General features: G+C 42.3%; 8 protein-coding genes across 10 annotated transcripts; 6 read left to right on the plus strand and 2 right to left on the minus strand.

The window, feature by feature from the left end:
• The first annotated feature begins 274 nt into the window (after positions 1-274).
• rab11fip3 (RAB11 family interacting protein 3 (class II)) lies at positions 275-28,560 on the plus strand. Of its 2 annotated transcripts, XM_084567186.1 has the most exons (14): positions 275-3,185; positions 9,816-9,909; positions 12,818-12,894; positions 15,348-15,520; positions 18,784-18,984; positions 21,241-21,378; positions 22,435-22,470; positions 22,593-22,686; positions 22,871-23,115; positions 23,398-23,479; positions 23,591-23,728; positions 24,628-24,783; positions 24,882-25,022; positions 25,122-28,560. In XM_084567186.1, the coding sequence occupies exons 1-14, from the start codon at positions 1,533-1,535 to the stop codon at positions 25,233-25,235; spliced, it is 3,342 nt and encodes a 1,113-aa protein (XP_084423312.1). In that variant the 5' UTR covers positions 275-1,532; the 3' UTR covers positions 25,236-28,560. The 2 variants fall into 2 exon arrangements, with proteins under 2 accessions (XP_084423312.1, XP_084423313.1); XM_084567187.1 differs by lacking the exon at positions 21,241-21,378.
• Positions 28,561-29,481: 921 nt separating this feature from the next.
• telo2 (TEL2, telomere maintenance 2, homolog) lies at positions 29,482-36,552 on the plus strand. 2 transcript variants are annotated; one of them, XM_084568313.1, is made up of 20 exons: positions 29,482-30,271; positions 30,351-30,628; positions 30,737-30,805; positions 31,254-31,401; positions 31,487-31,589; positions 31,679-31,747; positions 31,833-31,974; positions 32,409-32,545; positions 32,712-32,815; positions 33,280-33,360; positions 33,477-33,565; positions 33,659-33,750; positions 33,843-33,959; positions 34,070-34,141; positions 34,254-34,427; positions 34,527-34,618; positions 34,699-34,798; positions 34,915-34,979; positions 35,145-35,260; positions 35,620-36,552. In XM_084568313.1, exons 1-20 carry the CDS (start codon positions 29,931-29,933, stop codon positions 35,733-35,735), a joined length of 2,505 nt encoding a protein of 834 aa, XP_084424439.1. In that variant the 5' UTR covers positions 29,482-29,930; the 3' UTR covers positions 35,736-36,552. The 2 variants fall into 2 exon arrangements, with proteins under 2 accessions (XP_084424439.1, XP_084424438.1); XM_084568312.1 differs by having other exon boundaries at positions 33,477-33,750.
• Positions 36,553-37,310: 758 nt separating this feature from the next.
• Positions 37,311-59,804, plus strand: ift140 (intraflagellar transport 140 homolog (Chlamydomonas)). The gene is made up of 30 exons (XM_084567584.1): positions 37,311-37,372; positions 37,878-38,041; positions 38,137-38,358; positions 38,598-38,719; positions 38,846-38,976; positions 39,112-39,287; positions 39,470-39,561; positions 39,641-39,747; positions 39,954-40,096; positions 40,206-40,409; positions 40,499-40,571; positions 40,701-40,792; positions 40,933-41,060; positions 41,180-41,297; positions 41,428-41,549; positions 41,642-41,777; positions 41,950-42,081; positions 42,679-42,905; positions 54,601-54,778; positions 55,136-55,326; positions 55,409-55,504; positions 55,604-55,736; positions 56,040-56,183; positions 56,274-56,402; positions 56,580-56,762; positions 56,854-57,057; positions 57,161-57,373; positions 57,843-58,009; positions 58,805-58,946; positions 59,081-59,804. The coding sequence occupies exons 2-30, from the start codon at positions 37,895-37,897 to the stop codon at positions 59,258-59,260; spliced, it is 4,332 nt and encodes a 1,443-aa protein (XP_084423710.1). The 5' UTR covers positions 37,311-37,372; positions 37,878-37,894; the 3' UTR covers positions 59,261-59,804.
• tmem204 (transmembrane protein 204) lies at positions 44,462-53,032 on the minus strand. Its single transcript, XM_084567583.1, has 3 exons — positions 52,525-53,032; positions 51,667-51,822; positions 44,462-47,050 (listed from the first exon to the last, which is right to left on the minus strand). Exons 1-3 carry the CDS (start codon positions 52,802-52,804, stop codon positions 46,806-46,808), a joined length of 681 nt encoding a protein of 226 aa, XP_084423709.1. The 5' UTR covers positions 52,805-53,032; the 3' UTR covers positions 44,462-46,805.
• Positions 59,805-60,128: 324 nt separating the features above from the next.
• ccdc78 (coiled-coil domain containing 78) lies at positions 60,129-67,465 on the plus strand. Its single transcript, XM_084567318.1, has 13 exons — positions 60,129-60,371; positions 61,716-61,847; positions 62,418-62,504; positions 62,624-62,980; positions 63,696-63,746; positions 63,891-63,979; positions 64,260-64,338; positions 64,484-64,609; positions 64,691-64,887; positions 65,030-65,204; positions 66,621-66,640; positions 66,730-66,811; positions 66,892-67,465. Exons 1-13 carry the CDS (start codon positions 60,306-60,308, stop codon positions 67,159-67,161), a joined length of 1,731 nt encoding a protein of 576 aa, XP_084423444.1. The 5' UTR covers positions 60,129-60,305; the 3' UTR covers positions 67,162-67,465.
• Positions 67,466-77,607: 10,142 nt separating this feature from the next.
• Positions 77,608-82,954, minus strand: metrn (meteorin, glial cell differentiation regulator). Its single transcript, XM_084568336.1, has 4 exons — positions 82,571-82,954; positions 81,442-81,875; positions 79,991-80,050; positions 77,608-79,422 (listed from the first exon to the last, which is right to left on the minus strand). Exons 1-4 carry the CDS (start codon positions 82,675-82,677, stop codon positions 79,109-79,111), a joined length of 915 nt encoding a protein of 304 aa, XP_084424462.1. The 5' UTR covers positions 82,678-82,954; the 3' UTR covers positions 77,608-79,108.
• Positions 82,955-100,049: 17,095 nt separating this feature from the next.
• stub1 (STIP1 homology and U-Box containing protein 1) lies at positions 100,050-106,415 on the plus strand. Its single transcript, XM_084568067.1, has 8 exons — positions 100,050-100,196; positions 100,995-101,224; positions 101,396-101,594; positions 101,929-102,094; positions 102,221-102,296; positions 102,428-102,484; positions 103,406-103,522; positions 104,659-106,415. The coding sequence occupies exons 2-8, from the start codon at positions 101,111-101,113 to the stop codon at positions 104,782-104,784; spliced, it is 855 nt and encodes a 284-aa protein (XP_084424193.1). The 5' UTR covers positions 100,050-100,196; positions 100,995-101,110; the 3' UTR covers positions 104,785-106,415.
• Positions 104,909-111,649, plus strand: LOC311504300 (C-reactive protein-like; the record flags this gene model as incomplete). The annotated part of the gene is made up of 2 exons (XM_084567319.1): positions 104,909-104,966; positions 111,039-111,649. 2 exons carry the CDS (start codon positions 104,909-104,911, stop codon positions 111,647-111,649), a joined length of 669 nt encoding a protein of 222 aa, XP_084423445.1.
• Positions 111,650-131,477: the final 19,828 nt, after the last annotated feature.

Below are 131,477 nucleotides of genomic sequence, written 5' to 3' on the forward strand. Positions count from 1 at the left end.
GGGAGATACAAACCTAATACCTGTTTTAGTTGAGGGCTCCTCGAGCTGATCCTGAACTTTGACCCACGTGAGAGAAGGGGTGGACATAGTTACAAACACTCAAAACAGTGGGCAGTGTTTGAGAACCATTCGTGTATTTAGCGAAGGCAAATAATAAAGTCCCAGATGCTGTGAAGCCAGTGGTACTGCGGGGTATTTTGTACGCTTGCGTGAAACGTCAGTGGTGTGTGTATGCGGCTGGAGGAGGAGGAGAGGAGGAGGAGGAGGAGGAGGATGGGACACTGCTGATGCTGATGCGAGAGCTTTCGGCGTCTGTGATCAACATCGATGGACTGATTGCCAGATGGCGGAGCTTCTTTAACCTGAGATTTCACACCGTTTCGCTATAGTTCTCGACGGAGGAAACGGTGACGGACGTGTTTTTGAGACGAGAACAGAAGAGGAATTTGAGGTGGAAAGAAGGGTTTCGTCACTCGTCTGTCTGGCCTGTCTTCTGACTGACACAGGTGGATTGGCCGCTGGCATCGAAATGAAGACATAATTCTGGACACCACCGTCAAGGCGACTTTTTCCGCAATTACCCCTAATACCGTGACATAACGAAAATAAGATTCGGATTTCTTTAATTGAGAGGAGGGGGAGAAGCTTAGCTGTTTGGTGTGTTAGCTAATAGGCTAATTTCGCTAGCTAGTCAGTTAGCAGCTTCCCCGGCCAATGGAACGAGAGAAGTGGGATGCTCGAAGGAGGAGTTAGCTGTTAGCTTAAATTCACTTGAGGACAGACGGCGACAGGCGACACATGTGGTAACCCGCTTCATAATGAGACGATTAACATTAACGTTATAGTCCGGGGTTGATTCAGCAACTGTGGTCACGTCGTTGCCTCGCTTGACTCTCGGCACCTCGGCAAATTAGCTCGCCGTGGATAAGATGAGATAATCGGCTAAGGGAGCTAATGTTGACAAACACTCGTGACTTATCGCGTTAATTCGTAACGTCATTGTGTGAAAGGGGGCTCGTGGCTGAGTTTGTGTCAGTTGAGGTCTGAGACGTTTGTGTCGGCGATTTAGCAGCGTCCTGGTCGAAGTGAAGCATCTTGACGGTGGATGTACAGGAGCTGGGACGTTTGACAACAACCAGGAGTGGACCTGCCATGAGAGGAAGGGGCGAAGTGAGTCAGAGCACCCTCACATCGGTTCGATATTCAGCCAGGCTTAGTCATTGGCATTGTTTCTGAATTTAGGTACCGTTGTTGTCGAGATTTGGATGGCAGCCACTAGAGTACAAACTGTTAAACCGTTCCTCATCACTGTTTTACTGTTAAATGTATAAAAAAGGTCTAAATATATGTCAGCAGCTTTGAAATGTTAAACATAAACGATGCTTCTAGGGACAGACTTATTTCAAGATTCAAATAAGGATGAATATAAGAAAGCATGGCATTAAAATTGAAGAGCTGGATCCTGACGACAGCAGTGAGATAAAACATCACCAGCTTTCTAAAGTTTGTGGAGGTGAATATAGCCAGCGTTAATGGAATCGACCGTCCTGTCTGCCCCTTTGGGGCACACACAGTGGGAGCCAGAACAGCCATTTCCTCTGGGATTTGAAACGCAGGATTCGGACAATGGAGGTGTGCCCTGTCAAAACAAGACTGGTCACACAGGTTTGGATTCCAGAAATGGTGATCAGGATCAAACATCCCAAATAAGAGATGGAGAAACTCTTTTTGTAGAGAAGACGGCACAGTTGGACAACCTTATAAACATCTCTGATTTTTCTTGTGGAGATTTACAATTTGAAGGAGATAACTTTACTAATTCCCACTTTTCTAGCAATGGTACTCATATAGAGGAATTGTGTGACAAAGAAAAAACTGAGGTACTTGATGAAATCAGTGACTGCACTTTGTCGTGGCTGTTTTCTCCCGACTTTACTGATGTGACTGGGAAAAACTCTGCTTACAAGGAGCTGACTCTTACACAGGATTTCCCTCTTGAGGGATCAAATGGCCTCAATAGTGAGGCTGAGCTAATAAACCTCAGTGTGTCGTCCTCTCAAGGGAAAGTTTCTGAGAGGAATTCTGAGACTGACGCAGGGGACCCATTTTTGTTAGTAGATCTCTTCTCAAGTGAACAATGTCTCACCCAAGAGTCTTCAGGTGAGTTGAACCCACAGGGTGTCAGTGAGGAGCTGGTAGACCTGTCACGAGACGAGCAGGCGGGTCATCCGCCTTTACAGGGCAGGGAGACTTTGTCACCTGAAACTGGAGACAAAGGTTTATTCCCTGATCAAGTGACTGACCTGCCTGTAACTGGTAGCTCAACCCTGCAAGGTTTACCTGAGAACTGCCTCCCGCATAACCACATCAGCACGTCACTGGAGTGTTTTGAAGGATCTGTGCCTTTGTTGGATTTAGAGGTTCCCGATTTTGACAGCAGTCTTAGCCTGTGTCCTGTCAGTCCTGCCTCTGTTATTTGTACAGATACGCCGTTAGATGTATCAACAGAGGAGTCAGAGGCAGTACACGCAGAAGTGGCTGTAATTAGAAATTTTCCTTCAGAGGAACAAGGTGAGAATGACTCACTCGCTCTGGGATTGTCAGATGAACCTCCATCGCTGACGCTGCCCCTGGCTGAAGATGCCTTCATCCATGGTGATTTCACCACTGAGAGTAACTCCGTGGAGATTGCATCTAAGGATCTGATGGAAAACGATTTTTTGTCAGAAGCCAAAAATCAGGAGAATACGGCAATGGCTTTGGATTTGTGTTTGACTGTTGAGGAGGTCCACGAGGACGAATCTTGGGACTTGAAACCACAGGAGGGCGTACAGAATGCCACTGTCCCCTGTCAACCAGCTGAGCGGCAGGAAGATGAGAGGCTGACAGATGCTAACCAGCTTGAGGTTTCAGACTGTCACGAAGTACCTCCTTTTGATTTTTCAGTCCAGGACTTAAACACTTCATCTCCTCAGTCTGGATGGACTAGTGATCAAGCTGTGGAGACAATTTCGCTCTCTAAGATGGTGGTAGATGACTCACTGCCAGTGGTCTCAGCTGTGAACACCAGGGAGGAAGATGTCTCCCCACTGAAAGCTGTGTTCGATGCCTTAGACCAAGATGGAGATGGCTTCGTTCGTATTGAGGAGTTTATGGAGTTTGCTGCCGCCTACGGGGCTGATCAGGTGAGATGTCTGGCCTTTCTTTGCTTTTCCCTGTTTTGAGCCGGCACCTGCTGTTTAATGTATGTTGGACGAAATTCCATGTAAAACAAGATACGGCTCCATACACATAAATGATTTATCATTGATTTTCTGCAGGACTTTAGAGGGCTTGCAGCAAAAAGCCAGTGTTATTCAATCAAGATCCATCTGCTGAAGCCTAAAATATTCCAACATATATTAGTACAGTTGGTATATGTGTGTGTCATTTCTAAAATCAGGTTGCCCTAACACATATCGAAGTAGTAACTTAGTAACCCTGCTTGGGTGTCTGTGTTTTTCCTAGCAGTTCCCAACATTCAGTGTAATACATGACGCTAATAGTACAGCATATGATTAATACCATGCCTGGATTAGTTTGTCATTTATGTTTGGTCGGGGTTCAAAAGCTAGGATTTGGGTAACCATCCAGTCTGTCAAGCATATTGTCTGTAATGAGTTCTGTCAGGCTTGAAACTCCTCCATATGTCAAATGACAAAGTCTCATCTCTCCATGTGCGCATCCCGTGGTTTGGGGATTATCTCTTGTGGTTTGGCTGGTGCAGGTCACTCCTCCCATGACCCTCACCCATTTTCTGTATTTTCCCCTTTGCACCAGGCCTTTAACTTTATTCCCTAACATTTAGGAATAAAGGGAGGACACAAGAAACAGCTGGTAAAATTCAAAATCCGTTGAACTTTAAAGTTTTGAGTAATATACAGCATATTTACATGTTTGTGTTTTCTTAAACTGAAAGTAAAATTTTGAGCATAGAAATCTGACGGAGTTGGAAGTTACTTCAGTTTCTGTTCCTGTCTTAAATGCTGGTTGGTTTACAAGAATCGGACTGAGTTCCTGTCAGGTTTGCATATAACAGTGAAAGGACAGATGTAAATGGTCTGAGAACAGACACGAGCCCGACAGCATGCTTCAAAGGCGCATGAGTTAAAATGAAATATGACGTCAATATATTTTTTTTAACGATTCAGACTACAGGATATAGAAAGATTTATCACACCGGGGCTGAAGATGGGCGTCAGGCACGACACTTTTTTTTTTTTTTTTCGTGTATAATGCATCATAGTTAACATCTCGTGCCATAACTTCGACGCCTCTTCATGTCCTGGCGTCAGGACTAGCCCGAGAGAATATTTTTTTCTTTCATTGTGTGACACCTCCCACAACATGTCTGTGTTGTGGGAGAGGCGCAGGCAAATATTTAATATTCTAAACACTTTCAGACTAATTTTACACTCGCGTATATACTTTTTATATTCATACTAACAGGGCCTTTGGGTGAGCATGGGTACTGGTCCACGCACAGAGTGTGATGCTCACTGACTAATACTTTTTAATCCCTTCTCTCCCAGTTCAAAGCTCTTCTGTTGCCCCTGATCTGTCCCGTGTCTAGCCATAGGTATCTGCAGTTTCCCAGGCAGGCAATGAAGGATTAAGAGTAAAATGTATTTTCCTGAGTCAGAGGGACTTCATGGTTTGGGTGTTGACCACAAAATGCCCGTGGCCTTGTTCTGATGGACGTAGGACCAGAGCTTTTGTCATCTTAGTTTAATGTAAATCAGTTCCACCTGTTGATATGCTAGCGAGTTCTAAAGGTTACACATTTACATGACACCGGGAGTGAATTTTTATTTCATAGGTGTGGTTTGTTTTACTGTTATTCTATACTCATTGGTTTCTGGGAGAATTTTCCAACTGCACATTATTTCCAGCAATTTCTTTTGGGTTTTGGGAAGGTTTTCCTTGGAGTGCTTACCAGATTGTGCAGATTGATTACGTGTGCTTCTTTCTTTGTGTAAGCTGATGGATATCTGGTTTCCAAGTGCTGCATGAGCTAATACGTGCCCTCACAGAAGCCTCTGCTCAGATTTCTGTCCTTTCATGATCCGAAGGCGTGTTTGCCTTCAGTAACTATTTTTTTCATTTACAGTAAGTAAGGCGGCGGCACACAGGCTTATCCTCAGAATTTGTGGAATGTCTTGTAATGCAAGTAGCCTCTCAGTGGATTTGGCATTCATTAGCTGTACACAAGGATCACTGGGAAAGTCAGGTCTCATCTACAGTAACAAGGCTAAAATACACACACACTCTGCTGGAAGTACCAAGTGGTTCATTGCTCTCATATCAGTTAGGAATACAGATGAATGTACTTTTCATATTTGAATAAGCATTGCCCTGATATGCCCCTGTAATTCAGTCATCTGGAGATAAAAGCAGTTTGAATAACCTCCACGCCTGAGCGACTCGATTGCCGAAATTATACTGTGGGTCATGGTGGCGACATTATACCATGCGGTTGAGAAAACAACAGGACAAGAAGTTATGCTTATGCTTAAAGACATCCATAAATAACACTGGTTAAAAATGTACAGTTAAAATTGCCCATAGGGATGTAAGCCAAATGGAAGTGGGGTTAAGGGAAAGCTCACCCTGTCACACTGTTTTTATTTATATATGAGTGTGATAAACAGCATTTGGTTCAGTTTGTTTCCTTTTAGTTGATTTTCTTGGCCTTTTTCAGCAAGCATGCAGTAGGAATTTGTATTTGTGTTTACGTTGTTATAGTTTGGGGCAACAAGCAAGATTTGCATGTGTCACAGGTATCACCCTGTACCTCCCCGCAACCTGTCAGAGACAGCAGGAAGGTATTCATGTTCAGCTGACGCTTGTATGCTAAGCATGCAAATGCTTTCTCCAGAACTATTCCAGGATATGATAGTGACCATGTCACACGCGCACACAAATGCTGTATTGTGTTTGTAGTTTGAATATTATCATATAATGTGTAATCTTGAAATAGAGGACAAAACACTGCTTACATGTTGCTCTGCTGGGGAAACAAGGCGCACACTTGCCAATATGAATTAAGTTAATGTTCCAGTGAAGTCCAATGTCTTTCTATTAAATTATATCGATTTCAAGTGCTGGATTACGGTTCCTCTTTTTCCACTCAAGCATATTTCTCAGGGGAACACTTGAGATAAGTTTGATTTGTAGTCTCTGCTGTAGATGTTAAGTTATTGTCATAAAACCATCTCATTTATGGCAGTAAATTGTATCTCTGAACATTGTTGGGAACATCGTGACCAATAAATGCTGACCTCCCGTGTCTTCACTAGATTAGTCTTCAGTGGTGAAATGGCCTCCAGATACGCATCCGATCTGTGAATTCAGCTATTGCAGAGATCGTTCTAACCACCGCTCAGTCTGATTTTGACCCCGATTCTGCACAAAAGCCGCACTGAACTGCATTGTGGTGGCGTCTCCCTTGTGATTTGACACTACCAACCCTACTTTAGCCAGCCTCCCTCCCCGCACCCGCTTCTTTTATGCACTGCCCCTCTAATCCACAATGGAATGTCCCATGCCCCGAAACGTCCCCTCTCTTGAGTTCACTTTTGTGTGCATGTGTGTTAACGTTTTATTTGCAAAGATTTTTCATCCTTTTATTTATTTTTTTTTTTAGATCATCTTTTGCCAACCCCTCTAGGCTTATGATTATGGTTATCTGACCTTTGTTTAGAAACTGTTGTGAAATCCCCTTTCGGAAAGACTCTCACCAAAGGGTATTCTTCTCCACGGGGTTATGCACAACAGTGGTCTGCGTGGAGGCGCTCAGGCGTGCCCCGGGACTGATTAGACACAAATAGAGGAAACAGAAAAACCACAGTGCCTTTACTGCTCCGCCAGGCAGTGAAACTGACAGTTGCGTTTGAGTTTAGTCTCTTTTTGTCTCTCATTGCTCCGTTTGTAAAGTGGAAGCCTGATATTGGTAGTACAAAATGCAGTATGAATGGTAATACTGTGAATAACATGTTTAAATATAAAGGAAAATGTCAATAAATTAAGTTAAAAGACACAGTGAAGTGTTTAAACCTTTAAATGGGTTTAAGGAGTCATTTTAAGGACTGCAAACAAACTCTGTACTTGTAGAGCAATAAACATGCGGGAACACAATAGATGCAGTCAGCTGGTCAAATAAAGAGTACACAGTAACAGTCAAAACAAGAACAAGTACATAAATTACTGCTCCGCAACAAGACACAGTGATCCCAACGATGTGTGTAAAGTAAATCTTAAGCAGGATAGACTGGTCTTGAGTAATTTGTTTGGATCGGGACCGTTTAAAAGCGTCGGCGAGTCTTTTCCGTGATGTTGCTGGACTGAAATCAAACTCACCTTTTAGTTTTTAGGTTAGACCTAGGAATAGCCACAGCTTCTGCTCACAAGACCTGAGGGGCCTGGCACTGCTTGACAAACCCAGATGTAGGCCATGGACAGTTTCCACAATATAGTAGCTTAAAATTGCTCTGCTACCCAGCCTGTTCAGTGGTGAATTATTATAGTATAATCACCTAGTGTTTTACAGCAGAAACATTAACTAATACTAATGCTGTGCTTATTATAACAGACATGAAAAACGTCATTTGAACCAGGACAGATGCTGAAAATTTCCCAGTCACACCTCAGGTTTCTCACCTCACCCAGTGTGAGGTGGTTCTGAATAGCGACATGGAACTAAATTATTTCCTGTGAACCGCGATGCTGCATTGAGAGATGGAAAACTAACGGCTGCATTCAAACACCTTCCACTGAACTCACAGACATCTCCTCACGAGTTCAACACTTGGGAGGGGGAAAAAAAACAGTTTTCTCTAATGCCCTTTCAGCCTATAAATACAGCAAATCTACCATAGCACTCACTAAAATTAACATTATACTGTTAACCACCATTCAGTAAGGCCAGTCGCTCCCCTTCTCTCACTAAGTACAGCTGGATTTAATTCACCAAACCAGCCTTCTCAGCCTCTTGAGTCAGAGCTCAGCGTTGCTAAGCAGATCAACTTGTTTTTATGTGTAACTGATATTAAAAAAAAGAGAGAGAGAGAAGCCACACACAGAATCAGTCTCAGTAAAATGGCCTTGTTCACATTTTGTGTTTACTTTCTCAAGGAATAAGTGAGCACAAACCACAGAAACCTCACACGCCATACTCTCATGCTCCCTCCCACCTAGAGTCATTCTGTCCGTTATGTATAAGCCTGAAAGTATACAGCAATCATGGGTTAGTGCAATTTTGCGATGGATGACATTTGACTTTTTTAGAACCACTTTTTTTTAGCTTATTATTAGTTTGAGTAGATTTTGATTGCTCGTTGCCACAGATAATTTTGCGGTTAGACGCTCACGTCTAGGTCCCATCTTTTGGAAGTTTCAGTCCAAAGGAACTCAAAAAACAAAATGTTTCCTTCACACCACTGGGTGTCTGCTTTTCCAACACAGTCCAAAGACCGGTGAACTTTAGGCAAATTAGACCACTGACATAAAAGAGACGATGTATTAGGCAGTAGAGTAGGTCGCAGTTTTGCAGAAGTCTGAAAGAACGACAGGCATCAGTGGAACTGACTGGAGACAGTCATTGATTCATTGGTGGAATAGAGACTTCCAGTATTGGAAAGTACATTCAAAATGATGGAAATTCTGGACTTAATGTAATCATGCTGATTTGATTAGCTACTGTTGGACACAATTCTGCGTGTGTACTCAACCAATCAAAAATGTTTAGCACGGCGCCTTGTCCCCCAGAGTAGTCCTGTACTTTTGAAATGTTCTACCTGTGCTACCACCTGAACAGGGACTTTTTGAACGAACTTAATTTATTCCGTGGTCCCTGCAGTGGAAACGCACCGAGTAGCTTAGCCCCTGGGGAAAGTTCTGTGTTGGAAACGTGGCTGCTGTGGCGATGTGCCAATAAATCCTCTCAGTACAGATCAGGTTTCACATACATTTAGAAAGTATAACTAAACAAAATGGTCATCCAAAGTCCACTGTTGTTTTTTTCCACTCTGTGGTTCTGTCATTACTGAAGCACACATCCTGAAGTTGCCAGGCTACCGTCTGTGGGGACATAGAGTATGTAGGTGCACTTACATAACCCAGAAGCAGAGTTTATGTCGGCAAATCCGTGAATTGGTTCATATCATGAAACTAAAACGCAATCACAGCTGTGTTTTGTAAGAATATCACTCTTATTTGTTCAAAACATTTGTTTTACTTAAAAAAAAAAAAAAAAAAAAACCTGATGTGCATAGCAGAACCCTTTGTCTTTAACTGTTAGGCTTTCAGCAGCATTTTTCTTTTTTCCATTTGATAAGTTTAAGACACTGTAAAGTCCTTATAAACTGACTATTGCCCATATTCCAGTACAGTCAAACACTTGACATCAGCAAGTTGATCTTTTTTTGTGGCGGTCAGAAGTGTTTTATTGGTGACTTTCTGCCACTGTAATCACATAATTCTGCCGTCAAACTGTCATGCGAGTGAGCAGGTTCCTGCTAGTTTTATGTAGCCCATGTGCAGATAAAATACTGCTCTGTTGATCTGCTTGCATTGCGCTTTTCCATTAAAGTCAGTATGTGAACATTGCAGCTAAGTCATCTGCCCCCGTTGTGGAAAACTTCCCTTTACATAATTTATTACATCATCTCAAAGCATCTAGGCAGAACAAATGTTCGCTCTATGGGAGATGTGTTTTTTTTTTTCCCTTGTTGCTATGGTGATGTTGGTTTAAAAGGTTGTTTGGTTATTTCTTTCAGGTGAAGGATCTGACCAAGTTTTTGGATCCTAGCGGCCTCGGAGTCATAAGCTTTGAAGACTTCCACCGTGGAATCTCTGCAATTAGCAATGGAGGTGAGTCAACACACACACACACACACACTTCTACTTTTATTGTTTTCCCTGCAAGATCTTTTCCCGTGGACTCGGTTAGCTGTGAGACTAGAGGTTCTACATGCAGTGATTTATGAAACCCGCCTACTGAAATTATTCTGACATCAAATGGCTCACTTTTGATTTATGTAAATACACTAAGCTCTTATTAGCTTGTAGTTGTGTGTACTAGTGGTTTTATTGTCACTTTATCTGCCTGACCCATATTTATGTGAGCATGCACATGGACAGCTTTAGTTTCCAGTACCTATCTCTATCGCTTCACATTACCCATGGTGCCAGAAATCGCTGTCATGTTCACATCTGTCTCTAAGCTGATCTGAGGGCTTCTTAAAGGAAGGGATAAAAGACTGGCCCAAATGCTTTGTAACTGGACTGAAAATAATATTCTTTAACCATTTTGATGCCCTCCTGGTCCACTTTTAAGAACTATTGCACACCCTCATTTATTGATTTCAAAGGTTGCTGATTGCGTGGGCTGATATACATTTAACCCCATTTAAATGTTCAGTTAACTTTTAGTTTGAGCTATTTTCTGTTGTCATGTGGAGTGGACATGATAGATGTAGGTACACCAAAGGGACATTATTTCCTATACACTACTGTACGTGGGTTGGTGATGTCACTGTGAAACAGTGTAAATTTTGCCTCAATCCGCCCAGGCTATTGATTTGTAAAACTCTTTCCCAAGGCTTTCTGGGTTGCTCAGCTCTGGTTACTCAGACCATTAATAAGTCATTAACTGGAAAGCATGAGATGCACAGACACATGGTCTGATTGGCGAGGTTTCAGAGCGGGAGTAGCCGAGAGATGAGGTTTGGGCAGAGAGTCCTATTCACCTTAATTATTTACTGTCCTCTCTGTCCTCTCCTCTCTGTTTCTCTCTTAGTTTTCTCCCTCTAGTCATTGCTGTAGTTGCCATGTTACGTGTGTTGTATGTCAGATTGAAAGCACAGACGTGCATGATGCATTGCCACATATTGACACATTTGTCAAACAAGCTGTCTGAAATTTCCAAAAAGACTAGCTCACAACCACTCTGTTGTGGTTTGTTTTGTTTTGGCTTGGCCATATATCGTATAACAAAGATGTCATTGGTGCCACTGATCATTGTCCCGTGTTCCTGTTACTCACCGTCCTATCTTCATGCGTCTCTCTAGTATTTTTTTTCTGTGACAACCCATCTAATAGATGAATCAGATTTTTCCTTCTGGAACACAGATTCTCATTAGTGTGCGAAGATGAGACACTTGCGCTAGTTTCCCAAGTGGCTCGCACACTGCTGACAGATTTCCAGTATACCTGTCAATTTCCAGCCAAACAACTGATTCTTGGACCCTTTAGATCCATGTCGTGTTCTCTACCCCCACTGCTCCCATCCCTGTTGTGAACGGAGGCCGAAACCTGCTCATCCAGCTCCCAGCCCGTGGTTTAGTTTCAGTATAAACCTCACTGCACTCCGCCTTCTTATTTTAAATTGCATATCTGTAACACTGAAAAGGGTGCCTTTTAATAAATACATCCCTCCAGGCTGCGGAAATACCTTTTGCCCCATATTGGATATGGCGTGTCTGGAACAACAAAACTATGTGTCCTCTGACATTATGCCAAGAGACTGCAGGTGTGCTGCTCAGCTAAAGCCAGCTTCTCTGGTACGGTCCCATTCGTTGTAGACTTCACTTTAATAGGCCTAGAGTGTGTATGGGACTCAAAGAGCAAAGGGTTACATAAGACCCAGGGGCACAAAAACCCTTGGGTCTGCTGGCAGGACACTGTTTGTGTTCTGTTCTCTCGGTAGGGTGCTATTCACTGCTCTGTTGACTAGATACAGGAGCCGCAGTGGCTGATGGGGGCTGTTGTTGACTCGTCTCAGATTACACTTTTGGTCTGCAGGTTCTTTCAGCTGAGCCCTTTAATGACAGCTGTAAGTGGGATATGGGCTGCTTATTGTCTCTTTTTATTGTTTTATTTTTCCCAATACTTGTATTGCTCGACAGCGTATAGCTCATGAAATATGAGTGTCAGAGTTACATAATGTTTGCTGTCACATCACATTCAGATTGCTGACTGTAAATATGCCAAAGTAGGGCAGCTAGGGCACAAACTCTTAAATGTGCTGATTGCAGTTAAGTACACTAGTAGAGGGCAAAATGTTGGTTAAATGGATAACCACAGCTGCTGCTTTTATTAATTTGCCAAATACAATTTAATACCTATTCTAAACTTAAATAATATAATTCTAAACAAAAAAAAAATCAATTCCCAGAATGTCCTGGTACTTAGTTTTTTAAACTGCAGTTGAAAAAAATGCATTTTTTAGATGGATAAGCACTTCTGTAATTAAGTCTGAGATTATTTCTACTGACTTTAGAGGCCCAGCAGTTTTCAGTAGGTACCCAGAGTCAGCTTAGTCATATCACTGATCTCTGTGGAAGACATTCAAGTAGACATTTTAATAAAAGGAAACTAGGGCAGGGATAAAGTAATATCCACGACTGCTGTCTATTAGCAGAAAAATAATAACAAGCTCCTGGAATTTAATTGCATGATGTGTACTTGTATGTGTAGTGCATTTAAAGTATTGACTAATGATTATATTCTGATGTGGATGTGTAAGAATATGCACACTTTTATGGCGTACAGTAATTCTGCTACTGTACATTTTGGTTAAATATTTCCCCACTGTCTTTTGTAGTGTCATGTAGCTGCTGAAGAATTCTCTCTCTGTTCTTTCTGTACAATAGCTGTCTGTTTGCACATGGACGTTGGTACTATACACACCGGTCTTGTGTTTGTTGAGCCTCCGACGCTGTTTGACTTTGTTTACTGTGCACACATTAAACCTGTCTTCTTCCTCTCATATCTGCAGGCCCAGAGCCACAGCTCTACAATGTAAACTACAGTCCAGGGGATGGAGCTGTGGGCTGTCCAGAGGAGTACGATGAGGTGAGGCCCCAGACAAGAGGCTTAAGCTCTCTCTAGTGTGTGTATGTGGTCCAGTTGTTGTGCCTTTCGGCTCCCATTGGTGCACACAGCAGCCCGGTGTGAAGGCCACAGCCTGAACTCCCCGTGCACTCTCCCTCTTCCCACTGAGTTTCAGCGAGTGGCTTGCAGAGCTATCATTACCACTCTGTGAATTCTCCTCAGACTGAACACCCTGGTTTGGCTGACACCAAATAGCATCTGGCAGGCGAGGCTTTTGAGTATTCTTTGACAAATATTGAATTAGCTGGAATGTGCAACAGTTTTTACTTGTGTCTCTGTGTTAGTGTGTGTGTGTAGACTTGTGTTTTTACAGTTGTGGTTTGGCATATCTGGAATTCCTGTCTCTTCTTCTGCACGAAACTTGTATATTTAACCATCATTTTTGCTGGCCTCTGCGAAATTGAAAGGTTCATGCTATTGTGTGCCCTTCAAGCTTTGCTGCACCGTGACTGTTGTTTTAGTGGCTTCACATTGCGTACTGTCGGCACCCCCTCTTGGTGGGGTTTAGAAGTGCAGGTCCATGTACTAGACAAATGTAATCCCTCCACTGCAGTCCCATTAGTCCCTGCCTGCATGAGTTCGTAATTGAATGATTAAATCCGACATCTTTCTGAAATACTTTTATAGAAAAATATTGCATCCCTGTGTACCTGGTGACAACCTCATTAGAGGTTATTTGACACAAAATAGATGCAGTTTACAGTAGTGAAAAATTCACTTAAAGAATGAGGAAAGACTAAAATATAACGAAATATGTATGAAATATTAGAAGTGAATCTGATCTACTCTGTGTGTGCGATATACCCAGTTATTTATAAGGTATTTTCTTCATGAAATATTCCAGCCGCTGTGGTTGCTGTTTACTGGAATGTAGAAGAAGAATTTTTTTTTCAAGGGAAGTTTGTGCATGTTTGAAGTGGACGCCACACCTGTGTTCATGGCCTTGTTTTTTCCTCGAGTTTCTGGCAGAAAGAGGTTCCTCTCTCAATGGCTGTGTTGTTCTCTCCCTGTTTGCTTTCAAAACAAGCAAGGTGAGACTGTACAGCTGAGGCCTGGCATAAGGGAAATGGAACGCCCCATCCTCCACATTTTTTCATTTGTTGAATATTTTCTGCCGTTGCCAACTTTAACATTTCAGTCTCAAGTTATGACTCTTGGGAGTAATAGCGGCATTTCCACATGTGCCGAAGCGTTGGCACTGTGTTAAAGCTTTAACACCATGTTCATTTTCTGTTAGCACACAGTCGGGCAGCTGAGGCAGGTTGTTGTGATGTATAGTCCTCATTGTCCACTGTGCAGCTCTAGGCATGGAGAACATGACTTAATGATTTATCCTGTCACACTGGGTCAGGAAGTGAAGCTCCCAGGAGCCAGAAAACATTTAACAGTCATTCATCCGAACGTGTGCTGCTTTCACTCTGCGCGAAAAGGTGGTAGTCGTTGATTTAGCGTCACAGCTGACTTCTGTTGCTCTTTGGACTTTGTCTCCACCCCTCTGACCACCCAGTGGAGCTGAACGAGGTGTAACAGTATTTTTTTCCAACACACTCTCCCTTTCACTCCCTATGAGAGTGAAGGTGAGCGAGCATTACTAGGAGCTATTCGTGGGCTCTCGTGGCAGGTCGGCTTTCCTGTCACTGAGTTCTACAGAACAAATGGTTTTGGGCATGGTTGTTACTCCTCTGGGCCTCAGTTCTCCTGACACTTCGTGTAGACTGGTACGTTTCTGCTTTACTTCTCAGTCAGCTGTATGACCTACATTGTTGCTTTACTGCTCTGATACCTGATATCGTGTTTATAGTTTCTGATGTTTTCAACTGTCCCCTTTTTGGCATGCAGCCGTATTCAGCATTTGGTATTTGTTGTTTGGAAATCCGCACGCTTGCTCATTTTGTTTGTACTTGTTGCTTAGAGGTGTCGGTGCAGCAGGTTCTGCTTGGTACTGCCATCTGAAACACAGCAGACTGTCTCTGAAATCTGTTTATGCTCTAGGATTTGTTGTTGTCTGAAATGGTGTCGCTGCCTACTGGCTAGACTTGAAGATTCAAAATAGATAGATCTCTGAAATGGTACTCTTTGATCAACCTGTAGGTTTGTTGTGTGCTGCTTGCCAAAAATAAATAATTCTTAACACACCTGATGAGATTAAAATGATGTACACATTGTTTAAAATGAAGCAAATAATTCTCCTGTCTCATTTGTATTTATAATGATGGTAAGAGTGAAATGGAGCAGTGTGCCCTTTTAGAACTTTGATTTGGATTACACCAATTAAAGATACACGCTATATATTCGCACATATAATATCTATCCATGTATAGGCCCGGTTGAAACATTTGTAAATATATAAAAATATCCTGTTTGATCAGCATGCTGGCAATGTTGTTGATGTTGTTCTGTTTCCGTCACTGCAGCAAAATGAGGTGACGGACAGCGCGTACCTGGGCTCTGAGAGCACTTACAGTGAGTGTGAGACCTTCACTGATGAGGACACGGGAGCCCTGGTACCACCTGAGATGCACGAGGACGTGGAGACGGATAGCGGCATCGAGGCCGCGCTGCACGACCCTGAAGATGGCAGAAATAGGTTGGTGTAAATTTCCCTTAACCTCTGTATATCGTGTTTGGTCAACACACTTATATGTCCTGGACATAAATACAGCCTCTGCTTTGTGTCTGACGCTGAGGAGGTTGGTTGTGACCCCGAATGACTCATACGTAGAGCATTGACTCTAATCCACCGCTGTTGATAATCGCTGCTGGCTACAGAATTTACTAGTAATGTGTGTTGAACCTCCATCTGAGAGTTTTGCCCTGGAGCTGCCTTGCGCTGACCTTTCAGGCAGATCAGGTGGTTTTACGAGGCTTGCCCGGCCAACACTGGGTCGCTTTGGTTGTATATGGGTCAGCAGACAGGCAGATTAAACCGAGGCAATAGACCGCCACCACTATCTTCATTTAATGCCTTCAATTCCCTTGGACACACCCACGTGGAGGACGTCAGTCATGTTACCCTCCCTCTGTGTTTGCTTTCTTTAACGTTTCCTTAATTTGTTTGTCGAGCTCGTCTCTTTCACAAAACTTCACTTACTGAGTAGGGAAATGTACTGCTGGTGTTTCCTGTACAGCGGAAGAGTGATTCAGAGATAAGCTGGAATCTTTGCAGTGCATAAGCAAAAGAAACCTTGAACACAGAAAGCTTCCCACTTTTCCTTACTCATGGTGGTTTGTGTCCAAGTGCGTTATCATTTTTCCTGACTGGAAAGAGGCTACTCATCTTCTGTAAATTCTCAGCTTATTATAAAAAAGTTAACCCTTCTGGTTTTGCAGGAGTTGGACGACCTGTTGTGTTATTTGGGAAGCTACTGCAATCCATTCGTGATTTTCTCTCTGTGATTTTTATTAATGCTCTTTGGACTTAAGCTCCTCTTGTGTCTTTTGTTAAAGTTTAGTAGAGGTTAGTAAATCTGCCTTCAGTTAATGATCCCCCTCAACATCAGCACTGAAGCAGACAGAACAGTGACTTACTGCCTTTCAGATCTATTGCAAGTGATCTGGAGTGTCTCATGCTTACACACATCCCTCAATCCACGCAAGGTTTCAATCAGTAATATCCTAAATGCATGGCTTGTTTTCAAGGAGTTATTTTTTTCCATGACCCAGTTTGAATTACCATACACAAACATGACTGCACCAGAGCCTTGCTGTTGTTAAAGTTTAAAGGGCAAACACACGAGAGGAAGTGCCGAGCTCTGTGGCTTAATCTGCTGACTGTGTGACCTGTCCGTCCGGCTTGATGACGGATTGGAGTGGTCTGCCTGGCACGCATGTGTTTGGACTTCCCATTCCATGTGTGAGCCTTGAATTCCAGGAAGTGTTGAGTTAGCTCTTTTTTTTTTTTGTTGTTTCCCTCCTTTTCTTTCACAAGGACTAATCTGATTCCCCCCTTCCAGTCACTCATACCGTCTAAGTCTACTGCTGACTGTATGACACTGTGACCTTTATATTCCCTCGTTTTAGATGTGTTTTCCAAAGATTTGAAACTCTTAAAAGGCCGTGTAGTGTCCAGATGTGCAAGTCTGAATGAGAACTATACACACAGGCTCAGTGCTATGAATGTGGCCCAAGGTGCGACTACTGAATACTGTCTTGAAGTCTCTTATTTTACATTTTTGTAATTTTCTAAAATAAAAAAATATATATATAATTTAAAAAAACAATAAAACCGGAAATTATTTTATAGGCAGTCTGTAAAAGGCATTTCTTAACATTTTAGCTGAGCTTCCAAGTTAAAAACTTGTTCATGTTTGCGGATATCCAAGGCTAATTATTGGAATGAACCTAAATGCACTGTATGTAGGCTGCAGCCAAAGACGTATTAAGGATGGGAGTATACGGACTGAACCAGAGATTAACAATCTAACAGGATTAGCCTCCCCCTCCCTTCCCTGTCCTAACCCTGCGTCCCACACACATTTGGCTCTTGGACAGTCAGCAGGACTGTCTGTTGGCCGTTGCTTAGCCTCAAATCTGATTAAGCCACTCACAGTCAACCCTTACCGGTACAGCCTAAAGTCTTTGGGCTGGTGCAGACAATGCAACATACGTTACGTGGCACTGCAGACTGGCGGCTCGATAGCGCCACAGATTGTGCCGTTTTTAGAAGCCCGGGCATTTTTGTTTTCTCCAAGCTGGAGTTGTGGTTTTGTTTTAAATTGGGGTAACCTGTGAAACTTCAGGATTCCACTCTGGTTGTCAGGGGTTTTAACTCCAGTTGCTCCGAGGCTTTCACGCCAGGGCAGTGGAGGGCGGCGTTTAAAGATGCGTTCTCTCTCTTCACCGTCCCTCGACGTGAGGGACCTCAATATGGGGCCAACTAGTAAGAACCAGAATAAAGGGTAAGTGCCTATAAAATTGGCCGTGTTACTATTTAACCAGTTAAGCCTAATGTTTTTCTCTGGACACTATTTCAGCTGAAACTAAATTGTTGCCTCATCAAATGACTCACAAGAGCTTTCAAAATGTCATTTTATGTTTTTATTTGTTTAACCCTTATAGTTTAAATTAAGGTGACATTTTAGCTTTGAATCTAACAACTGTTTGACAGTACTCTTGTAAACAAGCTAAATGAGCTTTGTCATCGTATGCTGAGATTTCCAGCTTTTCTGCTGATGTAGACATCCTCGTCCTGTGTGCTGAAGATGTCTAACATCCCGTAGAACAACAGGAAAAGCCACCTTCCAGCTTTCCTGTTAATGCAGATCAAGGATTTTTGGTCCTGAAACTCTTGCAACTAAAATGTGCAACCAGGACTTCTTGACCCACCAAATAGATTTTTGTTCAGTTGTGTAAGAAAACCAGACAATTGCTGAATGAGAGCCAAAATCACAGAACCTTTCTATAGTCTTAACCCGCATAAAACTCCACGGAGGCTCCGCTCACATGGCTCAGGTGTTGCCATTGTGGTTTTGCATTACCAAGGAGGCACAAGACATGTTGTTTCAGCCAAAGCAGCCTATGGGATTAATGTGAATTAGCAGATTACCTTTGAAGACGAGCAATCGAATTTGTCCTGATCGTCGCTCTTCTAGGGGAAAGATTAATTGTACTTGTTGTGGATTTATAGTGAGATCTAGTTAGTTCTGGGCTTCTGGGCCTTGTTTGTTTTGGCTGAGATTATAGTTCTGTGCCCAATTATACCCTCTTGGATAATTATAGTTGTTAACCTCTCTAAACCTGGCCCGTTTCCTCTCTTTTTTCCTATTTTCGTCTTAGATATGAAGTAAATTTTGCTGCTGCTGTTGTGTACTTGGTCAGTAACACTGTCATCTGTTCGTATGTGCCCCTCAGGTTTTCCCTTAACTCCGATCTCCATAACCACTCCCTGGTGTCGGTCATCGGTGGAGAGGAGGAACACTTTGAGGACTTTGGGGAAAGTAACACTTCAGAGCTGCTGCTGGAGAGCAGAGTTGAAGGGCCGGAGGGAGAGGGTGACTCCTCTCTCACACAGTCCCCTGAGCAGGTCAATGGCTCGTCAATGCTCTCTCCCAGGTACGACATTATCTTCTCCACGCAACCACATCCAGCCTACAACAATAAGGACAAAACAGGGTCAGCCTTTAGCTAATTTAACAAAAACATATTTTGCTTTTTTTGCCCTGAAAGTTGTCTTTTTAATGTAAAGCACACAAGTTTAGTTAACTCACATTAGTATTAATATTTCCACCAGGCTGTGAAATCCCAACTTTCTTTTTATCTTCCTGATAAGAGGTGTGACACTGTCACATTCTCCAGGCCTCCATCTCTTTACATTCCTCAGAAAAAATGTTTGTCTTTCGACAAAGACGCTGAGGTCAAGCCTTGATAAGAGCTGTTGGGAGATGTCCTTCCCACCTCTGTCTGCCTACTTTTCTTTCCAAGGGCAAGATAAGATGGAGTGAAGTTCATTCCATCGGGCTTACTCTCGCTGCTGCGAAGACGATGAAAATGCGGATGTGATGCTAAATACTGTGCTCCGTTTCACTGGCTGGTGTTGATCGGCCCTTACTGGTCTCACTAAATGTTTTTCAGGCTGACTTAAGAGGTGACATCTGTTACAAAGTGTTCTGTGACAGACAGTAAATAAGAAAGCTTTGCCTCTCAGCTGCCGGGACACAGATACACATTATTGCGTTCCATTGTGAGAACAAAAACACACACACATATGTCCACACTAGCTGATTCATCACACCAGTCAGTTTTAAATCTTGTCCCAGCCTTTTCCCATTCATTTTTTTCCCCCTGCCCCTCCTCTTTTTTTTTTTTTTCATCAGAGGCTCTAAGCTGGATAATGCGTAAATCCCACTTGGGCGATATTTCTGTGATTTGGCTTGCCAGGAAGCTCTTAACATTTAACTGTTGCCCATTGACAATGTGGAAATGAGCTGGTGTAACGGATCGGCACTAATAGCACTCTTTCAGTCATCACTGTTGAAGACTTGAAGCTAATTTCTAGTGTTTTGTAGGAGTTGTTATCATTAGAGAAAGGCTGCCTATCATAACTGGAACTACATTTTATATAATTTTATATATATGTATATTATGTCTAATTATGTTTTAGAATTAAAAAGATAGAAGAGCTTAGAAACAGCCACTTGCCATTTAACTGTATAATTAAATACAATTTAGAAGCACCACAAACTACACTCTTCAAAAGGATCAAACTTAGTTTGTGGCTGTTACTTAGCCTAAACCTCTGAACAAAGTGGAGATGTCAAAATAACACAATAAAATTCAATAAAACTACAAACCACTGCCTCCAAAATGAAAACCCACTCAAACCAACAGCTCTCGGTCGTTTTAAAGAAATGCTAATGCTCGCCTGTTAGATTAAAATGAATTTGTTTTCTCTAGTGCACCTAATGAACTGGCAAGTGAGTCTGTATATATTTTTAAAGTGGGAACCTGTATGTGAAACATTATTTTCCGTCCAAGCTGAGGAGAAAGCAGCTTGGTGGCTGAAAAACCATACACACACACACACACACACACTCACACAGAATAAAAAATAAATAAATAACTGCATCCCACAAACTTCACCCACTCGGTGCGAATGCGTCACCGTGTTTTGATTCAATCGCGCTCGTTTTTTTTCCTGCACGTTGCCGAGCTGCCCACACGCCCCCACATGTATCTATCTACATATTACAGCACTTCTAGTACATGTGCGCACACACTGCTGCGTTACTTCTGCTGTCACTGCAGTCGTCGTTTAACAAAGTGTTCCTTCACAATGTCGGAAGAAAACGGCTCAGTGTGACGGTGCATATGGCCGTCAGTCTGTCCTGTAACGCAGCCTTTCTGCCTACGTAAAGGGGAACATGTGCCAGTTTGTTGCGTAACTCCAACCTGACTCTCCCTGAATGGCCGGTAGAGGTGATTAGAGAGGGCAGACAAAGAAATAAACTGTTTGTTACATTTAGATGTAAGTAACGTGATACTAACCATTCTGTAGGTGTTCATAGGAAAGGTTAAATACACAACAGTGCTTGGCCTCAGTGAGTGAAGAGAGAACAGATCGTTCTTTATCTTAGAAATGTTTTGTTTCTTCACTCTATCCAGAATCACAGCCGCACAGTCTGTTTCACGTCTCTGTCTCACGGTAGCCCTCACACTTAACTCTTTCAAACTCTCCTGTTGATGTCACTGAAAACCTCCCCCCCCCCCCCAGAGGTGTCTTATCCCACCTGAATGCACCCCCCTTTCGTCTCCGTCACTCACCACTTCCTCCTCGTCCTCCTCTTTTTCCTCCCTGTTTCCTCTTTCCAGTGCACCCGCTTCTCTCCCTGACTGCTTTCAGAGCTTCCTCAGGGAGGAGGCGCTGGACTTTTTCTGTAGCCAGTGTCACAAACAAATAAGTCGTCTCGAGGACCTCTCCACCCGCCTCAATTTCCTAGAGATGACTAGGTAACACATCATTCACCACCTCCTCTGGTTGCCAGCTGTGTGAATGTGCTTGCAGTGCCGACTAGATGCAGTATCTCGCATGTCCTCATAATGTGTGCACGCTGTGTTGGAGAAGCGACGGCGTTGGTGTGCGTTGCTGGAATGTACGTGCACGTACATCATGTTGTATTGTGTGGATCGGTTTTTAGCCCATTTTACCTCCCGCTGTTCCCAGTCTTTCTTCACCTGCATGCTTTTTAGCTGAATTTAATGATGGAAAAACTCAGCAGCTACAGTTTAGATGATGGTAGCTAGTTCCTCTTTGATGTTGCCAGCTACACAAATGAGTATTTGTCCTTCATAAATAATGAACGGCATTGAAAGTAAGCTTCATAGTTGCATTTTAAATACTGGGTTCTACTAAGAGTCAAAACCCGTGGGTATCACAGGTGAGTGATGTCTACTTCAGTGTTGTTGATGTTTTTGTTTACTTGTGTTCTTCACGTCATTGCCTTCATGCTTCTTTTGAGTTGCAGCAGACTGCCTCCTGGTAGTCGAGTAAAACTTTTCAAAGAAGCTGCTTTTATCAGAACAGACGTGCTGATCCGGGATTAGAGACCCGTAGCCGTATTACGGAAACTTAGTAATTCTGAAAGCCTATTTGGTCTGTTTTACCAATAGTGTGAAGCTAAGACGTGGCACTGTTTCGAACTGTAATTGTTTTCAGGAAACATTTAAACCTATATTATAGGTTTAATTTAAGTATCTGTCATACGGTTACATGTTAATATGTTACACCAAACTGATCCTGCATCAGCACTTGTTAGATCAATACATGCTGGTGTGTTTGTTTTAGATTGCTGTGGTTTGAATACCTTGTAGCTTTAGTTCCAATAAAAATCCAGCACTTACTAAAGCACGTACTAAAGAGCCTCCTCAACATGCCCTTTCTCTTCTCCTCTCATACTAGAGAGAGGGATGAGGGAGGGGGTGGATAGGAGGAATACCAGGAGACGGTGTCTCTTTCCTCTATCCCTTTCTCTTCCTGACCATTTTTCCTGTTGTTTCCCTATCCAGCGCTGGCAAGAGGCTTTCCAGCAAGAAAGTAGCAAGGTAAGCTAAATAGTATCTCTATTTTCAATAAGCAATGACTCATATTTCTATTATGACTGTAAAAGATTGTGTTTGGAAACAGCAGCGTGTTAAATGTGAACGGGCTCCCTTTTCTCTCACAGACACCTCCTCCAGAACAGCTCAATGACTCTGGACACCATGAGCGACTTGACGCGGGACATCCTGGAGCTGGCTGACAACGACATCACAGACAAGGTGACAAAATAAGCATTAGACATCAAGCTTCTCTCCCTATTTACACCTGTTCACACTTAAAGGAAGGAGGAACTATTCTTATTGGCAGTTAGTCACATAAATACTATTGTCAGTTTATTACAACTGATTACCGAGAACATTTTAGTGTTTTTGCTGACTGCTTTGCTATGAAATGTCCTTCCAGGTGCTTCTCCTCGAGCGCCGAGTGGCGGAGCTGGAGAAGGAGTCTGAGGCATCGGGGGAGCAGCACGCTCGGCTGCGCCAGGAGAACCTGCAGCTGGTGCACCGGGCCAACGCCTTGGAGGAGCAGCTGAAGGAGCAGGAGCTCTACGCCGATGAGCAGCTCCAGGTAGAGAGTCGTCGTCACAAGGAGGCCCTCAACAAGCTGGAGAGAGAGAGGGGGCTGGAGCTGGAAAACATGCAGGCCAGGTGAGGAGACCAGGACAATTTATAGAAACAGTATGTATGTATGTATGTATATGTAAAGATCTGCAACATGATTTATTAAGTCATTGTCTGGGTAGATGTTCTTGTTGCATTTATTTTTTCATTATCATGTAACTGCCATGTTGTTTATTGGAGGAACTGTGGCTCTACACTGCCACCATCTGGCACCGAACTTCCACTGAAAGAGCACCATCTTTCTGTGATATAGCAACTGTCAGTAAAAGTTCTGGTCAAGGTTTTAATGTCCAAGTGTTTGTTTCTCAGGCTGCAGCAGCTGGATGAGGAGAACAGTGAGCTGAGGTCCTGTGTTCCTTGTCTTCGAGCAAATATTGAGAGACTAGAGGAGGTGAGAAAATGTTATCACATCTCCTCTCTCTTTACATGTATCTCACTCATTAGTGTTAGTCTTTTTTTCATCTGTTCTTAACACTTTTTTTTTTTTGGTTGTTGTTTCCAGGAGAAGAGGAAGCTGGAGGATGAGACGGAAGCCATGTCCGACAGACTTGCGGAGGAGACGGAGTCACGCAGGAAGATGGCCGACAAGCTGAGCCACGAGCGTCACCAGAACCAGAAGGAGAAGGAGTGCACTCAGGAGGTGGGGGTGGTTTATCTACGCATGAAACGCTTTTCCTAAAGGAAAAACACACAGTACAGTTTACAGTTAACATACGGACACACCAAACCGACTGTAGCCAGCAGCCAGCAGCCACCATGTTGATGGAAATAACTTTTCAAGGATGAGCTACTATGAGCTTGTACAGAAGTGGCTTCTTGCTAATCAGTTGCTCTACATTTAATCCATTCTTGATGATCATGTCGTTGTGGCAATTTTCATGTATGCTCAGATTAGATAATGATATAAAATGGAAAAAAAGCAGTCTGTGCTCCCTTTAAACCTAGCCCTTTTATTTGTTTTCACCCCTTCCGATTCTCTAAACTAAACAGCCAATCAGAGCGATTTCTCTGACCGGCTCGTTTCGCTGCAAATTCAACATGATGAATTTCGCAATGTGCCGGTGGTCTGGAGGAATTACAACAATACACTGGAAAAAATGAGTGTCACAACAACATGACTGGCTTTATGTTTACATGGATAATAATTCATTATGTGATTACGTGACGGACCCACATTATGAAGGGTGCTGCGCACATCGATTCAGGGTTTGTCTATATTTACAGACATTTGTTTTAGAGGAACGAGAGAAGAGAGAAACAGTTGGATCAAGTGTTCATGTGGTCACTAGGTATTCATATTTTCCTCTTGCAGCGATTATCCCTGGGTTACACCACACCTCTCAGTACAGTTCCTTCTGATTGGTCCAGTCTGAGATGGTCACATGAGGCATTTTTGTTCTGACTGGGCTATTACTCTGATTATTTGACACCATTATATTAGTGTCCATGTAAACTTAGCTGACACTTTCATGTGTCATTACTTTAAGTCTTTTTATTTCACACCTCTGATTATCTGATGCTGCTCTGTTTGTATCACAGCTGATTGAAGACCTGCGCAAGCAGCTCGAACATCTACAGCTGTACAAGTTGGAGGCCGAAGCAAAGAGAGGGCGCACGGCTGCCGCAGGACTGCAGGAGTATCAGACCCGCACCCGTGAAGCCGAGCTGGAGCAGGAGATCAAACGGCTCAAACAGGTAACGATTCTGCTCTCTGCTGCGTTTTTGAGATGAAAGAGTGATTCCAGGCTGCACTGGTTCGTGATGCGGTACATCTAACGTTACTTTTTTTCCAGGACAACCGCACCCTCAAGGAGCAGAATGACGAGCTGAACGGCCAGATCATCAACCTGAGCATCCAGGGAGCCAAGAATTTAATGTCGGCCTCCTTCTCTGACTCCCTGGCAGCCGAGATCAACAACGTGTCTCGTGTAGAGGTGAGTTAAGAAAACAGGGAAGAGAGATATGTTTATCTATTAGTTCTCCTTTGGTTAGATTCTCACTCCTGGCCCTGACGCCTTTTCCTCTGTTTCTAGTTGATGGAGGCCGTCCACAAACAGGAGGAGATCAACTACAGACTCCAGGACTACATTGACAAAATCATTGTGGCCATCATGGAGTGCAACCCCTCCATTCTTGAGGTCAAATAGACGGCATACAGCCAGAGGGCCACTCGCTGTGACTCCACGGGCTGCGAATCATATTGGAGATGTGGCTAAAAGAAGAGTGGATGGTGTAAAAATATTCAGAAATAATTTTGATAGAAAAAAAACAATAACAACGCACTCAAATCACTCACCCCGGAGAAGAAGAATTGATTTCTAAGAAGTCCATGGCTGTCGGTGAAAAATAAGCTGTTTTTTGTTTTTTTAAAGTTCGTTGAGTGTGTGCTCGTCTGCGTGTGGTAAATGTTAGCCCTCCTGGAAACACTTGGGTTCTGGTGACGTCCATGTTTTTGGCTAGAGGGACCTGAGTCTCCCCTGTTGACTGGATGAAGGTGTAAATGTGTGCGAAGGGGCTGATAATCATAAAGTGTAGAAAAGAAAGTGTCAACATTCGACTGAGCTAAAAACAAACAAACAATCAAACGATTAAACCTGTAGGCCTTAAATGAAAGGTGATCAAAGTACCCATTGGTTACAGCCTCAGTCGGTGGTGTCTCACTGGGATGTTAAGTGGTCTGAACCAGGCTGAATTGCGCTTTAATCACAAGCCGTATGAAGCGCTGGTCAGGAGGCGACTAGAATTCGACTTTTAAAGCTTGCTGTGCTGCCTACCAGTGTGTGTTCTGTCCTTCAAACCGAGCTCAGCTTTCTTTCCAGTGAACCCAAGTGAGGGACATTTCTTCTGTGTTGCAGATAAGAAATGCCTGGAGGGTTTTGTGTGTGTGTGTGTGTGTGTGTGTGAGGTGTTTGACATTCCTTATTTTTGCTCTGCGTTCCTTTCAAAGGTTTTGGTGACACTAGAGGGACAGAATGACGCAGTCGTTCTTGTGACGTGTCCCCGGTTTCTAATTTGCTTCATCATTTATTTTTACAATGAAACAGGGTCCTGGAGTTCAGGTGGGCCTCAAGTGGGAAAAAAAAAAACACTACATTTCCTATCACTCCTTTGGCACAAATGTACGATAACTCCAACTGACCTGCTCATACTGACGATCTAAACTCGCGGAACACTTGAATTAAGCTTGAAGGGAAACTCACGAGTGATCCTGGGAATTGTAGTTATTTTGTCGGTTTATTTTACGGCCCACCTGACTCCAGAGTTCTTGCTGAGTGAAAGTGACCGGGAAGCTCTTCAGCACAAGTGATATACTGTCGTAAAAATGTTAATATTAAGACTGAAATAACTGACAACTGACACGGATGTATGTGAAGAATCAAATGTTCGTACCTTGCACTACGTTTTGATTTCATTGTTATTTTTGTTGCTCGAGAAAAAAAGAGCTTATCGTGAAGGGATCACAGGAGAAGTGAAGACTCTGGAAGCCTGTATGAGGACGTCACTACAGCTTAGTTGGGACTGTTGTGGACTGCAGGCATCCCACTCATCCCGCTCAAGAGGACAAACCATTGCACTAATATAATGCCATATATAATTGGACATATGAAAAAAAAAACAGACTGCAGTCATGTCTTAGGATTAGTTTCATCTACACACTGTAGTTTGTCTGCCATCAAAGCTTCCTGATCTGAATTGAGGAGACAGACCTTGGTAGCAATAATTCTTGGTGAGGAAGTGGACAGTAAACAAGCCTGCTCTTTGTTTCTGCTTTTTGCTGCAAATCTAAAGTACAGCAAGAAGACGTATGGACTGATCCTGTGCTTATCGGTACTGTGCAGCCGTTATCTCCATGCTTTCTTTCCCCGACCTGGAATATGAACACGTGTTGGATTTACATACCAGGCGTCTTGGCTGGGGGAGGTTATTTTTGTCCGAACAGCACGGCGTTCTGCACCGACACGCTGAGAAGAATTCCTATTTTCCACCTCAGTCTCACTGCTCTGCTTCACCTGCCACTCCACGGGGGGGGGGGGAGAAAAAAAAAAATGGCCTTGGATGTAAATGACTTGTAAAGTTTTTTCTACACTCATTCTAGATTCTAGGTATTTTTATAGTCGGGAGAGAAAGGAGCGTTTCTTTTTCTCGTCTCATGCCGAGAGACAGCTGCCCGTTTTCTCCTCTAGCATGTAGCGTGTACAGTACCTGTTGGGTTTTTTTCTTTTCTCATTTTGAACCACACATATATTTATTCGACGACGACTCGCGCTCTGTGATCTGCTCTGCTGGAAAATATGTTTGTACATTTGTTTTTTGTTTCTTTTTGAAATCACAAGGGGGGAGGTTCATTCACAGCGAGCGAGTCCGTGGGAGAGTTTAGCGAGAACATTGAAAGACCTGTTGTCTTTGGTTGAATGAGACCTGCTCAGGACGGTCATTCGTCGAGGTCCGTGCGCTCTTTCCATAACGTTGCTTTGACCTCTTCAAGGTTTAGATTTGTCTGCAGTTTCTGCTGTTGTCTTCCCAGGTGGAGTCCGGTGCTGCATGGAAACACAGATTTTTCTTCTTGTATATTTCAGAGTCACCTGTTTGGCTTATGGTTGGACTGACAAATCATTTATTATAGCATCCGCCGGTGGAGTTGTGAGACCTCTGACACTTAAAACCTCATATCAGGCTTGCTCGGTACAGCTTTCAGCCTTTTAGTGTGACTTTTAACACAGCGGGCCATGCTACACTTAATTCTCTCCCTCATTCACGTTTTGTTTCTGACAGATTTAATTAGATTTGATTAGACGGTGTGACCACAGAACTGACGGCAATTGCACTTTAACCAGATCTAATTCCAACTACTTTCAAAATGACCAAAGATAGTTGTTTCAGTTGATCACTTTATCTACCAGTGTTGGTGATCATGCTTCTGGTAACACTTTCTTCTGAATCACAAATCCACAGCTCGCCCCGAAAGAAGCAAACTGGCCTGTTAGTCTAAACACTGTGCCTCTGCGTCTCAAACTTCGCCCGAACCTGATAATGAGCCCTGGCAAAAGCACTGACCACGCGACTGTCAGTTTGTTAAATTATATAATGACGGAATCTAAACTGTAAATATGAATTGTCATTTTTGTGGACTTTCGTTTTTCTTTTTTTTTTTTCTTTCCTCTCACGCTCACTTCCACTGTCCAAAGAACGTTTGCTCAAGGCACAAACATCACTACCGTAGTAGTGCATGGCTTGCCATTATGTGACATGGGAAGATTAAAAAAAATAAAAAAGAGAATATTGTAGAAAAGAGAAACTGTAAAGCTTAAATTTATTCCTATTTTCAAAGATAAATGTATAAATTATAACAGTATTGGTTACAGCTGTATATTATTTTCGAAGATCCCCTAAATGATCTAATCCTGTTTGTTGCTGGGGAAAAAAATATAATTTCAGTCATTGTAAAAAGAGAAAATTTAAAGGTAAGCAGTGAAAGTAAGATTAGAAAAATAAATGGAATAAAAAGACCTGTGTGTGTGGTTGTCTCGTTTTTTTTCCCAAGCATTCATGTTGCGTATTTGCATATTTTTCCACTGAATCTGGCGGCTTCGTATGCAGACACCATGTTTATTATTGTGCTCATCACATATAGATGTAACACTACATACAGGAAATGGAAATGCTCCTCATGTTCCTCTGATTTGTTGTTTTGGTTCTAGTCCCTAGAAACTGGTCCATCAGTCACTGATACATCAGCCCCACCTGCTGGTTGTTAACGTGTACTGCTGGAGCCTTATCCACATTGAATAGCCTGCCTGTTGTCCTCATTATTATAGTATAATCCTGGTAATAACTCATACTCTATATTATCTCTGACATCTTCCAGAACTTAAAGGAAGAGATAAAGCCCACCTGACAAAAACTAGTTACCATATAATCTGCTGGTGTGCAATAATTAAGACACATTAATGAAGCTTTCAACAGATCTACAATGGAGAATTTCGCTGATAGATGAATGAAAACGGCTATAAAGAATTAATGACCGGCATACTATTATGATTAACTGGTGACATGTTTAACTTAAACTCAAAAAAGTAACAGATCATTCTACATTTTAATGTGTACCAAACTGCTATTTCCCACGTTACTGAACGTGTCACTGGTAAAATGTTGTTTCTCATTGCTCACACTGTTGCTCACTAGTAGAACAGCAGAAAAATTATATATAATGTGTCTTATTCGACTGATTGTAACGAAAACCATTTGGCTACAACGTCAAACAGACAATTATTTTTTATATTATTTGGAAAAACGTATCTATTTGATCTTTTCTTCTTGTATCAAGTCTTTTTTTTATTTTTTATTAATTTCTTATGAATTACGAAGTCGTTTTTTTTCTCGTACCCTGAAGTGTTACAAAAATCGTTGGTTTCTTGAATGCTACACCGGAAACGCTCTCTCCGGAACCAATGTTCACCTTCCTGCTCAACACGAACGTATTTTGATGGAGCACACAGTGAGCCAAACGGTACGGCGGCGCGACGCTTTCGTCAAAACACGAGTTGACAGTAGGAGCTGCGGATTCCACCTCGAAAAGAAACATTTGAATATTATTTGGTGGCTGTAGCTATATGATATCAATGCGAATTTGTTTCATTTTATTTAACAAAAAAATAATTTGTAGGAGCGAATAAGTTTAGGCTAATTGACTAATTGACTGTCGTCTGTGACACCAACATGATGTGGTTCCTCACCGACTTTGTTATGAACAGTTTAAATATTCTACGTGGAGGTAGAAACACCGGTGTTTGTACCAAGTAGTCTCTATTTTTAGGAGGTGATATTAGCTTTTGTTTACAAAAATGGAGTCTCTTTCAACAAATGCTGAGGTTCGACTAACGGTGTCTCAGTGTTTCCGGTCACTCACCTCATCCACGGACAGTAAGGACATTATCACCGCTCTTCAGACGCTCCACTCATTCTTGAACGGTGGCCCACAAAGTAAAACGACTTCAGCCGAGCAGGCAGAGTTCAGGAGAGCCCACTACACTCGCACTCTTCAGCTCCTGGTCAGCAACATCGAGGCTGACTGGTTGCACAGCTTTACCGCAGCACAGCGCGCAGAGTTATGGGACGGCCTGTTCCTCAAGGGTCCTCCAGAGCAGGCCCTGCTGGTGTTGATGGAGGCGATAGGGGAGTTGAGGTGGGATAGGATCTGTTAGGGTAAGAGACATGTTTAATATTTTGTCAATTTATTAATCACACTGTTCTTTCCATCGCAGACCCACTACAGGTCTGGACCACTTGGTCAGCGTCACTGAGAGGTTTCTTCAGAGCAGGTGTCTTGCAGACCTGCTGTGGTCCTACTGTCTGCAGACGGCTCCCTCTGACTCCCCCCAGCTCAGAGAGACCCTGCTGGGGCGCATCGCCTCGCTGCCTGACCTCACCGCCAACAAGTTACAACTCAAAAACAAACCTTGTTTTCATCCTCAGCAGTACTACCCACTGCTGGCCACAGAGATGCTCACTGTCCTGGAGCGAACGTGCCAGGCCCTCAGAGGTCAGTGAAGACCTACTGATCAGTTAACAGTCATGTTCAGTTGTTTGACTGTATGTGTTATTTCTCATTCTGTCTGTTTATGGTGCGACTTGTTTTTGTCATTTGCAGACGGCACAGACTGTTCTTTGGTGTTCGTGGCTCAAGTTCTTGGAAAAGTGTGTATACAGGGGCACAGTGGTGAGTTTCATGCTGTTTTTTTCCAAAAGCTGTACAAAAAAAGTATATTTTGATAGATAAACCATGAGTTACTTTCCAAAACCTCGTCAACGAGGTCTGCCTTCACAGGACTTATGCACGCTACCACAACAATGGGCACCCTTACACTGGCACGGCACCACTGTGTGTGGATGACCTGAGAGAGGGAGGGAAGGGAGAGATAATTTCGGGAGCAATAGGAAAAACACGTTGTTTGAAACATGCAAAAATATGTCGTTATGAGACAACGGCAAAGTAAATTAGACCCTGGCGGTCCGCCATGACCCTGAAAACGTGGAGAGTAAATGGCAGTTCTTGGATTGTTAAGGTGTTTCTGTTGAGTAGGTATAGGAATAAACTGACTTCTGGTTGTTACAGGTTTCATACAATAGTAACACAGAATCCCCTTCTTTTTTCCCTTTTTCTGCAGGTTTGGTCCTGACAGCTATGGCTCCTCGGCTTTCTTTCCGCACGCGCTCAGACATGGTGTGGCAGAGGGTTTGCTGGAAGCTGCTGGAGAACGTTCCTCAGCGTTGGATGGAGAGCGTGCTCACTGGGCTGGTGCAGGCTGTCAGTGGGTAAGGTGGTTCCATAGCTGTTATAATCAGCTATCAGTTAACTGTCTGCCTTTAATGACGCCGCTCTTCTTGTCTGTCTTTTCAGACCTGATGCCTTCGGCAGGATCATTGGGAATCTAGTGTTAACAAATAAAAAGGCTCAGTTCTTCATCACTCATAAGCTGCTCTTACTACAATACAAGTATGAGGTAATGCAGTTACTCCAGGCAATGAATTGTATGTATGGTTTGTAAATCGTATAGAAAGCACATTTTCTAATTCATGTTTTTTTTCTCAGACTCAAGTCTTGAGAGTTGTTCTGGGTTACCTTGCAGCAGACAGGGATAGACGTCCACTTCTTATTCAGGTGAGTTCATGCAAGTTATTAGCCTTATTTTATGTTCCATTACAATTTTCACATGTGCTTTTTTTTAATTTATTTATTTCTCTAGGTTTTACGGTCTGTGTCCCAGGCATGGGCTAATCCCAGCGCAGTGAAACACACACCTTTGGAGCAGCAGCTATATGTCAGCAAAGCATTACTGCTGAGTGTGAGTCTGCTGAAAGACTCTGAGCTACAGGAGCTGCGTTCAGGTACGATAAAGCTGACTGTCTCAAAACACCCGATAAATCGATAGCTCGAGTCTAGATTAGTGACTTTTGACAAACTCCAAAATCTATGGATATGCAGACATGTTAAGGAACATGCTTTTGCTTTTAAAATGAAAAATACATTTTTATGTGGCATTATGTGGTTATTTAATGACATGGAAATCACAGAAAAGTCAGTAAAGCTCACCATGATCCTGTATCCATATTGTCCTTCATACTTTAGCTGTTCTGCAACTTTGCACACATCAATTATTTGCATTATTTTCATCAAATAAAGTAACTGCTAATACAACAAAGAGTGTAAACCTGTTTTGTGTAGTATCAGCAATGGAATGAAATGTTAATTTAATTTATATGAAATATAGCATGCTGAAGATTATTGCTTTAATTGTTATTGTTGTGTGCATCTTTCTTAGAGTTACTTCAGTGTATGCTGGGCGGTATGCAGAGCCACCTGGACAGCAGTGTGGTGCGCATCAGGCATATGGGTATGGTGGTGGGAGAGTGCCTGAGTGCCCGCATGGATATCAATGGAACCAAACTCAAATTTGAGGTACAGTCAGTTTATTATAGAGCAAGTGTAACGGGCACAACAATGTTGTAGCTCATGATGGACATCTAGTCAGATATCTATTTGGCTTCAAAACATCAGATTATGAACTTGGCTGTAATGTAATGTCTTGCAGTTTTGAAACATTTCGTATTGTGCTTTGTTTTAGTATGATCACAATGAAGATACACGTGAGCTGCTTTCTCTTATGACGCCCATCACATGTAATGAGCCTGAACTTGAGCCTGAGGCTGAGCCTGAGCCTGTAAATGGGTAGGTGTGAAGCATATCTTTCACACATCGATCAGTTTATGACACTTACTTTTAAGATTCTTGAAACTAAAAATGTTTACAATTTCTAAATTCTGGTGAATGTTTAATGATGTGCAACAAATGTAGAAACTCAGATGGTGTGTCAAAGTGACATGTTGTGCACTATACTTCACTTTTACGCCTGTATTTGTTGCAACTATGACAAAAACAGTTTGTAGACATAATAATAGTATTTTGGGTTCTTAAATTCCTGGAAAATTATTTAAATATGTGGATGAGCCATCTTGCACTTGTGGGAGTACACTAAGCTTGCACCCAATGAAAAGCTTTCTTTCATTTTTTACATTGCGTTATCGATAGGTCACATTTTAAAGTTTAAAATTGGTACCATTTACAAAGACCTACCAACCATTGAGAATAGTATACTGTTGTATTATTTGTGTAATGAAATGTTTCATCTACAGAGTCCACACTCCCGGAGAGATCAATGAAACCGTTCCATTGCAAAATAAATCAAAACCTGATCCAGACTCTGACCTCGATAGGTAAATATGATCTCTGTCAATAATCTGAATGTCCACTAACATTTTGCTCAGTTTGTTGTATGTCGTCAAGAGATTATACAAGTGTAGAATTAACCTCTCATCTGTTATCTGCCCAGTGATGACGAGCTCACCCCATACGACATGTCTGGAGATCAGGAGATCAGTGAGGCATCTCCACCTCGCTACCTACGAGACTGTTTGGAAAGTATGGCTTCACAAATCTACGATGGTCATCTATGTAATGCAAAGTTTTGTCTTGTTTTAACTCTAATAATTTGTTACGTGTCAACCAATCCAGTATTCACATCATCTGAGGACCCAGTTCGTGTGGAGCTCAGTTTGAGAGTTGCTGAGAGTTTGGTGCGGAAGAACGTCTTTGCAGCCAAAGAGGTATATGATGGAAGTGGCAGAAGTGACCAAAAGAGGAACTAATTTAAAGATCAATGCTGACATAAAGGTTTGTGTGTGTTTGTTGTTTTCAGATCAGTGTCCAGATGTCCAAAGTGCTTCTTCACATGGAGGATAAATACAGTATTAATGGATTCCTGAAGCTCAGACAGGCGACTATGGTGGCTCTCACTGTCACTGACTGCATTCCTGTATGATCATGTTCACTTTTAACACAGTTTCTGCCTTCTCTCACCAACATTTTTTTTTTAACACCATATCAAATCACCAAATCAAGCTGTATCTTTTTGTTCATTGATAGGTGACGCAGTATTTGACCACAGAGTTTTACTCCTTGAACTACAGTCTTCGCCAGCGACTTGACATCTTGGAGGTAAAAAAGATGTAACGTTTACATAAATGCTTGTATAAATGGTTGTGTTGATTAATGTTATCATGTTAGATCATTTCCGCTCACCGTGGTTGGCTTTCTTTTGGTATTCTAGGTCCTTGCCCTAGCAGCTCAGGAGCTCTCTAAACCAATCAGTGACAAGATAACTCCATCCACTAGCACTGCTACCACCACCACTGATCTGACTCCATATCCAGGTGACAACCCTGTTCACTGGCGACAAGTTGTAGAAAAGCGAATCCAGAGCAAGACAAAACGCCTCAGTAAGGTACTTAAAGTAAACATTTATCATTTATGACCTTTCAGTATTTAAGTGAAACCTTGTTTCTGGGCACTTCATTTATGATTTGCTGTGTTGTTGCTGTAGGGTGCCACACAACCTGTCGCCAAGGCAACCCCAAACCGTTACGCCCCTGTGGCTGGACACTTCTTTTTTCCTCTGCTCAGGAATTATGATAAGTAAGTGTGTTCCTTTCTGCCAGATTAAAATCTAAGCAGTCATAGTTTGTATGATGGCACATGCAACACCTCTCTTCCAGGCCTCAGGTGACCTTTGACCTGTTGGGTAGCGACCACTTGGTGCTGGGCAGGTTGATTCACACTTTGGGCCTCTTCATGCACCTAGCAGTCAATGCACCGGTAATTTCACCCATCTGTAGAGATCTTTATCGTTATATATTAAAATAAACCGTCACTGTTAATCTGTTAATTTGACGCTACAGTACCCTAACCCCACATGTTTTTTTTGTCCCCAGATAGCTGCACAGATGGGTTGTGCTTTACTGGATTTTGTGTGGACAGTGCGATATCACGTTGACCAGTATGTACAGAGTGCTGCATCTATGTTTGTGTCTGTGTAAACTGATGAAATGATGTGCATGGTTAACAATGCTGTGGTGTATTCCTGCTGCTAGACAGGCTTTTTATGTCAACATTAATTAAGCCGCTGTTTGACTGAAGCTCTAATCTCAATTCTGCCTTAAAGGATGGTGAGACGAGCCGTCCTCTTCGCTGTCTGCTCTGTGTTTCTGAGCATGCCCAGTCAAAACCTGCTGGTGGACCTCAGCGATCAGCTGTTTGAGACTAGAACTTGGCTGGCAGGTAAAATAAACAGAAAGAGTTGATTGTTGGATGCCTTTAAACACTCTTTAATTAAAAGATTTTAAAAAAACTGATCAATTCTAAAATACTTTTTTTTAGCTGCACCAAAGTCTGTCAGTGATATTCCTTTAGTAGTGCAAATTTCTGCATAAGCCATCATGTGCACAGCTGGACTGAGCATTTGTGGGAAGTGAATGAGAAATCAGGATGTCCTGTATTATGTGGTTGTCTGTGATGTGATTAGCTGATGAATATAACAGAAATTTCTTCAATAGTAATAGTGAAAGATTTATACCTTCTTGTAGCCTGTTGTCCCTAAAGCAGAAAGCTGCTTAAAAGCCTTCTGTTACCATCTACAGATGTGGCTGAGGGAGACCCTGATGCGGACTGCCGGAGTCTAGCAGTGCAGAGTCTAGTGCTGCTGGATAAGAGCCTGAAGAAGCAGCTACAAGATCCTAAAGCACTGGAGTCGTGATCACAGCTTCTACAATGGACAGTGAAATTCTGTGTGTGAGAATAACCACATATGACGAGAGATGATTGTACCTATCCACTGGTCCTTATAGAGACTGTGGTACTGAGGTTGATGGACATTATGTTCCGGATGGTGCAAAGGGGTTGACCTGGTGGAAATGAATCATCCTGATGATCCGCTGAGGATGTCCTTTTAGCTCAAGAGCTACTTATTGCAGGTGCTGCACTTTTTCACATCCTGGAACATGAGCAGAGGAAGAGAAGGACACATATCTTCTCACACATTTTTGAATGGCTTTGTGCAGACACACAATAAAATTGACTTTACACTTTAGATGAATGCCAAGCGTGTAATGTATGGACCAAGTAAGATATTAATAGAACAAAGAACCGGCTGCCACTGTGCCCTAAATACTAAATTCTTAATATTGAAATGTCTTTTAGGAGGAAATCCTTTTTCCTTTACGGGATCTTCTCTCTGCATTGTGGATGTTTGTTTGCAAAGGACATCCTGTGAATATTCACGTCCATGTACACATTGACAAATAATGGAAGTACTACTACTACTACTTCCTGTTGTTAGGGTCAGTGAAACATGTGTTCTGAGACAATTAAACACTGAAATAGATGGTTGTTGATACTTTCATGTCTAGTGGCCTCGACTGGATTCGTTTGGTTTCTTTTTATAAAGATTAACATTATAGAATTTTTGTACCACTTTCTTTTTCAGGCAAAACGTGAACATCCGTCCTCTCAGAATATTTGAGAGAATAAGGCAGAAAGTAGGCACAGATACAAATACAGAAGAAAATGTAAGAAAAAAGAATGAAAACTCAACAGGAATATTTTTTAACTTTGAAAGAATAATAGGAAAATATAATGGGATAAGAGATAATGAAGGTTTTCTAATAAATGTCATTGGGTTTACCAAAATGTAAATACATCTCTGGACTACTTCTTACTATTTTTATTTGGGACAATAGAAGTTCGACAAAAAATATTCAAACTTAATGATCTTAAATGTTTTGTTTGTTCAGCAACAAAGAGAGTTATGAGAGTACTTCATATAGATTTGTGGATTGTAAAAAGTGAACAGAAACTAAAGTACATAGAATATGAAATATTTTCTCACACCTCAGTAACAAATACAACAGTATGCAATCCATTTTTTACCTAAAAACTGGGTTCATGACAGCATATTTAGAGAACATCTAAATACGCTTCATGATATATTTCATTATATATATTCAGTCACCCTAAATAAATATGCAGCAGTTCAGCAGGAAAAACAAAAGTTCAGAGCCTTTCTGATATGTCAAATGACTGTTATTATTACGATGTGATCTAAATAATCCCAAGGAATTTAAGAAATGTGCTGGAAACTCCATCAAATATAATATAAGGCTTGTTCTGGTTCAGACGTCAGTCAATCTCGTACATACTTCGACAGCAACTCGGGTTTGTTCGCTTTTTTCCGTAACTCCGCCTCCTGTCCGACCTGGGAGGTTGTCAGGGGCAACTGGTAGAGACGCTATATGCTCACACAGGCGGCTAAGCGACAACAGCATTGGGAGTAGGGTGTTCGGTTTCGAGTTTTAACGAACGAGTTGGCGATAATTTGAAGAAAGTGACGCTGAGGTGGGTCTCCAATAAACTAAGAGAACGGTTATCTTCGTTTTACCTCAACGAGATCCAGCTGTAAATGCTAACTTTGGCTAGCGTATTTAGCTTAGCTAATGTTAGCTGCTAGTTAAAGCTAACTTAGGTCAACCTTCCTCACATAACGTTAATTAGCGAATTCTGTTAAGGTAGTATTGAGGAGTATGCACAGCTTTGTCTAAATCTACGAAGCTGTTGTTCATTTATATCAATTCGTGCACTAGCAAACAGAGTCAACTGCATGCAAAGTGAAATTATACAGTAACCTAAATAGTGTATCACAGGTTGTTATACAAGTCTACATTTCCAATTAAGTTTAACTGAATTTTACAGTTGCTTTGTAGTTAGTTAACTTTTATAGCATGAATTTGCTAATTATCTGCCTGATACAAATTCATGAAACTGTACAACAACAGACAGAAAAACGCAATAACCACGTATAATACTGCGGCTCCCGTCTCCTGTTTGTTTATTTGACATCCAGAGAGATACACTGGGGACATGGCGGTGTATTTTGACCACCGTATTGAGGCCCCTGAAAGCAATGATGTGCCCCTTCAGTTGACCTGGCACTCAGCTCTTCCTGTGCTGGCTGTGACCTCAGGCAGCCCTGCCACTGGATACAGTGTAGACCTCTACCTGCAGCAGGTAAACACCGGGCTTTGACGATGCACTCTCTAATATTTACTGTAATTACTTATGAAATCTTACATACTTCAAAACACATTCCTGTGCATATACAGGGAGAGTATGTGGAGAGTTGTCATGTACAACGACCTCACCATCCCACGGTGCTGCGCTGGCACCCCACAAAGCCTGTGTTGGCACTGGGCTGGGATAATGGAGAGGTGATGCTGCTGACACACCCCTCTGGAGAGCAGACTGTCCTGCCAGCCTTACATACAGCCTGCATCACACTGCTGGAATGGAGTAGCTCTGGTAGCCGCTTGGTGACTGGTGATCATGTGAGTTTGTTGTAATAACTTAATACGCAGACACCCTGGCACATATGTACAGTTGTTTACACACTGATGTATTCATTCCTGGTGGGTCAGTTTCTCATACGTGATAAAAAGGAATATATATTTGGGTATACTTGGATGGTGGCTAGAATGCTAACAATGCATGTGACACAAACATCAGCTTAATTTGCCCATTTCTTCTTCTTTTACTGCATAAATATAATGTAACTATTTATTGACAGACTGGAGCTCTGGCAGTGTGGAAGGTAGATGCTAGAGGGCGACTTCAAGGAAACCATCTCGTAAAGCATGATTACAACAACCCTCTAACTTGCTGCATCTTCAGACCCGCCTCCCCTGGAGAGTAAGCTTTGTTTTCTTCTTTTTAAGTCCTACCAGTAAGATGGAATGAAAACCTTGTGATCTGAATGCTGCATAGCTGATAGTTGGAGTTTTTTTATTTGTATTAAATGAGTATCTTTTTTTTAAGTGATGTGAAAATGCTTGCTCGGGCATCAGTGAGTGGAGACCAGAGTGCTCTGGACATGTTCAGCTGGAAGGGAGCGCCTCTGAAGATGGGCCCACAGGAGGGACTTGCATTCTATGTCAGCACTGCAGATGGTAAGGAATGTCTTTTTTGATTGGGTTTAGAAATGTTTTTATTTTGTTGTTTTTTAATGTATTTGAACCTAATTCTCCTTCTGACACATTGTATAACAACAAAGCTCACATATATATTTTTGTTCTTTTGTATAGGTAAAGTCCATTGTGTGGATGAGCATTGTAAAACAAGCCCACTTCTCAGTGTGGAGGGCTCCATTAAGAAACTCTTCTATATTGAGAAGAGGGAGGTGCTCGCAGTGATCACAGAGACCCTAATGCTGTCACAATACACTCTGGGACCTGAGGGTGGAGCACAGGTGTTCATGGAGGTACACCAAAACGACAAAGAAAAAGAAAATGTCTTTCTAATTCGTTAAAGGCAACTGCACTTTCAGAAAAGGGTTATATTTGTTATCTAATCGCTGTAATGCTATATTAAAAAGACAAAGTCATATCAGGTCTAGAGACTTGGTTTGGTCAACTTGGTTTGTGAACATGTTTTTCGTTACAGGTTAAGTTGAGCAGCAGGTCAGGAGATAATGTAGACATTGTCTGGACAGAGAACAGCCTCCTCATTACAGCCACAGGGGAGCCTGTAATCAGGTCAGTACTATACACTGTATGTATACGCATACATGTCAGTTTTAAATTTGAGTAATACATTTCCCTTAAAATGTTTTAGGCTGTGGGACCTGGAGAGAGACGACAACTATGTTTTGTCTCTTGACGAGACTTTGGGCTTTGAGAGGAGAGAGGTGATCAACTGTGTTTCATACTGTGCAGGAAAAGGTAACTGTTTTTACTGCACATTTAGTACACAAAGAATTACAAAATTTTATTCTCTAAATTGAAATTGCTTCATTGCAGCACTCACCATGCTCCTAAAACCTGAACAGAAAAAGCCCCCTTGATTAAAATTGTGTTACTGGTGTTTCAGCAGATCTCAAAAAATCTCATAATTGCAATCATGCAGTATAATGTTGTGGAATCCCCAGAAATCCTTGCAGCTGGTACCTCCTGTGGACGAATAGCAATGTGGAGGATGGTGGTGCAGTCTGCCGGCAGCAGAGGTGACACCAAGACCCAGTGGAAGCTACAGACACCCACTGAAATAGAAGGAAATGTCACTCAGCTACAGGTACCATCATTTATTCACCGCTGTTATTATGCACATTATGTATATTTGTGTAATATTCTTAACAGTAGAGTGTTTGGCTTAGAAATTTCACTGACGCCTTTAATTTCAGTGGGGCTCCAGCCTGAATCTTCTGGCAGCAAACAATTCACACACAGTACTGATCCTATGGGAGCATGTCATGTCAGCCCACTTCAGCCAGCAGGTGGCAGCAGTACAGCTTACCCCGACACAACTCAGCATCGCTCAGTTCAACTCAGGAGTGCACCTTGCTCTGCAGTCTGATATGCACATTAAAGGAGTGTGTGTTACCAAGGTAAGAGTGGAGATAATGGCCTCTGTTATTTCCCTGTGGCAAATTTAAATCAATGTTAATATGACATGTTTTGTTCAATACACCAACAGGACTCGGTGACAATCTGGAATTGTAAGCAGGTCACTGTGTATGAGCTTTCAGGGACAGTTCTACGCAATACAGGTACAACACTCACCAAACTCACTGATCAGTCGAGGCCTTGATGTGGCACTGCACTGCCTTCCTATGTAAACTTTTTCACAATATCTGTACACCTGGAATCTCTACGTTTTCTCTTTCTGATTTTCCCAGGATCGTTTTCTTGTGATTCCTATGTGGTAGCTGTACACGACGAGAACCTCTACACTGTGGAACCGAACAGAGTGCAAATCCGTACACCACAGGTCTGTTTGCCCAACTAAGAACACACTATCCATATCAAACACTTTCAAAAGGGACCTGTGGAACTGTTCTTTAAGAAAGCATAAACACATAAAAGTTGTGTTTGGGTCTTGGTTGAACGTTTTCCTTCTCCTCCCTCCAGGGCACAGTCAAGCAACTTCTAACCTTCTCCAAGGCAGAGGGAAACCCTGTGCTACTGAGCGTGTGTCAGTCTTACCTGGTGGTTGGCACAGACACAGCACACATCAGAGTTTTCGACCTCTCCAGAAGGTACTAGATTTGTGTGAATGGTTTCACTTCCTCTAGTTATAAACAAAATGTAAAATGAAGGCTGGCTATATTTCACATATGTTAAAATTCTCTATGTTGACATTTTCTGTGTCTTGTAGAGATGCCAAAGCTCACTGCAGTGCTAAGAACCTGGCTGACCAGATTGCCAATCTGGGAGCCTTGAGGTCAGTCAAGTGTAACGCCAATGGCAGCCAAGTCAGCATCCTAATCTCTCAGGTGATTGGTCAACGCACAATCTCACATTCCTTTGTAAAATCTTGATTGATGCTTTTACTTTAAATCCAATACCTCTATTAGATTTGATGACATTAGCTCATCTGACCTGAATGTAACTCTTTCCTCTCAGGTTAATGGCCGACCTGATCACAAAGTGTACTTTTATGACGTTGAGATGGACACTGTGACACACTTTGACTTCTTCACTGGCAGACCATCCAGTGGTATCTCACAGCCAGAAGAAAGTGAAAAGTAACTAGCGTTTCTTTTGTCTGTTTTCCATGTGTTCATGCAGGTTTTTAATGTTTGTGTTGTATACCATACATTTCTGTTCTGTCTTTCAGGCAACCGTTTCAGGGGACAGAGCTCAGCGGTCGCTGTCCCGTATCACACTTCTGGGATGAGAGTGAACCTCGGCTTTTTGTTTGTGAAACAGTACCAGTTGGCTCTGAATCCTCTTCAAACAGTTACTTGGATATGGTAAAGTGTACTCCTCAACGCTGATAGCCATGAGCGAAGCTTGCCACTAACGACTACTGGTTCTACCTTTGCTAGAATAATATACACACATGCTAAATGAGCAAAAGCGGGACAAAAAATGTGAAATGAATTCAAAAGTAGTTTGAAAGTATAATGCCTTCTTTCCACTTAGGTGGATGTGTCAGTGGTGACACTCTTCTGTACACAGGAGCATGGGCTCCTCCTTCAGGACTGCTACCCCAAACCTTCAGGCCTGCAAGCCCTCCTCGCTCTGGATGTGCCCTACTATTATTTTAGCTGCAAGGTGAGGACAGAAAGCACACAGAGTTCTGCTTGAGTGTCGTTTATCATTTGGGAGCGCCACATAAAGATGTGGTGTATCGCTCTGGAAAGTTGTAGGTTGGTTGTTTAAGATGTCTCATATTTATATTTATTATCTTTTGACATCATTATTCTTATTCTTACGTGTGTTTGACCTGACACACCCCAGCTAGTGTTTCGGAGGGGTGGTGTCTTTCGACCGGAAGTAAGTGTCTGTCCCCAACTGTCCTTAATACCTAACTTCCAGCTGCTGTGATCGTCCGTGCATTTGTGCTGCATTTAAATAAAATTTCTTACAGAGACTGTCTAACTTCAGCTGCACAAATGCATCCATGAAATATCTAGACCCCAGTAATCTGTGTCCAGTTCCTAATGCACTTCTCTTGATAAATAGAATTGTTCTGTGATGCTTTGTTGTCTGGTGTGCTCTGCCTCATACCCAATCCCTTGTTGCTCATGTTTTTACCCGGATTTCACATTTGTTTTATTATTATGATCCCGCTTCACAGCATGCTTCACTTGTTACTAATGTCATTGGCTACTGATCTTACATTTTCCTTCCTGGTCTAACACTACTCAGCCAGGAGAGAAGGATCCAGGGTCAACAGAGATTTCATCGCCTTCCCACCAGACCAAGCTATCAAAAGGGCCCCAATTCCCCCAAATGGTTTCCAGACGAGCTCTCAGAGACTTTGTGGGACTGGAGAACTGTGAGAAGGCCACCCGTGACGCCATGCTCAACTTCAGCTTCTACCTGACTATCGGTGACATGGATGAAGCCTTCAAGTCAATCAAGCTCATTAAGAGGTAGGATGTTAATGTATTCACATCATCAGTACACGTGTCAGCTCAGTGGTATTTAGACATGGGACGTGCAAGATGGCATACGTGCTTTGAAACACATCCCTCTGTCTGATCAACTGTCATCACAAGCCCGCCGGCCTTTTCCACAGGGGCTTTAGTTCAAAGGCAAAGCACACAGTGGTAGCATTGTTAACTCAGCCTTGACTCTACTCAGAATTCTCCGCAATAGTTTGCAATGGGAGACCTGTGGCAAACTTAAAGAAAATGAGGCATTGTTGCCTTTCTTTACTCCTCAATTCACTCAACACCTTTAAATGTTAAGGTCAAACAGCCAAAATAGTCCTGTAGCCTTAACTCTGATATATGCTCTCTTGGAAAGCTTTATCTTCTCTGTAAACAATAAGAATATCTTAACACTTGACAGGTAATAATTCCAATAATCTTTGGAAACACAAGTACATTTTAAATCATGTATATACATCATTTAATTATATATAGTTTTAGAATTTACTCCTAATTGTGTCATACCACTGATTATCAAAATAAATTAGCCGAAATCAAACTTTCATTTTTTTATTTGAGTATATTAAATTGATTATACAGCACAGGGCATGATTAAGGAGTTTCTGTGTGTCTGTGCTGAGGGAAGGAACTCTTCAGTGTGTGTATATACAGTATGTGACTGTTTCTGTTAGTGTACGGGTGTGTGCTGAAGGGATGTACTTTTCTAAACATGTTCTGAGTCACACACATGAGGTCCCGCTGCCAGCTAGGTCCAAAAGGAGTGCCCTTTCCATTCTCGCGAACGTTAAATGAGGTCACGAAAAGGATGTGTGTGTGTAAAGCAGTGATGTGATATTATCTTTTGGAGGATACGTGATACAGGGCACTCAGTCCGAATTTTGCCGTAGGGTTGTTTTCGCACGTACAAATGCTACGCAAATGGGAAAATAGCATAAAAACAAACAAATGGGAACGCAGCATTTCATTCCACTGGCCGGATATTCCTAAGAATTTAATAGGCTTGATGACAGCTTTACTAAGTTCCTCATTGATGGTTATTTTTACTGCTGCTTCTTTTTTTTTAAAGATTGGTATTGTATTCAATTCCCGCGTATCTCCACCCACAGGAATATGCATTTCCTGCAGCAGTAACCTGTATCTTCTGGGACTTTTCTCTGTGATGTAGATCTTTAAATCAACAAAGGTTCTCATATTCAAGGCTTTGAACCAGAACTTATTTTATCTACGGAGTATCATGAAATAACTTTTGGAGACATAAGAGACCTGTTTCACACATGTGCATCAAAGGCTCAGTTCAACCAAGTCGTGGATGTCTTGGCACGTACTACCGCCCTCTGTTTAACCTGGCAGCACTGAGAATTCTATATTTCTGTGTCCGTGCCCTGAACATTCAAGTAGAGACAAATATTAAATATACTTTTTCCAGAACAGATATCCAGGTCAGAATTTCCCTATGCCGCCCAAAGCAGCATGTCACATACAGGTTGGAATTTCTTCCAGTCATTCAGTCCAGTCAGTGCTACTTCCCCTCATTCATGTTGTCCTTGACTTTAAGGTGACATGCTGCAGGGTTATCTACCCATATCAGTGCAAGACGTGTCTTGCTGGCTTTTCATTGCATTTTTTGCTCCTAAAAAATGCAAAACTACCCATTTCCATCTGGAAATAAAAATACCAGAGGAAGTGTTCACCCTGAGCCTGATGTGATGTTTTAGTTGTAATGCTCTGCGATACATTTGACCCTTATGCCCTCATACTTTTATGGCATGAAAGCATTCTCCCTTACCAGTCCATCATTCCTCTCCTCAAATAAACTAATGCCATCATTACCTGGAGCAAGCATTAGAGTTTGAATTGTACATCATGAAAATATCTTCCCAGAGGATATTGGGACTGTATGTGTGTCACCTTGCAGGTTTGGATTTGCATATGTACAACATTATGACCACCTTCCTAATATTGTGTAGGTCTCCCTTGTGCCTCCAAAGCAGTTGTGACTCATCAGAGAATGGACATGGGCCTTTGAGGGTGTCCTGTGGTGTCTGGCAACAGGATGTTGTTAGAGGGGTCTTTGGGTCCTATGGGTTGAGGGGAGGGGCCTCTGTGGATCATCCCACAGATACTTGATCAGTTTGTGATCTAGTGAATTTGGAGGCCAGGTCAACACCTTGTGCTGTTTTTCATGTTTTTTGAGTTGTTCCTAAAGCGTTTGTGTACGTGTGTCTGTGTCACGCTGCATCCTGCTTACAACATGAGTGAGACCTGTCATCATGTCAAAGGAGTTATTTTTAACCTTAAGAAAGCAAAACAGTCAACAGCAATTTACCCAAGTGTTTCAAAACAATACCAGACACTTGATACAACACTTGAAGAAGCACCATGGAAAGAAGTTCATGCAGATAAAAGTATATCAAATTGGTATGGGTATTAGCAAGTACCCAAGGATCAATGTTAGTGGGTCATCCGTAGATTGTACACTTTCCTTACCTTCACAGGCAGGTGATGTGTTAGATGCTGCTCTTATGCATACAAGAGAGGGTACTAGACTGTGTAACAGCAAAAAAGGTAGAAAAAAAGATTCTGCTTGTATGCAAATGTGGATACACAGAAAACCCGTCTTTGTAATTTTTCTATTTAAATTACTAAAAGTGAGCAAATATGTTATCTGGCATGGTGGTACATTGACAAACACCATTTCATTAATAATGCTACCACACAATGTGTGATAATATGGCCACAAGCTCAGTCGTGCTTCTGTACTATATCCCAAAATTAGTCTTTAAAGTCATAGAGTAACAACAACAACCACTGTATTTGAATATTTAGCAATGAATTTATTGAATTTGATATATTATTATTTTACTGTGCCCCTATGGAAGACCTACACATAGCCTGGAGTTCTTTGCAAAAGTATGATATGGTCACAGTAATGCAACTACTTATGATAGCACTATTCTATTATTTTATATTATATTAATTTAAGTATACAGTATGTACCACAAGCGAGCAGTTTCTTATGGAAAGCATCAAAAAATGAACTTAAGCTGTGAAATGTGCATGTTATCTAAAAATTGCAGTACATCGGCAAAATAGTTGTTCCCATTAATTTAACAATAACTGATTAAAAACGTCAGTTCCCATCCAATGTATTTTACTTGTTTCAAGAGTAAAAATATTTATGTAGCAATGACTCACAGAGTGACAATATACCCTCCTGTCTTTTGGAAGGTGATTGTCATTGGTTCTTTTGAAATTAAATATTTTGGTCAAGCGCAAAGAAAAAGTATACTGAAATGACTGACAATTCTGCTTTCACCTTGTTAGTTTATCTGCTTTACTGTAACATATATCATTAATATTAATATGTATTAAAATTGCTATGCTTTGAAAAGATGGAGAAAAATATGAGGTATTCTGGTATTGTAATTTCAACATCTTTCATACTTTCCAATTTAGAATTATGCAGGAGACAATTTAATAAGTGCGCATTTATAATATAGGTCAAGTTCCAGCTTGATCTTTTTCACAAGAAGGCTTTGTACAAGACAGTCCAAATTCCATACCAGCCAACAATTAACTCACCCAAGCATGAATACACGAAACATCATACTGTATATGAGTTTGTCTGGAACTTTGGGGCTGCTTTATACTTTAATTTCACTTAAATATGTGACTTCTGTGCACTTCTAAGCAGCAAAACATTCTGATAACTTTTGGGAAACAAATGGGAGAAATTGAATGCAGTTGAAGTTACATGTTAGTCCAGCTGTTTCAGAGGTATGTCTCCTTCTCTTAAGAGTCACATTTCAGGAACCTAACTGGAACAAAAACACGAATGGTCAAAATCTCTGTCTTGTCGGGGATGTGAGGTTCCATGTCTCAACAAGGTGACTCCACGTAATCATTGTCTAGCCGTGGGTGAAAAGGTGACGCCAGTGAGCGGCTGATGATTATAACTCTAGGTGTGAGGCAGTCATCGCGGCGGTGTAAAATGTTCCAGATGAGCATGGCTGCAGCCATGGTGGCCAAAAGGCAAGCAGCTATGTCCAAGTAGCAGGAGTAGGACAGGTGCGTGTAGGGCCCGATCCTGTAGAAGGTCACAAGTCCAATCACCAGCACAAAACCTGTGTGGGAGCACAGAGAGAAAATATCTCAATAAGTGACTATACATTGACATTTAGCAACATGTCAGCATGAAGAGAGGGTCCAGTGAAATATAATTCTAAATGTTTAGAAAATGTAATGTTTTCAGAGTGCTGCATTGCTTAAGCAGCATCACATTTCACAAGAGACGAACCGACAGTGTTATGTTTTAAATTACTGAGATCTGTAGAATATATATTTGGTGTTGTTTGAGAAATATTCATGAGTAAAGGTCAGTTCTTGAAGATAGAACTGAACTCTTAGCTCTTTGCTGCTACCATGACCTAAATTATTACATTCACCTTGTTAGCTTATATTTCCTAATTAAAAGTAAACACGAAACTAACTTGATATTTGGTAATAAACTATAGGACTCAATTTTTTAATAATTTATTAATGCGCTAAATGCCTATGACTTATTTTAAGACAAAAAAAAAAAAATAACTAGGGATAGAGTTGGGAGTTGGCTGACATATGTATGGGGAGATACTGGTCCAAACTATTGGGATCAGACAATTTACTGATAGCCCCACATTGCTATTTATGGAGCAACACCACTAAAAAACGGTTCCATTTTTTTTTTGAGAAGAGCAATCTGAAGAATGTTTCTTTTCTGTGACTGTGTATGTTTTATCTTGTTCATTATGTATTAAGAAAACCCCAGTTCAAAGATAAAGTAAAGACTGTCTGAAAGTGCACCTAAAGGGGCTTAGCGGCTTTTTGAACTCTCACATGCTGAGAATTAGACATCCATCCCTGCAGCCTTGTATTTCAACAGGAGCTCTGTGTGGGGCCTTTGAATCAGGAAATCTGTTTCCTCCTAGGAAGAACTTCTGAGATCTCCAGATTAAAGTCCTCAATGGCGTAAAAATATCAGAGCATGAATATGCGCTCAGAAAAGCCTTTGAGAGTATATATTTGTGAGGCTTTTATCTCCTGATTTCTTTGATTCACAGTAGTTTGACTCACGCCATGAGGAACTCCTGTTTGCATGCAAAGGTAGAAAGCCTCAGCCTTCGGTTTCATGCTGTATCTTTGATCTTTACATTGTTTTATTGACATTATCAACATTATTCAGTGTCTCCATAGCCCACACCTTTCCTCATTCTTCACCATTGGAGACATCTAAGAAATCAATGCTGTTTAAGCATTCCTCTGTCGATTTCTCCTTCGCTGCATTCAAGTGTGGTCTGGAGCCATTCAATAGTCCAACAATAATACATGTCTGAAAACATGCCCAATCCACAACGGTATAAATACAGTGACCAAAAATAATCCCTGGAAATAGGGATGTTAGTGCTTTAGGATATGAATCATGTCAGTTTCCTGAAGCAGTATATGGCACCAACAGGGGCGAGTTCATTTTTATTCCTCACTCTACTTCTACAGAAAAATGGCTGTCATTGTTTTAAGTGAGGATGTGGATAATTATGTCTGCATATCATTGCGTGTCTACCGCTGTGTGTACGCATAAGAATGCAACTGTTTGCTCAGTTTGTTCATGTTTAACCTGTCTGGCTCCTTATCCAAGAAATGAATAATCTCCTGTCCAGGTTTCAGCCAGGGTGGGCTGTGTGAACCTCTTTTTTTGGCATGGACGTATCTCTCAAGCTTCCTTCCCCTTCTTCCTCTTTCCATCCTTCCTTCCTTCCCTGCTCACCACACCCTGAGCTTCGAGGTTAATAAATTTGCTGGACATTTGACACGATCTGTCACAGAGTCTAAATCTTGGCTAGGTCTTGGAAATGTTATCTATCCTCTGCTTTCCATTCAGTTAATAAACACCTTGGTTTATTCTTAAAAGAAACAGAACTGATAAGAACAACCAGCCTGAATGGACGTGTTCTTCAAACCTTTACCACTATCTTATCACCAGGAATATTTGAAGTTGAGTCCCAAAATTCCAAATAAAAGTCAAAATAAATGAAACTGAATCTCAAAGTGAAATGATCTGGGGTGCTGACATTTAACATGTTATAGCTGTGTCCATTCAGAAAGCACATTCCACTGTTGTCTCCAAGGGTTAAATGGCCAGTGTTGTGCTTTTAGCCCTGACCGACCAACCAACACTGCTGAGATATCACTCTATGGAGCTTAATATTGTTATTCCACACACTCACAACTTGCAATTGAAGAGAGTTTTGGCACGTCTGAAAAGGAAAACATTCCAGAGAAAGAGAGCGATGGGTAAAAATATCTCCATTCATTCAAAACTGAAGCCCATTCACTGACTCATGGGGGAGGGCTGGAGGAGAAATAGGGAATGGATCGCTGAGTTGTAGAGGTTTTAAACTCACCTGATTTGCTTTTACTCAACCTTAAAATTCAATAAAGAAAAGTCACTGTTGATGTATTTACAGGAACTGTGGCTGTGTCTCTTTTCAGCATTAAGGAATCTGATGATTTTTTCTTATTTGGTTAATTGTTGAGAGCCTATGATATTTTTTATTGAATGGATTCCCATAAAATTTACTACAGCTATCCATATTGCCCAAAAGAAGGCCTCGTAATGGCTTACAGAGTGTTGCATTTATGAAAATTAAATATCTCAAGGGAAGAATCTCAGTGACGCAAAATAGTCCACTGCTGTACGTGATGTATTGTGTGTAGTCAGAATTACAAATGTTAGCATACGCTCATGACAAAACTAAGATGATTAATATAGATAAACTTCAAGTGTATAATGTTTGCATTTTGACATTACAATTCTGTTCAAACTATTACAGTCTGAAAAAATTTGGAATTAGTGTTTTCTGTGGTGTTCAACTGTATAGCATTGTCTTAACTGACCAGATGCTCAAGCATGAGTCCATTCTTGACCTTTTGAGAAACGCCTTATTGTTAAGCTAAGCTATTACTGCTAGTCAAGAATAAACTTTTATGGAAAACTTTCTCCGTTACACTTTATCAGAGTGACATAAAGATGTGATGTGTGACAGACTTGAAAGAAGCTAAAATCCTTGAGTTTGGATTATTATTTTTACAAACTGTTCTTCTTTAGTTTATTCAAATTCACAAGAGATGAGACATTAGAAGAAACAGTGAAAAGCAAATGCTGAATAACAGACTTATCTTTCACTGCGTAACTCTGGTATGCATAAGACTTAATACAAATCACACCCATTTTACTGTTTATGGTTGTGAGCATTCCATTTTGTTACTCAGCATCATTGTTGACTATATATGGTATTTTTAGTGTCAGGTACTAGGAAGTCCGTCTGTTTTGCCTCTGTCTTTATCAGTCAAGCTTCGGTGAGACGAGTTTTTGGTCAGTGGTGTTTGGCTGGTGTTGTGATACATTAACCGTGGGTGGGTCTCAGTCCTCTCACCAAGGCCTTTAGATAAAAGCTATCATTCCTGCTGCAATGCCTGCTGAATGCACTAATGATAAAATGAGATACTGTGTTTGCCGCTGCTCTTGGACATTTTGTAAACACAGACATAAAAGCTTGGGCAGCTTATCTAGACAGAGCCAATTCCCACCCTGCTGTCATGTGTACCACAGGACATTTCTCTACCAAAGCACACTATAAACACACAATCACAACACACAAACTAACATACACAAACATGTATGCACATAGTCCCTCCCGCCAGCACACACACAAACACACAGTCCCTGTCGAAAACTGTCTTTCCCGTCCATTCTCCCTCCCCTCTTTTTCCTTCTTCAGCTCAGGGGTTTGCATAACAGGTAGTCACAGACATTTCCTCGTCCTGAGCAGGGATATCCTGGCGCCCGACAGTCGCTCCCTGGCCCGCTGCAGCTCTGGCCCATGGATTCTGGACTAGGACTAATTTTAGACCCAGCGTAGACCCCCTTCATGCTGCTCTGATACCAAGCAGCTGAGCGACCACTGCGCACAACACATCTCAACACACTTCCTCAGCAGGGGCACTGGGACGGGCCATGCCAGCCTTCTCTTAATGTTGCTTAGTTTGATGGATAGATTGATGGGTGCTAGTAGTGGAGGAAGGGTTTTGTTTCAAGAACTGGACTAATTTATGTCCAAGTCTAATTATTCAAATAATCTTGAGCCTGGCACTCTTTGTGTTTTCAGGTTTTATAATTTGTCAAATCTTCTGTCTTAGTATGGCTTGTCTGTTTTATTCGATTGTAGTACTTTTTTTCTCGCTTTATGCTAAAACAGAAAAAGAAACATGGTGGCTTCATATGTTTACGAAATGTAAAATGGCAGCAGCTAGTACTACACTTAAATAAGTAGATTCAGTATGCACTGTTTTTTCTACATAATCTACACTTACTATGCACTTTCATTCTTTCATTTCATTTTAAACAAATCAAAGTTTAATTTTTACATCCTAAATACATGTTTGCTTTGTCACTTGCTAGCTAACTGGCATTCTGTGGTATTTGAGACTCAGAGCTAATCTTTAGTGTTGGAAAATAGGCCAGTCTAGCTCCCCCTTTGATTTAAGCCCCATTTAATTGCGCTCTGTCAGAGAGCGTGCAAACGTTGCAGTATCTGGGTTTCCATCTTTCTGTGTCTGATTTTTGTGAGGATAGATTGTCTAATAGACTTTCTCAGATGTAAGGCTTTTTAAACAAACAAGCTATATGAAGGCTGGTACTCACTGGCTAGCTGGAAGAGTGCAGCAATGGCCTCCTCCCACCACTGAGATTCCTGTGTGATGAAGGGCAGCTCCATCAGGCCTAGAAGGAAGATCAGCTGACCGGCAGTCAGGGCCACTGTCGCCATCAGGTTACATGCTCGCATCATGTTGAACTGCACTTGAAGGACCAGAAGAAAAGTTGTGTCATATTCCTGGCCCTGTGATGCACACGTGTTAATTGGACATGATAAAGATAAACCCCAAATAAGAAGTTTATCTCTAAAGGAAACCGAATCTTGAAGTGCAACATTAAACTTAAGGGAGAATACAGTGTACACTTGTAGCAAGGTGGTATGTGCATGATTGTGGTTTATTATGAATGGTGAGGCACTTCTTTGTTTAACATCAGTAGGCACCATCGCCCATTGTGCCAAGTAAAGCTGGCCAATGAAAGTTCAGCATTTCCCAGACTTGTTCTTCAATGGCAATTTCTCAATGGAGCTTAATTTAGTAAAGCACATAAATCCATCACAGCGCTGACTTAGCTTAGCTGTTTATTCAGATATTCTAGTTGGCAATAAAAAAAACTTTAAATTTAAATAAGGCTTTTAAATGACATACATCATACTGTAGATTCTTGGCATGGGCTAATATTTACCCTAATGCATTAGATAAACTTAAATGTAAGAACTTTAAGAACTGATTTCATGGATGTGCATGTCAATTAACCTCCTAGCGCCCCTGACAGTGAAATTCTTCTATAGTGTGTTTTTATATGGGGAAAAACAACTGCCACTCACTACCACATGACACTGGCACTTACACTGTACACCCAGAGTACTGCTTAAAACTAAATCTCTCTGCAACAGTAAAAACTTACATTTGACTGTGCTGCGGGATTCTTGGTAGCCTGCATGCTCAGAGCCCCATCCAAGGCTTTCACACTGCCTCTGTGTCCCTTGGGCCTTTCTTCCATACTGTAGGTCATCACGGGGCTTTTCCACACTAGTGGGGCACATCTTCCATAGTCCCACACTCCGCTTACGTCCGTCCTCCAGAGCCTGCAGGACCCAGCTGGGTGTGAAGGCTGCAACATTGTTTAGGACCAGGGACAGCAGGGCTACCGCCACCGCTGCCGCTACCAGTCTTTGCACGGCCATGCGACGCCCGGCACCCGCCACCTCTCCCCCTCCGCCGTGTCCCTCCTCCGGCTGCTGTTCCTCCTCAGTGCGCTGCCGGCTCCCTCGCCTCTCCTCTGGGCCAGTCGTAGTGCCCTGGGCCCCCTGGCTCCTCTCCACCTCCTCCACCACGCTGCCCTCTTCTTCCAGCTGTTCACTAGTGTTGTTCCAGCTCGCACAGAGGTGGAATTGGCAAGAGTGTTGTTTTAAGGCTTAGCTAAAGAACATCTCCATTCATCCTCATTTAGGAGTTGGTTGTCATTGCAGCAGATCCTCAGCCCTCCTCCTCAGCAAGCAGTGTGGGTACGTGGGGATTAATCCAGCTGACACCTACGTCCATTCCACTGGCTCCGGCTGACTGCAGCTTGACTCTTGGATCTCAGTCCTTGCTTGATATTGGCTTTATTTTCGTACTTTATCTTCTCCTTTTCCTTTCGTCAGTGCTTTGCTTTTTGCTCTTGCCTGACTTCTGTGCGTGCAGCTAGTTTCTCCGTGTAAGCAGGAGATTGTTTTTCTTGTTTTTTTTTTTCTTCAGCAATGCCACATTGCTTTCAGAGGAGTACAGATGAGCAAAGCATAGATTCTCCGGACTGTGTTGCTAGGAGCTGAGACGTTGGTGCCTTTGCTTAGGGTCCTCAAGGCTCTCTCTACTTGTAGAGCCCCTGCTGCCTAACTGGAACAAGAAGTCCTCAAACCCACCCCTCTCTGCTTCTTTCTATCTTCTCCACGCTCTTTCTCTCTCTCTCTCTCTGCAAATCTTTGAGGTCAGAGTTGAAATGTGGGGGAGTTTCTGTTCATCGTAGTCCGAGACATCAGTTCGCAACAAGCTTTAAGCACGCGGCTCCCTCCTTCTTGATCACTTTAAATATGTGTGTGTGTTTGTGTGAGAGAATGTCCAAAATACCCCCCTCTCAGACGTCACTGTTTGGTGTATTCTTTTGTCTGGAGACCAGGAGGCGTTCACTAAAGTTCTCTCTCTCTCTCTCTCATGTGCAACAAACATATTAGCCGCCACAGTCGGCCAGCAACAGGATGCGTTTCCTGAGAGGAAAAGAGGATGGGAAGAGGGGCCAAATGTAGACCTGTTCCTTCTCTTGTCTTTCCTTTTCTGGCTCTCTAGATCTTGCCGCCCTGGGTACAGCAAGCTCGACTTTTCCCATCATTTTTAAATACCTCACTTTTTTGTTTTCAGTCTTGCTTTTCTGTAACCATATAGAGTTAGATTTTGGCTGACTTTCGCTACCCTTTTTTAGTTTCACTTGGCCTCCCTCTTATAGCAAGGCCCCTAAAGATTTGGGGTATTTCCTGTTGCTTGACTTTAATAAACAGCCCACATCTGTATCAGCTAAAGCAAGGAGGAGGGAGGGCATCCAAATAGAGACCAGATGGCTGTGGAATCTTAAATTTGGAACTGAAGCTGAAGTAAAGGGAGTTGATTTACGTCAGCAAGACAAAAGGGAAAAAAAGGAAGGACTGGGAATGAAAAACACGCCTCTTGCTTTAAGTTTAAAGTCATACACTCAATCTTATCATTTGCTCATTTTTTATGCTTATCAGTGTGTTTGAGGTATTTATTTTTGTCTGATTGGTCACCATTTGTTGTCTAACCCTGTGTCTTAATATAAACTTAAACTTGAACCAGAAATATGTGGACAATTATTCAAAAATGTAACAACAAACAGGAAATCTCTTATGGGATGCACGGCTGTTGAATAGTAAAATACCAGTGTAAGTCTGATGTCACCGTTGCAAACAAGACATTTCTCCTTTCTCTGTAGTAAAGCGGTATGGGAAAACATGGCACGGATGTGTGTGAAAACCCGCCGGATGGATGTGGCACGCGTGTGCCTTGGGAATATGGGAAATGCCAGGGCAGCAAAAGCACTGAAGGAGGCTGAGACAGAGCCCGAACCAGAAGCCCAAGTGGCAATGTTGGCCATTCAGCTCGGCATGCTGGTAAGATATTAAAGTATTTTTAAGTAAATGAGTGATGAGACATGCCTCACACACAGTCAGGATTGTGCACATTTTTTAAACCCATTGGAAACATATTTTTAAAAGCAGACAAAAAAAATCGATAAAGACTTAAAAAAAAGATAAAGTTAAAAAAAGATACTAAGTTTATAAAAATCAATTTTATAAACAAAGGATCTTTTTTATGCTTTTCATTAATAACGTGTCGCCCATCCACATCCTTTGGCCATAAATAACACATCCTCTTTTTAGGTCTGAGCATTTCACCACACACGGACCAAGGGACTTTCCGAACCTAAAGCATTTATCTTCCCATCATCTTTTCCTGTCTTCTAACAGGAAGATGCAGAAAAGTTATACAAGTGCTGTCAACGCTATGACCTGCTGAACAATTTTTACCAGGCGTCTGGCCAATGGCAGCTGGCTTTGGAAACAGCAGAAAGTCACGATCGCATCCATCTGCGCACCACCTACTACAATTATGCCAAATATCTGGAGTCCATGGGCAACAAGACACTGGCCCTTGCTTAGTAGGAGAGAATGTTGGATTTTATGTCAATTATAATATTTGTATTTGAAAACAAATGTTGAGTATTAGCCTTTTTGTTGCAGTTATGAGAAGTCAGACACACACAGGGTTGAGGTTCCCAGAATGCTCCAGGATGATACGTCATCTCTAGCGATTTACGTTAACAAAATGAAAGACAAGTAAGTCCAAACTTGATGGTAAAAAAAATTAAAAATCACATCAATATTGTATGCACAAACAGTTACAGTTTAACATTGGACATCATCCTCTCAATCCAGGAACATCTATAAGTGGTGGGCCCAATACCTGGAGAGTCAGTCAGACATGGATTCAGCACTGCACTTCTATGAGTGTGCTCAGGATTACCTCTCCCTGGTTCGAGTCCACTGCTACATGGGGAACATTCAGAAGGTGACTCACTTTGTATTAGATTAGACACGTGAAAGTATTTTATTTAAAAGAAATGCATTTTATTTTACTTTAAAAGCACCTTACTTTCAGATATACTCAGTAAATGTATGGGTTATCTGATTTAATTTAACTCTCATATGTGCACTTGACCTACAGGAATGTACTGCCATAATTACCAGTGACTGATGACTAATGTAGTCTATTTTTGTTTTAACTCTATGTTATTCATGCAGTGACTAAAATACACAGATCAGAAGAGCTTTTGATTTCATCGTTGTGATAATGCTATGATTTATGTATCAGGCATCTGAGATAGCCAATGATACAGGTGACAGAGCAGCATCATATCACCTGGCCAGACATTATGAGGGCCATGACGATATCAAACAAGCAGTCCACTTCTACACCCGAGCCCAGGCCTACAACAATGCTATACGACTTTGTAAGGTAAAGTACAACCTTTCTGCCCACCAACAAACATATTCATGAAACAAGTTACTGTGAATCTAAGTAATTTATTCGTGTGTATCTGACCAGGAGAATGGTCTGGACGACCAGCTGATGAACCTGGCTCTGCTCAGTAACCCAGAGGACATGATGGAGGCCGCCTGTTACTACGAGGAGAAAGGCACCCATATGGACCGAGCTGTCTCACTCTACCACAAGGTCACTTACAAATGTCTAGTTTTTCTGAATGATTTGTTTGGGTTGATGCATTCTAAGTCCTTCCACAGGGGGGCGAGATTGTACCAGATATTCAAACCAAGCAACGTTGAAGGAAAGAAAGTAGACTCTGACTATAGCAATGTCAAGAGATAATAAAGCAGCATTTCTCTCTTGTAGGCTGGTTATGTCTCCAAGGCGCTAGAGCTGGCCTTCGCTACCCAACAGTTCTCTGCACTTCAGTTGATTGCAGAGGATCTGGATGAGAACTCTGACCCGGCCCTCCTCGCTCGCTGCTCCGACTTCTTCATCACGCATTCCCAGTATGAGAAGTCTGTGGAGTTACTGGTAGCAGCCAAGAAGGTACCTGTCACAATATGATCTACCTACATATGGATTTACCATTTATGCTTACTTACTGTATGTGTGTCTTCACATTTGTGTACGATCTCAGTACAATCAGGCCTTGGAGCTGTGTGTGACCCAGAATCTGACTATCACAGAGGATCTGGCTGAGAGAATGACCGTAACTGATTCAAAAGACTTGTCTGAAGAGGCCCGCAAGGAGCTGCTGGAGAAGATAGCAGACTGCTGCATGCGTCAGGGCAATTATCACTTGGCCACAAAGAAATACACACAGGCAGGCAACAAACTCAAGGTATTAATGTGGTGTTAGCCTGTTGTCATATGTTTTAATGCACACGTATTAATACACACTCATCTGAGGTAAGAATATGACCCTGGATGCTTTTTTTCAACAGGCAATGAGGGCTTTACTGAAGTCAGGTGACACAGAGAAAATAGTATTCTTTGCCAACGTTTGTCGTCAGAAAGAGCTTTTCATCATGGCTGCCAACTATCTCCAGTCTCTGGACTGGCGTAAAAATCCTGAGATCTTAAAGACGATCATTGGTTTCTACACTAAAGGCAGGGCACCAGATCTTCTTGCTGGCTTCTATGAAGCCTGTGCTCAGGTGAGGCAATACTTCTTACAAGATATCAGTTAATTTCATGATGGTTTTCATGAATACCTAGATAATGACTTGACTTTAGACATTTTGGAGGAAATTCATTTATAAATTAATTTATAAATGTTTTGATAAAATTACAATAATTGCTGCATCTTTGGATTAATGTAAATCACAGTGTCTAGATATACTGTATGTTAGTGGCTATATTATTATAGAAGAATGCTTGTAAGGGCTTACTGTGTTTGTTAATGAGCTTTTAAAGTAACTATTAAAAAGTCATGATAATTTGTGGAGACCTGTCCAGGGTGTACCACGCCTCTCGCCCGATGACAGCTGGGATAGGCTCCAGCAGACCCCGCGACCCTTAATAGGAACAAGCGGTTACAGAAGATGAATGAATGAATGAATGATAATTTGTGGAAAGTTATTGTGCTGAAATCTGAAATATATATATTTTGTTACTGCTGTTAAGGTGGAGATCGATGATTATCAGAACTATGAAAAGGCTCTGGATGCTTTGACTGAAGCTGCCAAGTGTCTTTCAAAATCAAAGGACGCTTCAACCGGACAACAAGAAGTAAGACTGGCTGACCTGCAACATAAGATCACTCTAATCAAGAAGTTTGTCCACATACGCAGGTAAGAATGTGCATATAGTCATGTCCCATATCCGTATTTTGGAGCTTACAGATACAAGTAACATGGCTGAAAGCTGCACAGACACTGAGGCCACGAAGAAACCCCAAACCATTAACATTTCCACCACCGAGAAATCTGAAAAATATGTCTAATGTCTATGTTACTGTACCCAAACAACTTTGTTCTTTTGAACAGCAAAGGCTTTTTCTTGGCCTGCCTCACATGCAGGTCAATTTTACGCAACCAGACTCATGTACTTTGACACTGTGTGAGAGATAACTGCAGATCCTGTGATTGATTAAATTATTTTTCTGCTCTTAACTGAAATTTCTGACCAGCCGTTTGAAATCTACACTGCGTGTAGATGATTTTCTTGGTATTAATTTCAAATAATCAGGACATCCTTTTGAAATCCTTGACAGACTTATCTGCATTCACAACTATTTTCTAAAACATTAAAGAGACCTGGATTTTGGTATAATGGTACCACACAAACAGCAAAGAAAACAGCAGGTTCTGCTTCAGAGGTTTAAATAAGACATCATTCAACTGTTACACATTCCCAAACAGGTTCTAAACATTGACATCTAATTTGGAAAGTATTGACTGATTTTATGCATTATTTGTTTGAGTGTATCACCTCTGTCTTCAGGCACTATTTCAAAGAGGGAAATGTTTGCTTGTCTAAATATGTAAAAGAAATGATACAAGCTCACCTTTTTTTCTTGTTTTTTTGAGGGGACATTCTTATTTAAGGCTCTGATGTTCATATGAGGTTTTCACGGTTGTCTGCAGGCTGTATCCTGAGGATGCCGGAGAGGCAGTGCAGTTATGTGAATCCCTGCTGGAAGAGCCACAACTGGACCCTGCTGTCAGGATTGGAGATGCATTTGGTTTCCTGGTCGAGCACCACTGTCAGCAAGGCAACTTCAAACTGGTGACTGTCATTTTTCTCCCTAACATTTTTAATTGGATAAAATTCCCTTTATCTAAATTACCAGATTTCTCAGAATAAACTCTAATATGACTTTGGATATTCACCTCTCTGCCTTGTTCATAATTCTTTTCCAGGCCTACCATAAGCTGGAGGAGCTCCAGAGGCTGTTGCCGTCTCAGAACGTTAGGTACTACATTAGTCAGGCCAGTCTAGACGCCCTTCAGAAAGAAATGGGTATACCAATGGAATGTGGTGAGCGCAGACACAGCGTGAAGGAGGAGGATGAAGTGGAGGAGGATTTAAATGTGTCTTAAGTGATTCTCTCAGAAATTAAACTATACACATCGATATAGTCAGCACTTAATCACCGGTAAAGACTGTGTAGTTGGTCAGAGTCAGAGTTGTCATTGGCAAAACGAGCACAGCAAACGGGTGCAAACTCATTAGGCCATTTAACTGAAAACTGGTCTGACCCACAAAACACTACATGAAAAACATTAGGGTTGAAATGAACACATCTTAATGGAGACTATAGACATACAATAGGTCACAACGCTCTACAGAAGAATAATATAAATATCCCTGAACATGTGTCATCTGCAGAACAGGGTAAATATTTTACAGCAGCTTCTGTGCAGAATGGTTCAGCTGGTTATGGCCTTAGAGCTAAATTTAGCTCTGAGCTTCATTCAAGATTTATCCGCAGGTCAGCTTATGTGATTTACTTACATTTGGTACAATGTATTTTTTTAATTCAGTGCATTACATGTAAATATCCTGACAGTGTCAAAACTTATATCTTTGTAAAGTATTTTGCAGCTATTTTTGATAAACTATGGGACCATTTGTATTGGTATATTAGACTGTGAATTACTTTGTTTCTATACATTGTAAAGTTCGTATAATAAAACACTTTTAAAATGGTTTCACTCTTTAAATGGGATTGTAATTAGTTTGCCTGTAATAAATTGTAATAGAAAAACAATCTGGAAAATATGCCAGAGACTGGTCCATGTAACATGTTTAATCTAATTTGATTTAATCTTTTTCAAATGAAACATATCTCATACCAGTGCTGGTCACAAGATGACGCTATTGTCAATAATATCCCTTAACTTTTCCTCTCTGTCAACAGCCCCAAATAATTTTAGTGAAGAAAACAGAAATAATGACCCCCATATAAACTTTTAACTACAATTGAATTACATTTACAGCGACATTTGTGTTTCTTTCTTTTTCAATATTTAGTCACATCAAATTAAATATTTAGGAAATACACACATAGCAGTTTTATTTGTGTTGTGGAGTCATGACAACACACTGTTGGTAGATACAAGGACCTGTTCACAGTGACTAAAGATGGACGCTCAGGGACACCGGACAACTACAGATCAGGAGCAAATTCAAGCTCTGACACAAGAAAATGTGAGTAAATCAACAATGTTACATGTAGTATTCTCACTTGTTACTAATACAACATTAGCAGTAAGTGAGTTAGCTGGTTACCAAGATTTTAGTTAGCTAGGCTGCATAAAATGGCTGAATCTCAATGGGAGCAATAAAAGTCATGTTGGGTAATGTGTCACATGCGCTCAGGGTGAACTGGCTCTCATCTGTGATAAGCATAGGGTGCCAGTGGAGGACCTGCCAATTCTTGTGTTCTATGACAAATGCCAGTGGAGCTCCACGGTGCCTGGAAGTGAGCACAGGGCCCACTAGAGGACGTCTGGCCCCCAGGCCACCCTCATGAAGTCTGTTTCTGATTGTTTGGTCAGAGACATTCACACCAGTAGCCTGGTGGAGGTCATTGTGTAGAGCTCTGGCAGTGCTCATCCTGTTCCTTCTTGCACAAAGGAGCAGATACAGGTCCTGCTGATGGGTTGAAGACCTTCTACGGCCCTGCCCAGCTGTCCTAGAGTAACTTCCTGGCTCCTGGAAGCATGCTCTTGACACTGTGCTGGGAGACACAGCAAATGTTTTGGAAATTACGCATACTGATGTGCCATCTTGGAGAAGTTGGACTGTCTATGCATCCTGTGTAGGGTCCAGGTATAGCCTCATGCCACCAGTAGTGACACTGATCTTAGCCAAATGCAAAACTAGAGAAAAACAGAAAAGATGGGGAGGGAAAAAAATGTCAGTGGACTCCACCTGTAAAACCATTCCTGTTTCAGCGGTCATCTCATTGTTGCCACTCTAGTGCACCTGTTAATTTCATCAACACCAAAACAGCTGAAATGGATTAACAATCTCCTCTGCAACTAAACTGATCAGCTCAATATCCCAGAAGTTTAACTGACTTGAGGCTATACTCTAATTAATAAGTGTTCCTTTATTTATTTATTTATTGAGCAGTGCAGTTAGCTAAGTTAGCAAATTTTGGCCAGTTAAGCTAATTAATTGGTATGGCTAAATCAATGGGGTGAAAAGAACAGCAAGATGTTGTCATGTTAGTATAATTATTTAATAAGTTATCTGGTTACCAAAATTTTTAAGAAAATGCTGACTTGTGGGGTTAAATTACAATGGTTAAAAGGCGACTAGTTAGTTAAAAGTTGTGCGTAGGGCTAAATAAACATTTAGCTACAAAGTTAGCTAGTTAGCAAAACTTGTTCATTCATATCAAAACGGTGTCATTAGCTTTCAGAAAGTTAGCTGGTTGGCAAAATAGTATTTTGATGTACAGTAGAGTGGATATAACTTGAACAGAGTTTAGTGAAAACCTACATATATCTAACTGCATGAGTGTTTGTCTCCATCTTGCTAAAGTTAAAGCTGTGTGACAAAAATGAACAACTTTTCACCAAAGTGGGCTACTTGGAGACCAGACTGGGGCACCTAGCCAGCTCCAACACAGACCTGTCCTTCAGGCTGGTTCAGAGTGAGGAGGAAAGACTGAAGGTAACAAGAGTTCTCAAGCTGTGTTGGACATATATGAACTGCACTAATCAGCCACAACATTATGACCACTGACAGGAGAAGTAAATAAAATTGGCCGTCTTGTGACAATACAATGTTCTGCTGGGAAATTTTTGGACCTGGCATTCATGTGGATGTTGCTTAGACATGTACCACCCACCTAGACCAGATCAGGCACCCCCACCCCATAGCAATGACACTCCTTGATGGCAGCAGCCATCCCCAGCAGGATGCAGCCTGACACAGGCACACACACAAAAAACATGAAGAACAGCACAAGGTGTTGACCAAATTCACTAGATCGCAAACTGATCAAGTATATGTGGGATGATCCACAGAGGTCCCCCCTCAACCCATAGCACCCAAAGGCCCCCACTAACAACATCCTGCTGCCAGACACCACAGGACACCCTCTGAAGACCCATGTCCTTTCTCTGATAAGTCAGAACTGTTTTGGAGGTACAAGGGAGACCTACACAATATAGGAACGTGATCATAATGTTCTGCCTGATTGGTGTATCTGTGTAGCACTGAACCTTTCTAATTTTTCAGATATCTCAGGAGCTTGTGAAGGAGAAAATTCAGACTAACAAGATGAGAGAGCAATATGAACAAGAGACATTTGAGCTGAAAAATAAGGTGAGGGTTTCTAGGAGTGTTTCTAACCAGGTGAAAGTTATCTCCGAATATTCCAGTAATATAATGAATAAAAATATGTTCTGTGGCTTGCTGTTTCTGCACTTTTTTCCTCCGGTTAGATATTGAACCAAGACGCTGTGATAACAGAGCTTGAAATAGAGCGAGACAACTTGTTCAGGGAACTCCAGTCAACTGAGGCCCATCTGAAAGTGAAAGAGAAGAGTGGCCAAGGGTTGACAGAGGAGTGCACTGCGCTGCAGAAGAGCTACCAGGTTCTGGCTGAGGCCCATGATAAAGAACTGGCCCAGAGTGAGGAGCTGAGTGCAGAGCTGCTGGCTCTGGCGCAGGCCCAGGACGCCCTCCGAAGGCAGCTGGAGGAGCAGCAGCAGAGTGTGAAGGCTACCACGGAGGGCCTTCATGGAGAGCTGGACAGGGTGCAGGCCTTGATCAGTCGCATGTCACGTAATAGAGTGAAGGTGACTTCATTTATTTGTTGTGTTGATAGTGATTAATGGGTGCATTTACACTACCTGAGACACCATTTCTGCACACTGTTTGTGCAACCATTGCCAACCATTGAACGCTTTGGTTCAAAAATCTCAAATTTCCCTCAAATTTGCTGTGAGCCTTAATAGCACAAATTTGACACTATAAAATGGTACTATATGAAACATTTTCATTCATTAAATATATATATTTTTTTCATGTTTATTGTTAGACCAGGGGTGTCAAACATTTGGCCTGCCAGAGGGTCCAATCTAGACCGTGGGATGAATTTGCAAAGTGCGAAATTACATAGAATACATTGACACATTTTTCAAAACAATTGCAACCTATTCCGAATTTGTCCAGTAGGGGTCGCGCTGTTTTTGTCAGAGTTGTGAACATCACACAACACTGATGCCCAGAACTAAACAGCAGGAGGCAGCAATGTGCTAAAATTGCTTCAAAAATTGCTTTTCAGTTTTTTCATAAAATGTTTTGTTAAAGGACAGTTCATTAAATGTAAACATTTTCATACGTTTTTTAATATATATATATATATTAAAAAATTAAACTATTATGCCCACTTTAAATCAAATTGGCCTGTATGTGGCCCCTGAACTAAAATGAGCTGGACACCTCTGGTTTAGACTGTAATAATATTTGTTTGAAATGTTAGGTCAAACTGGTCTGTCACTCTCTTAACAGCCTGAGGATCTAGCAGCATTTCACAAGGAGCAAAAAACTCTGGAAAGAACCGTGAGTATTTATGGAGAGAAAATGAGAGATCTCATTTTGGGAAATGGTGACCAGCCCATGTGTTTCGCAGTCATTAGTAAGCTAAAACCAGTTTTAAGTTCTTGCTCACTTCATGTGGCTTTTCATGCATCTTCTTTCACGTAGCTGCTTGGAAATCAAGATGAGATGAAAGACATGCTGGACAAAATGAGGAGCAGCTACGAGGAGCAGCAGAGGAAACTGGAGGAGAAAGTGTGAGGGCCGGTGACTGTTTGCCATTTGCTCGTGCACAGGCTTGATTAAGGCTTGATTATCTTTTTTTCCACTTCCAGTCTTCAAACAGCCTAACCCATCTCAGGATGTATGTTCCCGTGCTCTTCCCACATGCATCTGCTTTGTGGTTGCGTCTTTGAGCTGAGTTTCTAAGATGTGGCTTTCTTTGCTCTGTGTGTGTGTGATGTGGTCTCTTTGCTTTTCCCTGTTATGTGGCTGGCTGTGGATTTTGCTGCGGTCGGGCCTGTGTTTGGTCGTCAGGGTGGCAATGGGTAAAGAGCACCACGAGAACAACAGGACGATCCGCATTAGCCGGCAGAAGCTGTCTGAGCAGAGTGCGGTGAGCATGAACGGTCCCCGCTGCTCATTTACAGAAAATTCTTGAAATTAATGTTTGTACTATAACTCTTCTTGTAACGTCAGTTGGTTAAAAAGACTAGAAGTGTGTTTACATTAAAATAACATACGTTCTGTTTCCTTTTGAGGCCCTGATGTGCTGTCAGAGCCAAATGAAGGAGGTGGAAGAGGAGAACTCGAAGCTGCAGCTGCAGGTCAAAGAGCTGAATGAGGAATATCGTGCAAGGCTGCTTCGTTATTTACAGGACTTATCTGTGAGTAAAAGCACTTTAAAACTGAGACTTGATCATCATAAAAGGCCCTGCAGCGTCTCACCATGCTAACATGTGATCCAGGATTACATTGACAGGCTTCGAGAAAATAAAAGTCAGTCAGAGCAGAGTAAGATGAGGACGTTTGTGGACGGCATGCTGCAGGATGTTCGTTCGTCCTACAGGGTCAGGGAGGAGCAGCTCGCGTCTGCTGCTCGGACCTATAAGAAGAGACTACAGAGGATCACCAAAACACATCATGCACTCCTGATTGCATACAGGTGGCACTTCCTGTGTTTCTTTTCTATTTTGCTGTCTTTTTGTGGTGTTGTGCTATTTGGTCTTTAGTGCTTTTGACCATAAAACGTTTTAGTATTGCTTAAAAGAAGAAGCAAATGTCAGAGATTCAGTAAATGTCCTCAGGGTTCAAAGAGAGCAGATTTTGGCAAAACCAGAGAAAGATCTTGACCCTGGACCTCCTGAAGCCCACTTCAGCCTCGATCCCACTGAACTGAGAGATGAAACTGAGAAGGAGCTCCAGGACCTTCGCCGGGACAAGGCGAGGCTGGAAGGTCAGCTGCAGGCGGCCCGGGAGCAGGTAGCACAAAAGAAAGTTGTCTGCTTTGAAGTGGATAGATCTGCTTTTGTTTTGTCTCGTGAATGCTTGTATTTGGTCTGTGGGGATTCGTCTTTGTGTCCACTCTTCCTGTATAAAGAAAAAGAGCATTTGTTCGGTGAGTGGTGATCTGGGGTGGGGGTGGGGGGTTGACTTCAAAGTTTGTGTCCTGAAGCAACTAAAGAGCTGCTGCAGAGGTGGACTGCAGATCATATGGCAACTTTATTGTAATGATGACCGCTGGAGCAGTGTCAGCGTGGCTTTGTTTATTCACTTTAGATGTGTTTTACAGCATCAGCTGGCTTTTCAGGATACATTTGCAAACAAGAGCAGCGCCTTTCAAACTTCACTGCATTCTGCCAAGAAATACTCGCTGACTTCCCAGAATTTTATTACTTTCTTTGCCATAATGTGTTATGGGAAGGTGCTAGTTATGTTTTATGTTACATTAGTCGAGCAGGGACTTTCAAATGGCACAGCACTGCCAAAAAACACTCACTGACTTACCATAAAATCAGAAGTTTCCATTTTTCATTCCTGCTTGTGTTTCGAACAAACAAGGTAGATTTAGTCCATGTTACTTTGGAGGTGCTTAAGTGTTTCCAGTCTGTATGCTAAGCTAAGCTAACATCTGCTGGCTGTAGCTTCATATCTGTCGAGCAAACAAGTGGGACCATGGTCGACAAAAACACAACTTGATCTACTGATATCATACCTCCTCACCAACCAATCAACTTATCTCAAGGAAACTCAGTCAGCCACAGTGCCACTACCTGGTAGCCCAAACTGATCAAGTATCTGTGGGATGATCCACAGAGGCCCCTCCCCTCAACCCATAGGACCCAAAGGCCCGCACTAACAACATTCTGTAGCCAGACACCACAGGACACCCTCAGAAGGCCCATGTCCATTCTCTGATGAGTCACAACTGTTTTGAAGGCACAAAGGAGACCTACACTATATTAGGATAATGGTTATAATGATATGCCTGATCGGTGTATTAAGTCATTTATCTTATACTGAAATGATGATCAGACAGATTCAGAGCTTCCCACCCTGCAGCTGCCCCACTGACTGTATCACAGACCAATTAGACCACCATTATTAGAGGATATGCCATGCTGGCTTTTAAGCTGTGATATGCAAGCTGCTGTTTGTTTACATTCTACTTTCTGGTCATCTGTTTTAACATAATGCTCTAATGACATCTTTGGCGTGGTGTCCGTTAATTAGAAGCCAGCTCAGAGTAAATGTTTACTAAATGTTATCAAGCAGTCTCCAAGTTGGACGAGTTGTGGGGAAGTTTAACAAGTAGACATCACACACTTTAAATCTTCATTTATATTACTGTATTATGTTACATAAATATTTGTAACAGTTCTCTTGTTTTTGTTTCAGAATGACGTGAGCTGTCAGGAGTGAGTGTCATTTTTATATTTTACCAAATGATGAATGTGGTCAGCTGTGCGTTGTGTGAGAGAAAATGCTAAAAATGTAACTTTATCAGGCCTGCAAAACAGGAGCAGATACGCGAGGAATCCTGGCTAGACATAAGGAAACAGCTGAGGGAGATCACAGGCTCTACACTGGTAAACAAATCTCTCCTCCATTTAAATCCGATGTCGTCCGATTCTGAATACGGGGAACAAAGTTTATCTCCTTCAAACAGGTGGACTTCGAGAAGGAGCGAGCTCTCCTCGTCACCAGAGCGACAGTTGCAGAGGCACAGGTGCTGGAGTTGCAGGACTACATTGACAACCACCTGGGCAGGTCAGGAAGCTGCTTGGTGTGTAAGCCATATAATGTTCTGTCTCAGAAGAGTGTTATATTGAGCTCTACTACTGCCCGCAGGTATAAACAGGAGATCACACATCTCCGCAGACTGCACGGGATAGAGGAGGCTGCTCGTTCCCAAAGCGCTCATTCATCTCTTCATTAAAACAGGAACAATCCCAACAGTTAACACATAAAATCATTTTAAAAAAACGCTGAAAATTCCCTTATATGTAAACTGAAAATTAAGACTAAATGGACTTAAATGGATGCTCCATATAAATCTAACTGAATAACCGGGGCTGATAAAAACTGTGTGAACCTTTCAACCATCAGTAGGTGGTGCTGCTCGTGCTGATGGTCCCCCTCCATGAAAGGCCCCCAAAGAAATCTGGCCTTGAGAAAAAAATGCCAGGAATGTTTGTAAAGCTTATGTCAATTTCACGAGCTCGGGAGAAGAAAGCGCTGTGACAATGAGGGGTCACCCTGGTGAGAATAATGTCATTACATGTTACCCAGACACGTACACGCCTGTGAATACTTTCCCTCAATGCGCCGCTGAGAACTGCGAGGCAAACAAGCCAGGCTTTTTCCAGAGTGAGGGTTCATATTTATAACCTCACCGATGCTGTGAATAGGCTACAATTCCCTTTAAATCCCTTTAACAGTGGAAGCATTTTTTCTTTTTCTTGTGAGTTTTACTGGCTGGGTTTCCTCCTATAGTCCGCAGCTTAGAACTTTAAAATTAGATTTACTTTAAAAACGTGACTGTTTTAATTAAATCAAGCTTTATGTTAAAGGAAAAAAAAAAAGACATAATGTTAAATGCTCAGGGGCTCGATGGGAAAAGAGAGGAAAGAGTCATACGCATGTCACCCCAATTCCCTTTTCACGGGGCATGCCAGCCACGGGAGGGAGGGGGTGTGAAAGTTTGAGAGGAATGGGAAGTGGGATTTTGTTAGTAATGTATTACACTCCCAGGGCCATGGGAAAGGGGGTGGGGGGCGTTCGGCTTGGGTCTGTGCCAACATAGTCACTGTGCCAAAACCCTGGGTGCTGGGCGACCACTCCTCTCACCGGCAGATCTGTGGGAAAACCAAAAGCAGGTTGATCTCTGCAGAGACGGAGAGGTGGTGTGTCGGCGGAGGCCTCTGCAAACTTCTACAAATGAATTGCACTATGAGTAAATAAATAATAATAAAAAAAAAAAAACAGTGAAAATCGCGACATTACAAATCTGGCATGGTAGTCGGGTGTGCCACAGCTGGTCCACAAGGCACAATGCCAACATTTCTTTCCCAAGTTGGAACATGTTGGAAAATCTGACTTCTTGGTACCACTGCCACTTGAGGAGCCGCTATTATGATGTAAATACTGATCAAAACAATTATTAGATTAGACACAATTGATGGATATGTGGCAACAAATAAATATTAAAATAATGATTTTCTTCCATGATGTGAAATGTATAAAAATAGTTACAGAAAAATTAAAGATTTGTTATGTCCTCTGTCCAGCCGTGCAGAAACTCCATCTAGGCCTGAGTTCACTGCAGTTACCAACGGATTGTGGCTTAATAAAAGGCAGCAACATGCTTCCAGTGTGGATAGTGAGGGATAATGTCGGATGAGATGTTCATTGTCAGGAAACAGTAGACGATACAAGATAAAAATCTTCAATCTCAACTGAATATTGTTCATTCTTGTGTAATACATTTGATATTTATTATGGTCTTTCTCTCTCTGCGAATGAGATTGTTTGTGAGTGCATGTAGTTTTATTCTTCTGAAAAGCACCATAACTGGTATCTTGCAATTTCATTGTATCGCGCAAAAGGCTTTACTAATTTTTGAATTTCTAAAAACATTCATGCATATTTAAAGTGTATTTTCAAGCGTTATGCATTTCAAATCTAAATTCCTTTGGGAGCCACAACTCATTTTCCATTAAAACCTGAGAGTTTCACGAATACCTGTGAGAATCGCTGCCATCCCATAAGGCAAAGGAAACTTTTCCAGGAAGTTGGACGATATCGAAGGTTCAGTGTCTGCTAGATTCCTTTGACTCAGCTGTGAAACAGAAAGCCAGAAAGGGACGTACGTTTAATTTATTTCTAATGTTGAGGTGTCTGCATCCAGCTGATGCTAATATCAGCAGAGGATTGTTGGCCAGACTAGATGCATTTCAGCAGAAGGTAGCTTAAACTGCAATGCTGTAAATGGATTCTTTGACTATATTTCCCTGTTGTTTTGTAAGAATTACCTAACCAATGGTGAAAATTTATGTGAAGCTGTAATTGAGGAATAAGATAGTACACGTTTATATGGTGTAAGGCAGCTCGTGCAGTAAACATTAAAAAAAAATCACCCTACATCAGTTTGATAAGTCTGATCCACTCATGTTTTACTGAAATAATCTTACTGATCACACACTGTACATGAGGGAGGGCAAATTTTAGATTTCGTAAACTTCATCCTCAGAAATTGCCGTCAAATCATATGAACTTTCTCTCTAAGGCAGCATTTCATTTCAGGCCTATTGCATAGCATTATGCATTTTGTTGGTAGTAGAGTTAAAAGAAATCTACTCCTTAAATAATGATAGTCCAACTACTGAATGGATTTATTTTTTTTTTGCAATGGCAATTTATAAAATAAAAAAAAAAAGTTGGATGTGACTTCTTAAATCCAGCTGAATTCAGTTAATTCCTTTCTGAGAATTTAAACTCAGAAAACGCTGCATTATATTTTTAATTCTGTTTTTGTCACTGTCAAAATGTTGAGTCACATTCATACACAAACTGTGACGGGTTTGATTGGGAACACCCCGATTAGCATCTGGGTCCATGTGAAGTCATTATACTGCAGGGGCCTGATCTAATCAGCATTACAACTGCAACATAAACATATGATGCTTATTCACTTTCTCCTCTCTCTTCTGTTTAGATGATGTTACTGTGGACACATTTGTTTTGGTGGTGGGAAAAAGGGTGGATGAATGTGTCGCTCCGAGGATGGGAAGCAGGGTGTAGCGATGCAGAGGAAGTACCTCACATGGCCTGCGATGGGCCGCTCGTCAAGAGCCCCTTTGTTTTAGGAGGTTAATGCCTAATTGATACAGGCTTAATGAGAGCGGGCTGTGTGTTCAGAGTGTGTGAGCCGGGGGCCGCACGGCACTGCCATAATTGGAACGGACAAGCCTTGTGTGGAGGAGTGCACGGGGAAGGGATTTATGGGAACGCAAGGAAAGGAGACACAGAGTGGGAACGAGGAAGAAGAGGTGACAATGAGTACGAGGAATGTAGTGGGAGAAGAATCTGGTGCGATAGCGAGAATACTGCAAGATCATGAGAAAGAAAATGTGGCCACAATGGAAAAATGAGCATGAGGTTGAACCAGGACGTTCTCATGGATAGTGTCCATTCAGGTTTTAGTGGCTTTATTATAAATAGCTTCCTGTAGATTGGAAGTGCTCTAGTCTATAGAATATAATTAATGCAAAACATAAACTGTAACTGTCTGTTTTCTGAGACACCTGTCCTTTCTGATGAGCTGTCTTTTCACCCCCTCTTTCAATCTGACAGCCTGAGACTATTCATGCAAGAGTCCTCAGCTCCCCTCCAGACAAGCTTTCAGTACAGAGGCTGGAGAGGCATTAAGAGGGAGGAGGGAAGGGGCAAGAGAGGGGAGCACAGAAGAACCGTGCACTTCAGAAAACCTTGAAGAATTAGGGCTGAAAGCTATGGAGATTCTGGGTGGCTAAAAGCGAGGAGGAAAAAAAAATAAACGTGCATAATTACAGAGATGAAAGGGGAAAGTGAGTTTTTTGGAAGTTAAGCTGAAGCAGGGTAGGCTACAAAGAGGCACGCTAAATGTTAAAATGTGATGAAAATGAAGCGTGCGGAAGAAAGACAGAAAACAGGTTGACAAAGGAGAGGAGGAACAGTTACAGTAAGGGTGAGAAAGACAGGGAGGGAGGCAGCGTGATGAACGGGAGCGAGTGAGAATGAGGCTGAGTGTCGGTGAGGGAAGGAGAGAGGGACAGACCCCTCTGCTTTCCCACACTCGGCCGGTTCCCACAGTGGACCCGGCTAATCCCTGTCTTAATTGGGGGAGAATTCCAGCGCACATGTTCCCCTGGAATGGGTGCAGAGCGACGGCAGAGGGAAAGCTCGGGAGCTTCTGACACATCAGACGGGCCACGGCGGCTGGCCTGGTGCACAGTGTGTGAGTGCACTTTGCAGGAATATAAACATGCTGCCCGACTGTCAGCACATCTGACGCATAAATGGCTTCACTGGTGATGCTGCCCTTTTCTTTTCACCCGATCCAAGAGCTCTCAGAGGCCACTTAGCTCTGCTTAGACACATTCCAACATGTGAGGAGTACGCATCTTAAAGTTTCATTTTATGAATGCTAAAAGGCTAAATCCTTCTTTCAGCAATTTCACACTGTTGAGGGATTTGATTTAACTAAATTCCAAAATGCTACATAAGCATGAAAGGTCTTACTGTGCCGGGTACTATAATATTGGTGAGAAGAATTTTGTTTATGGTGCTCAGTTCCACCGTTCCCTTTTGTATTGTGGTAATAACAGAACTTTCTGAAGCTCACCACTCAAACTGCAACCAACATGGTTTTGGTCGATATTTTTTTCTAAGCATTGACCCTTACTCTGGATAATATAAAAAAGTCTTCTGATTCTGAATCATTAGCTTACGTTACACCAATCAGGCATAACATTATGACCACCTTCCTAATTGTGTAGGTCTCCCTTGTGCCTCCAAAACAGTTGTGACTCATCAGAGAATGGACATGGGTCTTCTGAGGGTGTCCTGTGGTGTCTGGCAACAGAATTTTGTTAATGGGGGCCTTTGGGCACTATGGGTTGAGGGGACCATCCCACTCTGTGGATCATCCCACAGATACTTGATCAGTTTGGGATCTAGTGAATTTGGAGGCCAGGTCAACACCTTGTGCTGTTCTTCATGTTTTTTGTGTTGTTCCTAAAGCATTTTTGTGTGTGTGCCTGCGTCAGGCTGCATCCTGCTGGGGATGGCTGCTGCCATCAAGGAGTGTCATTGCTATGGGGTGGGGGTGCCTGGTCTGGTCTAGGTGGGTGGTGCATGTCTAAGTAACATCCACATGAATGCCAGGTCCAAAAGTTTCCCAGCAGAACATTGTATTGTCACAAGATGGTCAACGTTATTTACTTCTCCTGTCAGTGGTGTTAATGCTGTGGCTGATTGGTGTACATGAAGAAGAAAGAGAGGCTTGAGAGAACAATACCTAACTTCTGTATAAATCATTTTTTTCCCTTAATACTAACAAATACACACAAGTATAAGTTTCGTTCTGATATATTCACAGTCATGTGCAGTGAGCCTATCCGTTGCCCTGAAGCTGATGTTTGTCAAGAGAAAAATGCAATGAGATACTAGTAACATAACAAAACCACAGTGAGAAGCAGTTTCGTTCCTGCCTACCTCTTCCCTCAATAAACAGTTCAAACAATAGGCACAGTGCACTGCGTCTCTGAGGAGGTAACCCTAGACAACCTCTCTGAGGGGAAAGATAACAGCCAAAGAAATGGGTGCAAAAAGGGGGAGGCAGGCTGCTGCTCTCAGCGTGCAAGATTAGATGGGAGAAACTGAGACTGGGTGGCAGGTAGGTAGAGAATAACTCAGCTTATCTGCCAGAGAAGTTTTTCCCTTTTGTGTTGACAATCAGAAAGGTTTTGTCAGAAAACTATAATCCTGGCAGTTAATTGGCAAGGTCTGAGGGCCCAGAGAAAACAGGTGTGTTCTTCGCTGTAGTGGGCCGACTCTCAGTCTGAGCTCTAGTATCCGGAAGGCTTACGTCAGCCACATGAGGGAGAAGACGACAGGACGATTTTAGCGAAGGAGCAACTGAAAACTGTTGATTAAGAATATAGACTTTAGTGAATGTTTCAATCAGTAGTTATGTTGGTAGCCTTGCTCTGTACCACAGAGGCTGTGCCTCCAAGAGCCAATCAGTCCCCAAAGGCCTCCATGTTAAAATGTTTACAAAAAGACGGCCTTGGTCTGTTTTGCTAATTTCCAAACTGATGTCAACAGTTCTGAGGTGAATTCTTATATGCTCCCTTTTAAATTATATTAAGGTTTAAAGTTATTCATAAATAAGTGAGTGGTTTCCTTCAGTGTCAGGTTGGTGTCCTGATGTCGCCAGCTGTCTGCCTTGGTGTCATCCACACACATCAACTCCACTCACGTGCCACTTCTTTGCCCAGTTTTGAATCAGCTGGGAGTTCGGTGTAAAGCTTAATTTATAGACGCCTTCTCTATGTTCTGTTCTAAAGGGATTTTAATGAAACTAACTCACTTTCACCGGCATAGCCCCCTCTGCATAAACTGGTTGCGAAGGTACAAACCAAGTTTGAGGCCTTGCCAAGTTGACCCACCACTCTGCTTTAAAGCTGCTTCAGGAATCCTGTGGGTTCATCCATCATTATCTAGAGTCACTGGCTGCATATCAAAACCTATTCATGCACAGTAATCTCAATTCTTATGTGAATTTTTGTACAGACTTTCTTGGTCTCCAGAGGATGAATTGATGCCCTGGCTTTTTTCACTTGTGCCAACATGGGGGTCACCTTTTTCTCCTTCAGTGAACTCTCTTGAAAATAGTTGGATGGATTGCCATTAAATGTTGTACTGGTATCCACAGTACCCAGAGGATGTTACTGCATGACTTTGGTGTTCCTAGCGTCTCTCGTCTAGTGCCAAGCACATGCCTAAATAGGTTTTGGTAAAACCAAGTGGTTAGGACGCATCTCAAATGAATGTCTCTAAGTAGCATTATTAGAGTGTGATGTCAGTGTTTGGAGGTTTTTGTGGTTGTACCCCCTGCAGGCGATGTCAGCCCCAGGATACGCTGAGGAGATGGCAGCTGTGTTAGGCTCAAGCCGAGGGTTAGCAAGCGGCCCTTCAATGGAGGGGGTTGCAATTCATTCCCTCTGTCTTTACTTACAATACTTTTTTTGGCGGGAAGGCCCCAAAGACGCTTGTTTGACCGAACTTGTGTTTCTTGGTGGGACCCCCTCCCTCCCTGAGAAAAGTGTCGCCCGCCTCCACACCCATACACCATGTCCACCCTGCCTTGATTGATTTTCAGTGTGCATTTGGGAAGGGATTACAGCCATCTGCAGGCTCTTGAGGAACAAAGGGGGCTCCTCGCTCTCCTCCCTTCAGTACTTCAGAGGGATAACACGGCCAGATAAACATGCTCTTGCACCCAGTACACTTGTTCCCTATTCTGTCTTGACCTCTCAACCTCGCCAAACTGCCCACTCTGCTTTAAAGCTGACCATGTTATTCTCTTCAGTCGTCGCTCTGCTATGTGAATAGAGCCTACTCTGTGCTCATCAGTTTTTTTGCAAACAGCCCTCTGCAAAACGAGCGGAGTGACTCAGTGCTTTTTAAAACTTATTGCACTGAAAAATGACTCCCGTTAAAGTAGAAGCGGGGCATGAAGTTCATTGTTTGATTTTTCTAGCCCGAGGATGAGAATAAGTGCAGATCAAGTTCTCAGACCTGATCGTTCACAGTTTCATCACTTCCAGCTGTTACGGGGTGTTACGGGAACGAGGAATTGTCAGCTGGGAATCTGGGATGCCAACGTGTGGCCAGAGAGTCTCAGCTGGTGCTGAGCTGATGGCAAGGCTGCAAGATGCACAACCACTGAGTCACAGGAAGAGGCCGACGCACCACGCTGTGGACTGGCCATGGAAAATTATTTTTTTTATATGGAAATAAGTCATTCAGATTCACAGCTGTTTCTTTATCACTTCTTACTAACCTAGCTTATAATGTACAAGCCATTTAAGCCAAATTGGGATAGAAGCAAAAAGCTACATGAAACTAGATGAACACAACACATAGCCACAATCTAGTGCAGAATGGATTGTTATGTCTCGCCTGGAAGTCTTTGAAAGACAGCTGGAACCACAGTCATCAATGTACTGTACACAATGAGCACCAAGCTCTTTCTCACCTGCCACGCTAGTGAATCACTGGAAAAAGAAGAAGCAGCCACAGAATGGCAGAGACTCAACAGCCTCAAGTGCCGTTTGGCACAAGGGGAGCGATTTGAGATCGTGTGAGCGTGTAAGAGCGTCGCAACCGCTGTTTTGGATCCACAGCAGCACAACAACCAGCAGCTGTGGACCAGGCTGTGGGAACGTCTGGGTGACGAAACCCATGGATGGACTTCTCCAGTGGAAAATCATCCAGAGGGAGAAGTGTGACACTCTTTACTGTATACCGAAAGAAAAGCAGAAATGACTGTCACCTGGACACTGGTTTATACAAGATACAGAAGTAATTACCTTCAGTTATACAAATACAAGTAAAGCTGGTTTCAGATTTGGCCAAACTGACAATTTAGTTGATAGCTAGATAGCTAGATGGAACCAGTTTTTTGCTTATGTATAACCACACATGTATACCGATCAGCCACAACATTAAAACCACTGACAGGAGAAGTAAATGACACTGATCATCTTGCATCAATACAATGTTCTGCTGGGAAACTTTTGGACCTGGCATTCATGTGGATGTTACTTAGACATGTGCCACCCACCTAGACCAGACCAGGCACCCCCACCCCATAGCAATGACACTCCTTGATGGCACACACACAAAGAAATGGTTTAGGAACAACTAAAAAAAAATAAAAACATGAAGAACAGCACAATGTGTTTACCTGGCCTCCAAATTCACTAGATCCCAAACTGATCTCTGTGGGATGATCCACAGAGGCCCCTCCCCTCAACCCATAGGACCCAAAGGCCCCCACTAACAACATTCTGTTGCCAGACACCACAGGACACCCTCAGAAGGCCCATGTCCATTATCTGATGAGACACAACTGTTTTGGAGGCACAAGGGAGACCTACACAATATTAGGAAGGTGATCATAATGTTATGCCTGATTGGTGTATGTTGCTCATGTCTGTTTGATCAAGGGTTTGCAGCGCTAATTTATGAACTGTTCTATGGTTAGATTACAGGAGGAGTTTTTGCTGGAAACACTGGGTGCGGTGTTATTCTGTACTGAGACCAGGCGTACCTTTCCCCTGCCTGTACTCTCATCTCTGGAGCTTTGTCTCCGGTCATTTCCCTAAAACTCTCCCAGGAGCTTATACGAATCCACACCCAACAACTCTCTTCCACCTCTTTGGATTCTACTTTCCTGAGTGCTTCCTGCTTTGCCGTGTCCTCGCCTCCATGCCTCGCACTATAGGACAGAATAAAGAAAGGATTGGGTTTATTGTGTGTCTGCGAGAGTCTGCAGAGTCGCCACTGAACAAATGAAAATCAGTCAGCATTGAAAGGGTACAGGCAGTCGTTAACAGTGCCAGTTCTTCCGATAAAGTTGTTTATAGAAAACCTTTTCTTTGTTTCTCTATTTGGATTCTGCGTGGTGCGCGCATTTGTCAGCAATGACAATGGCTTTTATTTCACATAAATATAACCAAACTGCACTGACATTAATGTTTAGGGGTTCAAGCCGGGGTCGCAAAGAACTGACAACAATGCAGCAAGTTGAGCTTTGTCAAAATGCCACATGATGTATTAGGAGTATAATCTGAATGCTCTTTGTTTTGGCTTATCAGGCCTGCAGCAGTAACCTCAGATGGACTGGAAAGGAGGGGCAGGAGAGTGTATACATATGTGGATGTGTGTGCGGCACTGGGCGGCTCGGGGCCCCCTGGCTACAGGATGTTTTAAAGGTGCACTGAGGCAGTAAATGGCTGAGGAGGTTGAAGGTTCACTCGCATGAGCTCCCGGTGCAGTAGCAAAGCGGCCGCCTCTCTCTGGGAAGATAGCGGGCCGGACGCAGGAAGCATGTCGAGCTTTTGTGATTCTTTCCCATTTAACCTGAAAACCATATAAATTCCCCAGCTGCTCTTTTTACTTCGGATTTACTTCTGCACGCTGTAAATCTGAGATTTAACTGAGGTGTGTGTGCAGTTCATGTTCATGCGGAATTTTGCATGGAGGAGAAACAGGTGGTGGTTCAGGAATATGAATGTGTCTGTTTTATCCACCGAGCAGAGAATGTACCACAGTCAGCCATGACTATAACAGATGTGCTATATGAGGCCACAGGTTGGATCAAATTTGAGAGAACAAAAGGCTTCAGGTTGAAGGCCGTAGCTTGGAGGAGGTACTGGCTTGTGTCCTTGCGCACACGTTTGGTCAGGATGAAGTGTGCGACTGTGTGGCACCTCGGCTCAGCCTAGTCTGCCATGCTGCTCCCTTAATGGGAATTTATTGCTTCCTGAATCCTTAAAACGGGAGACCGAGGACAACAGAATTCCAACTGCTGTTTTTTTACCTCCTTCCCTGTCCAAACGCCCTCAGGGTTTCGAAAACAGTCCCTAAATCTCTCCGCCTTTCAGGCTCTTTCGCTCTCTCGGGCATGTCATTTGTTCCAAGCTTTCAGGAATCTGATTCATGAGTACTTAAAACTGACTTATGTCTGAGAAACTTTTACCGCGGAGGAAACCTTTGGACTTTGCTGCTCTAATGTAGACTAAACTGTTTTGATGTGTTAGGTGGGTGCTTTCTAGAATTCCTTAAAGAATTGGCTTAAAGTGCTTTGAGAAGAAAATAAATAAAAGGAGAAGAAATAAATTTTCTTAACAGAATATTTTAATATCACAGACCAACATAGAAATAATCCACAATACTGAGACAATGCAGTTTCATTCCTTTGTTCCTAGAATTTCTTATCGACATATTTACATTCACATTAATATTAACACATATTCACATCAGACACAACAAAAATGGCAGTGTATGCATTTAAGACATCAGCACAATGTGGTAATTTGGTATGACCCCCTTCTCCGTGTCGATATAGTGCACATTACATCACTTAACAGAACAGAAGTTTACACATCAGATGCATATTTTGTATTTTCTAGTGAGCTAGCCTCGTCCAGTTGAGTCTTCCTTCTCCACGCTGTCACCTTTGTATCCTGTACTGGACTTCAGTTATGGTGGATGGCTATTGTCTTTAATTATATGAACATAGCTATTATACACAATTCAGCATTTTATTTTACTTCTCAAAATATGACAACAGAGAGCGGGAAATAACCAGATTTCAAACTGCTTTGGCAAGACCCTCGCAACTGAACCCATTTTTAAATATCCTTTATAGCCAATTACAGTCCAATTAGTTGTGGCGTGCTACTCAAATTAAACACGACATCTTGTTTAATATAGAAAATCTCTCATTCAGAGCAGCACTTCTTTCTTGCAGAAGTAAAATCTCAAACTGGCTGGAATGTGAAAGTGCTTTAAGCACTACATTGAGCTGTGAAACTTGTGTCACCACTGTACATGCTCACATTATCTGTACATATATTAAATCCGCTCCGCTATGCTACATATAGTTGCTTTTTATTTGGTTTTTAGTGCTTGCAGCGTCACTTTCCAGATCATTCCCTTTCCTTTATCAGTGCAAATCTTTTCTTTTTTTTTTTTTTTTACAATTCCTTTATTGAGGACTTTATAATAATCTCCTTGTTAATAGTAACACTGAAGACGACCCCAGTACACAGGAAGCCAGTTAAGCATCTCTTTCCCATGGCTAAACATTATCTGAACAAATAATCTGTGGGGAAGAGACATTTTGAGATCTTCAACGGCAACATCTTCCAGAACTTTAATGAATTTTCCTGAGTTTCAAAGTAATGACTCTCAGTTTGCCTCAATTAATGGCTTGACCTATTGTACCCCGAATGGAAAGCTTTCCAATTTTACTTTGACCAGCTTTGTGGCATCACTGTTTGTGAATCTGTCCAACCATTTCCCTCAAGTAATGACTCAGCCAGGTCTTTTGGACCAGCTGGCTGCATATTGCACTGAAATGGTGTCGGGAAAAGTCCATTTCACTCCTCAGTCCTCCGGGAAGACGATGATATCCATCAGCGGTTCTGTGGCGACGCCGGCCAACATTTGCACATCGTGGCTTCTTCCCGGAGCGGCGCTGAGCTTGGCCGGGCTTTCGGCACAGCTTCAATTCTGCATGGTAGATGAGCTGCCGCAGAGTTTTTGTTTCAGTCCACCGGCAGTTCACAGGGTATCTGCTGGGCTGCTTTGGCTATAGTGTAAGCTCTCTGGAAGTCCTTATAGCGGGGAGCGCAGCCCAGCCAGGCCTCGCCGAAGTGGACCCGGCCAGTGAAGAGGAAGCTCCCGGGTCCTGGTTTGACGCCGCACTGGAGCAGAGTCCTGATCTCGCCCCGGCTGGCCAGGCGACTGTTGCCGGTGAACAGGGCGTACTTCTGACGAAACACACGGGTGGCGCTGACCTTGATCACTGCCGCCCGCAAGTTCTCATCTTCCTCCACCGACCGGATGTTACCTCGCACCACTGGGGAAGAGCAAGACATTCACGTTAATTTAAATCCTTTTATTACTTTATAACACATTCTTTTAAGGTACGTCAAAGTGAATAACAACTTGCAAATTGCATGCATTGTCCTATTTCCCCCTTGGTTCAGATATGGTTCTTTATGGAAAGCCGTAAGACCCTGGCCTGTTCACTAATCCCTCTAACTTTTGTTGCCAGCTGAACTTCTCCTCAGTCCCATTACAACTCAATCAGAGGCCTGCAGATTAGTCCACTGCTCCTTCTCTGGGGGGGTGATGTTAGGATTAGTCCACTACAGTGCCTTCAGTAGGGGTTCCTGTGGGTGTGTATTTGGGGGATGCAGAGATTTGCCGTTTCAACTTTAACCTTTGCACTTTTCAGAGGAGCGGATTTGGAGGCACGGGGGTGTTAAACCAATTCGACACAACCGATTTGGAGAACCTGAGCAGAAATCATTACACTCTGTGGCTTTGCTTCAAGGACTTCTTGGCATTTGGTGGTTTAATAAGTTGGACGAATCTGAGAGGGGATTTTTATTCTTATGTTGTCTTTATATGTGGTAACTTACCGAAGTCACTGGTGCAAACAGCCATCAGAATCTCTGTGTTGTTGCAGGGTCTGCAGGCATCTGGAGAAACAACAAGGGGAGGAAGAAGAAAGAAAAGAGTCAGTTGGTGACCTCATACAAGACTTTAAACACCTTTATGCTAATATCCTGGAAATCAAAGTCTGCATTTCCAGTCACATGCACAGGAATGTGAGATTTGATACCAGGCCTTAAACTCTGTGCTGTGCAAAAACGGGTTACAAATCAGCGCTCCTAACAGACAGCTGCTACTTTTACAGTTGGCAGAGGAGGACCAGAGGAGCTTTAAGGTGTGAGACTCTTCCACTGCAGACAATTTAAAGGCCAAATGAAACCCCCTCTCCCATGAGCCTTCCAGGGTGTCTACAGTCACACCTCATCAAAGGCTAGACAGGGGCCGAAGAGTGGGGGTGGGGGAGGACTTCAAAGGAGAGGCATGAGCCCACTTCTTCAAAAATACCGCTCTCTCTTTTTAGTAAAGAATTTACACTTTTTGTTAAAGAAAAAGACACCATGTCACATTTTTTATTTATTTATTTTTTAACTAAAATTGCCTAAAATTGGACGTACACGAAAAAAAAACAAAAAACTAAAGCACTGGCTGCCTGCGCTAACTGAACTCTGGCTGGAAGAAAAAAGTCTTGGCATTTTTTAAAGTTCTCCTTGTGGTTATTTGGAGGCCCCTTGCCCACCCCACACATTCTCCTCAGTGAAAACCTCTTGATAAATGAGATTCCTTCCTCTCTAGTCCACAGCAAACCCCCTCTTCCCAACCTAATCAGTGTGTGTGTGTGTGTGTGTGTGTATGAGAAAGATGTAGGGGTGGGGGGAGCATACTCCTACAGACAAGTCTCCCCACAGAGAGGCAGCTCAACAAAAGAGGGGAGCATCTCAGCTGGGCAGAGGCCTCCCTGTCGCCTAGGCGACGGCAGTAATCCCAGAATACTCATGCGGCACCCATTCAAAGGGCTCTGGACTCTGGAGAAAGCCCCACATACTGTGCTTTTGTGCCCCTCCTCCCCACTCCACAGCTCCCCCTCTCCTGCTCCAAGCCAGCACGCCTCTGTGGAAAGTTTGGCCACTTCCTCCTCTCTGCGCTCTGCATGGGCCGTGGAAAGTCCAACCAGCCCACAGAGGCCTGCTCTGAATTATGACTCATCTACAGAGAGGGTTTTACGGGGTGTAATGTCATCACTGGTGGGTCAAAAAGAATGCAATTCCCAAACATTAAGGAAGGAAGGAGAGTAGTTGTGTGGGACAGAGGAGTCAGGTTTTTGGAACTTTCCATTTTCAGGTGCAACTGACACAAAGATTATAAGTTGCTGCAAAAAGATAAAACCGGTCGGAAAGCTGTTTGGCGCTTACTGATCTATTACCCAGAAATGACAAATGGAGGCAGAAAACCTCGCCTTAATGCTCCATAAATCCCTCACCTTCACTGCCAATGGGGCTGGAGTCCAGCGACAGTCGAGCTGTCCAGTCCCCTCTCAGCTCGTAGCGGAAGGAGGCGATCCTCCTGCTGATGTCCTGATGAGGCGTAGCTTGCAGGAAGAGGGCCACCCTCTCCCCGGGCAGCCGGCTGAAGCAGCGCACCCTCGGAGGCGGGGAGGTCTCCAGCCGGTCCCCCACCAGGAGCTCCAGGACCCCGTCCCTCTCCAGGTAAAGCTGGGCTCCGTGGAACTGCTCCGACGGCTTGACGCAGGCCGTGATGAGGCCCGAGCTGCTGCCGCCGGGGCCCACCGCCACGGAGGGCAGGCGAGGCGAGAGGGTGAGGCGCAGGGCTCCTTTGGGATACAGCCAGTCCAGCGTGCCCTCGGAGCAGTGGAGGGAGATCTGCTCCACGCTGCCCTGCTGCTGAGACAAACCACTGTGAGGGGAAAAGAAGAGGGGAAACACGGTTAAATAAAGATTATGTAGATTTATAAAACTGCAAACTTTCATCAAACTTAACGGCAGAATGGTTTGAGCTAGTTTAAATGTAATCCTTAACAAGAAACCACTTTTTTTCAATCAGTGGCAACCTAAAACTGAGTTGAATAATTTGAAATAATCCAGCATTAGTAGAACTTTAAGACATAAGGACGAACTCAGAGAAAGCGCCACCTACTGGTAAATTGTGATGCTAAGGGCCCTTCATCGTCTTAGGGGCCAAACTTTAAATAAGTTAAAAGTTCTCTGATATATTCTAACAGTATGGTTTTTATAAGAAAACTTCAACAGCTACATCTACAGTGTGTTTTTTCTTAGGGTTAGGGGTGTGTGTGTCTGAATTAATCCTCTTGTCTCCTGCCTGTCTGGACCCTCCATGCCTCCTGCGGACAGCCCAGAGGCGCAATCGCTGCAGTGCACCACAAACATTTTAATTGCGCCCTAATGGCAAGTTTCGACACGCTGCGTCCAGGATGAGCACTGTCCTCCACCCGCGACCACTCGCTCTAAAACAACAACTAACACCTGTAGCATCTCTGAGACGCACATTTTATTTTATTTTATTGCACAATCAGCTCAGTGCGTCAAATGCACAAGCACCACCGATCAAATGTGAAAAGTTGAAACACTTGCCTGCCTCTCCAGCTGCACTGGTCCTCTGAGTAATTTGAAAGGGTCACGTCAAAAATGGCAAAAAGTAAAATCCACATTGCGTTAATCCAAACCCCACAAGCAGACATTCTCGCTGGTGGATGACGCGAACTGTAAAAAAAAATATCAAAAAGACTATTCCAAAGCCGCGGTGTCCTAAACCTTGATGAGTTCAAATCCCCTACTAAACAAATAACATACTATGTCCTACAACCTCCATAACTTTGTATCCTCTTACCCCGATGGCGCACGATAAGAGAACACAACTACTCTCGCTCTCCGGGCTGCTGTGCGTCAGGATCCTCGGAGCTCTGAAGTTATTCCCCCTCAGAAAAACTTCACGGACCAATCAGAGCTCGAGGAGAGAAACTTTAAACCACTCACACAGAGGAGGGGGGAGGCACGTCTGACCCGCAGAGAGAGTAACTGTATGCAAGGATAAACCAAGTTACAATTAGCTATTGTGTTGGACCTGTCTGCACTGAAAATACAAATTAACTTGGTGCGTTTCCAGACACTGTTGCAGCTCAGAGACCCACTATAGAAACGTTTAGGACAGAAGCTACTCTACTTTAATCAATCATTTATGTCTGATATGTTTTTCCAACTTTAATTACCTTTAATTTTATTATACATTTACTTAAAATACTCTTTATAAAATATATAATTTGGTAATTTTCTTTTATGTTTGTTGCAAAATGCACCATAAGTTTCCATAGTTAGCTTAGTTTTAAAGTGACTGCTGAGGAACTTGTCCTTCAGCAGAAGAAGATAAAAACAGACTTTCAATGTCAAACATTGCACATATCTTATTCCTGCAAAGGTCAAACATCCAGGTGAGACAACCACAGGCTAAGGACATTTGTGAGTGAAGTAGAAAATGTCTCTTTGCTGCTTTGTGATTGAGTAAAGGCATGTTTCTTAAGACTTAAATAAGCACTGAAGTGGTTAAATTATTAAAGGGGGCCTTTTTAATCAGTTAAACTTTCCCTTGATTTTTTCCATAGTCTAGCTGCTTCTTTCTGCAGCATTTCAACAATGCTCCGGTTATTTCAAGGACCTTTGAATTGTTGGAAAATACATTTCTCTTCGTGTGCTTTAAAGTAAATGCAGGCCAAATCAAATTAAATAGGGGGGGGAAAAGAGAAGCTATAAAGAAGTGGTCACAGTTCAGTTTTGCCAACTTGATTTTCAGACACCATATATGATGGTGGCGATGTTGAAGGTTTGGCCTCCCCTGGTTGCTGTGCTCTTTGCCCTTTCCCCCACTGGGCTTCCCTTTCATGTTGCGGTATTTATAACCAAATCAAATATTCTTTTGTGCTAACGCTGCCATCCATCTGACCGAGTCAGCGACTTTTGCTTACGTATGTGTGCGTGTATGCGCGCGCGTTTGCATGCGTGTGCAAGATGAATGCATGTCTGTGCCCCTCCGATGGAGTTATGACAAGGCCTCAGACCGCCACAAAGGCACATGTGCAGAAATCCAGCTGCTTTATTGTCTGCCGCAGGACCGGCCTTTGTTTTCCGCAGGGCATTTCAAAGCAGCGGAGTTTAAAGCACAAAGCGACGGGGGGTGACTCGTTCAAAGAAAAATGAATATATTAGTGCTTAAAGTTAGTTATGCACTTCACAAGTATGTCATAGCCTCCACGTGTGCACACAGTGTTCAGACTGGGACAGTCCAATTTACACACTTTGTCAAACACATCAGCATGCCAGTAATCAGGCAAGTGACCACTAAAACAAAAGCAGACACACGCCATGTGACCTTGATGCCACCTGAGCTACAGTTTTATTGAATCTGGATCATATTCAGTGCTTTTATGTAGTGTAACCCACAGAAGGATTGTAAACTTCAACCATACTGATATAATGTGGCTTTCAACTATTTTATTGCTACTCTACCAAAGTAAGTGAGAGAATAAAGAAATAACATGACTTTTTAGGAAATACAGCGAACCTGACTAACCTATTTTGGTTGGTTTCTCACCAAACTGTAGTTAGTTAGCTACTAAAGCTTGACACAGTCTGTAAATATATGTTGTACCCTTAATATATTTACTCTTACATAGGTTTTCTCGTACTTTTTAGATTTATTTGTATCTAACTTGTGTTTTTGCCCTTGCACCCTTGCCCCGTTATATATGCAGATTTTCCCCTCTGGGTTTAATAAAGTTTCTTATCCAGATAGTGATAGCAAAGACTATCCTCATCCAAAGTAGATGTGATGTGTTGAATAATGACATTTAGTGGTGGTTACCGGCCCATTTCAAGTGTCAGTTTTCTTGAAAATGACTCATCTTGCACTTGGGGGCATGTACTAATTGTGTATCCGGTGAAACGTTTTCTCAATTTCCATGTGCCTACACCCTGCAGCTCTTCTTCACCAGCAGCACTGGCTGCTGGCTTCAAATCTCCTCTTTAACATGTTCCTGTTCAGGCCATCAGAACTGACCAGTTAGAGCAGACGGGACTTTACTGGGAAGGTACTGACTCCCTAGCTTCTTGTATTTGCAGAAAGGATGTAAATATAAGAATCAAATAGCACTCTAATAGTCTGTTGTTACACTGCTCTGAGACCAGTAGCCAGGCAACCAGTGGAGACTGGTGAGACTCTAGCCTTTGGCACTGATACACCAGCATATCACCAATACATCAACTAAAAATCAAGATGTTTTATATTTATATAGTAAAAGCACTACATACTGAACATTGATGTTGCATTACTGGAATCCTTCATCCACGTTGTAGCAACATGCTGTTTCACCGTCTTTGTCATCAACTAACCTCAACCTCAGTTACTACTAAAGGTCAGTCTGTGTACGTGAACCAACAGACCTGGCTGTTTCCGAACAAAGCCATCTTTGACTGTAATGAAACACTGCCGCCTGTTTGTCCCAGTACTTTTGACCACTGAACCGGATTCCCGTGGAGTTTGAGCTCTAGGCGTCCGCTGCGTTCTCACCACTTCGCCAATGAGAATGTCTTCAAACAGCGCTGCTGTACGCATACGAGGCTTTGCGTGCATGTGTTAGTTCGGTGTCTGTTTGCTCTGTGCGCTGTGTTCCTCTGTGAGGGGGGCACGTCCAAACACAGAGAGGATGTAGTGACAGTGTGGTGTTAGTGGTATTTATTGAACCTTGACATTGTGTGTAACTTTCTCTCACTGTCTCTTCTCGCTGTTTCACACACAAAGCAGCTCTTTTCAAAACGGAAGGGCCTGTCAAAACTGCAGAACTTCTGAAAGATATATTCCCATAGTAGATACATAGTTACTGTAGTTTAAAAGGCACTAATACAGATTTATGATATGTTTCATTCTGTGTTTGGGTGAATGTGCAAAGGGTTACGTTATAAAAGTCTTGTTTAACCTTTCAAGTTAGCGTGCTAATAATGGAATACTGGATTTAAACAGATTTTTAACTAAACTTCAACCTTTAAATGTCCGATGGTGAGGGAATTCTGAAAGATGCTGGCTAAAACCTTTACACTTTTTGTCTCTGTAACACAAAAACAACCTGGTATTGCTGATTTGATGACCTAATCCAGTAGGAGGATCAAAATGTGACATTGGAGTGAACACAACCTCTATGAGAGACATACTGGACTGAGGGAAATCCTACAGACTGCATATCATTCAGAAAAGTTTGCCGTATCAGCAGAATGCCATTTCAAAAGTCCTGACTGAAACACAGAAGGACGACCTGATACAGTGTTGAGAAGCTGAGATGTCCTCGTTCCCAGACTTTTCTTGCAGCTTCCCATGGCACCTCAGTGCTAATCTGGCAGATCTGAAATCACCGCTGTTTGTTTTCCTGCACAGAGTCATCCATCAGCTGGTAATGAGATCTAAGACCTTGTCGGGATGCTCTGATAATCGGCCTACGTTCAGAGAGGCAGTAAACATGGTCTTCTCGCCTCGGGATTGTGCTGTGTGTTATGTTTTGCCCGGTTAGCTAAGAGGCTGATCATGGGAAACTAGTTTAAGGTAAATCAAGGACACACAAATGAGAAAAACCTTGATATTCTGAATGTCAGAACGCACTATAATAGGGAATTGTTTTTTCTCAGATGTTTTTTCTCTAGATGAGCAAAGATACTTAACCATGTGGATTTTGATGCTGTGATGGCCCTTATACAATGACAGTGATCATATCAGATTTTAAAAGAAATGTTTAAGCCGTCTGCTGTGAAAGCACAACCAGTTTCAGATCTACTAGCGACACATGGTGTTGCAGCAAAGAGGCAAGCCGAGCCACTCCCCCGTGATGAGTCAGTGAGAGCAGCGAAACTGACATGTTCCCACCTCCCCATGCAGGTGAAGGGCTCCTGGTCTGGTCTGCAGGCAAGAGTCGAATGGCGTCCAGAGGCTGTGAGAAAAGCCAACTCTCGGAGCTTGGAAAAACTCGCGCTGATGTTTACCATCCGAGCCCCCATGAGAGCCGCATGTGAAAACTGACACCTGCTCTCTCATTGCACTTTCTCAGGATCCCGATTGTGGAAGTGTTTGTTTGTATGACAGTAAATTTCTCATTGTGCCTCTCATGTTGGCTGCGTAGCGTGTGTTTATGTGTGTGACACGGAGGGAGAGAGTAACTGTGTGTGTGTGTGTTAGTGTAAAGCCCAGTGGGAAACAGAATACAAGGGGGTCGTATAGCAGATAAACAGAGTCAGACAGGGTTGATAGCAAACGCAGCTGGAAACGCACAGAGACACCCTGAGAATGCTCTCTAATGCTTTCCTAAACATGTAATAGATCACTTAGCTCCACTGTCACAATACTCTCACACTGCTCTTGTGTGCTTTAATCTTCACCATCGGGATCTCAAATCATTTCTTCATGAAGATATCGCCTACGTGTTTCCTATTTTTGTGTCTCTCATGTGGTCACATGTGTTTTAGTTTATTGTGTTGTATCTAATTTATCACTGCCATCCGCGTTTTTAAGATAATTTGTGACAACTTCTTATTCAAAAGTGCTTTTAAGATTTTCCTTTGTAGGGCTTTTATTTTTTTTTTAGCATTCAGCAACTCCAAATATAACCTAATTATAGTGTCTGGGGTCAAAGGTCACAGCTGGGTGCCCTGGGGACTTTTCATTAACAAAATGGAGGGAAGAGGCTGCATCTATTGTCCCCAAGTAAAGGAGGTTCTCTACCACGTTTGAATTTAAGGTTTAAGGTCTATCAGTTTCTAACAGTTCACTATTTGTGCATCACACGCAACAAATTAGTTTAAATATCTATTTACACATCTGGTTTACACTGAATAGTGACTGAAGAATGCAGGCATTAGTTGAATTTAACTAAAGTAAGAACTTATATTTATGAAGTACTTGAACTTCATTTACCATTAAATGTTATGTTATTATGTAATACTTAGATCAGCAGATTAAACTGGCAAGCACTATAAATTAATTGCAATTAGATCCCTCTCCAGTAATATAGTAAATAATAATTTAACACTTTCTGCATAATGAATACTTTTACTCTTCAGATAAATCTTGCGTTCAGTGTTTATGTAGCTTTACTCAGATTTTCTATGTAGACCCAACTGTTTTATGGGTGTGAGCACATACCAAGCCCGACGCTTGGCCATATATTGGGCAGTCCATAAAGAGCTGTGATCAAAGTTTTTGCAGTGTGTGGACTGCGCCGCCGCCATTTTGCCTTGATTGGCTGATTAGCTTAGTGAACCAGTGCACAAGTAGGAAAACCAAAGTGAAGAAAGTCAGGAGGGCACCCAAAGAAGCATGATCTCCTTTTCATCTTTGACTCATCTGAACATTCCAATATGCAGATATCTTCATGATCATGTAGAATGAATAAACTTTCTCCAACTGATCGACATGCTGCAGGAGGGGCCAGCTTTGTACTGCAGTTTGTAGCTGTTCCTAGCTTCCTAGTTTCCGAGCTAGTCGTAGCTCTTCCAGTTTCTCCTTTTGAATGATCAGTACAGATTGCTGTCACCTGCTGTTAAGGAGAGTTATTTCTTCTCATCAGAGCGTACTGTAAGCACCAGTTGGCTGACTGTAGTCTTTGCAGAGTGTTGATGTGCAACCTTTTTGGTGCAGACACAGGCGACCCCACACTTGGCCTTGGTTGATGGGAGTTCTTTGATGCTGGGGACGGCAGAAACCTCAAGGTGACTGCAGCATCTGCAAGGTAACGTCCTCTATAACCTAAATAAACATCTGCAGACATTCAGTTTCCTTTGAATTTTGTTACTGTTCTCTGTGTACTTAGCCTGTGACAGACTTCAGCATATAATTTATTTCTCACAGCGTTGAACTGAAAATAGTATAGTGGTGGGGTCATGTGCTCCACAGTTTTTCTAAATGCTTAATCTGTGAAAGTGTTTTGGTGATAAAGTAATTGATTATCCGCCTGATAATTATTGTATTCCCGTCATGATAAAGAGCTTAGATCCGCTGTCTTATCTCAGTGTAAATAGATAATGATAGTGTCAATGAACTGAGACCGACTTTAAACAGGCGAAGTGTCAACAGTGCAGCCAGCCTTGATGTCCTTTGCGTTGATTCTCACATTCCTCAGTGTTCAAATGAACACAAGGGAATAGTTTAGCTCCAGGGTAAACAGGCCAGACTCTTTTTAAAGGGGTCCTTCGCACAACGCTGTCAGTTAACTCAGAGGATTGTACTTTTGATGGTCAGAACTTGATTGCAAGCAGCACGCAGGGATGACAAAACCGAATGAAAGAGCACTGCAGTCGCCGCAGAATGCACAGGAAGTTTCCTGCGGCACATGAGGTTTGAGGGTAAATTTAGACTACAAAGCATTTGCAGACAGCGCCACAGCTTTTGATTATATCCAGATTAAAGCAAGCATGTATCAGTATCCTATGAATGCTACCCTCCCTCATTAGATCATGGCAGTGTGTGGGTGAGCTCGTCGTCATTGTCTGACACTGATTAGCAAAATAAGGTTTGCGAATGGTTGGGTTTGTCTGTTTTTGGAGGGAAACCCACTCAGTTATTGCCCTTTAGAAGGCAACATCTCCAGCTCCTTTCACTTCACATTTATGGCTCTCATTAGCTGCAATTAAGGAAGAATCTCCAAGTTCCACTATTCGTAATTCCGATGAGTGCATTGTTATCAGCAGCCCAGCGGTGCTATAGTAAAGCCTCGGGGTGGGTGGGTTTGATAGGCAGTGTTGTTGGAGCCCAACTGGGGGTCAGACAGGGGTTCACCGCTGTCTGTCTTGTTTGCGGCTCCCCTGCCCCCCAGACTTCATCTAATTGGCTGAATCAATTTGGAGGGAAACTTAACAAGAAGCAGGATCCCTCCAAAATTCACAATAGGTATACTGTTTTACATATGTCCACAGGAAAGACAGATGTTGCGGCTCTCGACCACATCCACATTTGAATACCCTTATTTGGATACAATGGAGGAATATACAATGGATTTTGGCGGTCAAGGGAGATGCATAATTTTAGCAGCCATGAAGAGTTCTTGAAGTGGTTGCTAAAGATCAGTCACACTTTTGAAGTTGTATATCTTGTAAATGAAGTAAACATTAAGATTGAATTACACATTCATCTAATGATAGAAGTGGCACTCTCAGTAGAAAACAAGACCATGTCCTGACGTAACCTGAAGTAACATCAGCACCAAAAGTTGAGGAAATCTCTACTAAGAAGCATACACCTTTTTCTAGAAACTTCACACAGTAAGTTAAACTTTAAAAAAATAGATATTTAAAGAATAATTTGACATTTTGGGCAATATAGATTCAAAGTGTAAGTAACTACCAAAGAACCGCTTCACCTGGGTTCCTCCAACAATCCAAGCCCACTATCAGCATGGGGAAGTTGGTGGTAGGAACTGTTTATGGAGGTTCACGTTCATCTAGGTCATAGAAAATCAAATGCAAAGCTAAAACCAAGGACATTAGACTCTTGAATATGTTCCACACTGGTCCAAGTTGCTTTTTAGCTCTCCAGTAAGAACTCAGACAGGTCCGCTGTCTGAGTTCAGCTGCCTTTGTTTTAGTTAAGTTCTGTTGGTAGGAACCAAAGTCACGGATTTAGGGATCTCTGTGTCATATGTCAGACAACCAAAACAGAGATTACTTCAACTTGGTCCCTGCCCAATTGGCTAAAGGTTTTCTCCTGTCATCACCACAACTCTCTGAATTTCAGTAACATTTCATGGTCTCTTGTCACATCACATTACTACTAGTCTAGTGTGTGTATGCCCCTGTGGATGGAAAAGTTGAAAAGGTTATTAGGGTGATTGCTGGTTCTGCAGAGATGGGACTCATGCCCTGTTCTAAACTAAGCTAACTGGCTGTTGACATCTTTGCCTTGTCTTAATCCTCAGCCTAAAAGCAATTGAACGCATTGACCAATATTCTGAACTATTCTTTTAGCAGGAACAAAATACATACGGATTTAAAAAGGATACTGACACAACATTTTTCATTGCGACACTGATATAATTTCATGTAATACTGGGATTCTAAGAAGTCTAAAAATCGCTTGTCACACTTTTAAGCAACCACATGGCCGCATTGCATTTTAGACGGCCATAAAGGTACTTTTCTAAAATGCTACAAACTTATTCACCAGTCAGTTTCTACTCTTGCTGACTGACTGCACACGAGCACCTCCCTTTCCTTCTCCTTCTCCCCCTCCTCCCCTACACTGCATCCGTCTCTGAATTGAGTTTGGTCAGCCCAGGTCATCCTTGGCTGTGCAGAATATAATTAGACTGCCGACACACACATGCGCAGACACCCACACACACAGACTTTAAACTTTAAACCCCCCCTTATACAATGGCCTCGCTCAGACAATAGACACATGCCAATACTATGACCCCCTCGGCTACCTTTCCATGCATAAAAAAAACTCCCTGTTCATCCTTAAGCACTCCGCCCTCCCTGCATGCTCCCTCAGCAGAATAATGACACTGATAAGATTACATTTTTACCTATCGCGTTTCACATCATATCAAAGAAATAATAAGGAGCTTAACAGGTGCTGAATCTCAGCTGTTCCTGTGGAGATTGGAAATCTTGCCGCTGGTCAGAATCACACTCAGCGTCGCCTCAGTGTATTAAGTTCCAAGTGACAAAGTTGATAATGTATTATGGTTTCAAAGCTTGAGGCTGTGAAGTTTGTAACCATAGATGAGGCTGATATTTATTTTTTAACACTGAAAATAAAAATCTGGGATGTATTTAACTCAGGTGCATGAAACATCAGAGAATAAGAGGAAAAAATAACAGTATTAAGGCATGAGCTAGCTGGAATTTCTACAGGAATAATATGAAGTGGTTCAGTGATCATTCTTCTATTCTTATAAGTACTTGGAGAATCCTCAAATTTCACCTTGCAGATCACAATTAAATTCTCTAAAAAAACGGACACAGTGGGACCAGATCTGCATCCAGAGCTTCTTTTATCTCCCGCCGTCTTTCATCAACTACATTCAGACTCCTTGATGACCTGCAGCTCGCCCCTGACTCCCTTCTGATCTGTTTTTGTTTTGTTTTTTCAAATGCCATTGCGCACGTCCTGCCCTCCCCTCCCCTTTTCTCCCTCAGCACCTGCAATTTAGTGTCCTCCAGCCCATCAGCGAACCTGCTTTTTTAAAAATCTATACATCTGTTGCAAATGGGGGAGCCTTTGTTAGTGGGGAAAACCCTTGAGGGGACCGCCAAAAAACGTTACTGTCTCTCTCCCTGGCTCCAGTAAGAAAAACCCGACCCCCACTTCTCTTTCACACACACCTCTTACTTCAGGGGTATCGTATCACCGTTCCCTCGGGGTATAGCGGTCTGCAAAGCTGGACGTTCTCATGATAACAGGTGTATTTGAATGTATACAACAGGTGGGATGAATGCCTGAAGACAAGTAGGCAACAATTTTTTGGCTTTAACATTTTTGTTTTTGCAGTTTTATGTCACACGTCACATTTTAGATGAGGGATGGGGTTATTAATCTGTTCCTGTTTTTCTACTTGGAGGATATTATGAATTCAAGGCATAGCAGAGACGATAAATATTTATCTCAGCTCCAAGTGGTTATTTGGCTCCATTTTCTTCATCTGACCCAAGACTGGTGAACACTAGAAGCTGATAGAGGGGGAGCGAAGGGAACAGACAAAACCGACTCTGTCCTCTGACTGAATGACTCTTCAATGGAGGTGCTTTCTTTCTGCAGCGAACTGTGCAATGCAGACAAGCGAGACAGCGAAGCAGAGATGGAAAAGAGGAAAAGAGGAAAAGGGAACCTGCGGAATAATTAGAGCACGGAGTATAGTCCTGAATCACTGGATACATTCATGCATGCATCACATGTGCATGAGCGCATGCACTCACTAAGAGTTTGCTATGCCGCGCACACACATTAAATGTTGCATTCATGCACAGTCCCAACTCAAGGATTTTGGGCCTATCTGCACATGTATGCAGGCTAATCAGGGCCTCTTCACAGATAGAAAGCGAAGGGTCACTCAGGGTGAGATGTTTGTGATGGAAATTTGGACGGCAGGCGTAGGAAAACAAAGCTAGAGACAAGACGCCCCAGAGACGACATACTTTACACATGAGATAACCCACATTGAGGAGTTACAAAAAAAATGTTTTTTAAATAGAATCACAAGGCTTTTTCATTCAAGCTGCTGATAAAGAGCTTCACTGCAGACGTTTTCACAAAATTGTATAGAATAATAGCACGGAATAGTTGCACTTTAAAACAGCTTTTGTGCATATTAATTGTGAGTGCTGATGTGGATAAGAATTTTATCATTGTAAATATCTTGGACATCTTCATTATGGTGTGGCCTTCACCACTGAGTGCATGACTTTTTAAAAATCTCCTTTCTCTAAACATTCCCTCACATAGTGAATGTGTGAAAGACATACTAACTATTTCACTGAGTGCATGATCTTTGGTGTACGCGACATTATTCCTTCACCAAGACATGTAGCTTTTGCACGGCATGTAGTGCATAGATTTGGGGCATCCAATGGAACCACCGCGCCTCACTGAGAAATCTCACAAAGATGGGATTTAATGGCCCTTCGATTGAGCGATTCTGAAAAGCTAACCTCTGACCCCCAGCCCTGACCCCTCCCATCCTCCAGGGTCCAGTGCTTGTCATTGGTCATTTGTCAAACTCCTTGCACTGATCTGATTACCGTCCAATTTGGGATCTGCCGACTACACACTTCTAGGATCAAGAAAAGCGGCTTTTCAGCAACTTTACATGACAACAAATAGCTGGATTGTTGCGGGAGGCGTAAAGAGATGAGTATTTGTTCTATTCAGAGAAAGACGGACAAAACCTTGGGTAGACGGAAACCTTGGTATTTACTAATGGCTACACATTTGTCATCACAGTTCAAGAAAAGAAAGAGGATAGGTAAAAAAAAAATGTACATACTAAGCAAATGACTCAGCAACAGAATAATCCAAACTAAACATGTCCCACACTGATCCTATCCAAACTCAATGATTAACAGCATCCAGACACTAAAATATTCTGTATTCATCATTCAAGTATGCCAGTATTTATATTAGTCCGAACAGCACAGTTAATTTCATGCTCAACCGGTCCTGAAATGACTCCCCTGTGTTTTCTTAGTCTTTTTTATTAAGTTTCTGAAACAAACTTACTACACGCTGCCATCAACATAATCCACAACTGAACAAAAACCAAAGAAAAACAAGATGTGAGGATCAAGTGGTGCAAATACTGATGATTGTGTCTGTAATCTCATCTCGCACACAAATATTTAGTTCCCTGTGACATGTATGAAGGTTAAATAACGGCCAACTTTTTTCCAAAAGTTCTGGGATAGCTAAATTATTATCCCCTACTAAGTGCACTGGTCTTCATTTAGTGAATTATAGGCTTGGCTTTGATGCCTGCCATGTGTCATTTGATGTTGACTCTGATATTCAGTTCTATGGTGTTTGAGGTTGACAAATAACTCTAACAAGGTCCCCCATTTGGTGCTGTCGTGCAATATTTTGTAAAGCTTAATTTTTGTATCTTGTCAGCACACTGTACCTGTGGTAGGTACGTTAACCCACTTGTAGGCCAGTCTGTGTTTCTCGCAAGCCTGAGTTGGCTTTTGTTTCAAGTAGCGGGCAAAACCCTTAGGCTATGTTCTCATGTCCACCTTTATTTTCACCCTATGCGATCCACCCACAAGTGGCAAAATAATGTTGTTACATATCTTGGTGATGCAGATACAACTTGAAATGTTAGCTCGTAAGTTACTCTAGCTAAAAAGCTAATGGCTAACATGCTAGCTAACATGTCAGTCAAGCTTCTCTCTGTAGGTTTACTCTCCATCAACATTTAGTTCTCAGGTTTGGATATCAGTTCATTAAATAAATAATTTTCTTTACTGAATGAAAAAAAAAAAAACTCTCGAAGCTAACTAGCTTGAAACTTTGTTGTCAGTTGGTGCTGACAGTTGGGTTAGGGACACTGGAACTTGATGAAACAACATGAGTGAATTTAATTTCAGTTAAAATAAAGTGGGAAAAGACCTCTTTGAGTTAGCTGGTTTGCTAATTGTCATTTTTCTATTTGATTCACCCTGTCTCGATCATACATCTCCACTATCAAGGTGGTTGTCAGTTGTCAAGTGGTTGAATTTGCACGTCAAGTTTCACCACTCATCCTGCTTTGCATGCAACTTTGAGATAAATAAGAGAATTGTTTTTGTAATCAGTTTGAATTTCCTCTTATAGAAATTCTTCTGCAAATGACTGGAAGCCAGATATATGAAACCACACATATATTGCCCTGAAGGACTGTGTGAGATTGCATACCTACACAGGCAAAACCCCCAAAACAAACCTCTGTCTGGCCAGCGCGCGCACGCACGCACACACACACACACACACACACACACACACACACACACACACACACACACACACACTGCACATAATTAGCCCATAGCTCATTATGTCTGCTTTGGCTCCTTTGGATTGTGTTGGGAGGGGGTTGGGACAGGGTGGAGTTTTGCGACCCTGGAGAGCATGTCCTGAGGGGGGAGCAGCACAGTGGGGAAGGGGGACGGTGGAGGCGGGGTGTGCATCAAGATACAAGGAGGGAAAGTCACTTCTTGGTGACCCGGTTGGTTGTCCGATCTCCTGTGAAGATCCCCATTGATTTTCAGAGTGAAAAACCCACTGATTAGTCATCATGAGTAAACTGCTCAAGCTTTAACAGAACAACTGCTTTTGAATTGATAATGTGATGAGATACAACTAAAACAAAGCTCATTATAATTATAAAAAAAAGGCCCAGTCTTTGGCAGCCTGCACTTAATAACAGTAAGTAAACAAATATCGTTTCCATCTGGAGGTAGCTGTCCGTTGCATCAGTGTTTAGCCTTATTTATTTTATACTTAGAAGTGCCACGGTGAAGGAGGGAAAGTTGAATTTCCCTCCACATCCTTGAAGTAGTCAGACACAGGAGGTTTGATTTCCCTCCAAAAACTCTATTGTGACACTTCTCCACTGCCACTTAAAACGGCAGCTGCCTCCATCCACAGCCATCACCCGTCAATCCGTGGCTGTGTGGGTGTTTTGGGAAGCGGGGGTGTTTCAGTCAGTCAGCTGTTAACCCCCCAGAGAGTAAAGGATTTTTGGACTAACACTGCAAGTTTCAAAAACAAACTCTTTGATTTTAGTTTACTTAAGCTTTTTTTTAGGCGCTGAATCAACAGGTGCTGGCAAAGACACTGGAGACGTTTGAAAAGTAAAATCCATCTTTAATAAAGTTATTAGTTGATGCTAATCATGACATTTCATCAAATATTGTTAGGGCAGGGTTTTGTTTATTTGCATTTTAAAAATCCACGTTTTTACGTTGCAGTTAATGAACATTAGAGATCTAACTCCTCTTAACACTTTGCTGGCTGCCTGCATGTGTGTGTGGGTGGGTGGGTGTGTGTGTGTGTTGCTTGCAAAGCCGGAATAAAAGTGATGGATTCATCCCTAGGAGGTAAACGGAGTTGTTCCACCCCCTCCCTTTGTCAGGAAGTTTAATCAGGGCTGCAGAGGTGTGTAGATGGCCTTTGACCCCTTGTGTATCTCTGGCCTTTCTCTTACTTGCCTTTAGGGTAACATCAGGATATCCCTCATTTAACTCTAACCTAAGGAGTCAGCCTTAGTAGCAAGCGTTTCAGAGTTAAAACATGCACGTAAATGTACATTTACTCCTCCACTCTGCCTTTTTAATTCTTTTAACAGCAGCCAAACAAACAGGTGTAAATGTGGCAAGGCAGGTTCTTGATTTTTGTCAGTGAATCCACATTTTATAGGCCAAAAAGCAGCTTTAAACACATGGACTTTAACATTTAGGTTGAAGCAAAGTTTTCTCAGAGAAGAGTAAATGAAAGGACTCATGGAGTGGATGTAAAGACAGAAATTGTGATTGGCAGCAGGTCTTGTGTGAGCTCTGTGTTTTCTGTGGCGTCACGGTAAGACAGTTAATGACAAAGTGTGTTGGTAGACATATACGTTTGTACAGTGAATGAACTGAAAAGTTTATAAAAGAAAAAAAAATTACTAACACCTAGTGACATATATTCTTCTTCTTCATACTGTTAAGACAGTGGAACATTCTTCCACTGTTTTTTTACATGTTGCATTCAGACCCACTTAAACAAACTGCTATGAGACTTTCCCTCTCTCAAAATGAGCAAACCCACCAAACAAAAGGCCACCATTGTGGATAAATACTGCTTTTGTTCTACCCATTTGAACCTGAGGTTTCCCTCAACGCTAAAGGAGAGTGTGTTCGCCCCTTTTCTCTTTTCAGGCTCTTTGGCGCTAAATAGCCAAGAACACTGCCAAATAGGAAAACGACTACACAGGCAGAAAGAAAGACCAGACTCAATCAGGAAGTGGCAGCTTTTCAGCTGTGCCAGAGGAGCCGGGCAACTTCCTGGTCTCGTTGCCAAGGTGACTGGAAGCTCAGCCAGCTGGTGCAGTGGGCAGCCGTTGGGTTCGATGGGGGGGTGGCAGAGGATGACGGTTGGGATGCTGGACAGAAGGAGTGGATGAAGAGCTACAGTAATGAATGAGGGGTCTGCAGTTTAAATGAAAGCAATGGGTACTTTAAATGGAGTGTGTGTTTCTAGTCTCACATCTCTCAGCTTTTGATATGGAGGCATTACTCATAACCATGAGAGATACAGATGGATGAACTTCATGTACACTCACATGCAAGTTCATTAGGTCCACTAGTAAAAACAAATGCATTCTAATATAACAGTCCTGCACTAAATCACCCTTCATGGCTGTTACAATAAGTGGTAAAAGGTGGAAATGCAACTGTATGATAATTTTGGAGGATGTAGTTTATGGTGCTGTTAAACTGGATTGAATTAAACACTAAAGTGTTTCCATTACTGAGACTTACCCACTGACTAAAATCAAAATAACAGGAACATGTCGGTACAACACAATACAATTCAATAATACTACAATCCAGGGACTCCAAAATAACACCACAACTGAATCAAGAGCTCTCTGTTCCATTTTATGTTCCCAACTCCCCCTTCCCCTTTCGCTCCTTGACGCAAACCTGATTGTTTCCACTACAATAAAAGTTTTGGGCCAGATTAGGAGGAACATTGGAGTACAGGGACCCTCTGTTCTGAGCCCAGCATTCAAAAATCATACTTTTAAACCTTCAAACATTTTGTTAAAAACGAGTTTCCTCACTTCCTGAATCGCCCTCCTGAAACTTAGACACCCTCTCATCACTAGGCCCTAATCAAAGTAAATGCATCTCCATGTTATATAACTGTTTGTGGAAAGACCAGCAATGACATACTGCCTTAAACGTAGCACGACACGGCTTAATCCAACGCAAAATTCGGCATAAAAATAATTACACAAACACTACTGTCCAGAGTCTATGCCTTTGTTTACGACACTTGTAACATATGTAAACAGTTCCCAGCATATCACACACATGTTTTGGTCTTGCCCTAAGTTGTCAACTTTTTGTGAAAGCATTTTTGACACCCTGGGCAAAGCTTATGGTCAAATAATTTCCCCTAATCCATTATCGTTCATTTTTGGTGTCCCTCCACTGTCAAAACTTCAGCAACATTATAGTTTGGAAAATATATATATATATATTATTGGCTCATGGCCTTCATCAGCTTCAACTTAGTTTTATCCTGACACTAATTTCTCCAATAACAAAATACACATTTCCCATCACACAATCAGAATTAAGATACAAACGCAGCTCCACGCCTTTAATAAAGCCTGCCTTCACTAAGATTACAATGTTTTGTTGAAACTGTTTAGAGGGGTTTATTGAATTTCATGGCTGTTTTGTAAGCTGTGGAGGTATTTCTAATATTGTGTCCATCCCCATTTAAATCAATGAGTGAAGACTTTTGTGTTCTTGTGACCCACAGATTAGTTGGGTAGGTGGGTGTTCTGGGGGATCAGGGGACCAGACTGGCGGAGATAGGTAAACACAGCTGGGGACACACAGCGCTGGTGGGTCTGAAGCTCAATGTCCCCCTTCACACATTTATCTGTGTGTTTGCTCAGTGGATATACTCTAATCTTCGCACATTGATCTCTATGTGGAGGCCCGGCAGGCTGGGATGAAAGTGACCCTGTCCACAATCACAGCCTTGCTAATTCCACCACTGCTAAACTTGAATGTTTTCACAGAATAAAGCTCTATAAAGGTCATCTATAGATCACTCTGTGGGTGGGATGTTAGACAATATACAATATAGATCCCGAATTCTCAATCATAATCTAGACCCCTCCCTGAAGATCCCTCCAACAACTGAACACTGTGATGAAATGTTTGAATTAAGTGGCAAAATGAAGTTGTCTGTAATATTTGCTATATGAAAAATATGTCACTACTTTTGATAGCCTTAGTTATCAATTACAGGTTAAGTGGGCTACATTAATTAATGTAACTCCCAATATTCAGTGTTGTCTCTAATGCATAAAATTTTTTCAACATTCCTTAAAAAACGTTAACCAGTTCTATTAGCATTTTCTCCAGTGACTAATTGCGTTGGTGTCAAAATTTAAGTTTGGACAAATTTTATTATGGAGCACCACCTGCTGGCTACTTTGTGTTGTGGTTTCCCTGCGGTCAGTGAGAATGAAAGGTGAACGGGATGTACCATAACCTCTAAAGGTCTGAGGTAGTATATAAAGAACAGTTTTTGTAAATACTTTGAGTTTTCAAGTTGTGTATGAGTCATACATCATAAAATCTAACCATTTAATTTTGTTAATTTTTTAACTAATATAATAGAAGTCAACTGTACTGTATTGTATTTTTTTTAATTTATTATTGTTTTTGCTGACTCCGTGTATAGTTCCTGGGACACACACAGTATTCCAGCAAACAGCGCAGTTTTCTATTTGTTTCTTCGAAATTGCCGACTTAACAGCGTCTTCTCGGCTTCCGTCGACGTAAAGCGCTTGACGTCAGCATAACAACAACCTGTCATGACAGCTCGTATGAGAAAGAAAATAATCGATTAAAATTTGATATCAAATTATATCAGATCTGTTTCGGCTGGATGTACGATTCCTAATCAAAGGTAGGAACTGGAAACGATCTTTATTTGAAACAGCCTCTGACTTTAGTGGAAATAGCGAAAATGGGCGACAGTGGGCTGTGTAGAAAACAAGCTAACACTTAGCATTAGCTAATTTCTGTTTTTTGAGGTTGCCCAGCGGGTTTGTGCTAAATGTTTATAAAAGCCACAACGACTAGTCAGACACATAAGACTTATACGCGTAACATGGCAATTAGCCATTGATTGTGTGTGAAATAGTGTGAGTACATGTAATACTGCCTAGTGAGCAGCATTGTTATTTTCTTAGCCAAACCGGCGTAAACCAACAACGTAGCTTATAATGCTAGCTTAACCAAGATAGCATAGCACAAATTTCTTGTCTGCTTTTGACTAAAGTTAGCAACATTGTCACTGTGTGTCTATGCCTGAGGCTACAGGAGCTTTATCTCAAATGCGCAAAATGTTAATAATGAATTCTTAATGTTTCTTGTTTATAGCCTCCAACCTCCAGGGGTGTAATGTTACAGTTTTAAGCTCTAACGGGATTGCACAGTGCTCTCTGATGGCTGATAGCTAGCCGTGCTACTCATTTGTTCTCCACTGGTGTCCGTCATATGAATAGTTAATTCGCCGGCAGTCCAGCCACCTCGTTGTATTTTTCAGCCGTGTGCACAGTCAGCGAATTAAACGAATGCCTTTTGGGTGGCATCAAGCACTGCACCTAATTTCGCCCAAGAAGACGCGCATTGCAGGTGTATTGCAGTGAAGGCACGTCGTGAATGTTGACTTAACTTTAAACGCACTGTGTCTCTGATCTAGTGAGTGCGATCCAGGGTGGACGGGGCATTCTTAAACCTGTCATTTAGCCAGCCGAAGAGACGGGGAACAGGATAGGGAAGCAGGGCGAGGCGGGCCCCGCGGAGCCGGTGGAGAAGATGGCCGGCAGCCCGGAGAAGAGTTCCACCGCACAGGAGCTGAAGGAGCAGGGAAACCGACTGTTCCTCTGCCGCAAGTACCAGGAAGCTGCTACGTGTTACAGTAAAGCTATTGTGAGTAACTGTGTAACATAAATGCTGACAGTGCTGGGCTCTTTACTGAAACTGAATCAACACATAGTAGTGTCTGATCTTGTTAAATGGACGCGCTTTCCCTCTGGATGCAATTGTGATTACAGATAATACCAATGCCTACTGTGATTTATCCTTTGTCCTGTCTCACAGAACCGTAATCCATCTGTGGCAGTATACTATACCAACAGGGCTCTCTGCCATGTGAAGCTGCAGCAGCACGACAAGGCTCTGGCAGATTGTAAGCACGCACTAGAGCTGGACAGTCAGTCTGTGAAGGCCCACTTCTTCTTAGGCCAGTGTCACCTGGAGCTGGAGAACTACGACGAGGCTATTGGCAACCTGCAGAAAGGTCAGAACTAATATTTAAATGATAGGGAAAATGTTGCAACATTTGGTTTGCATTTTGCTGATGTCTTACACACAAGCTTACTCAGTTATTTCCTCTTTCATATTGAATATCATGCTTTTACTTCTTTTTAAACACTTCTTATTTTCTGTACCTGGTGTCAGTATAAGTTCAAAGTGCTGACCCTGGGATCAGCTGCAACTTCTTAAAATCTGTGATATTTATAATAATCAAAATGATGACACCTTTTATATAAGCTGTTCAACTCCAAGGCGGTATGTGGGCGCAGCATATGTTCGCAGTGTAGTGTCGCTATAGTGATGTTTTTGTTTTACAGCTTATAACCTGGCAAAAGAACAGAGGCTGAATTTTGGAGATGACATCCCCAGCGCTTTGCGCATTGCCAAGAAAAAACGTTGGAACAGCATCGAAGAGAAGCGCATCAACCAGGAGAACGAGTTACACGCCTATCTGACCAAACTCATACTGGCTGAGAAGGAAAGGTGAGGATTATTTGTAAGATAATCATTGACTGATGAACACTGCAAATCGCTCAAATGAGTCTGGTGTGTAGGTCTCATTTTATTTTAAATGGAGGGATCATTTATATTAACTTTCTATTTTTGCAGAGAACTAGAAGAATACAAAGAAAAGCAGGATGACAATCAAAATGGAGGCGATGCCGCCAAGATTGCATCAAAACATGTACGTTTTTACGCTCATTCATTTATTAAACCTTTTATGTACAATTGTTGAAGTGATATGGTTTAAAATGCCATTAAACATTCTTTAATATGTCCGAATATTTTGGTAACATGAAAATGTGACCTGCTCAGGACAAGTATCTGGTGGACATGGATGAGCTCTTCTCTGAGGTGGATGAGAAAAGAAAAGTGAGTATGAAAGCGAATTATTACTGCTGGTTGTGTAGCACTGTAAGTGAGATAACACACACACAAACACACATAAACACATAAGGTAAAAGGGCGGAAAACATCCCGGTTACAGGTCACAAATCCAAGACGGACACAGACAGATGACATTCACCCACACACCAACCTCAGACAGTCGTCTGTAATGGTTGGCATAGCAACAGCAGCAACAGCAGCTGCATTTCTCCTTTGCTGTATATTCAACCTACTTGCTTATCACTAATGCGTGTGACTGCATCCGATAAAAACGCACTTATGAAGACACTTGAAGACAAACATCTACTTTTTATATTCGGCCCAAGCTGTTCCTATGGTAACTGCTGTGTGTTTATCGAGGCTCTTGCTATACATAGTTGTTGACTGGGCTGAGGTAATTGTCATGTAATTGTCAGCTGAAACGACACCGCACTGTTTGCCAGCGGGGTGTTTCGTTTCTTTAGGCGTCACAAGGTGTTCAGTTTAGAGATGACTGAAAAAAGTTAAAACAAAAATAGGTCTGACCTTGATTAAAATAGTTTGATGACATTTTTATACTTAACTATAATACTTTGTACTGTATACTATTGAACTATATTATGTTGTACTGACAAATGTTTCTATCAGTTTGACATCCCCATTGTAGTCAGTGGGCTAAATAACAGAAACACTCTGTCTTAACAGCACCACAAACTACATCCTCCTAAATGATGATACAGTTGAATCAAAACATTTCTGATGCTGTCAAAATAAACTGAACAGTCATGTAGAGGATTTAGTGCAGGACTGTTACATCAGAATGTGTTCATTTTCTCTGGTGTACCTAATGCCTTGGTAAGTCAGAGTATATTGTAGTATGTGATTTAACTTTTTCCGTGTCTGCTTATTATTTTTTTGTCCCAGCAGAAGCGGGAGATTCCAGATTACCTTTGTGGGAAGATCAGTTTTGAGCTGATGAGGGAGCCCTGCATCACACCAAGTGGAATCACCTATGATCGCAAGGACATTGAAGAGCACCTGCAGGTACAATTATTGTTGGTTGCAGACTGAAGTTTGCAATTTTTTTTGTGCTTATGACATCTGATTTTGTAATTAGTTAGTCTGTAGCTTGTGAAACCCAGTCACAAGAACACACAATACTCAAAAAATCATTACTTTTAAACAACCGCTTTAAGAAGCTCACATCAAAGAACAAAGAAGTTTGGTTTCTTGCAGGTTCATTCAGGCTGTCTTGATCATGGTTCATGAAACTTCTAGTAAGGGAACAAATAAGAACTATAAAGACTTGAGTCTTATGAGTAAGCATTTCTAGTAGCCTGTTACCCAAAGCTACAGTACAGTACATAACTTCTGTCTCCCACTTGTCGACTAGTGCGTATGTAGTATGCGTATAATTTGCCTTTGATGGGTCACAGAACATTAGACTAGAACTGTCCAGTGCTTAATAAGAGCTAAGCTAACCCGGCTTGGACCCAAGAGAGCCCTTTCACTTTGCACCAGTTTATGGAGGAGCAACACTAGAAATCTCCCCAAGATAGATTGGCATTTGGCGATTGCTCCCATCTTTAGCACTGGCAAACCAGTCATTCCTGCTTAATGTAAAACGCATCATTACCAGTGTGGGAATGTTGGCAAAGAGACCAGATTTACTTGGACACACAGAGAGGTTTTCTGGCTCTGATTAGCTAACACAGCATAGTCTGACTTCTGTTGGCAAGGGATTCAATGTAGCATTCATTTAAATGTAAAAGCTTAAATACAGTATGTGAGTTTAGGTCATATACTGTATATTCAGACAGATGTTTTTAAACTAACTGTAACTATATTACAGCACAAATATTTAAATTGCAATATTAAGTAGTCAGCTCCAAACAAAGATAACCTCTTTATAGCCATTATTTTATATATTATATATTCTTTTAATACTTAAAACTTAAAAACTTGGTTTAAAAGCCATGCTTATCTTCCATCTTGTGGAAAGTAAACCTAAATAAAAGAAACAGTAAGTATATATGCTACTACAAAGTCAGTTCAAAGAATATTCTGTCAGTATATTCCAGATGTGATTTTCATATGCTTTTTATTATATTATGTATTATATTATGTATATTAATGAACTACAGATGCTAATGCTAGCATTTTACCTGCTCCCTGTGCAGCGGGTAGGTCATTTTGACCCAGTCACCAGGAGTCCTCTGACCCAAGATCAGCTGATCCCGAACCTGGCCATGAAGGAAGTGATCGATGCCTTTATCCAGGAGAATGGCTGGGTGGAGGACTACTGAAGAGGCGTCTCCCATTTGTCCTTCATACCCCCCAATACTCAGCCCAAAGCCTGGACAACGCAGGACTATAGAGAACAGATCACCCCTTGCCTGGATATGTACTTTACACAGGAAAAGCCACACTATGGACTACCAGATGGGAGCCGTGTATCTCCGCCTGCCTCTTCCCCACATCTTTTGCTGTAAAACTTCCCGAGGCTCCGTGTTCATGGCCTGCTGCTCCCTTTAAAACCTTCTCATTCTGCAGTTACTTCTGCTTTTCATCTCTGTCATGCTGTTTCTGCTCTTTTTAGCCTTTCTGTACTCAGATAGGGGCCACATTCTCAGGTCTCTCCTGCACCCTCCTTACTATAACCCTGTCTCTCTTTCTCTGAGTGCCACAATCCTCGGAAGGCGTCAGCATTGCACTCCAGTGTTTCACCTACTCCACCAATTTAAAAAAAAAAATCTACATTTTTGGTGGCTGAATTGAACAAAACATTGGCCTTTCATTTGGTGTTTACTCCAGTATTTTGTAATAATTTTTTTTCATTAAACAGCAGAGCATTTGATCACTTCTCAGTGTACATTTATCGAAGTGGTAACTAAAATGCCAAAAATCCTGTTCTGAACAAGGGTTGTTTGTATGCAAGTTTTACATGATGATAACTGAAAAGGGATTCAAGTCCCTTTTCTATTCATACTTACCCACACACGTCACCATACTGTAAGATTTTTAGTAGATAATTTTCTTCAAATATCAATCACACCCCGTTACAGACAATTGAGATAAGTTGAATGTATGCATTATATATTCTTTAGGTTTAGAAACGACTTTGAGTAATTCAAGATGCTTTTTTTAAAAAAAAAAAAAAGGAAAAGCAGGACAATGTAAGGTTCTCATGAAAAAGCCTTGAACTGGAAAATGAGAAAAAAAAAAAGGTTTTCACATTGCTGGAAATGAATTAAAAATCTTTGTGTGTTCGAAAGTTGAGAGATATAAGATGTTGTTGTTGCTGAAACCTGCTTTGAAGAATGGTCTGCGCTGTCTGTGTCGTTCCTAGAAACAAAAATGTGCTCTGACGTTGTGTTTGACCTCGTGCTGTTTGCCTGGAATGACTTTGGACGCTCACGTCAAGCATGAATCTTCCTCTCCTTTACACAAAGCAAGGAGACGTTTGTCATTATTTTTGACCTTTTCAAGTTTATGCACCATCTCCTCACAATATGGACGAAAAAAATGTGTAACTAACTTTAGGTTGCATCCTGTTAGAGGGATTTGAGGTTAACTAAGATCACTGCCCCAACTTCTGCTATAGAAATGCTGGAAGAGTTAAGACCATCTTATCTAATCCATACCTCAGTCCAAGTTTGTTTGCGTGCTGGTTCTCTGGCATTAGTCTGTCTGGTCACCGTTTTTTCAGCTGAATGTGTCTGTGGTGAATTAGTTGGTGGTCGGTGTCGGGGTGCGGCCAGGCAGTGTACATAATTTGCTGGTGTATCTCAGATTTTATTTCTTGACAAAATAGGGTTCTTTTGTTTTGTTCTTGAGAAATCCTAGAGCTTGAGGAACTGTATTAAATGTAGATATGTTGATAACATAAACGCCTGATTCCGTTTTCATTATGTCCCCATTAAACCGTGAACTTTGAGGTTGTTGTGGTTGTTTCTGACACAAGATGATAATTAAAGACGTACCAAGTGTGAATGCAACTCTGCTGCTTATTAGAAATACCTTTAGAGAAATTAAATGGTTTCCAACATGCAAATAAATCTTTGCAGTACAAATCGATGAACTCGGCCCTGCAGTAAATGCTTTTGTTTACAATTTAAGGCGTACGACTGCACGGTATATTTGAGACTAGCAGACTTAAAATACAAAAATGTCCAATTACTGTTTCGACTCAACAATGGTGTAGGTCTTCTTGTATCCACTGTTTTTTAAATTTGGTATTTTTTAGTCTTCCTGTATCATTTTCTCATATTTTCAGCTCAAACAGCAACTGTCTATCTCTTGGAATTAGTTTTTCCAGTTGTAATTCAGTTGTGTTCAAAATAATAGCAGTCCCGCATCACTAGCCAGATAAATCACTGTTTTTGTTAGAATTTCAACTTCTACACTGCAAGTAAGTCTCTAGAAGGTTTAGTAAAGGTATAGAAAACCAACAGACACAATAGGCATGACATGCATGCTGCTGATTCTGTGAAACTGAATCATTTACTGAAAGGGGCGTGTTCAAAAAAATAGGAGTGCCGAGTTCAATTAGTGAGGTCATTGATTATGTGAAAAAAATAGGTGTTAAACAGGTGGCCCCATATTTAAGGATCAAGGCAACTGACGCTGCATATGCTGGCTGTGCACTTGTCCTTGGAAAAACAGTAAAATGGGTCGTTCAAGACACTGTTCAGAAGAAGAGCGTTCTTTGATTAAGAAATTAATAAAAGAGGGGAAAACCTATAAAGAAGTGCAGAAAATGATAGTCTGTTCAGCTAAAATGATATCAAACGCTTTAAAATGGCAGCCAAAACCAGAAAGGCGAGGAAGAAAAAGAAAAACGACTATTCGAATGGATCGCAGAATAACCAAAATGGCAAAAAGGCTCAGCCAATGATCAGCTCCAGGAGGATCAAAGAAGATTTAAGATTGAGTACTGTAACAAGCCAAGCTACCAGCAAGAAGTCCCCGCAAAGTCCCATTGTTAAAAAAAAAATACATGTGCTGAAGCGGTTACAGTTTGCCAAAGAACACACTGACTGGCCTAAAAAGGCATAAAAAATGGCGTAATATTTTGTGGACTGATGAGAGTAAGATTGTTATTTTTGGGTCTAAGGGCCACAGACAGTTTGTCAGACGTCCTGCAAACACTGAATTCAAGCCACAGTACACAGTGAAGACGGTGAAGCATGGTGGTGCAAGCATTATGATATGGGGATGTTTCTCGTACTGTGGTGTTGGTCCTATTTATCGCATAACAGGGATCATGGATCAGTTTGAGTATCAGAATACTGGAAGAAGTCATGTTGCCGTATGCTGAAGAGGAAATGCCCTTGAAATGGGTGTTTCAACAAGACGATGACCCCAAACACACCAGCAAGCGAGCAAAATCATGGTTCCAGATAAACAGAATTCAAGTAATGGAGTGGCCGGCACAATCCCCGGACCTTAATCCCATAGAAAACTTGTGTGCTGACATAAAAAATGCTGTTCATGAGGCAAAACCAAGAAATGCAGAGGAATTGTGGAACGTAGTACAATTGTCCTGGGCTGCAATACCTGTTGACCGGTGCCAGAAGTTGGTCGACTCCATGTACCACAGATGTGAAGCAGTTATCAGAAACCGTGGTTATGCAACTAAATATTAGTTTATGATTCTCAGGAAAGTTGAATCTTCAAGCATCTCTTAGTTTATACAGTACATTTTTGAGTTTGTAAAGAAAGATGTCAACACTGCTATTTTTTTGAACATTATATTTCTTGACTTTCTGTAAAATATTATCAAATTCTATTACTTTTTCCAATTTCTTGCTTTGAAATAGAATGTGCAGTGTCCCCAATGCATTTGTGTTCATTAAAATACAATTTATTTGAAGAATTTTGAGGTTTACTCACCTTTTTAAACACACTGCTATTATTATGAACATAACTGTATGAGCCATGCTGATGTACTCACTAATATTAATTTATACTGACTTAAATGCATAGGTCAACTGACATTATTACTTTTACTGCTTTCTTCACCAGTGAGTAAGTTATTTATGTATTATGTTTATGTATAATTCTATACTCTCCACATATCCTGGTAACAGCTGACATGTCAAAATGTCATATTTGAATATTTGGGGGGTATTTGAAGGCCTTTAATGCTGTTGTTGTTTGCCCTCAGTTTTGTCTGCAGCAGGTAAAATTCACTCTCCATTGAGATCAGGTGACTGACTCATCCATTGCAGATGATTCTACATCTTAAAAAACACCTGTTTTGTGCCCATGGTACGTTTTGAATCTGTTAATGTCCAATCAACTTTACTTGACTTAAATGAATATGAGCACACTGTACACCGACCAGCCACAACAAGTAAACAACACTGACCATCTTGTGACAATTCAATGTTCTGCTGGGAAACTTTTGGACCTGTCATTCATGTGGATGTTACTTAGACATGTAGCACCCACCTAGACCAGACCATGACACTCCTTGATGGCAGCAGCCATCCCCAGCAGGATGCAGCCTGACACACACACACAAAAAAAAACGCTTTAGGAACAACTTAAAAAAAAAACATGAAGAACAGCACAAGGTGTTGACCTGGCCTCGAAATTCACTAGATCCCAAACTGATCAAGTATCTGGGGGTTGATCACAGAGGCCCCTCCCCCCAACCCATAAGACCCAAAGACTCCCACTAACAACTTTCTGTTGCCAGACACCACAGGACACCCTCAGAAGGCCCATGTCCATTCTCTGATGAGTCACAACTGTTTTGGAGGCACAAGGGAGATCTACACAATATTAGGAAGGTGATCATAATCTTATGCCTGATCGGTGTATATCCAAATACACTTCATCCTGCTTCTTCTGTCACATCATTAATTAAATCTAGTGAACTGTGAATACCCTCAAATTAAAGCTGAGTGTCTGCGCTTTAAGGCCATATTCAATATATAACTATAACTTAAATATATATTTGTATGTCTAAAATAACAAAAATATATGGACCAAACTGCACCACATTAAAAGTAGATGAGCGAATTAGGTCTTTGTCAATGTGGGTAAACTAACCCTTCTACACATCTGTATTAACTATGAACAAATACAAAGATGCACAACCATTAAAAGTTACTTGCGCTATAAGTTGCTCTATCATGATATGGACCCACAGATGGAGTGATGTGAGTGTCTCGGTCACACGGACAGTGTCACTCAGCCCTCGTACACCGGGCCTATTGTCAGAGCATCCATTGAAGAGCTGACGTCACTGGCCTGTGCTAGGAGGGAAGAGGACTGGGCACGAGAGTCATTGGTGAGTGGACGGAGTTAGCAACGCGTAGGATTAACAAAACAACATTAAAAAATGGTAAGAAAAGTTCTTTCGTTCTGTAACCTTTCATATCATTCAGTCTCTGTTGTGTCCAGTAAGATTTTACTTTGTTGTCAAATGCTGATCGTGGATGTCCTGTGTGTGTCTGCAGAGTGTCAACACTGCGAGGTTTGCTGTGGTGCTGCTCGGTGTTGTGTTGCCTTCGACTCTCTCCTCAGCTACACAACGTATGGATTTGAAAACTTAACTTCATGACTTTATCTTAACCTTTTCCACAAAGGCACACAGACAAAATGATTCATTCCCAAAGAGTCCAGTAAATGCTTTTGTTGAAGTCTCTCCTGTAATTTTAACCTACTCCTTGGGTGAAAAAGCTTCCAGCTCCCCAATATTCATTGGCTTCTGTGCTGCCATTACTTTCTTTAAATCCCAGCAAAGATTTTATTTAAATTCACATATTAAGATTCCTACTTGAGGATACTACAGGAATGACTTCTGAACTAAGCTTTTGGATGAGTTGGTGGAAACTCTGCTTAAAATCACCTGGTATTTCAAAGGATCCAAGAAACCAGTTGTATCAAGTTTAAATCCTCCTGCAGCAGCAAAACAGCACGCAAAATAACAGAGCCCCCTCCGTGACTGATTGTTGTCATACAGGCCTTCCAACACCAGACATATTGCTGATCGATTGGTTTGAACACATCCTGTTTAGTCTCATCTTTCCACAAACAGATTCCCAGATCTCTGCAGGCGTCTCATTTTTCCCCCTGCACATCCACGTTCAATCGATACTTTTGCATCTGCCTTCATAAGTGCAATGTCAGCGCATTGCTGCCATCTGCTGTTTAGTTCCCAGTCCTAGTGTTATATTACATCCACAACTGAGACAAATTAGGCATAGGTGCCAAGTGTAAAAAAATTACTGTTGATGCCTTCTATGTAATTTTCTTTTACTTTCTCCTCCTTCATCTTCTTCTTCTCCTTCCCCATCTTCTTCTCGTACTCCTCCTCTTCCTCTTTCTCCTCCTCTTTCTTCTCTTCCTTTCCCTTCATCTCCCCCTCCTTGTCTTCAAATTCATACCGTGGGGCCAGATTGGACCCTCTGATGGGCCGATTTTGGCCCACAGCCCGCATATTTGACAGCCCTGTGCTAGATAATCAGGAAACCTTCAGTCTGTAAACCTTTATATTTTCAGACGGTCTGACTCACACACTGATTTGTTTTCTTATTAACTTTAGTGGGTCTGCCTGACAAAGTCCTGATCTTCCCTTATGAGACGGACTTCAGCTTCGTGGCCCTGATCCCTCAGAAGGAGATGGGGCTGAAGGCCTTCACTCTCTGCATGCGTGTGGCCACCGAGCTGCCAGAGGAGAGGCAGATCATCCTGTTCGCCTACCGCACAGCTGACTACGACGAGCTCAACGTGTGGCGCGAAAAGGACGGACGCGTCTCCTTCTACATGAGCGGTGACGGCACCTTCTTCCACCTGCCTCCCATCACCACCTTCCGCACCAGCCTCTGCCTCACCTGGGAGTCTCGCACCGGCCTCGCCGCGTTCTGGGTGGAGGGGAAGCGCAGCACCTATCAGGTGTACAAACCCGGGCACATCATCCGTCCAAAAGGCACCGTCCTCCTGGGACAGGACCCGGACAAGCACCTGGGGGGGCTGGAGGCCGTGCAGAGCTTTGTAGGGGAGGTGACTGATCTGAATATGTGGGACTTTGTGCTCTCCAGGAGCATGATCCAGGCCTGGCACTACGGACACAAGGTCCCCAAGGGAAACATCTTCGACTGGGCCACCATCGAGTACGAGCTGAATGGGAATGTGATGGTGGTGGACGATGACTGACTCGATGTGAAGTCTAATGCAGAGAGGGATCAGGCTTTAGAGGTCGGCGTCGGACTGATATGTGTTCTTGTCTTTCTTAGATTCAGTGCTGTTCATCCATGAAATCCACCGCTCTCTGTAATGTTGCATGACTTTAAAATCAGTGTCTAATTTCATAGCAGTCTTATTTGTATGTCAAATCTCTTCTCTTGATTGTTGAAAGAACATTCAGACTAATATGGAGCATGGAAGTTGATGTGCCTGATGTATCCATAGGGTGGCACTCTGCACTAGGTCTACTTGTCTCAAATTAAGCACGATCATACTGTATGTGCATGCACTAATGGGATTTGGCACCAATAACCCATTACGTTTCCACAATCTAAATCAATTTAAAATTTAAACTTCAGTTTTTTTTGGCACAGGATGAACATAAAAAAATAAAAAATAAAGATGTTATTATGTATATTAATAATAAACCAAAAGTTTTTAGCAGCAAAAACTGATTTAAATAAATTATCACCTAACTAAACTTCTCAAAATTAAACACACTGTAACAAAAAACTGTCAGCATTTGGGGGGGGGGGGGGGGGGGGACTTAATGGCTTTAACTCCACTGAGAGACAAACAGCAAGTTATCACGTTTAAAATCCATCGCCATAATGTCGCCTCCGGTTAGTGAACTCACTCATGAATTTTCCATGTTTCAGCTGATGTAAGAGCTCTTTTGGGTCTGAAATAAAGTCTTGCCGTGTGCGTAACTAATAATGTTTGTAATTAAAAGAGAATATTTAGTCTTTGAACTCTCACAGCTACTTTTTTTCCTAATTGTTTCATGCATTTTAGAGAAATGTCGGATTTTAACAAATGTGACCAGAAGTAAAGGTTTGGGACTTTTTGTGTGGGAATCAACAGTATTTTCATCATTTCAGAAAGATGTGGAAGGAAGATTACATATCTGCAGGAATTAAATATATAAAGAAGCTTCCTTTCCATGTGGAAATCACCACAAACGTCTCCATTAATCATTGTTTTCTTTTGAAAACATACAAAATTTTTATTTACCAGTACTGGAGTGGCGTGACTTCTCTAATAATACTGTATACATGTTTCCTAATTTTTCTCAAGTGTTCCTCAATAAGCCATTTTAAATGGGAACTACTGTTTTTTACAACCTGGACCTTATTTCTGGCATAAAATACGATTGTTTACTCACCCATATAACTTCTGTGTCATTTGTAGTCAGTCGGGAGATATTTAGATCAGCGTATATCCATATAGTGGGAGTGACTGGGGCACCGAAATGCAGCCTCTAAATAACGCATTATCTGCCGCGAAACTCGTTCGTTTCACCAATATTTTGTTATGATACAGTAATGCTATACCCCGTTGAGTCCCGAGTTACCTGTTATCATCATCCGGGGTCTGTAGGTCAATCTACATTGTCTTCTGACCTGGATGATGTTATCTCTGAGCGGCTGCGTTTCGGTGCCCCAGTCACTCCCACTATATGGATATACGCGGATCTAAATATCTCCCGACTGACTGCAAATTACACAAAAGTTATATGGGTGAGTAAACGATTGTATTTTAGGCCAGAAATAAGGCCCAGGTTGTCAAAGACAGTAGTTCCCCTTTGAGAAACAAACACAAGACACATGTGTCACACATTACTAGCAGATATCAAGTCATATGGAGCTGCTTCGCTAACAAAGACCCCTCAGAATAAGTTCAAGGTCAGATCTTCTCCATCCAAGTGTAACACAGTAACCCTAAGTTCCACTGTCTCTGTTCATCTCCATGGCTCTGTGCGCCTATCTCTCCACGCCTGCACCACCACCACTACCACCACCACCACCGCCACCGCCGTGACCTCCTTCTTGCAGAGACCAGGGAGAAGTTTCCAGCGCGCAGCCCGTCCAGGCTTCCTCCAGGGTGGGAAAGTGCTGCTGTGTGTTTATTCTGACCGAATCACCCGTCGGCTCTCTCGCAGCAGCTAAATAAGGAGAAGGCAGGGCCAATGAGTTCTGACTGCGGGTCAGCAGCCAAATGTTCCACCTTCTTGGATGTTGCAATGCATCAATCGCGGTGCCCACTCACTGTGTGGTAACACCTTTGTGGACCATCTGCCCAAGCCTGGCTTCTCAGCCCTCTGGTACACACACATGCACACTCACACAGCTCGTTATTTCCTTCTTTTTGCATCTCTGCCCAAGAGGAGAACTAAATCTTCATACATTCTTATGCAAAAGAAAAAATCTATAAATGTTTAACTTCATGATAGTTTCACTAGAACATTTCTATAGCTTGTAAAATTATATTTCTCTTTAATTAGTTATGAGATTTAACTTTTTTTTTTAAATAGATAACATTTGGGACATTGCAGTCTTGTTTCTGCACCAAAGCAGGACTTTACTTAATACTTAATATGAGGGTAAAATCAGTGGCCTCCTCACAGAATGGATAATTATCCCCCGTGTCCCTGTGTTGCATGCATTATCCAACTGAGCAAACAGTTGCAGGGCTCCTTGTCCTGCTCGCGGACAGCACTGCCAGCGCGGGCCCATGAGATCTGCATATTGGCCCATGGTGGTGTAAGCTGTCTGAGGCAAGGCGGTGCCACTGACTGTATGTCCATGCGTGTGGAGCTGGTGAAAATGTTTTCCACGCGAGAGGAGATAGACGGCAAGAGGGAGCCCCGCGTGAGCCGGCGAGGGGGAGACAGAAGGAGGGCCGTTCTGGATTCCTTCGAGCAACTCCAAATAGATTTCCAGGCAAAACATATTTGCATACGCAAGACAGTGCTACGAGCTATCCGAGTGAGCCGTGGCATGTGTGCATTGAACAGATGGGTAATTTTTTTAGAGCTTTCTTGCAGAAATTTCAGCCCATTAAATCGAGATCTTGGGCATTATTCAATCTGCTTTTATTCATAAGGCTCACAAAGAATTAGCAGGATAAAGAGAAGAAGTTGCTCTTGTAAAGCAGATTTAGTACATGATGATTATAGTGGCAGAATCAAAATTAAAATTAAAAACACTGCAGAAGATCTGTTATATTTAAAACGTCAGCTTGTAAATTCATGCACTTACAAAACCACCTGAACACACAGCAGAGGAAAACACTTCTGCAAACTCTGTTCCCACAGTTTCTGCTTTTAGACTGCACAAAAGCAGAAATTCATTCTCAAAGATTAAACTGCTAAAGGGGCTGCATTTCCTTACTTATCGTGTGCAGTCTTGAATCTAATATTTCACATTTAGTTCATTAGTTTTTTCTTTACTTGTACAAAATCATGTGGCAATAAAATCTATTATATCTTGATTCATCTTGACCCTAAAGCTGGATGGGTTGAGTAAAAATATGACCTGAATGTGAGGTTATTCTTTCACTCTACTGCACTCTCTCTCTCTTTCTTAGAGGTTGTAATCTTCCACTATGGTCGCTCGTCCTCCCCCTCTGGGCTGTATGAAAAATTCACCAGGCCTTCCCATTAGAGTCAGTCCGAATCAGGGCGCAGGCGTTACAATGGCCACTCACATGGCACTTTTATCACTCGACATTTAGCAACGCAAATGTTATGTTTAGAAAACACAAAATCACGGCAGAGGCCGCGTTTTGGCCGAGCCGAACGCGCGCTGTATGCACTGCACAATCAGGTGCACACGCTGCCGTCAGCAGCACTGAACTGTTAGAAAAGCAGATGGAGTGTACGCTTCTCAGTGCAGGGTTTTCACACTGATGGTGCGAGATCTGACCTTTTCTGGGTGTGAGTTTGAGAGCGGTTGGCTGTGTCCGGTGTGACACCTCCAGGCAGGACGCGGTGCTCTCTACCTCTGAGCACGCTGCCTGTCCTGTGTCTGAGATACTGAATGTTGTGGGTGTACAGGGGATGGACAGAATAGGAGGAACACAAGACAATAGCCCTGGACTAAAATGGACGATGAAATGTTCATGATGATTCAACTTTTTTAAAGGCCTTAACCTGTGCTATTGCTGCATTGCAGGTAGTGATAAAACAATTACACAAATTCATTAGGTGCATTACGTCTAATTTGGAAATATAATTTTTGAAATGCACTGCATGCAAAATGATCTGAAGGAGCAAGTCTGGCAACTTCTAATCTTTACATAAAAGCGAAAGGAATGAAGGGAGCCATCAAATGCAGCAAAATTAGAGCTTTCACGCTAATCTAATATAACCTAACAAAATCTAACATAAATGCAGTTCACTGGCGCTTGAGTTTTTAAAAAAACACATTTTTTAACCATGATTTATTCTTGGTATTATCACTGGCTCATTTTGGAAGCCTTTTCCTACAGATTTCTGTGGTCTTACCTCAAAGTCTTGTGTTTGAAAAAGGTGTTTCTGAGCCAGCGAGAGTCCAGCTTGAAAGACTCCAAGGAAGTGCATTATGGGAAATATAGAATCCAAGACCTGACGAAATTTACTCACACTAGGCACTAAAAATCTGACTCTTCTTGTTCATTTTGACTCCTGTTTTGAATTTAGGACTGAAATGCTGTATAAATTCACCGGAGCACACCTTTAATGTTGAATTGCTAACAATTTGAAACTTGATTTCTTTTTCTATGTAGTCATAATACATATATAATCATGAAATAATTTAAATCTTTCAGTATTTAAGGCAGATTGTGACATGAAACAATAAATATAAAGATGCAGCTTCAGGCTGCGGTAGTTTTGTTCCTGAGATTCCCCAGATTAGACATGTTCATGTTATTTTGTCTATCCCCATCCATTTGATTAATTTATTAAAAAGTGATTCTGTCCATATTGTAGGACTCTATTTGTAGTGGCTTGGCAGTGCCTGGTAATAGTGGTGAACAAGGAACAAGGAAGCACTAGGGAGCAAAATAAACAACATGCATTTTTTAAAATACACTCTGTATTTAAACAAAATGTTTGGTAGAAATTTTTTTCTTTTTATTCTGTCTCCTCCACCCGAAAGGAAGGCAGCATCAGAGAGTGGAGGCTCTGCGTTTGAGTGCACTGTGGCTTTTAGCTGTGAATTCCCCTCCGTCGCCTCTGGGCTGGCCTCTCCTGTGAACATATGAGCCATGCCACAGCGTGTGGCGCTGGGAGATGGTCCAGAGCCTCCTGATTAAATATTACAGCCCTCTAAATGGATGGAGATTAGCCTCTGTGGGAATGTTAGGGCTTAATTTACCCCCCGGCCAGATGTGTGTGTGTGTGTATAAGAAAGAGTGTGTCACTGTGTAGATACGAAGGGCAGGCAGAGAGGGTACGGGTTGCTGTACATGCGCCCCAGTGTAAACGGATTACATGTTTTCAAGAGTAGGTCACTGGAGGATTCAGAGGTTCAGGGGGGTGAATGTTTTGCAGCAGTTCGGAGGCAAGAGCAGGTTAACAGGATTAGTGCACTCACAACATACGAATTAAATTTGTCTCCTGTGGACTTTTTAATTTTAACTTTCACTTTTGATCTCTTTAATCTGAATACACATTCATCTCTTATGTGTCTAAATAAAGACAATCAACTGAAGAGACACTGTATAAATGAGATGAAAATGCAGGACCACCTTAGTGCATTCATAAAGACAGACATCAGTGGATCACACATGCAGAGGGTTTAGCATTTAATTATCATAGAAGATCACTGTCATTAAGATGTGATAAGAGGCAAAGCAAAAAGTAAAGGTTGTACTAATTGCCACCAAGCAGACAGGGAAAATTTCTCTCTCTCTTCTTTATTTCTTTTTCCAGCCACAGCTCTCAGCCCTGTTAACTGATAGCAGTGACAAACCCAAACCCTTAAAGGACCCACATCCACCTATTATGGTGAATTATAGCCGCGTTTTCCTCCTCAGGATGTACTTGGTGAGTTTCCACCGTAGGGAACAGGGTCTAAATTAAGTTCTGCTAGTTTCAAGGGTGTTTACCCTGCAAAAAGTTCATTTGCAAAGCAGCAAATCGTGATTAACCGCAGCACAACTTAAATCTCCTCCACTCTTACTGCTGTTGTGGTGTTGCCGCTTTATTAAAAAAACAAAAAAAACAACCGTCAGTTGTAAGCGGACTAATCGGCGGTTTATGCTTCTGCGTCAATTTGACGCCGTAGCTACGGCAAAGCAGACCTCAAGAGCTGTGATTGGTCTGCTTAATAGTAGCGTGTTTCTGCTTTACTATTTCCGGCTGCTTCTCCATCTCCGCAGTTTTCAAATTGATTGTTTTGGATCAATACAGATGGAACACATCAAGGAAAAGGTTAACTGAGGAGGCTGGGAGATACAAACATCTGTATGACTCGTCTTCAGTGAAATTTCAGCGAAAGTTTCAGTCACCATTGTTCGAAGTGAACCAGGAAGTGGAAACAAAAGCAAAAAAGACACAGTGCTTCTCACAAGTATAAATGGCTCGCACTTGCTAAAACAGTCTCACTGAATGTTTTAGTTCCTTTGAAATGTTGCTGGGACAAAAAGTTCCAGGTACTTTGTTTGGGAGTGCGGGTTGTGTCCCTAGAATCTGCTGTAAGGTACATTATTGTGGAATAAATGTTTTATGTACAAAAATATCCTGTTCCACATTCACTGTTTAAAGCAATTAGACTAGTGTGTAGCTTGTAAAACCAAAGTCACGTTGCGGACATTTAATATAATACAATTTAGTTCATTAGAGGGTCTTGTTCTTGGGACATACAGCCTGTTTGTTGTTGTTTCTTCACTAATGGATGTAGGTCTCAGAGTTGGTGAGATGCAGTGTGAAAACAACATGCTCTATTCAGATGATTAATCTACTGAATGATTGATTTCTGATACAGCATATAATGATATGAATACACTTTATTCAGGGTTAAGTTCAAAGCTAAGATCTGCTCAGAGTCGTTCTAGCCGCCACCATTTGAGGGCTGTTTACTTCTCACATATGGAATAAATGAGTGTCTTTTTAATTGCAGCCTGTTTTCTGTGTTCTGTTATGCCATCTCGACATTCGCTCTGAATTATTGATCAGCTGGTTTTGTAGTTCACCGCGTCTAAAATGCTTTTAAGGACGTGAGAGCGTGTTTTGAGGTCTTTGCATGAAAACCCTGAGCTTCATTATTTATAAACACACGTGAGCTTTAAGGAAGCTGGAATTTATCAAACCAGCCTCTCCGTCTTTTCACCTTTACTGAGCGTGCTTCAGTGAGGACCTGACGGTGGCTGCATATAAACATATGTTTCTCTCAGTCTTCCTCTTGTGCATCAGATGTATCACTGCGAGGCCTTAATTCTCTGCTAATTTTCCTCTCATAATGGACAAACACATTCATCAAACACACACCACATATGTGTACAGCATCCGCAGACAATAACTACTCAACATAAACACATGTGTGCCCGCACGGAGCCAAAGACAATGTTGCACATGCACAAACACACACGAGCACTCTGCGCCACTGGGCAGGGACTAGCCTGAAAGATTGAAAGCAATTAAAACTATCATCTGCAGTGGCTCTGGGCTGGCCTGTGGCTGCGAGGGGGGAGCTGCCACTGCGCATCAGCCTCTCAGTCTCAGCAACGCACAGCGACATGAGAGGAAGAGTCGCAGCCCTCTCCGAAAAACACACTGCCACAGCACCCCTGCGCACATGTGTGCTCGCGCAGGGCTTTGTCATACAACTGCCACAACACTTGATCCAGCTGCTGATCTTTCACCTGCTCCCGTATTTCCTCTTCTGAGGGCTGAGCACATGATGAGGCTCACAGCCGAAGCGTCCCAACACGGTAGTGGAATTGGATTCCTCCACGTTTAGCTGTTTTGTGACATTATTGTGGAGGTTTAGAGCAGGTACACTGCGCATGGCCCTGTAATGGCCTGGCCTGAAGCATCGGCAACTGACGTGTCTCCAGAGGTGAAGCAACACAAACAGCGAACGGAGAAAAAGTTGAAGTTATGATTTAGCGAAGATGGCGCAAGGTGCCTTCAGTGCCCTGATAAATGCTTGTTTTTATTTCATGTGCATACTAACACAAATGCTCCGTAGAGCCTTCGGTAGATGTGCTGGCCAGGAAATAGTTATTGTTCCTGTAAATACTTTTGCGCTTTGGGATGTTTCATTGGTGCATATGCGGACACACACATACCTGCACACGGGGCTCATCAGTCTGATCTCATTAAGGGGAAGAGCTGTAACTCCAAGCTGTTTGGGCCAAACTTGGAGCAGTTTACTTGCGTTCAGATCCCTGGGAATGGTGGCTGTCTGGTTCTGTCTGGACTGGCCCTTAACAAGTCTCCTCAGGACAACCACACCACCATTATCAACTACTCTCACTGTTTCTCTCTCTCTCTCTCGCTCTCTCACCCCGTCCTTTCCCTCCGATCAGCTCGCAACCTGTCACTCTCACTTAGCGTCGACATTAGCACCGGTGGTTTCCTCATCCTGGTTCTCTTCACCCCTCCCTGCCACCATCTCCCCTTGGTGCGTTTGAATACATATCTCCGATATTCAGCCCCTACTTAATTTGACAGGCCCCTGTTTTGTCAGTCTGACAGGCCCATAGCAAGACACTAATAGGCCACAGAGACCACCAGCAAAGGCACCAGCCAGGGAGGCCCCTGCGGTGCCAGTCCCCATCACCCTCTACGTCTCTCGGGGCGATGCAGGCGGGAGGGAGGGGGTCAGGGTTGCGGTGGTCAGGCAGCAGTGCTGTCACACCAGGCCACAGCAGACTGGACCAGGCCTCAGTACTGACACTCGTCACTGCTTCCGTGCAACCACCCCCTCTCCCCCCCCCACGAACCACCAGCATCAGCCGCTCTATCACTCAGCGTACACACACACACACAAAAGAGCGTAAAAAGAGCAGCCAGTGGGGGTATCTAGGGATCTAATGATTGTGCCTGCCACTCACAGCCATGGCTGTAGTCGTCACAGACATGGCTGCTGAGAGAGAGAATTAACTGTTTGTTTGGTGATGGATCCATGGTGGAGCAGCTGGGACAGAGATGTTTGTGCAGGAGTAACTGTGTGTGTGTGTTTCCCTTTAGGCCACCTGTCTGACTGATAGTGACCTGCTAAACTCTGATCACAGTTAATTGGTGGCCGGTGGTGCTCAGACGAGGTACCCTAAATTTGTGTTCTTCTTTTGTTTGCTTCCCAAGGTAGGTGAGGGAGAAGTCCGAGACACTGAAGGTACGACTTGATCATGACCTCAATTTATATCTACAGATATGAATCAGGCTTTCTGTTCCCTTTAGACTCAAATCACACAAACAGCTTGGCCTTTGTTCAGTCACACCAGCATTAAAATGTCTCAAGAACTATTACGTGAACTGGATATCTACACAAAGAAGCAACCCTTTCCCTTTAGGATGCAAAAAAATAAATTATCTTTTGAGTTTTACTGTCATTGTGTCTCTATTAGTATTACAATGTCTGAGGAAACAGTACATATTCTGCACTTAGGTTGTGTGCAAAGTGTTCCACCTGCTGAGGATGATAATGTGGAATAATCTAAAGCTCCAGACATCTACTAAATAACAGTTTTCTCACTAGTTAGAACTTGTTCAGCCTGAACCTGAAAGACGTATTTAATATTTTAGACTTCCTGGAGTTTGTTATCAATTGCAGCAACGAAAAACTGAACTGAAAGATCCTGAATTCAGTTGTCCGTCAGTTAGGATCTTGGTTTTATCTGTTAACAGGCGCTGGGACCGAGAGAGAGATCCAGAGGATGTCATGGCTGGGATGAGAGCCAGAGACAGGGGGTCGGTCGGGGGGGACTCCCGGGGTCTTCCGTTTAGTGAATTATTAAGGTTTACTAATACTTCATAAACCCCCTCTTTGTCCTGTCCATTACCGGCCTGTCACATCCTCTCGCCACTGCTAGACTGACTCACTTGCTTCATCTAAATGACAGAAGTTAAACTGTGTTCCAGAGGAGATGGGGGTGAGGGTGAGGGTGGCGGAGCTGGGGAAGCAGGGAGGGGGCAACAGCACTCTGCAAGGAGGCCCCGGGGCTGGATGGCTTGGTGAGGGTGAGTTCGGATTATGTGCTTGTGCTTCTTGTATATCTGGTGTTGCTCGGTGTGTCTCTCTGATCAGAACTGATTGATCAGAAGTCCACCTAAAGACAGCGAGTGAGTGACTGGATCAATAGAGGAAGTCGGCGTGTATCATTCCTCAGATCCACACTTACTCATTAACTCTCCATGTAGCCACACCACCAGCTCGCTCCCTGTCCTCCCCTTCCCCTCCTCCATCTCTCCTCCTCCTCCTCCTCCCAAAACAGCAAACCTTGCCTCAGTGCGTGCCTGGCGGACTCTCTCCGCGGTCTCGACAGCCGAGCTGGTCGTTGCCCCGAGCGCTGAGGAGCTGTCGCCTCTCGTTAGTGTCGCTGTGGCGACCCAGAGTCCTGCCTGCCTGCTCCTTGATTAGAGAGTGAGGTGGATGGAGTGTGTTGGCCTGTGTGAGTGTGTGTGTGTGTGTGTGTGAGTTTAGTGCTACTCAACCCCCCTCCTGCCCGCAGAGCTGCTTTTAAAGATCAGTGATTTGGTCAATTGGCCTGGCAACTCCAATCCCATGGAAGGTCACTGATGACTCAATGGACCAGTCAGTGAGGCAGGCTGTCATGTCACTATGAGTGTGTCCATGTTTCTGTGTGTGTGTTTGTGTGTAAGTGTATGTATGTGTTTAAGGGGGTGGCCAAGCCCCCCCCCCCCCCCCCCCCCCAACAAAATAGATGACAACAAAGTCGATCAAGATGTGATCACAGAATCAGAAATTCCCTCAGACCGTCCAGGCTTGCTCTGATTCCAAGTCACACTTGATTGACTGTAGCATCAGATCAGGAGCAATGTGGAGATGATACAAAGTGTGTAACCAACATTACACCTTATTTTTTATTCTTATTGTCCTTCGTCTGCTTTTTGTGATTAGAGCTTCCTTTCTTTTCCTTATTTCCTGCTGCCGTGCAATATTTCTCTTCAGTTTTAATGTTTTATAACCCTGCAACGCACTTAGAACACATGAATGAAACTGTGGTGCACATGGAGCATTCTGACACACACATACTACATAAGTGCAACATTTCTTTGGACCGGAGACACTTTTTGCACGTCACACTGTTTCTTGTTCAGTGAGCAATCCAAGAAAATGCCTTACAAAGTCAAACGGCGTCACAAAAATAAACTCTACCCATTTAAAGCTATTGAGTTCCACTGCAGAGTGTTCAGCACGGGAAGTGAGAAATGAGAAGTTCATTTCTGCCGAACAAGACGGAAGTAGCTAATCTTGGAGGCTTTTCACAAGGTGGCTGACCTTGTGAAAAACTTCGGGCTGCCGACTGTGTGCCTGTCCGCTGCTGCATGGCCAGGTCAGTGAGTCCTTGCACCCTCAGGGAGCCATAAATACTGTGTGTGATTTCACTTCCTATGTGCCCTGCCCTGGGCACAGCTGTCCATCTCTGGACAATTTCTCTGCCCAAAGGGAGGACCGACTGGCTCTGCGGACCTTGTACACAGACTGCCCATCTGTTTGAGGCTCTCTTTCATTCATCCCCTGGAAAACAGAATCAGACAACTTGGTTCATTTTGAATTATAAATGCAGATGCACATGCAATGTTCCCAGATGACGTACTCAAAGTTTAAATTCGTAAATGATAAATTAGAATCCTGCTAACGTATAAACATTATTACAGTTATTTCCAGTTATTGACACAGTTTTTTATTTTAGTTGTAGATGTACAGCAAAACATCGCAAAGGAGTAAACCCCATTCTTTGTCCATGGGCTCCACTCTTCCAGGTCATCGTCTGCAAAAATAAATGTTTTAATTATGATTATGTTCATTATTCCAGTCACTTTTAAGCCCCTGAAGATGGGTCACTGTCCAAGCTTATGTAGTCCTGGCTGTCTTAGCATAAATTGACCCGAAGCTTTGTTGTGTCCAAGTACGGCCTTAAGTAGACTTAAGTCCAGTTTAGTTTAAATATCCTAATACTTCAATACTGATATCTAAATAATGTACATTAACAAAGCAATACTTGTTTTTTTTTACCAACCTGATGTTATTGTAGTACTCTGGTTAGTATAGAAAAACCCATATTCCAGAAAACATCACATTTGGATGACTCTTTCATTATAAGCAGCCAACTCTTCTTGAGACGTGGCCCCTACTGTCGGTCTCGCTCCCTGGGATTCTCCATACTCATCCCTTCACGTCCACACCTCTCATCCTCTCATCCTCACATCCTCTCATCCCTCGTCAATTTCCCTCAGGTCCTGTCTGTTAATAATCTTCCTTGAACTTGATTAAAGCATGGGCTCTGTTAGTGACTTTCTTCGAGAGATAAATTGCACTCTGCTTCCTTTACTGTGCATCCTTGGGTGTGTATTTCTTCAGAAAGAAGAAGGACTTGAAACAACGGACACTTCACAAAAATATATCTCTCTTGTATTTGTGCGTTACAGCTCCAATCCAAATGAGAGGAGAGAGTCTGCAAGCAGAAGTGAGAATACGCAGGAACGAAAGCCAGTGAGAGGGAAACAAGACTTCCCTCTAGCTATGGCTTCCTCACTTGTTTATTTGCTAACTGGGTGGGTAGGGGGTTGGGGGAGAGGGAGAACATATGGTTTGCTAAAACATGGACTTGTAGTTGGGAGGCCAAGGCACCCTAAGGGATGGAGCTGACGGGCTTTGGTCCCTGTCTCCCTCAATATCTCCCGCTTGGGCAGCCAGAGCCGAACAGCCGTCCTCCAGGAGTCAGGAGCACAGCGCAGCCTCTCTCTCCCTCTCCCTCTCTCTCTCTCTTTCTCCCTGCTGCCGCTGCCCTCACCCCTGCACCCATCCACACTCAAATGCGGAGATGGTGAATTGGGGGGAGGTGAGGGGCCACGGGGGCTTTGGGGTGTACATGGGAGGGGGACCCTGGCTGCAGCTGGGAATCTGACTGACACCATCCTCTTGTTCCTGCTCCCTAGAGTGTGGTGCTGCTCTGAGCCCTGTTGCTGAGGGACTAAAAGCACTGGTCCTGGCAAGAGGACATGCTGGTACCGTGGTCCCAACACATATGGACGTTTGAAACTCGTCAGCCTTCAGCTTTTCCTCAGGTTTGCCAGGTAACAGATACTCTACGCTGTGGGAATTCGTCAGAAATCGAAGTGAGGACATTGAGTGAGCTTTGGTTTGGGGAGTGGAGGGTTGTCAATGACCTACCAGCTACTGCAGCTATCTTACACAGATCACTGCACTGATATAGACAGTTATACACACACACACACACACGCTCGCACACCCTCAAGGTCTATGTGTTTACGGACACACTCCCTCTCCGGGATCAAGGCGCTAATATACACACATGGTCTCACACGCCCTGCATTGATGAACGAGCATATGCACACATATCCTCCCCGTGGGTCAGTGGCTTAATATGCGCACACTCAAACACACAGTTGTTGATAGATTCACACACGCACGCACAGCCCGAAGGTCAGCGCCGTGACAGACAGCAGCCCTGATGTGCTCTGACAGAATCGGCTGCTTCCTTTCATTTCCACTTGCTTTTCCCCCATCAGGTGACACCCACAGGTGCCTCGGCGATAGACCCGGCTTCCTGCGGGTGAGTTCAGGGGGGGCAGCTGGTGAAAACGGGATGATGGAGACGGTGGGCGAAAAAAAGCGGGAGGCCGAGGCACCAGCTGCTTCCTGTCAGTGACCCCACAGCACAGGCATCGGCGTGAAGTCCACCTCTCATCACACTCATAAATGATAAACTCTGAATATTAGGCCTCAGCTGCGGCTCATTCCGAATGGATGCCTCTGACAGTAACGCGCCTCTCTCACCTACCGATTCTGCCGTTAAGCTGCGTCCATCTGATGTCAGAGAAGGGCAGAGATATCTGCAGAGAAAAATCTAAAGAGTCATGACTGAACCTTGACATCTGCACTTTTCAGACATCAACCCAGCTCACATCGAAGGCTGCGGTTTTACCTCGGCGAGCGGCCAGAGCTCGTCCAGGCCTCATCTGTATAATTGTGCGTGCTCACTTAAGTGTAAAGCTGAAAATGTCTCACTCCGCGCTCCCAGCGCTGCTGCCTGACATTACTGTGGGGGCAATTCACCTCCGAAAAGGACACTTGTCCGTCATCCTGTCAAGATTTCTGGATCTGGGTTGTGGTTCAGAAAAGATATCATTAAACAATGATGACCTTGTGTTAAATGAGAAAATCAAGGCAACAGCTTGTCCTTTTACATCGAATTATTTCCCAGTTAGAACAACAGAGATATTAATGAGATTTAAACATGTTGGTGAGTGATTAGGTTAGCTGATTTCTTGATGCTAAGCTAAGCAAACCTGTACCTGCATTTGTTCAGACCTAAAAGTTGTGTCACTCTTCGTCTCTCTTAAAAAACAAACAAGCACGTATCACTAAATTACAAACTATATCCAGTTAGGTGCAGTTGCAGGTGAAGAAGGATTTGCACCCTCATCCTTTTTAATACATAAAAATGCAAAAACCTTTAAAGTGAAGAGAGAGAGAGAAATATTGCAAGCGCAAAATGGGAGGATAATTCTTTTCAGGGTACTCCACTGCATTTCATTTCCCCAATAGATAGAATTACATCAAAGTAAATGAAGAAAGTAAAGAATTGAACCAAATATATATATATATACTTAAACTGATAAATACATGTATTTTTTGCAGATATGTTTTATTTTAGTTATTTCAGTTTTCTGCTGAAATGAAAGAAGATTGTTTAAAATTTTTATTTCAGTGCAAACCTGCTCAGATAAAGTGATTTTTTATTTTTTGCTAGAACCTTTACATTTTGCTTTTTGGTTTAAAAACAGACTAAAACAGACAACGAGTTCAGTCAGAAGACAAATTATGGTTCTGTTTGTAATGTTAAATGTTCAAAAATCATAAAAGGTCAAATCAGAGTTTGAGACACTGTAGGTTTTTTTTTTATTTATTTATTTGCCCTAACAGACCGGTGCAGTAGAGACAGACAGAAAAGCTGGGAAACAACACGCAGCAGAGATCCAGGTGGCAGGAATCAAACTGAGGACTCACCGCTGACTGCTTCTACGCCCGTTTTTATGTGCACCCTACCCGCTGTGCTGCCAGATATCTCCCGTGACCGGCTATCCGACACACCTTCCCTACTGACGTGTCTTTAAGTGAGAACTCTGAAGCTCCACTTACTTCAGGCCTGCTGGAGAGCCCGCAAGGAGAAGCAGAAATTTTTACATAGGTCATAGAGTTGTCGCACCTGATTGCAGTTTCTCGAGTTTCAGTCGTGGTGTAGTTTGGTCCCCTTCTCTTAGCTTCACATCACTTTCCTTGTTCTCATTAAAAACTCCAGTAGAATCGCATGCTTTGGGGATAATGTTGTCTAATATTGTTTGTACTGTAGGAACCTGCTGCTGCTGTTGTTTTACCTCAGCCTTCAGTTTCATGTTTCCTTTTGTAGTGATTAATCCTCATTTGAATTAACTTTTTTAAAATTTTCTCTCACTTTTCTCTTACTTTAAGCAATTTAAAATAGTATTTTTTTAATTGTTAATTGTGCTAAACATTTGCTCCTTTGCTGATTCAAAGCTATGCAGATACGTAAAGCAGCTCTAGAGTATACAAAGCTTGTTATTGCAACAATGATGTAAGAACTTTATTAGCACGCTAAAGAATACTATTAAGATTATAACGATGAGTTGGAGTCAAAGCGTACTGGCTGCCGAAGAAAACCAAAGGAAGTCACCAAAGGCATGGGGTTGTTTTGTCACAGTGTTGGCAAAGCTGGGAATGGCTGTCTGAGTTGTGCTCCTTTGAAAACGAGGGGAAACAGGGGAGGGGGTGGTGAATAATTGATAGTGGCTGAGAGCGATATGAGTTTAGTTAATGTGCCCAGCAGCACAGGCTAAGAGAGGAGCTGTTAGCTATTCCACCTCAGGCCTAAAACTCAGGCAGTGGAAAAAAAAAATAGCTGAAGAGCCGCTGAAGGTTAGCGGCTGTTATTCAGTCATTCATCTTTCTATCTGTGCATGTTTTTTTTTACAGAATGCGGTCCGTCTTGGCAAAAGTTACACGCGTGTTCTGAAGATTTCTCTTCATCTGCATTGGTTCGGTTTTGTGTGTGTGTGTTTGTGTGTGTGTGTGTGTTTGGAGGCGTCTGCACAGCTGGATCTCGCTGGTAGCCGTGTTGTTGCAGCCCTCAGGTTCCTTCCTCTGAGTGATAATAGAGTGCTCCTGTCAGCCTCCCCAGATGCTGCTCCATAAGGACCCTCGACTCGCCAGGAGAGTTTTGTGTTCGCACTGCAAGTCTCTGCTTCTTCTTCTCGTTCATACTTTTCTCTCTCAAGGTAAAAGCTGCAAAGTTTTTTGGGGGACTGCAAGTCAACTTGAGACTTCATACAAACAAAAGGGGGAGAGAAACTAGAAAAAAGCAACGTCAGCAGTCTTGGCCAGAACATTTATTTAACTGATGCTTTTAAACTTGGACTGTAGTTCAGCTTCTAACAAGCAGACCAGTTCATGTTCTACCAAATTAATAAAAAAGATATAATGGAATAGTATACTCTCGATTCTGGCTTAATCCTAGGTACTGCAAGTAAAATTCTGAAATCAAACACACATCAGTCTGTTAAAAAGTGGAATCCTGATTCTCAGAAATGAGCGCACAAACAATATTAAAACGTTCCAATCAACCGTGCTGAGATATCTGCAATACTTTGAGCTTCAGCATTTATAACCATAGTATTTCTTAAGCTGAATGATGCATTACATCAGACTATACGTGGCCTCATTGGCCACTGTGAACCGCAGACGTATCGTTCCGTCGCTCTCTCTGTTTCCAGGGAAGGCGATGTGCACTGGAAGAAGAGATTAAAAGAAAAAAAAAAACAGTGTGCACGAGAGGATGAGATCTGAGTTTTGAGATGAAATTAATTCAGCTGGTGATATTTAAATATACCTGGCACCTGAGTCTTTAACAAAATGATAACGTTTCAGTGCAAAGAGGTCGATCTTTCTGTGTTAACTGATTAGCGACTGTAAAAATTGAGCATTTGTTAGAATTTAGCGGCAAATACGAGAGACAGTGTGTGAGTTTTGAGACTTTTTGACATTTTTAATTAGGTGGAGGCAAAAATCTCATGTTGAAGCTTGAAATGTAGACTCTAAGTGAAACTACTCATACACCAATCAACCAGTTAACTTATCCAGTATGCACTTGATGGCCACTCTGCAGCTGTAAGCAATATAATATATTTATTGGGTCAACATTCACTTGATTCAGGAGGAAAACATCAAATTTGAAAAAGTGTGTAATTCCAATAATCTTAATGCCTACTACAGAAAAATATATTTCCCCGTTGTATCATTGTCCCACATACTGTAATGTTTTAGTGCTTCAAAAAAAGCAACAAAACAGGCCAATGTTTGTCATTTAAGGCAAGTTTTATAACCGCAGTCTAGAAGAAAATACGTTTTCTATTTATTTTTCTGCCTTTTGCATGAAATATTTGAACCTTCAGACAGACTGAGATCTCTAACACAATAGTTTCATGCACTAATCTCAGATCCGAGCAGCAGTCTTCAACAATCCCTCTCTCACAGCCACAGCGGGATTGAGGATCTGACAACAAATATGACGAATGAAGTGGCAGCGGTGATGGAGTCGGTCCTCGTGCTTACACTTAACAGTAGAAACTGACACTCTGTCCCAAGTGTCTCTGCAGTTAGAAAGAAACTCTCCCGGAAGAAAAAAAAAAAAACCCTGACATCAACTCCCATGTGCTGGCGCTTCAAGAAGCGGAGGATCTTTCTCCGTTCCTCCAGCTTCTCTTCCTCTTCCTTCTACTTCCTCCTCATGTCACAGAGCACTCCTGTCGTTCCTCCTGATTTACCAGACATCCTCTTTCCCCTGCTGTCACATTTGGTACAGATGGTTAGGCTCTATGGAGTGGCCTGTCAGTCTCCATTTGGCCGCCCCTGTGTGACAGCAGGGCCGATGGCTCGTGAAGGGCCCCCGACATTCCCGGCACACGGACACTGACATTTCTCAAAGGGGCTCGCATGTGCGCATCCCGCCCAGCCAGGGGAGAGAAAAGGAGAACCTGGAGTCGACCCAAAGCCCGCCACGGGCTAGTAGAGGCAGGGGATGGAGGAGAGGGAATGGAGATGTACGACCCTTCATTGCACACACCACTTCACCTCTCATATCTAGATTTCTTACAGAATAAGTAAAGAGGATAAATATCTAATGGAAAGTGAGTGGAAACTGTCAGTTGAGACATATGTCAGTCATGGCTTGTTATTGTGATCTTGCAGCTCAAATCAGCCAGTTCTCTGGATCACTGAACTCTTTTTGAGCGATACAGCTACAAATGTCGACCGCGCCCCTGCAACCCTCAAGACCAAAGTGTCTGGATGTCGCTGGTGATGCAGGTGAAGCAAGGTGAAGTGACACACACACACACATACATACCTCCGCTGACAGATTTGCACACTCATACCAATTCTTTAAACTTTATAGAAATGCAAAATAAATAAATAAATAAATAAATAAAAAGATGACGGCAAAGAGAGAGAGAGATTGCAAGTACAAGATGGGAGGATTATTTTCTCCAGTCATTTCAATTCATCCCCAATAAACAGATAGATAGACAGACAGACAGACAGACAGACAGACAGACAGATAGATAGATAGATAGATTTTTATAGATAGAAGATAGAAGTTTAAAGTATTGCATTTCGCTACTGGTTTTAAAACAGAGCTTGAATTTGACCTCATAATGGGGATTAACCCAGACAACCATCAACCTTATCCTCCGTTATAACAAGAAACCATCACCATTCTAACCTTTGCCAATTCTGTGTAAGTTGTTATACGGCATCCTGGCTGCAAGGTGGAGACCGCATTTGACAATCCAGAGAGAGGGGGGGCTGTAGAGGGAGGAGAGGGGGGGAGCTGCTGTATTGTAGTGCCTCAGGGCAATGCTCCCAGTCAATATATATCTCCACACTTGCTCCTGCACTCCCATTTGAGCGGGACGCGCCGCCCTGCCACTGCAGAGGAGTGACAGACAGCCACGCCGGGACGCTCTCAAGGTATGGATGAATACATTTCCTCTTTACTTTCAAGCAGCTCGTGGCGTGCAAGCAGATTAGTTAGTGGAGGTTGTGGTATTATGGGGAGAGGTTAAGTGGAGGCAGGTTATATGGTGCTTTTGCATGCAGTATGAAAATGTCTCATGTTGTTTCATTTTAGCTGCTTTTGTTTTATTTTATTTTTAAAAAAAAAAAAGCATTTAAATGTAAGCATTAATTCCCATGTTTATGCTGTTAGTTTAATGCTGTACGTACATTTGGTTTTAAAATGATCTTTCCACTATTTTAATTTTACATTTCACACTTTGGAATTTAAAATTAAACTGTCACAAATCTTCTAGCTTAGCGTTATGAAAATGTGTTTTTGATGCTTAAGTCAAATGAAGATTAATATCATTTTGTATAAATGTACCAGCTGCAGCATCGTCTACTGTTGTGCTGACAAATTTAAATGCTTGAAAAATAACTTTTTGTAAATACAATAAATATAGGCCTTTTATTCAAATGTTGTTGTAATAATATAAAAAATTAAATTACATATAAGAGTGTTTATTTCTGCATTATTTCACTGATACACTATTCTTTATTCCTCTTTTCCAGAACTTTTCTCTTCTCAGACAAGACAAACAACAAATCACCATCACCATTTTAGGTAAAGAGCTTATTTATTTTATTTATTTCCAATGCAAGAGCTTAAGAGAGGAACTGTTTCATTTGCAATCATTGCGTGCATTTTATTGTACAAGCAGCCCGTGCTGTAGGCGGTGAGTAGT

The sequence above is a fragment of the Chelon labrosus genome (genome assembly GCF_963514085.1).
Source record: "Chelon labrosus genome assembly, chromosome: 19".
In the NCBI taxonomy this organism is placed as follows: domain Eukaryota; kingdom Metazoa; phylum Chordata; class Actinopteri; order Mugiliformes; family Mugilidae; genus Chelon; species Chelon labrosus.

Bases quoted from the DNA above. Each gene is read 5' to 3' on its own strand.
- telo2 (XM_084568312.1), top strand. From the start codon at position 29,931: ATGGAGTCTCTTTCAACAAATGCTGAGGTTCGACTAACGGTGTCTCAG. The intron at 31,975-32,408 runs GTACGATAAAGC...CATCTTTCTTAG, and splicing joins GCTACAGGAGCTGCGTTCAG to AGTTACTTCAGTGTATGCTG. The intron at 32,816-33,279 runs GTAGGTGTGAAG...TTTCATCTACAG, and splicing joins GAGCCTGAGCCTGTAAATGG to AGTCCACACTCCCGGAGAGA.
- rab11fip3 (XM_084567186.1), top strand. From the start codon at position 1,533: ATGGAATCGACCGTCCTGTCTGCCCCTTTGGGGCACACACAGTGGGAG. The intron at 15,521-18,783 runs GTTGGTGTAAAT...TGTGCCCCTCAG, and splicing joins CCTGAAGATGGCAGAAATAG to GTTTTCCCTTAACTCCGATC. The intron at 22,471-22,592 runs GTAAGCTAAATA...TTTCTCTCACAG, and splicing joins TCCAGCAAGAAAGTAGCAAG to ACACCTCCTCCAGAACAGCT.
- ift140 (XM_084567584.1), top strand. From the start codon at position 37,895: ATGGCGGTGTATTTTGACCACCGTATTGAGGCCCCTGAAAGCAATGAT. The intron at 38,042-38,136 runs GTAAACACCGGG...GTGCATATACAG, and splicing joins TAGACCTCTACCTGCAGCAG to GGAGAGTATGTGGAGAGTTG. The intron at 40,572-40,700 runs GTACAACACTCA...TGATTTTCCCAG, and splicing joins GACAGTTCTACGCAATACAG to GATCGTTTTCTTGTGATTCC.
- tmem204 (XM_084567583.1), bottom strand. From the start codon at position 52,804: ATGGCCGTGCAAAGACTGGTAGCGGCAGCGGTGGCGGTAGCCCTGCTG. The intron at 51,823-52,524 runs GTAAGTTTTTAC...TGGTCCTTCAAG, and splicing joins ATCCCGCAGCACAGTCAAAT to TGCAGTTCAACATGATGCGA. The intron at 47,051-51,666 runs GTGAGTACCAGC...GCTCCCACACAG, and splicing joins TGCACTCTTCCAGCTAGCCA to GTTTTGTGCTGGTGATTGGA.
- stub1 (XM_084568067.1), top strand. From the start codon at position 101,111: ATGGCCGGCAGCCCGGAGAAGAGTTCCACCGCACAGGAGCTGAAGGAG. The intron at 102,485-103,405 runs GTGAGTATGAAA...TTGTCCCAGCAG, and splicing joins AGGTGGATGAGAAAAGAAAA to AAGCGGGAGATTCCAGATTA. The intron at 103,523-104,658 runs GTACAATTATTG...CTCCCTGTGCAG, and splicing joins ACATTGAAGAGCACCTGCAG to CGGGTAGGTCATTTTGACCC.
- ccdc78 (XM_084567318.1), top strand. From the start codon at position 60,306: ATGGACGCTCAGGGACACCGGACAACTACAGATCAGGAGCAAATTCAA. The intron at 61,848-62,417 runs GTAACAAGAGTT...CTAATTTTTCAG, and splicing joins GTGAGGAGGAAAGACTGAAG to ATATCTCAGGAGCTTGTGAA. The intron at 64,339-64,483 runs GTGAGCATGAAC...TTTCCTTTTGAG, and splicing joins AGCTGTCTGAGCAGAGTGCG to GCCCTGATGTGCTGTCAGAG.
- metrn (XM_084568336.1), bottom strand. From the start codon at position 82,677: ATGTCTGCTTGTGGGGTTTGGATTAACGCAATGTGGATTTTACTTTTT. The intron at 80,051-81,441 runs GTGAGGGATTTA...TTGTTTCTCCAG, and splicing joins CAGCCCCATTGGCAGTGAAG to ATGCCTGCAGACCCTGCAAC. The intron at 79,423-79,990 runs GTAAGTTACCAC...GCTCTTCCCCAG, and splicing joins TGTTTGCACCAGTGACTTCG to TGGTGCGAGGTAACATCCGG.